This window comes from Sus scrofa, chromosome 2 (genome assembly GCF_054392235.1).
Source record: "Sus scrofa isolate SSC_HxYL_T2T_F1_AM1 chromosome 2, Sscrofa_HxYL_maternal_Yorkshire_Landrace_v2.0, whole genome shotgun sequence".
Lineage (NCBI taxonomy): Eukaryota > Metazoa > Chordata > Mammalia > Artiodactyla > Suidae > Sus > Sus scrofa.
Window position 1 is genome coordinate 148,110,258 of NC_139384.1, and position 105,099 is coordinate 148,215,356.

General features: G+C 51.9%; 1 protein-coding gene and 1 long non-coding RNA gene across 2 annotated transcripts; one reads left to right on the forward strand and one right to left on the reverse strand.

Moving 5' to 3' along the window:
* Positions 1–12,557: 12,557 nt before the first annotated feature.
* On the reverse strand, positions 12,558–23,387 carry TIFAB (TIFA inhibitor). Its single transcript, XM_021084779.2, has 5 exons — positions 23,140–23,387; positions 22,190–22,313; positions 19,121–19,252; positions 18,360–18,520; positions 12,558–16,109 (listed from the first exon to the last, which is right to left on the reverse strand). The coding sequence occupies exon 5, from the start codon at positions 16,097–16,099 to the stop codon at positions 15,506–15,508; it is 594 nt and encodes a 197-aa protein (XP_020940438.2). The 5' UTR covers positions 16,100–16,109; positions 18,360–18,520; positions 19,121–19,252; positions 22,190–22,313; positions 23,140–23,387; the 3' UTR covers positions 12,558–15,505.
* Positions 23,006–70,409, forward strand: LOC146405759 (uncharacterized). Its single transcript, XR_014838813.1, has 3 exons — positions 23,006–23,485; positions 64,958–65,099; positions 65,185–70,409. It is a non-coding gene; the product is annotated as an uncharacterized LOC146405759 (long non-coding RNA).
* The last annotated feature ends 34,690 nt before the right edge of the window (positions 70,410–105,099 follow it).

The following is a 105,099-nucleotide window of genomic DNA, read 5'->3' on the forward strand; positions in this document are numbered from 1 at the left end:
TCTGGAAAAACGGAGGCATTTTTATGACTCTCTCCTCACCTAAACCTGCTGGGCCAGGACAGAGCACAGACCCTTGGGCTCTGACCGTTATCCAACACTTTGGACCCGGGCCGCCCCCCAGCTTTGATGTTGTCTTGGTAAATGTCCCCAAGTCACCAGCGGACTCTGATCTCTCCGGCACCTAATAATTCAAACAGCCTGGGGCAATGAGCAGCTAATCAGCTGGGCGGCCCTGGCAGCTGCACAATGAGATTGAGGGGAAAGGGGGTGATTTCATTCTTAGGGTCTCATTCCTTGACCTGATGGCCAGGGCAGACGCCCCCCATCCGCTGGCCCAGGGGTGAGGTTAATTCCTGCAAGGACCCGGGCAGGGGTCTGCCTGGCTATAGTGCTGGCTACAGGGTTTGAATCATGGCTGTCCCAGCCAGGCCATCGGGTGAGAATTAAAATTTAATTTAGAGAGTCCTGTCTCTGCGGCCCTGGTGGCCGTCGTCTGGGTGATTGACTGGCTGGTTTCTTTCACCTTTGCACGCCTTGGGTTTTTACTGGCGGAGGAAATGAAGGCTGAACTGGGGCAGGAAATTCCATGTACGCAGGTGTTTCTGGTTAGCCCCGTGCACCTCGCCCGGGGGCACAAATGGGGTCCAGAGATGCCTGTGCGAATCCGGGGCCCCTCTGGCTGGGCAGCCGTGGCAGCTTTGCATCTCGAGAAGGCTGGGTGGGGCGCTCATGCTGATGCAGGGCAGACAGAGCTACCAACGAATGGTCCCCTGCCTGGTCCCAGGAGCCCGGTGGGCGCACGCCACTGACTTGAAATCACACAGGCAACTGGACAGGAGCCACCCCGGCCTCTGTGCCTGCCGTGGGCGGCTGGTGGCACCAGGCCCTGACCTGGGAGATTAGCAGCGCCCTGAGGTGGTGTTTACACGTTGTAGCCAGCACTTCATGTGGCTGACCTGCCCCCATTTTCACATCTCCTGAAGGGCTTAGAGATCCAAAACCACGCCCTCCCTTGCTTAAAGGGTCCCTGGAGGGGATGAGAAGGGCAGTCTTGGGTTTGCTTGGAGACAGCCACCTGCAGGCTTATTTCAGAGGCTGAAGAAGAGACATTCTTCATCCCATAATAATTCTAAGCCTCATCCAGGCATTTCCACCATCACTCACTCACCTGCCTGGTAAAGGCGCTCAGGGCTCCTGTTAAACCCAGAGCGCACCTGCAGCGAGGACACCTGGCGAGAGGTGGCACAGGGAGACACCCCCACCCATCCACGCAGTTTTCTCATCTGTACCGTGGCATCGGGAGCTAAATCTATTGTGTTGGCACAGAGATGAGTTACAGGTCAGGCAGAGCACCAGGCCCCCAGTGGGGAAATAGAACACGCAGAATCTTCGCACAGCTCTCAATTGCACACCCGGCTCCTGGGAACACCTCCAAGAGAATTGCTCCAAAGGGAAATTATTTTATAAATAGTGGAGGGTGTTACTTGAAACATAGTAAAAAAAAAAAATTATAAGCAATGAAAATGCCCATTGAATGGTTTTACACCAAGGTGATGCTATAGTGAATAGGCAATAAGATCAAAATGACAAGTATGGGAGTTCCCTGGTGGGCTAGTGGTTTAAGGACTCAGCAGTGTCACTGCCGTGGCTCGGATTTGATCCCTGGCCTGGGACTTCCACATGCTCTGTGTGGGGCCCCAAATATAAATAAATTATATATATATATATAAAATCTATCTATTGATATGACAAGTATGAATCCATGTCACATGCCCAGGAAGTAACTGGAGAAATCCAGTCTGTGGCCTCTGATTACAACTGTAGGAAAATGCGCACCCCAAAGAAGTCTGGGGGGAGATGTAAATAATTGTGTATTTGACTATATTAAGTCACTCAATATTGAAATGCATAATAAAAATGAAAATTCAATGAGAACAGAGATAGGTGTAAGTGGGTCTAAGTTAGCACGTTCCTGCGAGCATGAGCCCCCATGTCATCCGTCCAGGACAAGATGTATGCAGTCAAAAGCGTGGAGAAATCCTGCAGCTGGGGCCCTGCTCATGCAGAGGACACAGAGGCAGGGTCATCAGAGTGAGGGAGGTTCCAGCGTTGGGCAGGGGGAGGGTGTCCCTGGGGGAAATGAGGCTGAGCCTCCACCACAGTCAGCCTCCTTTCATAGCCCAGGACCCCACATTCTCCCTCTGCCCCGGGAGCCTGGGGAGGGACCTGGGCCCGCTGAGGAGGGCTGGGAGTGTCGTCAGGGCTGTGCTCAGCACTTGGCTGCTCCCAGCTGTAGGATGAGAGTAGTGCCTTTTCATTTCTGTGAGCAGTTCCAAGTCTGGGCACCTGAGCAGCACTCCGGAAAGGACCTCTTGTTCTGGGTGCAATGCAACTGACTGGCTGTTGCCTGGTGTGTGATGTTGCTAGTTGGTGTGTGATGGAGTCAGCTGGGAGGGGGAGGGAGCCTAAACCGAGACCCCTGAGCTCAGGCAGGCTGCCTTGTCCTTGGACTCTGGCTGGGTGAGCAGCAAGGCATAGAAGGTGGCGTCTCTCTCCGGCAACAGACTTCCCATTGTTCAAGGCACAGCTTCATCCTTCTCCTCCCAGAAACCTCTTCTGACCAGCCCAGCCCCTGCCATCTGAGCTCAGAGCCCTTTTAGAATCTGGCTGCATGGGGTCCGGGTGCCTCACCCTTTCCCTCCTCCCAGGCTTTCAGAACAGATCCCACTTCATTCTTTACTGAACAGCCATGGATGCAAAATAACAGTTGGAATGGCAGCAATGATTTGTGAATTTCAGTTCCTCCTGGGAAACCACTTGCAGATATTTCTGCCGCTTTCCTCCCCTCCCCCTCCTTCCTCTCCACTCCCCCCCCCCAACAGGAATTACAGACAGTAATTCACATCCCCTCCCTTTGCCTCTCCTGCTCCTCATGTGGTTATCAGGACTGTTAGTGCAGGGAGTAAGCCTAGCTCTGACCTCCCTCCCAGCCCCCTGGCTCCACAAACCCCATCAGATGCAGGGCCGCTCATCTTGGAAGGAAGGGCAAAGAGAGATACCTTCCAAACATTGAGCCCTTGCTGTAGGTCAAGCATCGTGTCCTCCCAGACACCCTAGGAGACAGGCATTCCTGCTGTACGGATGGAAGAAACTGAGGCTGGAAGAGACAGTAAGGGGTAGAGCTGGGATCCAGAGTTTGGCTGTCTGACTCCAACGTCTAGGTTTTTCTTTGCTCTAAATCCCTTCGCTGAACCTTCTCTTTTGTCTGCGGAATTCTAGGAAGTGTCAGTTCTGTTTCTCATCAGCGAGGCCTCCTGCTCCCCATAGAGCGGGGTCTCTGGGCATTTGCACATCATCCCTAGAGGGGAACCTTGGGTGTACAGAGCCTCGTCTCAGCGTCCACGATGTCCAGAACCAGCTGGAAGCAGAGGCCTCTGGCCCCTTTCCCCGCCACATGGAAATGTCATTTGTAGTCAGCCTGCCGTAGTTGGAGAGCAGCCTTTTAGGTGCAGTGAGTCAAAGGACCACATGGAAACGCTTTAGCTGGAGCCAGCATCGGAGAAGCCCTGGCGCATAGCCATGAATGGCGGCAGGTCCAATAATACTGAGCTCCAGGCATACATGTTGCCAAGCAGCCAGAGCGGTTTGGAGAAGGACCAGCTCCTCCAGCTCAGGCCAAGGCCCTGCAGGGTGCTGGGCGTGTGGGTGCTCAGCAACGTAGCTTTCTGTTCTCTGTGCGAGGAGGGTCTGGGTTCTGGGGGCTGAGTTTCTTGGTGACGAAATGCTGTGTGCCACGGCCATCGTAGGGGAAGGGGGCCTCTGAGATTGTATGGAGGTTTATGCATGTTTCTGTGCCCAAAGAGGAGCCACCGCTTTCTCTGCATGTTCAGAGGCATCTCAGACCCACGAGAGGCCACAGACCACACTATCCAAGAGACTACAGCAGGGCACCAGGGGATTACGGCATTCGGCAGGTGTCAGCACGCAAGCCCCCTCCCAGAACTGCCAGTGCGGGGAGATGCGCCAAGCTGGTGCAAGCGTGTGAGGACGGGGAGTGAGGACCCAGATCCGATGGATTCTCTGAGTAGAGAGAGGCTTCTCCTGACTCCCTTCCCACCCTGACCACACAGGCTGCAGGGAGCATGCCCGCCCCCAGGCCCTGGGGGTAGATGACCTCCTACCCCCATCCCATCATCTGTGAACTTCATCCCCAAGCTTAGAGCTTCCTCCCCAGGTGGGGTTGCCCCCTCTCTGGGCTCCAATTTCCCCATCAGCCCAGGGCCGTATATCTTCTCCTCCTTTCTCCTGGCTGCTTTATAGCTTTGCTGGAAACACCTTCCCTTAGCACTTCAAAATGTATCACTTGAAAGCATCTTAACGTTAACCAATGTGATTCTTTTTTAATTTGAAGGGGCTTATTTCTCCGAATGGCTTTCCTGATCATATAGGAGGGCATGCTCCCTAATATTAAACTTTTTCTTTATAAAGAGCAAAAAATGACTCACATCTGTTTGATATTTAATTCAAATTGAATGGCAGGACAGGAACAAAATTACACGGCAAAAGGCCATAAAGCGTGATGTTTAAAAGAGCCAAGCATACCAAATCTACATGTCAGAAAATTTGAAATGACACAGGATTGAGAGGACACGGCCTGGGCAATGGGGTGTCTCCTACCCAAAGGCCAGAGGGGTAGCGGGCAAGCTGGGAGAAGCTGAGAGGTGGGAGAGGGGCTCCCTGTGCCCTGGAGGATTTGGTAGGGCTGGGGGTTTCTAGCCACGTGGGAGTTTGAGGTCTGGGATCTAAGCCTCAAGCAGGGGTCCTGATATCATCTGGAATCCAATGCCAGTTGCTCTGGGTTGGGGGGGTGGCCTGTGTGAGGCCTCCCAAGGGGCTTCTGGGTAATGCTCACACGCTGCCTAGATGGCCAAGCAGGCACTGTCGAGCTGGGAGTGCCCAGCAGGGCTTGGGGTCTGGCTAGGACTTACACACGGAGCTGAAACCCTTCAGCTCCCTGCTGATCAGGAGACCAGAGACTCCAACATCCCGTGTCCAAGAGGGCAGAGAGATGGGGCGGGGCCCCAAGAGCTGTGCTTTCCTTCCTGGAAATCCTAGGCACTCGGTCACTGCCCCTGGGCTTGAGTTCCCAGGAAAGAGAGTTCCCAGGAGGGAAGCGAGTGTGGACTCTTACTTGATCCCCCCGTGGCATATTTGAAGCCAGGTGTATGTCCTGATTCCAGGGCCTCGGCCCAAAGGCTCTGTTTCTGGTGACATCAGGTAGATGGGCATTGACAGTGGGGCTCTGCAACCCCAGCTGGACCAGAGCAGATGGGCTGCCCCCCACCAAGTGTGCATGGAGGGAGGGGTGAGGAGAAGAGTGAGGATCTAGAATAAAGCAGGTGCTGGCTCCCCCATTGACCAGCCGAGTGGGTGTAGGCATGCATCGTCCCTTCTCTGAGCCTTAGTTTCTTCATCTGTTGCGTGGGATGGTTTAACAGCTTCACAAGGTTATTTTGAATACCGAATGTTATACATCTAAACACACATGCATTTTATTTTTTTTATTTTTTTGCTTTTTAGGGCCACACCCAAGGCATTTGGGGGTTCGCAGGATAGGGGTCAAATGGGAGCTATAGCCGCAGGCCTACATCACAGCAACCAGGATCTGAGCCGCGTCTGTGACCTACACCACAGCTCACGGCAAAGCCAGATCCTTAACCCACCGAGCGAGGCCAGGGATCGAACCCGCAACCTCATGGTTCCTAGCAGGATTTGTTTCCACTGTGCCACAATGGGAACTCCTATATCCACATTTAAATAGCAAAAGATTGTAGACGTTTCTTAGGATAGTGACTCTAACCCCCCTCTCCCCATAGCAAGGGCTTCTGCGTAGTAGCATCTTTATTTCCAAGGCATTTTCACTGTGGCTCTTTTGTTTCTCTGGTCCACCTTGAGCACAAGGGGCTAGCACTTTTTCCACAGAGGGGTGTGCTGAAGCTGTCTCATTCTGCCTTGTAAGAGCTGATTGTTAAACAAGCCATTACTGAAAATTAAATTGCATGAACTCCCAGTTCAATAAACTGTACTAAGTACAAAGTTAATAATCAAAACCACTGCTTTCTCATTATTTTACTGTATTTTACTACATCCGGTGTAGTAATTGTATTTGTACGGTGGAAGTCCTAGGCATTAGTGTGTTTACTTGGCATCTCTTTCCACATCTGAGTTCAGTGATGTCATCTTGCTACCTTGAACTTGACCACAGTTGGAGAATTTACACCATGAGAGAGGTTGGTCAACACTTACAGCCCGATTTCAAGCGCCACCTGGAGCCGATTGTTAAACCTGGACCGGCACATCCCTGATTGTTGAGATCAGTCAAATGAGTTTTCGTGACTTTCTCTGTCTCTCGGCCAGGAGAAATGTCTGCCTTTCAACCCGCTGCGTTCTCCATCAGGCTTAGCTGTTCGGCATTGCCAGGAACTCGTATCCAGTGTATCCGGCATTTCAGCATTTCGTTATCCAGAACATTCTGGCGTCTTCCCAGGGCTCGCTACCATTCCGCTAATGAGGTCTCCTCGGCTTCTGGTTTTCCCCTGAGCTGAGCCCAGACATCTGCTCTGGTTTGTGAAGCACGCTGAGCATCTCAGGTGGAGGTATATTCTCTTTCACTGAGGAGCAAAACTCACAGCTCATCGTTGCCCCGAGGTTTTCCAACCAACACTTTACCTGAGGTGCTTGACAAAGCCCAGAGGCAGGTGTGTGCGTGTGAGCATGGGTGCGCGTGCGTGCGTGTGAGCATGTGTGCATGGTGGGAAAGGAGAAGTCAGACGGCACAAGGCTTTCCTGATGTTGCAGCTTGAAATCTGCACAGCAACCGCAGGCCCCGGGGGAAGAGGAATGCAAAACCGAAACACGGAGCCCCCTGGGGACTGGCTTCCCTCTCTGGCCTCCAGCGAGGGGGGACCATGTGTTCCTCGGTAATGAGGCCCAGCGCTGGCTCTGGAAGCCTCCATCGTCAAGCGTCCAGCCTGCCTGCTCCTAGAGCTCCGGAACAGATCCTGGGAGCCCTGCCTATCGCGTGCAGGTTTCTGCGAGGTGAAGGGCTGGATGGTCCTGCGGCAGCGCAGAGATGGGACTCATCTAGAAACAGGGAAACCTGTGGGTGGAGACCAGAGGCGACGGGGCGGGAGCCCCGCACCGCCCTGCTGGAGTGTCTTGAGTTCTGGGCTCTGGGTCTAACAGACCCATGAGTCCATTCACTGAGCAAACCACTTAGGCCGGCCTCTCCCCATCCTGATGGATTCGTTGCTTAAAGTGCTTTTTAACGTTCTCACCGGCATCTTGTGATGTGATGTGCTTCTCACAGCCTCATTCCCTCACAGTCTGCTTCCACCCCATCCAAACGCTTTCTTGCAGTCAGTAGCCCCTTATTGAGGACCTACTGTGTGCGAGGTGGTTGCTCCATCTACAGATGGTTTCTGCCACCCGCAGGGCTCCGCTGGGAGAGGGAGGCACTGGCACGGCCAGAACACAGAGCTGTGTATGCCCAGCTGAGGAGCCATCTTTTGTCCCATGGGTCATGCCTGAAAATCCCCTCTGAGTGTCCCAACTCTGGCTTGGAGCTAGGAGGGAACCAGCTCTTTTGTGGGGAAAAAGTCAAGGAAGCTTTCTGGAAGGACAAACCTTTGGGGATGCCTGGCGGGTTGGGGATGCGTGGCGGTTTCTTACGTTAAATACAAGACAGCTGGCGTTTATTGAGCATTTCCGAGGCGCTGCTGAGTTCCCGCGTAGGTTGTGTGTTGGCAGAGGTGAGGGAGGTACTAACAGTACCCCCCGCTTCATACATGAACAAAAGTGGCTTGGGAGATGAAGGTGGTTTCAGGGCCACCGGGGGGGGGCATTCCGGATTTGGACCCTGCCCCACCGCTCGAGTGGGAGGGGAGGGGTTCTAAGCAGACCCCCCACCCCGACCCCGCAGGGCTGTGTGGGCCAGGCCAAGCAGCGCCTGGCTCTTCTCTGTGCCTTGCTGCCCTGCACTTGTCCTTTTGTGTTCTTCTCCCTCCTTTCTCACACACGCCGAAGGTCACACAGGTTGCGGGGACAGCGGAGGAGGCGGAGCTTTGCTTGCCTGTTGCCTTCAGGAGGCGTCTGAGCAGGGGAGACCTCTGTGCTGTGTCCCCATCTCCTCTCCGTTCGGGGGGCCATCCCAGGGCTTCGGGCAGGGCTGAGGGCATGGAGGTGGGCACCCTCCCTGTGCTGCCTTTGCCCGCTGGTCCTCAGGGCCCTCGCCCCACCCCCTTCCTGCCTCTGCTCTGTCCTGCAGGGGAGTCACCCACCAGGCTGCATTTCCTAGGCCGCCCCTCGGCTGCCTTTGCCCAGCTTTGGCCAGTGGGAGCCACGGGGGGCTAGGAGAGGGGAGAAGCCAGTATTTCATCCTCTGGCTCAGTGCTTTTGGGAGAGTCTCTGGTGGCAGCTTCATCTGCTCTGCGGCTCCAGCTCCCCCTGGACTTGGAAGCTGCCTTCAATGTCCCAGCTTCCACAGCAGTTCTAGGTCAGTGCTGCACAGGGCCCGCTCGGGTAAGCCATTCTCTTGCAGGTGCCCTGCGGGCCCGCCCCGGGGCAGGGGGAGCCAGCCGTGATAGCACTTCCTGTTGGCACTGATCTCTCTGAACTGCACTGCCTCTGTGGCTTTCGGCAGTCCCATCGCTTGTATACACAGTTCCTTCAATCAAATCGTTTCCATCCTCAGAGTGGTTCTCTTCTGCTGATCGGATCCTGACGGCCACACTCCCTGCCACTCCCTCCCCACCTCCCCAGCAAGCAACTAACTAAATAGGGTCCATCTTCCTAGCCCGCGGGCAACAAGCAGGTGAATGGAAGAGTGATGCCACGGCACCCTCATCCCTCAGAGAAGCAATTATGGAAGTGCCATGGCTGGCTGCCTGGCTGAGCTATCCTGCCAAAGGTCCTTTTTTCTGCTTTACTCTGAAGATGCCCCGCCCCCTGCCCCAGCCACCACATCTTTAAAGGAAAGCCAGGCGGACACCCCAGCTGGATCTCCTTCTGGCAGTTAAGAGCGCCTGGCTCAGCGCCTGGGGCGTCCTGATGGCTTTGCCTGGTACCTGCTCTCCGAAAGCTCTGGGTTAGGTAAACACAGGGAGGATCAGAGAGAGAACCGAGGCGGAAGGAAACCGCCAGAACCGCAGAACCCACGGTTTCTCCCTCCTTTCTGGGCTGTGATTGATTTTGTTTCGTATCTACCCTTTCTCAAGACTCCTTCTTTCTTGTCCCCAAATGTCGGAGCTGGGTGCCTTGGCTCTAGAGCCCCTTAGAGAAGTGGGCCTCCTGGAGTTCCCTGGCGGCCTAGTGGTTAAGGACTTGGCATTATCACTGGTGCTGGTCTAGGAACTTCCACATGATGTGAGTGTGGCCACAAAGAAAGAAAGAAAGAAAAGAAAGAAAAAGAGGTGGGCATCCGGGGGAAATGGAGGCAGAGAGTAAGGACTCAAGAGGGCTGACAGTGTGGGAGCACACATTTTTGTGGTGTCAGCCCCTTGCCAAATAGCACTGTAAGGCCCTTTCAACTCACGTGCCTAAAGACGAAAATAATTAAACTCTTCTGTCGGGGATCACCTGGCTCCCCACATCCACTCACTTAGGATGTTTGGTTCCCACTGGAGCGTATGATTAGAAAACAAAGGTAAATGAGAGCAATTTCTTCCCGGCTCATTTTTTCCCCCCGCAGGATTAAAGCTGCCTCAGCCAGAAAGAGTTTACAAACTCTAAAGAAAGATAATAACTTCCCTTCTCACGGCCCGGTCATAGGGAGGTAATGCATGTTTCCAATCAGCTGAAAATGTAATTCAAATGGTAGGTTTTATTTCACTTTAATCCGCCTGCGAGTTCACTTTCAAGGTAAGAGGGACCACAGCCTGCAAAGCGAATAGCGTTTATTACCTCCGGCATCTCCTCCTAAAGGTGGAGGCGCTGGCTTGGCTTACTCCTCATCCCAAAGCCTTGCAGGGCTCTGGGACCTGGTGTGGTAGTGAGCGACTGGAGCGTGGGGTGCAGAGAGACCTGCCCCCGTGAGGGGACGCTGCCCCATGATTCAGGGACCAGCTGACCTGATGGCAGCCTCAGCACCACCCGATGCCACGGAGCAGAAGCCAAGGAGGCAGAGCACATGGGGTCAAGCTGGAGAACCGAACTCACACCGCAGACGTGGCGGAAGACAGGTCTCTGAGCCTGCAGCCCAGTTTGGCGGTCAGTGGGCCGTTGTGGAAAGAATCCGTTTTCAGTTCCTGTCTCAGCTCTCTTTGGTCACAGGGCAGCCTTGAGCTGGTTCCTTGACAGGGTCTTGCTTTACATGTTGATGAAGTGACTGTCCCCGCTTCCTGGCCTCCTGTGACATCTCCCATGCCAGTCTCTCCCCTGGGTAATTATCGTCCCCTCCAATCCTTTGAAAATGCGGATGCCTCCGACAGGGCGAGATTCTCGCTTCCTAAGCCACAGGGCGTCTCTGTAAGGGACACTCTGGTCTGTGGGAGGGACTCTTGTTTCAGGGGAGGGAAGCTGTGCGTGCAGAGCGTGTGTTTTGGGGAAGGTGCTCCGGGTGGACCACAGGCCCAGACTCAAGCCAGCCCTCCAACCCCTGACTTCTATGACTGGGGGCCCCCCCTCCCACCCCGGGGGTCTTCTGGGGACACCTATGTGCCTCTGTTAGGGGCAGGAAGTAATAAATAGCTGAGAGCTCTCTTTTGGGGATGCGAGGCCCTATCCAAATGTCAGCCTTCCTCTGCAGTCATTGCACGGAGTTCCAAAAGCCCAGATTTGGGGTGAGTTTGGGCTGCAGAGGTTCAAGAACAAGGCAGCAGATCCAGCCTTGTCCTGCCCCAGCCAGAGGGTCTGGGCTGCCCGCACAGCAGCTGAGCGGTGTCTGCCCTCAGCTTTGTGGCCTTCTTGCCCCCATGGGCTGGCCTGCATCTTGGCTCCCCTGCTGCAGGCTTTGAGAACTGGGCTCAAGCCTTAGCACTGCCTCCCTGACCACGTGTGACAGTCTGTCTGTCCCTCCTCTGCCCAGCTTGGAAACACAACCTCAGGCAACCCAGGGTCCTCATCCGTGTGGAGCTTGGGGCTCACGGGGAGACGTGGACCCTGTGGATGGTGCAGCGTTCTGATGCCCAGAGAGATGGGCCGTCCTGGGCCATGGCCAGGACCTCGCTGTCTGATGCATCTGCTGCCACGACTCACGTCGCTTCTTTGAGCCTCAGAGTCCCGCACCGTGGCTGTTTATGGAGCATTCGGTGTCTCCTTCAACACAGGGCTCAGGGGACACAGTGACGCCCTTGCAGCCGGGTTGGGAAGATTCCCATTCTTAGAAAAGCAGGGGCGGGGGCGGGGGGGGAGCTGAAATGCCCGAAAGGGCACAGGGGATGCTTTCTAAACTTCCAGATGTCCCCTCAGAGAGTGGTGGTGCTCCGGGGTATGCCTGCATGTAATTGATGTCGCTTTTTGTAGCAGATGTGTGTGTGTTTTAGCTGAGTCCATGTGTCTACATGCATTCAATCCATTCCACTAAATCAGACAATGAAAGAGCCCTACTAAGCCCTTCTTGTGGGCCAGACATGGCACTAGGTGCTTTTTTGTCTTTTTCGGGGGGAGGGGGCTGCACCTTTGGCATATGGAGGTTCCCAGGCTAGGGGTTGAATCAGAGCTGCAGCTGCCGGCCTACACCATAGCTCATAGCAACACCAGACCCTTAACCCACTGAGCGAGGCCAGGGCTTGAACCTGCAGCCTCATGGATCCTACTCAGATTTGTTTCCGCTGAGCCACAAAGGGAACTCCCGCACTAGGTGCTTTTTATGCAGAGCCTCATTTCAGCTTCTTGGTGCTGTTATTGTTCCCATTTCCCAGAACAGGAAACTGAGGTACAGGGAGATTCAGTCACTGGTTCAAGATCACAGAACTAGTAAGTGTGGAGCAAGAATTCTAACTCAGGCAGCAGCCTGATTGCAGAGGCCCAGCCTGCACACACAGCATATATGTGTGTGTGTGCACGGGCATGTGCATGGGTACACATGTGTGCTCACGCACATGTCTCAGCCACATGGGCTGCCCCGTGTGCGGAAGCTAAGAGAACACAGAGGACATTGAGAGGGACTCACTGCCCTTCCCAGGCCATCTGAGCAGCAAAAGAAATTTAGGTTATCAAGTTTATGGCCCAGGGCCCGAAGCCAGCCTCATAATTCCAACTGCTGGGTGGCAATGAGGACGGGTGTCAGCCATCTGGTGATTTCAATAGTTTTCTCTTTTTTTTTTTGTCTTTTCTAGGACTGCACCCGCAGCATATGGAGGTTCCCAGGCTAGGGGGTCTAATCAGAACTGTAGCCGCCGGTCTACACCACAGCTCACGACAACGCTGGGTCCTCAACCCACTGAGCGAGGCCAGGGATCAAACCCGCAACCTCATGGTTCCTAGTCGGATACGTTTCCACCGTGCCATGACAGGAACTCCTCAGTAGTTTTCTACTCAAGAAAAGCAGGGCCCAGGCCTGGAGCGGAGCTTTGCTGTTTTGGAAACGCGCCACGAGGCAGGCAGGGAGGTTCCCAAGGAGCCTTCGTGAACAGGTTGAGTCTGAAACAACAAACCGGATGTTCCTTGGCTCCTCCCACCCTCTGGCCCAGCTGCCTTCCTCCCCCCTGCCGTGCAGTCTGTCCCAGAGAGCCCAGAGGCCCTCACTGACTTCAGCCCAGGTCCGAGACTCCTCCTCCTCCAAGGACGCAGGCTGCCCCCATCCCAGACCCCAGCTGGGATGGGTGTGCTCCTTCCTGGGGTGGCTCCCAGGTGGAGCAGAGCAGCTGCGCCCTGGGGACTCCAGGGTGCCTCCCGTCAGCTTCCTCTCTTGAGCCTTTGATGTTCAGGTAGTGGCTTCTCAGTTCCGCCTGAGAAGAGCAGCTGCTGCTTTTTTTGTTTTTATAATGATTTTTATTTTTTCCATTATAGCTGATTTACCATGTTCTGTCAATTTTCTGCTGCACAGCAAGGTGACCCAGTCACACATACAGGTATGCATTCTTTTTTCTCACATTTCCAGGCTCCATCACAAGTGACCAGACATAGTTCCCAGTGCTACACAGCAGGATCCCACTGCTTATCCATTCCAAGGCAATAGTTTGCATCTATTAGAGCTGCTGCATCCTGATGCATCGTTTAGGGACCCTTTGGTCTGTGGAGGGATCATTGTGTGGAAAGCAAAGCCAGATCCACAACTGTGGGCTCCAGTGGGCGCTGGCCACTCGCCATTTCTGGCTGTGTCTCCCAGTCTACAAATCCGGAATGTTGGGGCTTCTGGTGCCCACATTTACCATATGAAATCCCCTCCTGATTGCCTACCAGGTCAATGGTTGAGGCAAGATCCGGAAACACAGAGTGTGGCTGAGCCCTTGGGCTCTGGACCAGTCGCCAGGCTCCCAACCTTCTCCCGCTCCTATTCAAGTCCAGGGTGAGTCCGTGGGTCGGAACTTATATGTTTGCCTCTGCTGCATGCCAGGTACTGTGCCAACTGCTTTCCGTGCTCCGCCTCCCCAAACCCTCACAACGCTCCAGTGAGAAGGGGCTGTCACCCTACCTGCTTTCCAGAGAGAAGTGGGGAAGCCACTTGCCTGAGGTCCCAGAGCTCGTGAGCGGTGTGATGCTGGGCAAGGCACTTCACCTTTCTGAGCTTCGGTTTCCTCATCCGTACAATGCAGTGCAGGGCGCTATCTCTCTGGGCGTGGTGACGCTTGCACGGGGCAATGCACACAGCACCTAGCAGAGCGCTGAGCACATGCTAAACACTCACTGGACACAGCCACTTAACAGTAGAGCTGAGGTTAACCTCCACGTGAAGAGAGAGAAAACACAGTGTCTCTAGCACATCCCTCCGTGATCCGATCCTGCATGTAAGTGTTTTCTGTGTCCCGTGTAAGCTCCCTGAGGGCAGGGGCTTGGTCAGCCTGTTGACTGCTGCTTCCTGGGGCTTTGTGCGGCACCTGGCACAAGGTGGGTGCTCGGGGAAAGTTTGATGAATGACTGAGTGAAGGACTGCTTGGGGGGCCCCATGGGCCATTTACCGCATTGGACAGCCCCTTCCCTCACATCCTTTGCCTGGCGGCTGTGGCCTGAGCGGATCTGTCTCATGCCCCATTGGATGGACTCTTCCCAGGTCAGGGGAGCCTGGGCCCCGCCCGCCCACTGCTATCTTCCCCAAGGAGAAGATGCTTAGAGCTGGCAGTGCAGTTGAACTTCCTTGCAGCCTGCCGTGGATGCAACAGGATCTCCCTTCTTGGGCGGGAAGTGGAGCGTGTTGAAAGTCTTGTGGGAGGTGGTTACAGACCTTGGGAGGCGGGCCAGCCAGTGGGCAGCTTCAGCGCCTTGGTATCTTAGAGCTGGGTCTAGGCTGATGGCAACCATCCAGGTTTGAGGTCCCTCCACTCATTACACAGGTGAACATGTTTTGAAACCATCCGCCCTCCTCCCTGGGATGGCACGGGGAGTGGCTGCTTATGCTCTGCTCCCCGGAGGGCCCCCCCCCCGCTCCCCCTGGAACGTGCACTGAGAAAATGATCCCACTCTTGGTCCCCTACGAGTCCCTTATTTGGAAAAGCCACCCCCACCCCCTGAGTGAAATAACTGTTGGACTGAATTCTGACACCGCCACCTACCCTGCCCTCCGGGAGCATTAGTCCTGGAAGAGCCCACGGCTCTGGGAAACCTCGTTTCCCTGAAGACCTCTGCCCTCTGCTCAGCCAAGTCTTCTATGCCAAAGTGAGAGTGGGGGAGCCCAAGGATGAGGAGAATGACCATGACGATAAATTTCCAGGCAGAGCCCAGCCCCCAGCTCCCCCCCCACCAGGAAGCCCTGAGCCCTCCCTTCGTCCTTTTCAAAATAGGAGCCCCCACCTTTCCAATTTCCTCTTGCGCCTCTTCTCTATTTCCCGGCCCCCGCCTCTGCGTGACCACGTGGCGTGCAGGCAGCCCATCTGGGGCTCAGGGGATCCTATTGGGTATGCCAGCTTAATGAAATACTTGCAGTTTATTAAACACAGCCTTCCCTAAGCCCCGAGCGCCTGTGGGTATTTGCAAGCCCAAGGTAGCCCCGAGCTACCACACACGTAATTGTTACATGTGTCCTTCCATTCTTGGTGCAACCTCAAAACACCGGCTCTTAAGCAGCACACAAAATGAGCAACATAAAGTAATTCCTGGTCAGACAAGAGGGGGAAAGGTGGGGAAACACTGAGAGAGGCTCCCAGAACCCCTTAGGGCCTCTAAAATATATGAAGTTCCTGTTCCGTTGCATAGCTGTGGCTGCGGAGGGCGCTCCCCCGACCCCAGGCCATTCGTTGTTCTCAGATTTGGCTCATCAGTGCTCCGCAAACCTGCTTGTCAGCTTTGAATGATGTAGCTTGGTATATGAGGTCCTGTGCCAGCCGAGGCTGGCTCTGGCTGGCCAGAGGGCCTAGCAAAGCTCCCTGTCCCGGGGCTCCCTCTGGAGCTGTATTTCTGTTGCTCCTCCAGGGCTTGGCTGGGAAGGACCGTGGAGAAAGCCCAGGGGACCCGGGGCCTGTGGCCCTGGGCCCGGGGGAGGCTGCTCCTGGGGGACGCCTTCCCATTCGTCTGTCTCCTCGGCCTGGAGCCTGTAAATCAGGGGCGAGGGGCTGAGATGGAAGAAGCAGACAAAGGTCTCCAGGGAGGTGCCTCCCTCGATGTGGACCACCATCTGGACGCCGGAGAAGGCCACCCTGTTGACGACACTCAGGGGCACCTGCTCCAGGAACCTCAGCGTCAGCCCGTTGACCCACACGCAGCCCTTGCGGCTCAGGGCCTTCAGGCTGAAGGTCAGCAGGGAGCCACCCTTCTCCAAGTAGGGCTCCAGAGACAGGTGCCGGCGGGAGAGGTGTGGGAGCTGCAGCCGGAGGTGGGCCTCTGGGCCCCGGCCCACCAGCAGCGGGCTGATGTCGTGCTGTAGCCGTGGGGGAACGAGGGTGAAGGTGGTTGGGTCCGGCACGGGGTGATGCAGGCTCACCCGCAGGACCGTGTGGGGCCTCTCCATGGACAGGAGCCTGGGAAGGATGGAGCACAGACACACAGGTGTGGCTGGAGTCAGACACATCTCTGTGACTCCCCCCCACCCGGAAACGCTGGCCCGCTTCATGGACCCCCTGCCATATCCAGCTAAGCAAGAGCCAGGGCCCTGAGCATGGATGCGGTCATTTTGCTCCAGCCAGGCTGCAGTCACGACTGGAGCTGGTGCAGAAGCTCAGGCCCGCTGGTTCTAGCCTCAGCTTCATTCCTAAGACACTCTGAGTGGGACGTGCCACTCACTCTTTTTTTGGCTTTTTGCCTTTTCTTGGGCCGCTCTTGCGGCATATGGAGGTTCCCAGGCCAGGGGTCAATCGGAGCTGTAGCTGCCGGCCTACACCACAGCCACAGCAATGCAGGATCCGAGCCACATCTGCAACCTACACCATAGCTCACGGCAATGCTGGATCCTTAACCCACTGAGCGAGGCCAGGGATTGAACCCGCAACCTCATGGTTCCTAGTTGGATTCGTTAACCACTGTGCCACGACGGGAACTCCCCATACACTCTTTAAATGTTAGTTCTCTTTTCTGTAACATAGGTAAGTTCATCCTTGTGTGTGCAAGGTCCGAAGCACTCCGGCTTGTGTGGTGCAGTGTGGGCGGCCTACTGGCATTTGGGGACAATTCTCCCCACTTCACGGGAAGGGAAGGGCAGAAGATAGGCTCCACCTTCCTTGTATCCAACAGTCGCACAGCAAACGCTCACCGAGCCCTCGGAGCCAGGCATTGGCGAGTTGCTGGGGACATGCACAGGTCACCAGGCGCACCCGGATGAGGGGAGAAGGGGCTTCTGGGCACTGGAGAGGGACACAGAAAAGGGAAGCCCGGCCCACTCCCAGGGGATCAGAAAGGCTGCCTGGAGACCTGATGGAAGAACAAAAAACAGCTAAGGCGTTCCAAGTGCTCCTGCAGGTGCCCTGAGGAGCCCTCCTCCTGTCTGGGCAGAAGGTGGAGCCTAATGATGAACTTGGAAAGAGCTGAGATCTCTTCGGAACAGACAGGGGCTCCACAGAGGTTGACGGGCCACATCTGCCAGTGTGTGATGCTCTCCTCATGGTCCTGGCAACTCCATTGCCAGGAATTTGTCTTTTAGAACCTCCCTGGCACCGGCAGGAGTGCGCCTTAGAGCCACTGGCTCCGTTATTGCATAGATCTGAGGAACCCAAACGCCCTGGCACCTCCACCAGGACCTGCCACCACCTTCGACAGGAACCAGGGAACCAAGGACCGAGTGGCTCTGAATAACCCACTGTATGCTTGGCACCAGGCTTCTGCTCACACTCTCTCCCTACCGAGAATGGCCCTTCCATCCCTAACTGATCGTCTCTAAAGGCCTGGTTCAAAGGTGACCTCTCTCGTGAAGCCCTGGTCCTCTCTCTGCCCTCTGCCCCTCACCACAAGGAGAACCCCCACGCCCCAGCCTAGGGCTCCCTAGTCACCAGTTTTCCATTACATGTCAGTGGTCTCATGTGGGTCTTTGATGGTCACTTTCGTGTTCCTCTCCATCTGTGGTCCCCTGAGGCCTCCGGGGGGCAGAGCTGCCCTGATGCCCTGGGTCCCACTGCCCAGTACAGAGGAGGTCTGGCCACAGCAAGAATCTGGGGGCGTCTTTGCCAAATGGCTAAAGGAGAGGAGGCCGACACATGGGAACATCATGTGAAGTCAAGTCCAGAGAGATCTGAAATGAAAGTCTGGTCCTTAAAGGCTGTGGGACCGGCTCAAAGTCCCTCCTCCACGGGAGACTCCCCTTTTCCCTAAAGCACAGATTCCCCACCCCTATCCCCCTTCTGGCTCCATCCTGCAGAAAGCCTCTCCCTGGGTGTGTGATGTGAGCTGGGCTCAGGACAGCTGAGCTGGGCATCCAAGTCCTCAGGCCTGGACAGAAACTCAGAGTTCAGTTCTAGGTAGCAAGCCCACAGCCAGAGATCCTAAGAGAACCTGTCAGAACGAAGCCGTCACCGCTGCTTCACTTGGGTACCCCAGAGCTGATAGAAATTGCCCTGCCAGAGCAGAGCCTCTGAAGAAGCCTTCTCTTTTCTCTAGGAAAAGACCCCAGTTGCTCTGGTGAAGCAGACACCCAGCCCTACCCACGCCATCATCTGGGGATGAGCCGGGAGGGAGTCGCACTGGGGGACGTGGCTAGTGAGGCGCCAGCAGGGACCCTGCTCTCAGCCCCACCAGGACTCCTCCCCTCGCCGTGAGTTCTAGGCTCCGTGATCTCCACTTACCTTACTTCCAGGGGCACATCTGGCTCTGGCACTGCAGCTGTGAGCTCTCGGGGAGGAAGTGGGTCTGGGCAGGGGCAGGGCTGGTGATGGCAGTGACGGCTACCGTTTGGGGATGTGTTGTGTCAGAATGCTCACCAGCTCTGTTGCCCTCTTCCTTTTTCCTTTTAGGAAAGAAAATGCAAGTGTGATTTCCCTTTGCAGAAGTGCAACCCCACTGCTAAGAGGCTGAGAAGCCCGGTCTGGGAGCCCTGCGAGGAGAGGCATCTGACAGGTGGTTCCCTCCTGGGTTTCAGCTCTGCCAGTCTCTACGGCCCTGTCCCCAGAGGCCTCGAGAGCTGTGTTCGGTCCCAGCACAGTCCCTCCTCCCCGCGGCCCCTTGGGTGGGGGCAAAGGCAGGCCAGGCCTGCTAGAAAGAGGGGCTCTTTGGAACGGAGGGCCAGGGAGGCGAGCCTCCACTGCGTGTGGGAGACTGCGAGGGACCAGGGGTGGCCAAGGGAGCCGTGGGCCCCATGACAGCCCACCGTGCGGCTTGGGACAGGGCGTCTCCAGCAACAGGACAGCAGGAAGCAAATCCCATCAGGTGCACACATGGGATGTCTGCGCTCTCAGTGGGAACACACAGAGATTTGGGCTTACACTGTTGTTGCACTGGAAGGGCAGAGATGGGGGAGGCTCTGGGGGTATTCTAGGAGGGCTTCGTGGAGGAAGAAGGCCCTAGAGCCATCTCTGAACCTCAAGGCTAGACTGGAGAGGCTGCTTACCCGTCGGTCACACTTGGATGCAAGTTCTTTCCTTTAGTGATGGCCCAACCCTGGGCAAATCCTTTCACCGTTTCTGACTCAGGTTTTCCACCCGGAAAATGGGGACAGCAAGAGCACCTAGCCCAATGGAGTCTGGTGAGGATTCATTTTTTTAAAAAAGCTGAGGTAGGGTGGCTAGCACACAGAGCAGACTCAAAGAATGAAAGTCAACATAAGTTATTACCCATGCAATTTCTGCTCCAGCTGTGAAAGAGGTTGCAACAGATTAACTTGCCCACCAAGAACAATTATAAACGGTAGGCTTTTAAAAAATACGTTTGAAGGCATTGAAGAACAACAAGGCCACCAGGACTTGAAGGGCCAGGACCCCAGTGGGGAAGAAAACCCATAAATTAATTAATTAATCAATTTTTCTTTTTAGGGCTGCACCCACGGTATATGGAGGTTCCCAGGCTAGGGGTCGAATCGGAGCTGTAGCCACCGGCCTACACCAGAGCCACAGCAACGCGGGATCCGAGCCGCGTCTGCGACCTACACCACAGCTCAATGGCAGTGCTGGATCCTTAACCCACAGAGCAAGGCCAGGGATCAAACCTGCAACCTCAGGGTTCCTAGTCGGATTCATTTCCCCTGCACCACAACAGGAACACCCAAAATCCATTCATTTAAACCTGCTATGCTACCCTTCTTCCTCGTGAAACATTTGCCAGTCTGAAAGCGACGTGGGCCTGAGGCTGAGCAGATGGTGGCAGCTGACACGCTTAAGAGTCTCCTAGGACAGAGGAGGCACAGATCGAAGCTCAGCACTGGAGAAGCCCAGCGTCTGGATGAAAGAGTATGCAGAGAAATGAGCTCATATTCTGTTCCACCCTCAAGATGCCTGCTGGTTTCAAAGCAGGAGTGAAAAGCTGAGGAACCAAATAAAAGCAAGAGCTCAATGGCTAAGAAGCTCAGCACAATGTGTGGCTGTCCCACGTTCCCAGGTGACCAAAATTGGAGGTTAGCACTGGCCAGGGAAGAGGGGCTCCACTAAACAATCCAGGATTTCAAAACAATCTGTACAGTCCCAGGAACTAAGGGCAAAGCAAGTTAGAGCAGGCCTTAAAAAGGTGGAGACCTGGCCCTCAATGATTTCAGACTCTCTTCTCCAACTGCATTCTCCTCTTCCTAGACAGAGTTAATATCATACAGAGCCTCTACAATTTCTCAGTAGCAATGTTCTGTGATTAATAAAAAAGTGCCAGGCATGCTATGCTAAGCTACAGGACCAACTGTCCAAAAACAAACAAACAAACAAAAAAAAAAACCAAGAGAAAAAAAATCCCCACCAAAAGACCTATACAAGAATATTCATAACAGTTTTATCTTCTCACCCCCCAACTGGGAATAATGCAAATGTCCATTAAAAGAAAACTGGGTAAACACACTGTATAACATGTATGCAATGAAACACTACACAGCGATGAAAAAGAGAATGGGCCAAGAATACACAGCACAATATAGATGAATCGCAAGACCATGATGGCCAGCAAAAGAAGCCAGACACCAATGATAGAGGCTGTCTGAGTCCACAGAACAGATAAAACTAGCCTAGAACCGAGGTTGGAATAGTGGAGGATCTCTACAGAAAGGTATAGGCAGGTGTCGTGGGGCACTGGGGGTACCGCAAAGGCCGTGGCTTCAACAGCAGACATGTACTGTCTCAGAGTCCCAGGGGCTAGAAGGCCAAGATTGTTTCAGCAGGATTCGTTCCTTCTGAGGGCTGTGAGAGACTCCGTTCCAGGCCTCTCACCTCATGGCTGGGGGTCTACTGGCGATCTTTGGCATTACTTGGCTTATAGAAGCATCACCCTCATCTCATGGCAACCTCCCTGGCGTGCAGTGGTTCCCAGGGCAGTGTTTCAGCCTCGCTGATTGGCTTCAGGGAGGGGCGCCAGGGGCAGGCCATCGGGCTAGAGCTCAGGCCTCTTGCTGGCACCTTACCCCTCTCAGTACAGACAGCTTCACCTCCCTGATGGGCAGATGCATAACCAGCCATCCAGTGGCCACAATGAGGAGTTTTAAGACACACGTGGGGCTGAGCCTGCTGAGTGGAAGCTGGTTGGCCATATTCCGAGCCTCTCCTCTCGGGCCATGGGTCTGTCTAGTTCAGACCACTGGGCCAGTTCTGTCTCCAAATCACAGACAATAGGCCTCCTGCAGGGCCCTGCACATACACTGCCTTCCCGTCTTGGTGCTGCTCAGCTATGTCATCCCACCAGCAAGGAGGGCACAGGGCATCAGGCAGAAGCCTGGCAGGGGCTTTGCTGCCCCTCGCTGTATGACCTTGGTTGAGTCCTACCCCTCTCGACATCTTAGTTTGCCTCCCTGGGGGATGGGACCCCCCCCTCCTCACTGGCTCCAGGAACCAGGCTTCCGTGAGAAGAGGGCTGTGCTCCCGATCCCAGCCCTGGCGCAGGAGAGTGGGTGGGCAGAGGAGACGCCCTCGTGGCCGCTGCGTTCTCTCCGAAACTCCACTCAGAGCAGTTCCCAGCAAGAGAGAGAACTGAAACAGCCAGGCAGTCATCTGGCAGGAGGAAGACGCGGCCAGGCTCTGCGTCCCAAGGGTCAGCAGGAAGTCATGCCGGCTGGCTGGCTGGCTGGCCATCCCCTGGGGGTGGGGGTGAGAGCAGGAGGAGTGAAGATGCTGTTTTTTCTCTGCTCGCCCTGCCCCCTTGGCTAGGACGGACTCCTCTGCTTGGCATCAGGACCCGGGGGAGTGTCCCTCGGTGAGCAAATGTCCGATGTCGTGCTCAGGAAAAAGGAGGGAAACAGCAGGGGCTCCTGCACTGATGGGAAGGCGAGGACTCTGGGGTCAGCCTCAGGTTTGAGGCTTGGCTTTTTGTTTTTCACTTTTCCTGTCTTTTTAGGGCCGAACACCTGTGGCATATGGAAGTTCGCAGGCTAGGGGTCGAAATCGGCCTATACCACAGCCACAGTAACGTGGGATCTCAGCCACGTCTACGACCTACACTACAGCTCATGGCAACGCTGGATCCTTAACCCACTGAGCAAGACCAGGGATCGAACCTGCGTCCTCATGGATACTAGTCGGGTTCCTCGCTGAGCCACGACGGGAACTCCTTGGCTCCTTCTTGTAGCAACCGTGTGACCTCAAACAAGTGACTCAGCCTCTCTGAACCTGATCTTTGCTCTGTAAAATGAGAATAATTTGTTGCTGTGTGAGGGCTAAATGAGGTACGTGCAAAGTGCCATGCCCGAAGAAAGAGGTTGGGAAGTGGGATCTGCTCTCTGTAGAAGCCTTAACAGCAGAGAGAAGGTATGATATGGGGGGAGGGGCTGGCAGAGCCGAACAGCCCGCACAAACCCTCACTTCTCAGAGGGCTTCAGATTTTGCTTAAAACATACATTGTTTTGGAGTTGAAGACATCATTTGCACGAGTTCAACAGAAATTCCATTTTAAACGATAATGAGGTGAGACGGATGACCTAGGAAGCACCTCCAGGTTATCACTGGGGCAGGTGGCCCTAATCCAGGAGGAGACAGCTACCCAGTATACAGATAAGGAAGCCCAGGCTCACAGCAATTAGGCAGTAGTTAAGACCACATGTCTGGGAAAGGTCAGAACCAGGATTTGGACCCAGTCTGTTGGACTCTGGGCCTTAATATGAAGCCATCATGTCTCGTGGGTGGTGTTCTCTGGGGTCCGGCTGCCGCACCTTCTCCAAACTTGGGCCAGCGCCCTGGCTGGCAGGACACTCCGCAGAGAGAGAGGGGTCGGCTTCCCACCCGCCAGGGCGGCGTCTCAGCCCCACCTCATGTGCGGACGGCCTGTGGCCGCCAGGTGGCAGCATCCCTAAACCCAGGGCCTTGCTCTTCAAGGCGGAAGGGGCGGGCTTTGAACCGCTGAGGGAGCCATTCATGGACCCGCCCCAAGTGCTTAGGGAAGGGGTGGGAGGGGGTCCTGGCTTTTCTGACTCAAAATGCCCTGAAATGGCCCAAGGTGAAGTGTCCTCACCAGAGGACACCGATGCCAAGATAGAGCAGAACCCAGAGCGTGAGGCCACGTGGAGCCGCGGTCGGTGTCGGGCACAGGGGCTGGAACAGAGAAGCTCAGAAAGGTGAAGGGACCCGCCTGGGGATACAGACTGAGTGTGCAGCCCAGCGAGGGTGAGAGGCCGCGTTTGCTCCCTTATCTGTACAGTGGGGTGGCAAAGATCCTCTCCAGGCGAGGGCCACCAAGCGGAGAAACGCAGGCCCCGCACTGAGCCCGAGCCAGCGCTTCACGCTTAATAAGCGCTCAGGATACAGATGGAGCCACGATCCTCCGGACAGAATGTTCCGTGCCCCCACTGAGCTGTCAGGTAAGAAAAAGATCACCTGGCATTTGTAGAGATGGTGCTGTGAAGGGGGACGCCCAGAACATGAGCCCCAGGGGAGGGGGTGTCTAAACTGTCAGGGGTGGGGAGCGCCAAGGAAGTCAGTCCTCCTGCAGGAGGAGAGGCATGCGCCGACTTTTGCAGAAGGACCAGGAGCTGGCAGGTGGAGCTGATGTAGATGAGAAGGTGCTGGTGGAGGCAGGTGCAGGCAGAGACTCCGCGGCTGGCAGGGGCTCTGCCGCCCTGTGCTCTCCGAGCTTGACTGATAAGAATGGTGACAACAGGGATGGCGCATTTGACTTTTAGAACAGTGATGGAGGTAGCCCTGCGTGAGTCCTTACTCTACCGTGTGTCCTGTGCTACGCCCTGAAAGGATATGAACTGTCTTGTTTAATCCTCACCTTGACTCTGAGAGAGGTTCCAGCATTGATCCCATTTCATAAATGAGAAAAAAGAAGCACAATTAAGTAACTTACTCAAGATCACCCACGCAGTAGGTTGCAGGGCTGCCTCTCAAACCCAGGTCTGATTTTTATTTATTTATTTATTTATTTATTTGTCTTTTTGCCTTTTCTAGGGCCGCTCCTGCGGCATATGGAGGTTCCTAGGCTAGGGCTCGAATCGGAGCTGTAGCCACTGGCCTATACCAGAGCCACAGCAACGCGGGATCTGAGCCAAGTCTGCGACCTACACCATAGCTCACTGCAACGCCGGATCCTTAACCACTGAGCAAGGCCAGGGATTGGACCCACAGCCTCATGGTTCTTAGTGGGTTCATTAACCACTGAGCCACGACGGGAACTCCCACAGGTCTGATTTTTAGATCCTTGCCCTTAACTCACCTGCTCCCAAGGGGCAAGGCCTTTCCTCTCCCTGGGCCTTGGGTCCCCACTGTCTGATGGCTGGGCGGGGTGATCTCTGAGGATTTGACCAGCTCGACTAGCCTCCTCCTGGTGGGAAGCTAACAGCTCTCAGGGCAGCCCTGGTTGCTCATTCCAGCTATGTGCCTCCCTGAGTGCTGGAGGGGCCTCCTTGCAGAGGTGAGGCTGGCCTGCGTGGCCTGGGTGGTCTCCACCTGCTCAGGAGCCAGAGATGGCGAGCGTTCCGCCCATGCTCCCTCCCCTATTTCCAGGGTCACTGCTAAGCCCAATTCCATTATTGTTCTGAATTTCCTCACGTATATCAATTCTACCTGATGCTAAACCCAATAATGGAGCCCTGACCAATGCTGAGGGCAGGCCCGGGGGAGGGGTGCCTGGAAGTTCTGGGGCCTTCTGGGCTCCTCCCCTCCGAATGGGATAGTCAGGCCTCTTAGAGCCAGTACCAGTGAGCTCGGCAGTTCTCTAGTGCTTTACTGCATTTTTGTCCCAATGAGTTAAAGGGCTGTCCTTTAGGCGGCCCAGGAGGAGAGGCTTGGGGAAGGAGGAGGCCAGGTGCATCCACGTGCTGTCCCCTCCCCCTTTGCCCATGACCTCCAGAGCCCCTGGGGGCCAGAGGGCCAGGAGGGCGCCCTCCTGGGAAGCCCAGCCTTGGCTCTGCCGGGGACACACTTTGTGGAAAGTTGCTTTTCCTCTCTGGGCCTCGGTGTCCTCAGTGGTAGCAAGGGGATCATCATGCGTGCCCAACCCCCGTCACCTGCCCAATGACAGCTGGTATCTTCATTTAACGCTTCAAGAGGGATCCGCTTTCACCCGGTCCCGTGGATTTGCAGAGGGCTTCTTTTTCCGTCAAGAACCCATACCGAAGAAGCACAGCTTGGTCTTATTTAAAGAATGCAGCTGGCGGGGATAGATGGTCTCAAATCCAGCACAGCACACATCAAACAGGGGCTTTTTGTTTTTAATTAAGCGACCTAAAAGCCTAGCATAAATACTTTTAACTAAAGTTTAGGAATAAAGCTATTCTGAAATTAGCATGTCTTCAAAGGCAGATTTGTAACATACCATGAAAAGAAACCTCTGTGTGGTGATTTAGGTGGTTCCTGGTGCCTAGACGTACTCCAGGAAGACCTGATAGCAGAGCGGGGGGGGGGGGGGGGGGGGAGGAAAAAAACAACCCTCCCTCGGCAAAGAGTTGCTTTCTTTCAATTGTGGTCAAGCGTACAGAACAAAATTTCCCATATCATTCTTTCTAAGTGTGCAGTTCAGCAGTGTGAAGTAGATGCGCGTGGCTGTACAGTCTCTAGAACCTTTTCCTCTTGCACAATTGGAGCTTTAAGCCCATTAAACAACAACCCTCCATTTCCCCCTCCCTCCCAGCCCCTGGCAACGACCATTCTATTTGTTTCTGTGAGCTCGACTCTTCTAGACCCTCATAGAAGTGGAATCCTGCAGTATTTGTTCTTTTGTGATCGGCTTGTCCCTGAACATTCCGTCTTTAAGTTTCACTCGGGTCGTATGGGTCAGAATTGCATTCGTTTTTAGGATTGGATAATAGGACTATTAAATATTGGATGAATATACCACATTTTGTTTATCTGATCATCTGTCGGGGGACACTTGCCTTGCTTCTTCCTTCAGGCTGTTGTGAATAATGCTGCTGGAAATGTGTTCAAATACCTATTTGATTCCTTGCCTTGGGTTCTTTTGGATACGTACACAGATGTGGAATTTCTGCATCATGTGACCACTCTATGTGTCATCTTTTGAGGAAGTGCCTTACTCTTAGCCATAGCGGCTGCACCATTTTCCTTTCCCAACAACAGGGCAGAAGGTCCCAATTTCTCCCCATCCTCGCCGACTCTGGTCCTTTGCTGCTGTTGTTGTTGTTTGTGTTCAGAGTATTCATCCCGATGGGTGTGAGAGGCGTCCCGATGGGTGCCTCTCATTGTGGTTTTGATTTGTGTTTCCCCAATGATTATGGGGACGTTGAATATCTTTTCATTTGCTGTTGGCCACTTGTATACCGTCTTTGGAGACATGTCTGCTTAACCCCTTTGCCCATTTTTTCACTGGGTTCTTTGTTTTTCTGTTATGATTAAGTTATAGGAGTTCTAGCATAGGGTATATTCTGGATATTGACCATTTATCAGATATAGGATATACAGATACTTTGTTCCATTCCACGGGTTGCCTTTTCTCTCTGCTGTGTCCTTGGATGCATGGCAGTTTTAACTTTTTTTTTTTTTTTTTTTTTGTCTTTTTAGGGCTGCACCCGCGGCATATGGAGGTTCCCAGGATAGGGGTCCAATCGGAGCTACAACTGCTGGCCTACGCCACAGCCACGCCAGATCCGAGTCGTGTCTGTGACCTATATACCACAGCACATGGCAGCGCCGGATCCTTAAGGCACTGGACAAGCCCAGGGATCGAACTCGCAACCTCATGGTTGATAGTCAGATTTGTTAACCACTGAGCCACGACGGGAACTCCTGGTTTTAACTTTTGATGTAGTCCAGTGTACCTCTTTTTTTTTCCTCTTCTCGTCTGTGCTTTCAGCATCACATGCAAGGTGTTGTTGCCAAATCCAGTGTCATGAACCTTGTCTTCTAAGAGCGGTTTCGTTTGAGTTCTTCCATTTCGGTCTTTACTGCACTCGGAGATCATTTTACCTAGGCTGTAAGCTAGGAGGCCATGCTCATGTGGCTCTCCAATTTTCCTTCCAAGAGTTATCGTCACGATAGGATTTGTGACGGATGGTGACCTTTGACCCTCTTGGACCATTTTTGGTTGAATGCAATATTTTGCCTCCCTGGGCTGTACCACAAAACAAAAAGCCTTCAAATTCATACGTTGTAGGTTTTGTTCATTTCACATTCCCATCGTCACATGGTTTAACAGAAATACTCTTTGAAATAACACGCTGCCCTCCCCTCACAGTGGATCACTGTCTAATGATACGCATCTCAGGGAGGGGTTGGTGGAGGGTTGATGAATCACATTGGGTCACTTGCCAGGCGCCAGACCTGCCATTTCCTGCTGGTGGGTTGGAGCTTGTGCTCCTGCCATTGGCCTTTTGCTGGTGTTTCTGATGTCACACATTTTAAGGGTAAAGGTGGGTGTTGGTGTTAGGTTTTTGTGACCTAAGCTTCTAAGGGGAGCTGCGGCCAGACAGACACCATCAGGCGCCATTATTTGTGGGTTTGAGCCCCAGACTCAGAGCCCACGAGCACACATTCTGAACCCCCTAATGTAATAGATACACAAAACCCAGAGATTCAAAGCATTTCCAAACTTTTGATTGGCTCGTAATTTAAAACTCTTCCCAGGAGGCTGATTCTTTAAATGCTGGCTAATACGTGCAGGGCCGCGTGGTCTCCACTGTGTGGCGCACCACCGGCGGCAGCAGCAGCGGGCATTGGAGGGGCCTGTGCTGCCCACGCTGGGGGTCCGCTCACACCCTCCCCTCTCACACCTCAAGCCACCGCCCACATCTGCAATAGTCATCATGAGCTGGAGGAGGACCCGATTTCCTGGGAAGAATGCCCAAATCGCGGCAGCTTCCAGTGCCAAGAAAAATAGCGGGGCCCAGCTCTCAGGCTGTGAGCCTCGAGGCCACCTCAGGAAACCGCGGTCACTGCGGTCACCATGGGTAGTGCAGTCTGGCTCGATTTTGCCAAAACAAAGGAAAGGCGCTCCAGCACTTTCTGTGGCTTTGTTTTGCAAAATTAAATCGTCTGCTTTTAATTCTCCTTCACCAGCTTAATACAAATCGGAATTTCAAAAGCAGTGAAAGACAGAAACCTGATTTTGGAAGTGGGTGACGGATGCCACAGGACCTGCCTTTCAGTCTGGGACAGAGTCAGATCAGGAAAAGCTGCGGAGTGGGGGCTTTGGTGGCAGTAGGGTCCCGAGGGCTGGGAGCTCCTGGAGCGCCGCCACGCGTACACATGCTCTGAGCCCGTGGGGGATTAATCGCCGTGTCCACACACAGAACAGAAGGGAAGCTTGCCAGCCTCCCTCACTTCAGGACCCTACCCCAGGCCTGCCTGCAGAGCCAAGGCCCGGCTCACTCTGTCTATTTCCTAGTGGAGCCCCTGCCCTTTCTCCCAGGGAGCAGGCTGGGCCCCACGGAAACCGACCTCCTCTGCCTCCAGCCCCGGGTGGGCTCTGCAGTGGCCAAGCATGCCAGGCAGCCCCTGCCCTCAAGGAGGTCCAGACCCCCTCAGGAGGTAGGCAAGAGGACAAGCCCCACCCAGTGGGACCCCGGGGGAAGCATGAGGCCAAGGGCGTCCCAACAGAGGACCTGGACCAGCCTGGGGGGATGAGGAGGGTTCCTCAAGGGAAGATGCCAGACCTGATCTTAAGGGAGCAGCAGGAGTTGAGTTAATAAGGGGGCGCGCATCTCCAGGGGGAATGCGCATGCGCAAAGGCTCACTCAAGTGCCAGGGAGCTGGAAGGAGGAGGAGGAGGGCTGCGGCCCTCCTACCGCTTCCCCGCCAGGCTCTCCCTTGGCCCCGTGAAAGCCCCAAAGCTGACTGGGGTTGATGGGGCATGTTGGCCTTCTTTACTTAGCTGGATTTCCTGTCTCTGCTGTGGAAAACCCTACGCCGCAGCCCCACATAAAGAGTGTGTAGGAGTTCCCGTTGTGGCGCAGCCGAAAGGAATCTGACTAGGAACCAAGAGGTTGCGGGTTCGATCCCTGGCCTCGCGCAGTGGGTTAAAGGATCAGGCGTTGCCATGTGCTGTGGTGCAGGTCGCAGATACCGCTCGTATCCTTTGTTGCTGTGGCTGTGGCGTAGGCCAGCGGCTACAGTTCCTGTTAGACCCTTAGCCTGGGAACCTCCACATACCATGGATGCGTCCCCAAAAACATAAAATAAAATAAAGAATGTGCAGTCACCACCCCAGAACGTGGGAGGCCAGCAGAGAAAGCAGGTCCCGCCCGCAGTCTGGATGGATGGTGCTATACCCAGAGCACCTGCCACCTGGGTCTCTGGAAAGCCCTGTGGCTCTGGGGTCAGGTGGGCCCTTTAATCCCACCTCCCCCACTGAGGCATCAAAGGACTCGGCAAGTCACGTGAGCTCTCACAGCCTCAGGTTCCCGTTTCCAGAACGGCAGTGGAGCGAGGACTCAGTGGGGTGGAGGGTGTGCGTGTAAAGCCCGGAACCTGAGACGTCAGCTAGCGTGACAGCGGGGCCCGCCTGAGCCTAGAGGAAGAGAGGCAGAGGGCTGGCCTCCTCCCTCACCTTCCCCAGACCTCCCACCTGATGTGTTCCTCTACGGCTCTGTCCCTCTCTCTCTGGCACAATGAAGGCTTGGCTGCTCTCACATGGATCTAAAGCTGTGGCTTCAACAGGAGACCCATGTGTTTCTCTTTGCCCTTGTACTCGGGGTGTAAGCAAGCCATCCAGGGCTGGTAATGGTGGCTCCACATTGTCAGCAGCCTGAGCTCCTTCCTGCTGTCCCCCTGCCCACCCCACACCCCACGGGGCTCCAGATGGCCCTTCCCCACCATATCTGCCTCCCACCAGTGGGAGTGGGCCAGAGAGAAAGCCCTGGCACGTCCTCTCCCTTTAAAGACACGACCTGGGAGTCGCCCACATCACTTGTGCTCACCTCCTCTTGGCCTGGCCTTAGCCAGGGGCTCCACTTATCTACAAGGGAGGCTGGGTGGCCCTGTGCTCAGTGACCAAAAGAGGGCTCTCTTATCATAGCCAGCTATTGGGAGACAACTGAGTCGTCTTTTCTCAGCCTGCAGGCCTCCTCTTCAAGGCTGTGAACGCTCAGAGCCGGGCCCTGCTGCTCTAGATGTATTTGCACAAGGGAGGCTGCTTGCCAGCCTGGCACCTTGGAACTGCTACAGCGAAAAGCCGCATAGTCCGCCCTCCTTCTCCTTCTCGGAGTGAGAGCAAGGGACAGTCTTAAAACGGTGGCATGAGGACTGCGGTTTTGCTGGGGGAAGGCTTCCCGCAGAGTGGGGGCTGTTCACTGTAGAAGCCTCTGTGCGGTGGAGAGGGGCCACTCGCTGGGCACAGAGAGGGAGACGGCTTAGAGGGAGGAAGCCCGAGACTTTTCTAGTCGAAGGAGGCCGTGTTTCTCTGCATGTTCTCATCTGTCCTGAGACGCAGGCCCACAAACGTGAAGGGCTTTTCGTTTGATTTTTCTGTAATGCTTTGCAAAGGGAACACATTCCCGCAGTTCCTAATCTTCAAAAAGATGGAAAAAGAGTTGAAGTTCCCATTGTGGCTCAGTGGTAATGAACGCAACTAGAATCCACGAGGATGCCAGTTCGATCCCCGGCCTTGCTCAGTGGGTTAAGGACCCGGTGTTGCTGTGAGCTGTGGTGTAGGCTGGCAGCTGCAGGTCCAATTGGACCCCTAGCCTGGGTACTTCCACATGCCGCAGCTGTGGCCCTAAAAAAAAGAAAAGAAAGACAAAAGATAACCAAGGGTAGAGCCCACAGTCCCTCAGCCCTCGCCATCGCTCCAGCGAGTGCCCTGCGTACCATCCAGGTACTCTTTCTGCAAGGACAGCAAACGTGAACATGCGGCATAGCTGTGTCTGGTGCCCGGCTCTGTGGATGTGTCCTTAAGGCGGGCAGGTCGCCTTCTGCCCGGGCGCCTCTTACGCTTTGCCGGGCTCTCCCTGTCCTACAATATTTCACAAAACTAGCCCGAGCCGCGACAACAAATACTTCCTACGCTCCACGCAGGACGTTTTTCACATGTGCTTCACAAATGTGCGTCTTCACCCCAAATCCAGGGCCCCGGGAACTATGGCTTTTCCACATGGCTGCTAATATCATATAAAAAGCATTTCCCCCTTGCCGCAGCCCCAGGGGGGACCTATATCCTGAAAATGGAAAAGCGATGAGAAAATGAGAAATCCTGGCTCCAAGCTCTCCCTCCAAGTGGTTTTCCAGAGACTCCCTGGGTCGCTGTCGCCTCAGGAGGCATAAATCACCACCTGCGCCCGGAGAAGCAGTCACCCAGCGGCCTGGTGCATGGCTCTCTCGGTTTGGTGGCCACGGACCCAGGGCGTCCCTGCTGTGTGAGTGAGGTTCTCTGCCTGTCGCCCGTCCGCTGTCAGGCCTGGCACCGGGGTGAGCCCCCACTCCCCCGGGCCCGTCTGCAGCAGAGACACACCGAGACCCCCACCGCTGGGGTTCAACTGTTTGAGGGGGCAGACCCTACTGCTGGCCCTGCCACAGACCCCAGGGTGCCTCTGATGCCTTCTGATAAATCCCTGGGGCCTGCGCTCCAGCGTGGCAGCCTTTGTGAGCCTTTGGTACCAGCCCTGGCTTGGCTTAACTGGGAACCTGGCTCAAACGCCCGGGCCAGGCCTTGGTAAAGGCCAGTCTCTCCCTTGCTCATCCTCTCCTCCCCTTGAATCCCCAGCATGCTCAAGTTATCCTTAAGTGCTGCTTAGAGAAGCAACATTTCTCCATGCTTCAGAAAACAAAACCCCTCCAAGCCCTGCTCTCTGGAAGGAAGCGCACCGTTTGTGGCTGCTAGGGGGCGCTGTTGGGCAACGTTTGTGGGCGCCAAAGGTCTTGCCAACATTTGGTTAAACATTGGCTTTTTCTAAAAGAACAATTTGAGGGTCAGAACAAAGATGAGCAGCAAGTACAGAGGATTCCTATATGCCCCTTGTTCCCCCCACCGCCTCAACACACAGCCTCGTCTGCTGTCAACAGTCTTCACCAGAGGGTCTGTGTGTTAGACTGTGCAGGCCTACGCTGACACGTCGTTATCACCCAAGTCCCATCGCTCCCATTAGGGTTCACTCTTGGTGGTTTACCTTCCCTGGGTTTTTGACAAATGTAGAATGACAGGTGTCGCCATTATAGTATCGGACAGAGTAGTCTCGCTCCCCTAAAAATCCTCTGGGCTCTGCCTCTTCATCCCCCCCCCCCAGTTTCTGGTGACCCCCCCATCTTTGTACTGTCGCCCTAGTTTTGCCTTTTCCAGAACGTCGGATAGTTGGCATCCCACGGGACGTCACGTTTTCAGATTGGCTTCTTACACTTAGTTCAATGTGTTGGACGTTTCCTCCATGTCTTTTCATGGTTGGATAACTCATTGCCTTTTCTGTGCTGAATACTATTCCATTGTCTGGATTACCACAGTTTGTTTATCTGTTCATCTGTGGAAGGACATCTTGGCTGCCTCCGATTTGGGGCCATTATGACTGCTGTCAGCCTCTCTGGACATGTTTCTGGGTGGATGTGTTTTTAACTCATTCAAGTGACTGCTAAGGAGTACAATTTCTGGCTTCTTCCCTGCCCATGTAGAGAGGCAGGATGCTGGGGAGGTGGGGGTGGCGGGCTGTCTCATTGCTCGCTGCCAACCCTGCAGGGTCCCACCTCCTCCAGGGCCAGAACCCCCCACCCCATCCTGCACAGCCCCTGCTCCTGCTTGGGGGCAGAAATACCCTGAGAGGTGTGAGTGGTAGACCTGCTTCTTCCCTCCTCTCTCTCTTTCATTCTTTACTCTGCAAATGTAAGGGCCTGAGGTTTTTCAGGAAACACTGACTTTTTTTTTTTCTAAATCAAGGACGCAATTTTTCATTCATTACTGGTATTTTACTGTTATTGTTAGAGTAATATCCCACCTCTTACTTGTTCTAAGTGTTTGTTGCAAACACACAGCTGAATTGGCATTCAAATTGATGATGGGACAAACTGATGAAGACGTGGTGTGTGTGTGCGTGTGTGTGTGTGCGTGCACATATATACATATGATGGATTACTACTCAGCTGTAAAAAAGAATGAAATGTTGCCATTTGCAACAACAGGGATGCACCTGGAGAGTATTATGCTTAGTAAAATAAGTCAAAGACAAATACTGTCTATTATCACTTCCATGTGCAATCTAAAAAATAAAACAAACAAATGAATATAACAAAGAAACAGATTCACAGATACAAAGACCACACATGGTTACCTGTTGGAGAGGGAAAGTGGGAGGGGCAAGAAGGGGGGAGGGGATTAAGAGGTACAAACTACTACAAATAAAGTAAGTGAGCTCCAAACTCACTCAGTGGCTCAGATCTGGCGTGGCTGCAGCTGTGGGGTAGGCCGGCATCTGCAGCTCCAATTCGACCCCTAACCTGGGAACTTCCATATGCCTCAATGTGACCATAAAAAATAATAATAATAGTAATAATCTACAAAGATTTACTATACAGCACAGGAAGTATAGCCAATATTTTATAATAACTGTAAATGGAACATAATCCATAAAAATTTGAATCACTGTGTTGTGCACCTGACACTAATATAATATTGTAAATCAACCATACCTCAAAAAAAAAAAAAAAGTGTGGTGCTTCTCCCTGGAGAGTCGGATTCCCCCACCGGGCCCTTAGGGAAAGCTGTCCTGAAGTACAGGCAGCCCTGTCTAAGCTGGCAGCCACCAGGACTTCACTTTCCTCAAATGAGAAGCTGCTGGTGAGTCTGAGCCGCAGAGGATGGTATTTTAAACGTTTTGTCTAAGTCGTCACAATTGAAAAATCAGGAGTCTGTAAGTGCAAACTTTGTTGGCAGCTTCTCTTGAAAAGTCAGACCATGAGCCCCCATACCCCACCCCCGCGACTTCCGTTCCTATGGGGCACCAGGCTGTGCCCTCCTGAGGCGTGGGACTCCGACCCCCACGCACCCCAGGCACCGCCAGCCTGTCTCACCATCCATTTCACACCTGAGGCTCCTGGAGAGGTTCGAGTTTGCAGCTCTTCTGTGAGGTGTGTGGACACCTCCCGTTAACCAAGATGTGGTTTTTCTTATTTCCTGAGTCCCCACGGAACCAAATAAGAGAAGTCACCACGAAGGGGCAAAGGTCCGCCAGTGAGTGGGGAACAGGCATCCCCAGGGCCTCGACCGGGGGCCGTAGCATCTCTGGTCCTGAAACTGTGCCTTGGGCCCTGCTGTGGGCACTTGACCTGTATCCCGAATTTGATTCCTCCCATAGCCCTATAGAGCAGGGGCCGGTTTTTTTGTTGTTGTTTTGTTTTCTAAATTGAAGCGTGGGTGGTTTACAATCTGGGTTCATTTCTGCTGTATCGCAAAGTGGTTCAGTCATACATATGCATCTACATTCTTTGTCAGTATTCTTTTCTGCTTTGGCTTATCATAGGATATGGAATACAGTTCCCTGTGAGCTGCGGTAGGACCTTGCTGCTGATGAGTAGGGGCCCTTAAGAGCCTCATTTTGCTGATGGAGAGACTGAGGCGTGAAGGCGTTAAGTCACTCACCCAAGGTCCCGGATGACAGACAGACTCCGTCGTCACAGCTCCTGGGCCCTGATGGGGACCGCCCCCCCCCCAGGAAGGCTGGTCCTGGCCCTTGGGGATGGAGGGGAGCATCTGGGGTCTCCCCAGGAGCCCAGCAGAGACCTGGGGGTGCTCCTCGGGATCAGATCAGCTGTCTCTCAGGGGAGCCCTGGAAGGAAGCTGGATGCTGGCTGGAGGAAGAGCCCCAGACCCCCGCTGCCCCCTTGGCCGGCAGAGCCAGCCCGCTCCCCTCTCACCTGCCCGTGCGCTGTGTCGCCATCACAGGGTCTACACACGGGCTGCCATGTACTGCGTGTTGACTCAGTGTGAAATGCTCTGGGTGCGCTGTCTCGTTGAACCCCCTTCATGACTGCTTTCTGTCCGCCTCACTTCATTTTCTGGAAACGGAGGTGTCGAAAGCTTTCTTCATTTGTCTCAAGTCCCAGCCCTCGCCAGGCCCCCCACACAGTCGCAGACTGAGAGGCTCGGACCCCCGTCCTGTCTCTGCTCCCCTGAAGCTCACTGCTGGCGCCCTACACTTAGGGGCCCCTCCTGGGTGCTGATTCCTGGGCCCAGCTCCAACCCCCCAGCCCCGAGGGGCCCCTGCAGTCTCTTCCCTCAGCCTCTGAACGTGGCCTGTCGGCAGCCCGTCATCCCCGTCCATTCGTTTATTAGGTCTGGCTTCTAATTGTGGGGTTCAAGCCCACCGTCGGACTCGGTCCTGGCCAGCTTGACCTGTTCATTGTCGGGAGGAACAAGACAAGCTCCTACTGGGAGCACGTTCTCATCTCCTTTCCCTTTTAACCCCATCCAGTTTTGCTTTCTTGATTTCGAGGTCACGCTCTTAGGGGCACACACCTTCCCCATTGGTACCCCTGTGCCTTACTTTCTACTTAGGCTCACAAGACAGTGGTCCTGTATTGCTTTTGGTTAATACTTGCCTGGTTGATTTTTTTCCTATCCCACTTATTTTCTGATAATTTGCTTCAGGTTTAATTTCTTTCTTTCTTTCTCTTTCTTTTTTTTTTTTTTTTTTTTTTTTTTTTTTGTCTCTTTACAGCCATACCCACAGCATATGGAGGTTCCCAGGCTAGGGGTCCAAACAGAACGATAGCCACTGGCCTACACCAGAGCCACAGCAATGCCAGATCCGAGCCATATCTGCGACCTACACCACATCTCATGGCAACACTGGATCCTTAACCCACTGAGTGAGGCCAGGGATTGAACCCGCAACCTCATGGTTCCTAGTCAGATTCGTTTCCCCTGTGCCAGCTCCCTGTAATTTCTTTTATTCAGTAATCAAACAGAGACTTCGATGGTCAGGGATTGTCGGTGAGCACAGGGGGGGGCGTGGAGAAAGGCTGGAAAACCAGGAGGGGGCAGACCGTCCCCGAAAGGCCTTGCAGGCCAAGGCCAAGGGTTTGGAGTATATCCCAAGGCCACAGTGAGCTGCAGGAGGGCTTCCACTCTGGAGGGACTGAGCTGTTGAGATGCTGGGCTAACAGAAGCCCCTTCGTCAGGAACCCGCCCCCGGGGAAGGTAGGGGATGCCACAGGGCTGCCTCTCTGGGCCGCCCCACTGCCCAGCTACAGGCCTTTCAGGCCCTGATCTATTGTCTCTTAGGCTGGGCACCCCTCCCCCCGCTCCCCACGCCCATGCTCCTGTCGCCCCACTGAGCATTTGACACCCACATTTGTAACAGGGTGCTCCAGGTGATACTCTGGGATGTTTGAAGCCTCAGGTGGTTAGAAGTGGGCAGGGAAGGATTAGCTCTCACATCGGCTTGCTCTGACCCTGAAGCAGTGCTGCCCATCTGAAGCTTTAAGAAGCCAGACTGTCTGGGTTTGAATCCCGAATTCAGACGCTTACTAACTGTGGGACCCTGGGGGAGGCCGGTAACCTCCTTAGGCTTCTTTTCATCCTCTGTAAGATGGCGACCAGATGCCTTCGAGTGTCAGTGTGAAGATTCAGAGATAAAACAGGCCAAGGGCTTACAGCAGGGGCTTAGATTAGGAAACACAGGATAAATGTTCACGATTGTTATTCGATTTTCAGTTCCTATACAAGACGATGTTGAGAACAAGCTTTGTTTTCTGAAAAGGGGGGAGCATAGCTAATAGGCCCTTCGGATTTATATAGAAAAAGCCAAGATGCTCTTCTGGGACAGAGAGCTTCCTACCAGGCAAGAAAATAAAAACACTTGAGAGTTCAGTTTGGTATAGTGATGTGAAAGCTTAGCTTCAGGGCAGAGCTACGTTTCTTGCCAGTTTGCATGCAGAAATAAAAAGGCAGGGGTTTTCCTTTGAGGAGGCAGAAAGCGGAGGTTCCTGTAGGTGGGGGAGAGCGATGTGGCCAGGGCTTTCCCATGCAGAGGAGGTTGCTGAGCGGGGACCCCAGAGGCAGCGGGTCGGGAGGAGCCTGGGGCCACCGCTGGCTTTAGGACCTAGTGTGTGGTCATACCCAGGAGCTAGTTTGGGGTTCTCCATGATGGCCTGTGGTTCCTTCTGCTACTCTTGCCGGCAAGGCTGGTCCTGGTTGGGTTTAGGGTGAAGCAGTGAAGGAGCATCCTCAGCCACATTTGGGGTGAGGGGTAGGGGGCAGGAGGACACCCAAGAAAAAGAGAATGGGGAGCTGTAGTCAGGAGGGGGAAGGAGAGAACAGCAGCTGGGATCCGAGGGAGGGGCAGACAGCTGCAGACTCCCAGCAGTGCTGGGTGGGGAATCTGACAAGAGCGGCCATGCTAAGAACAAAGCTGAAGGCTGGGTGGCCCTTCAGGGAACAGAAGTCTGACTCTTGGGAACAGTGATAGATGCTGGTTATAGATGCTGTCTCATCTTTGTAGTTCCTCTCTAGGGTAGGTACTGTTACAGAGTGTCTTTTGCAGGTGAGGGAACTGATGCACAGAGAGGGTAAGTGTTGAGTCTTCAGTCACACAGCTAGTAAGGAGCAGAGCTGGAAGTCACATTGAGTCTGTCTGACCCCAAAGCTTGCTGGTTCCTCCAGGGAGCAGGCCCTGACCTGAGCTCAGCAGTAACTACAGTTCCTTGAGTCCTGTGTCTCATTGAGGAGAGTTTCTGGGAATTCCTACCCTGGAGGAACTGGCAGAAGAGAAGCCCCTTCCTGGGTATCCTCAAAACAGTTCAGGACTTCCTGCCCGTTTTTGGACTCGGTCCTAATTTCCTCGAGGAGGAGGCCACGTTTGCTGGTGGTCCGGAGGCCGTGTGTAGAGTGTTTGGAGCACGGACTCAGGAGCAGCATTGCAAATCGCAGCTGACTTCACAGTCACCAGGGCTGCGCTGCCCACCCGGGGGGCCGGGATCCCCAGCGGGCTTGGCCCTTTCCTGCCGGTCTGCAAGGCTGCCGGTAGATGGCGCGCTGACCCCGTTCCTGGCTCTGCAGTCCACGGTGCTGCGCTCCTTGCCTGGCACCTGTCCGCCTGTCCCACCCTCATTCCAGAATGACCGGGGGGCACTGGCATTTTCACAGCAAGAGCTGCTTCTTCACTGTCCTAACAGACACTGCTGTGATGCCTGCTGAGTACTAAGGCCTGTGATGTGTGCTGTGTGTTCAGTGCTCACGGTCCTTTGGGGAGGACAGAGGAGGCCCCTGCAGTTCAGTGGGACCACGACTAGGGTAGGAGGGTCCTGGGCAGGAACTTGAGGCTGGGGGAGCGCTGAATGCCTGCCCTGGGTAGAGGACTGGAGTCAGTGTTCTCATAGAGCTGCGCCCCAGGGGAATGTAGGACCAGCACCCCAGGCACACCCCCTTGGTGCCCAAGACATGAAGCAGAGCAGATGAGAACATTCATTGCAGAAAGCAGCCGTCAGTGGCCCTGGCCCCGCCATGGCAGCAGCACCAGCAGTGGCACTAGCAGCACTTATTTCATGCAAACTCTTGGCTCCTAAGGGGTTCACGATGGACTCTGGGCCCCCCCCTCTGAAGCTGCCATCTCTGTGGGTCTCAGGTGTCCACTGCAGCCAGGCCTCAGGACTGTACCCAGCCTTGAAGAGAGACGCAGCCACGCCGTGGGGCCCCACCTGGAAGCCGCCTGCAGGGGAAGCAGGGAATGAGTGGAGGGGACTGGGCTGATGGAGCGAGGAAATACATCCTGCATTCAAAGCCTCTGGCATGACAGCCCTGTTCTGGGCACCGTGTCCTATGTAATCGTCACCACAACCTTTGCAAGAGGCATAATCTCCCGTGAGGCAGGGGGCATCATGGAAGTTCAGGGGAGGAAAGTCTCAGGTCCAGGTGTGCCCAGGGCAAGGGGCAGATGAACAGTTGGGCTATTGACACATGGAGTCAGGTGCTTGGGGGAGATGAGAGTCAGCTCCTGCCCCTCCCGGCCCCACACCTTGGCTGGTGTTGGGAGAGGGGGACTATTAGTGGACATCTGAGCGCAGAGCCAGCTCCCAGCTCATGTCCCCAGACTGGCTCTGGTTTATCACGTGGGTCCCTAACCACTGAGTCAAACTGCCTCTGGGGCCTAGGCGACAGAGGACAGAGGGCAGGACCTGCAGCCGTTCCTGTCCTCATAAAAGGACCTGAGCCACCTTCAGGGGCTCCCGTGTTTTCGCTCGCTTGGCCCCGGTTGCTGGCTGAAGTTCTGTGTCCAGCCTGATTCTGAGCCCAAGTCAACCAATAACGATCCCAGCCCATGCTGTCTGTAGCCCCCACTCCCAAAGCGACGTCTCCAAACCTGCCCCTCGAAGGCTCGCCCAGCCGGGCTTGATCCCCAGTCTTTTTTTCTCCCTTCACATAGTTCATTATTTTGCACGGAGATTTTGCTTTTCTTTGACTTTTTTTCCCCCTTCATATATAACCTGATAAAAGAGCTCCCGTTATTTCAGAATATATTCTGGGCCCTATTCTAGGCCCAATTACACACCATCTATAGTTGATTTTCATGAAATTTAAATAACAAAGAAGGACGCTTATGTCATTTCTTCCTTATAAAATTACACCCTTGAAATCCTCTCCACTGGAAAGCTGCAGCGTGTCCGCACTTGAACAGCTTGTGAGAGTGTGTGTGTTTGTGCTGCCTCATTAGAAGTGCACGCAGAGTGAGGTGTGTCCTGGTAACAAGAGCTAAATTTGCACCCACTGTCCCCATGTGGAAACAGACTGCCCGGAACACCAGGACTTGGCAGCATCTGCCAGTCTCGGCAGCAGAGTCAGGTCAGGGCGACCTGACATGGGGAGGTCAGAGGTCCCATCCTGGGGACAGTGGGTCCAGGGAGGGCAGGGGGTCAGGGGGACTGCAAGTGGACCAGGCAGGATGTCTCAGTGACAAGGCGTTAAATACCCAAACCGGGCGTACCCCTCGTGAGCCCCACTTGGCAGCCTGCATGCAACTTGGGGTAAGAAAGGGAGCTTTGAAAGTTTCACCAAAGTCCTGGAGCCGAACCTGGTGGCTAAGAAACCAGAGGCCTTGAGGGGGCCCTTGTGATGGGTCTACTCTGTTGAACTGTGGGGCGATTATCTTTGTCATGCAATTTTAAGTTTCCTTCTTCTGGGGAGTTCCCGTTGTGGCTCAGTGAAAACGGATCCATGAGTATCCATGAGGATGTGGGTTTGAACCCTGGCCCCGCTCAGTGGGTTAAGGATCCAGCGTTGCCTTCAGCTGTGGTGCAGGTCGCAGACATGGCTCAGATCTGGTGTTGCTGTGGCTGTGGTGTAGGTGGGTAGCCGTAGCTCTGATTCAACCCTTAGCCTGGGAACTTCTGTATGCTGCAGGTGCGGCCCTAAAAAGACACACACACACACACACACACACACACGTCCCTCTTCTGTATTGAATTCCTCACGTGGGGCTCGGCAGAGAGTAGCAAAGAGAGTTTTTGCCTGGATGAGCGGCTGTCAGGAGCTGGTGTCAGCAGAGGAATCTGGACTTGGGGAAGAGGGGGTTCTGCCCAGACCTCAGCCTTCACTCTTTGCATCCCAAAGCCCACTGAGCAGGTGTCACAAAACCTCCCTGCCTCTCAGTCTCCCTTCAAGGAAGCTGAGCAGGAGCCAGAGAGCATCCACGGCCACAGGAGCCATCGTGGGGGACACTCCGTGGCCTGGAGGTGACCTTTTTGGGCCCAGCCTGTCATCCTAACCAGCTCGGAGGAGTGGGACTTGGGCTGGGCCTTCACTGCCTTGCTGTCTGAGGGAACAGGTGAGGGGTCTAAGCGGAGGACCAGCGTGGAGAAAGGCCAGGACCAGGCCATAGAGCTCAAGTCTGGAACGAGGGAAGAGCTGCTCCTTTTGGAAAAGGGAGTTGGGACCTGTCCCAGAGAAGTATATCATGTGAAAATACATGTTGCGGTGGGAGTAGAAAAAACATAGAAGTGAAGCTCCCAAACCTCCATCACCTGGGCCCCCACCTGAAAAAGAATCGCAACAACAGTCCTTAAGGGTCCGGTCTGCCTTAAGTCAGCGATAACAGAGAAAACGCTAAAACAGAATCAGTATAGAAACAAATAAACCTAATCTGTATTTCCAATGAGAAACATAGCCACACTGAAGGAAGAAAAAGGAAACTAACCCAAGGAACTTTTGAGCACAGTGCTTTGACTATACACTCTTAGTCTAAGGCAAAAAGAACTTACATATGAAACTCTACTTAGAAGGTACGTTTTTCACAAGGGTATGGGTATAGTGATTTTCTGTGAATTGCAGGAATAAGCAAATGAATAAATACATAATGTTGAGAGTCAGATTCTCACTGTTGGAGAAGGGAGTTAAAATAGGAAACAGTAAGGCAAGGAAGAATTCTGCGAGTTGGATTTGAATTGTAGAATTGAGGTATGAACGCATACAATATTCTATGTCTAGGAGTTCCCATTGTGGCTCAGCAGGTTAAGGACCTGACATTGTCTCTGAGAAGATGCCAGTTTAATCCCTGGCCTTGCTCGTGGGCTTAAGGGTCTGGTATTGCCGTAAGCTGTGGTTTAGGTCACAGATGTGGCTCGGATCTGGTGTTGGCGTGGCTGCAGTGTAGGCCACAGCTGTAGGACCAATTTGACCCCTGGCCTGGGAACTTCCATATGCCACAGGTGCGGCCATATTTTAAAAAAATTATATGTCTATATATCTATAACATAACGAAAGGCCTAGAAGCAAAAACATCCCATTTACAACAAGCACATTTAATATGCAAATCTTGGTTTCTGAAAATCATGCCTTAGTTTATTTTTTTATTTTTATTTTATTTTTTTTTTGTCTTTTTGCTATTTCTTGGGCCGCTCCCGCGGCATATGGAGGTTCCCAGGCTAGGGGTCTAATCAGAGCTGTAGCCACCGGCCTACACCAGAGCCCCAGCAACACAGGATCCGAGCCACATCTGCAACCTACACCATAGCTCACGGCAACGCCGGATCGTCAACCCACTGAGCAAGGGCAGGGACTGAACCCGCAACCTCATGGTTCCTAGTCGGATTCGTCAACCACTGCGCCACGATGGGAACTCCTATTTTTTTAATTTTTTAAAATTTTTTTATGACTCAATGAATTTATTACATTTATAGTTGTACAATGATCATCACAATCCAATTTTATAGGATTTCCTTCCCACAACCCCAGCGCATCCCTCCACCCCCCAAACTATCTCCTTTCGGAGACCATAAATTTTTCAAAGTCTGTGAGTCAGTATCTGTTCTGCAAAGAAGTTCATTCTGTCCTTTTTTCAGATTCCACCTGTCATTGATAACTTTTGATGTTGGTGTCTCCGATGGCTGACTTCACTTATCATGACAGTTTCTAGGTCCATACATGTTGGTAAAAATGCCAGTATTTCGCTCCTTTTAATGGCTGGGTAATATTCCACTGTGTGTATGTACCACATCTTCCTGATCCACTCCTCTGTCGATGCCATTTAGGTTGTTTCCATGTCTTGGCTATTGAAAATAGTGCTGCAGTGAACATCAGAGCACGTGTGTCTTTGCGAGTCATGGTTTTCTCTGGATAGATGCCCAGAAGTGGGATTGCTGGATCAAATGGTAGCTCTATTTTTAGTTTTCTGAGGAATCTCCATCCTGTTTTCCACAGTGGTTGCACCAATTTACACTCCCACCAACAGTGCAATAGGGTTCCTATTTTCTCCACACCCTCTCTAGCGCTTATTGTTTGTAGACTTTTCGATGATGGCCATTCTGGCTGGTGTAAGGTGGTACCTCATCGTGGTTTTGATTTGCATTTCTCTAATCATGAGTGATGTTGAACATCTTTTCATGTGTTTCTCGGCCATCCATATGTCTTCTTTGGAGAACTGTCTGTTTAGATCTTCTGCCCATTTTTGGATGGGGTTGTTCATTTTTTTGGTATTGAGCTGCAGAAGGTGTTTATAAATTTTGGAGATGAATCCTTTGTCCGTCAATTCATTTGCAAAGATTTTCTCCCATTCTGTGGGTTGTCTTTTTGTTTTGTTTAGGGTTTCCTTTGCTGTGCAGAAACTTTTCAGTTTAATTAGGTCCCATTTGTTTATTTTTGTTTTTAATGTCATTACTCTAAGAGGTGGATCTGAGAAGATGTTGCTGTTATTTATGTCAGAGAGGGTTTGACCTATGTTTTCCTCTAAGAGGTTTATAGTGTCTGGTCTTATATCTAGGTCTTTAATCCATTTGGAGTTTCTTTTTGTGTATGGTGTTAGGGAGTGTTCTAGTTTCATTCTTTTCTATGTGGCTGTCCAGTTTTCCCAGCACCACTTATTGAACAGGCTGTCTTTTCTCCATTGTATATTCTTGCCTCCTTTGTCATAGATGAGTTGATGTAGGTGGGTGGGTTGAATTCTGGGCTTTCTATCCTGTTCCACGATCATGCCTTACTTGAAAACAACAATAAACCAGGGCTCCTTGGGGGACGGCTGATTCTGGGGCTGGGGCCGGAAACGTGCAAGATGAGCCTGGAACATGTCTTTATGCCAGAAAGTAAGGAAGTCCTCAAAGAGTGTTGGAGACATATCAGAATGACAAAGAAGCCAGCTCGAGGAGGCTCCCACAAGTCATATATAAAATAATCTGAACATCAAAACAAAAAATGATAGAGAATGCATTGAGTGAGTCCATGAGTGTAAACTGATATGAATAAGTGGACAAACAACCAAATGGATGAAGAATAGACGAGGTATATGGGAAAAGTGTTCGTTACAGAAATGCCAACCAATGAATGTAGAAAGAATGATGGAATTAGAAAATCTCATTTTGCTGACATTATATAATAATTTTTTTGTGTCTTTCCAGAGCTGCACCCACGGCATATGGAGGTTCCCAGGTTAGGGATCTAATCTGAGCTGTAGCCGCTGGCCTACGCCATAGCCACAGCCACACCGGATCCGAGCTGAGTCTGCGATCTACACCACAGCTCAGAGCAATGCCGGATCCTTAACCCACTGAGCGAGGCCAGGGATCGAACCCTCCACCTCATGGTTCCTCGTCAGATTCGTTTATTCGTTTCCGCTGCCCCATGACAGGAATCCTATAATAATTGATTTAGGCCAAAAATCATCATGGATGCTAAAATTAATGGGCGAACGTTGGATGCGGATCAGGCTACTTATAGTCTCTAAGAATCGCCCCCCCAACTTATTTATCATACAGAGAAAATAGTCACTTCGCAGTGGAGAGGCCTGGCAGATACCACCTTAACCAGGAGCTCAAAGCCGTCATCACCCATGTTGTTCCTGGTGGGACAGGTCAGCACCCAGTACTTCCTCATACAAGGCAGTGAGACGAACACACCGCCCCCACGGTGTTCCTGCCAAAATGTCAACCCACAGTCTGATTCTGGGGAAACATCAGAAAAGTCTATACGGAGGGCTATTATGCAGAACGACTGGCCTGTAGTCCCCCTCCCATGTCAAGGTCATGAAATATAACGGCTGAAGAACCATCTCAGACTACAGGAGATCAAAGAGGCATGATAGCCAACAGCAGTGCTTGATTCCAGGCTGGATCTGGGCTTTTTGGGGTGAAGAAGACATAATTGGGACAGTTAGAGAAATTTGAACAGGTACTGGACATGAGACATTAGCATATCTCAATATGAAATTTCCTGATTTCGATGACTGTACTGAGATGATGTTTTTAAATGTTCTTCTTAAAGGAAACACTCACTGAAGTATTTAGGGGTGTAAGGTTATGCTGTCTGCAGCTTGCTCTCAAATGATTTGGCTAAAAAAATGAGCTTCTTAATCTGAATCAAGCAATCAGTGTGTTTATGTATATCTGGAGGCCGATGGAATGATCATACAAATAGGGGGACTGCTCAGAGTTGGTGAATCTGGGTGTTGAAGTGTTCTTACCAAAGTTTTGTGTTTGAAATTATATTAAACTAAGACATTACCCAAAAAAGGAAAAAAATATAATTCATGCGCATGAGAAAGCAGGCTCTTAAACTTTTTTTTTTTTTTTTTGTCTTTTTGCCATTTCTTGAGCCACTCCCGAGGCATATGGAGGTTCCCAGGCCAAGGGTCGAATCAGAGTGGTAGCCACCGGCCTACGCCAGAGCCACAGCAACGCGGGATCCGAGCCACTTCTGCAACCTACACCACAGCTCACGGCAACGCCTGATCCTTTAACCTGCTGAGCGAGGCCAGGGATCAAACCCGCAACCTCATGGTTCCTAGTCGGATTTGTGAACCACTGCGCCACAATGGGAACTCCTCTTAAACTCTTAAATGGAGACAATATCTGACTCTGAAGTAGGTTGGGAGGAAACTTAATACATGAATAATAAGTAAGGTTGTGAGAAAATAAATAAAAACATCTGCTTTTACTTTATGTTGTTTACAAGGAGAGCTCATCCCTTTTCCCTCCACGATATCGAATGATTTGTGTGATATTCCTGGCCTGGTATCTGGGTGCCCATAGAAACGTCCCAGTTCCTCACCCCTGCTGGTCCTAAAGTCATTCAAACTGAGTCTTTGGTGTTTTGGACCCTCCGGGGCACATGCCAGGAACCTGGAATCAGGCTGAAATTCTTCCTAATCCATCCTTAGCCGATGCCATGAGATGTGTCCAAGGTCATTAACTTCTGACTGAGACTTCAACACCTGATGAGCAGCTTTACAAACGAGTGGTGTGAAAATCCTTAAACGTGAAGATTGTCTTCAATACCAGTTTTTAGCACGTAATATGAGGGACAGGTAGACAGAGCCAGGAGGCTGGTGTCAGAAGCCCTGATGGCCCAAGTTCTGTTCCACCCCTTGTTAGCTGTAGAAACTCAGGCCCTTCATTGGCCCTCTTACCTTCTTGTGTGTTAGGCCCTCCAAGGAACCAGGCTGACAGCGTTGACCTGCAAGCCCATCCTCTCTTACTCCACCTGTTTTCACCTACCCTTGCCTCTGGGCTGAACAGTCCCGCTCCACCTGCGAGTACTCTCAGCATGCGCTAGCTCACTGGTTCTCAAAGAGTGTTCCAAGGACCCCTGGGGGTCCCTGACACGCTCCCTTGGGATCTGCAAAGTCTTTGCTTTTCCAGCTTTGTTTTTGAGACTTCACTTCAGACCAGTTTCAGGGCAGAAGTAGATATGTGAACCTAGTTGTCTTCTGTTAAGCCAAATATTAAAGAGATTTGCAAAAATGTAAAGCACTGTTAACCTTATCTTTGAAAAATAGTTATTTGTTCTTGAAAATGTCATATGTTAACATGAAATGGGCTTGTTATCGTTATTTGATTTATTTATTTCAACTTCATTGAGGTATAATTGACAAAGAAAATTATAATATATTGGAGTTCCTGCTGTGGCACAGTGGGTTGGGATCCAGCATTGTCTCTGCAGTGGCATGACACTGCACCCAGTGCAGTAGCTTAAGGATCCAGTGTTGCTACAGCTGTGGCATAGGTCACAGCTGTGGATCATATTTGATCCCTGGCCCAGGACCGTCCATATTCTATAGAGGCAGCCGAAAAAGAAAAAAAAATGTAATATATTTTAAAATGTACAACTTTTATACGTAAAAGTTTTAAATTTTTTTGTGGATTTTTTTTTTGTAAGAAAACTTAAGTTCTATTCTTTTAGCAAATTTCAATCCTATGATACAGTATTATCAACCAAAGTTACCAGGGTCAGCATTAGCTCCTCAGACCTTAATCGTCTTCCAACCAAAAGTTTATACCCTTTTTTTACCACACTTTCCCTACTTCTTCCACTGCACGCTCCAGCACCTGACAACTACCATTCTATTACCCTACTCTCTGTTTCTGTAAGTTCAGGAGGTTTTTTTTTAGATTTCACATGTAAGTGATGCTATGCAGTATTTAGCTTTCTCTCTCTGGCTTATTTCATGAAGCATAATGCCCTCCAGGTATATCCAGGTTGTCAAAATATCAAGAATCCCCTTCTTTTTCAAGGCTGAATAATATTCCGTTATATATGTGTGTGTGTGTGTGTGTGTGTGTGTATTCATTTTATATATCACATATATATGGCTACATATGTACATACCACATTCTCTTTTTTTGTCTGTTGAACACAGGCTGTTTCCGTATCTTGGCTGTTGTGAATGATGTTGCAATGAACATCAGTGTAGGGATTCTCTTCAAGGCCGTAATTTCACTTTCTTTGGAGATAGACCCAGAAATGGGATCGCCAGATCACACGGGAATTCTATTTTTAACTTTTTTTTTTTTTTTTTTTTGCATTTTAGGACCACACTTATGGCATGTGGAAGCTCCCAGGCTAGGGGTCAGATCGGAGCTACAGCTGCTGGCCTACACCACAGCAACTCAGGATCCGAGCCATTTCTGCAACCTACACTACAGCTCATGGCAACGCTGAATACTTAACCCACTGAACAAGGCCCGTGATGGAACCTGCATCCTCATAGGTGTTAGTTGGGTTTGTAACCCCCTAAACCACAAGGGAACTCCTATTTTTAACTTCTTAAGGAACCCCCATGTCTCCTTCTTCCTATAAACAGTGTATGAGATTTCCCTTTTTTCTCCATATTCTAACCAGGATTTGTTATCTTCTGTCTTTTTGACAGCAGACATCCTAACAGGTGTGAAGTAATATCACATTGTAGTTTTGATTTGCGTTTTTCTGATGATTAGTGATGTTGAGCATCTTTTCATGTATCTGTTGGCTATTTGTATGTCTTCTTTGGGAAAAGAGTCTGTTTGAGTCCTTTGCCCAAACCATATTGGGTTATTTGTTTTTTTGCTATTGTGTTGCATGAGTTCCTTGTATATTTTAAATATCAACCCCATATCAGATACATGGTTTGCAAATGTTTTCTCTCATCCCATAGATTACCTTTCCATTGTGTTTTTGATTTCCATGCTGTGCAGAAGCTATTAGTTTGACATAGTCCAACTTATTTGTTTTTTGTTTTGCTGCCTTTACTTTTGTTGTCCAGTACCAAAAAAAACTATTGATGAGACCAATGTCAAGGAGCTTATCCCCTGCCGTGGTTTCTTCTAGGATTTTTGTGGTTTCATTTCCTATGTTCAAGTTTCTAATTCATTTTGAGTTGATTTCTGTTTATGGTGTAAGATAGTAGTCCAGTTTCATTTTTTTGCAAGTGGATATCCAGTTTTCCCAATACCATTTATTGAAGGTATTATCCTTTCCCCATTGTGTATCCTTGGTTGAAAGTTCATTGACCATATATGCATGGCTACATTTCTGGGCTTTCTATCCTGTTTCATTGATCTACAGGTCTCTTTTTATGGTAATGCTATACTGTTTTAATTGCTATAGCTTTATAACACTGATGCCCCCAGCTTTGTTCTTCTTTCTCAAGATGGCTTCGGTGGAGTTCGCTGGTGGCTCCGCAGGTTAAGGATCTGGTGTTTTCACTGCAGCAGTTTGGGTTGCTACTGTGTCATGGGTATAATCCCTGAATGCCATGGATGTGGCAAAAAAAAAAAAAGATTGGTTTGGCTATTTGAGGTTTTTGTGATTGTCCAAGCAGTCTACTTTTTTCTCAGTGGCTCCTGGTAGCTGAGGTTGTGTTAAGACCCATCAGCATCCCAGAGGGGAGAAGGATCACAGAGGCTGATTTGAAGCTAGACCTTCAGGCAGCAGCTCGCAAAGTATGTAGTCAGAGCCCTTTCAGGCAAAGACTCGCGGATGGATGATTTTGCCTGTTCCTTCTTCACTGAACCCAGCAGAGGGTTGGTGAGGGGAAGGATGATTCTGAGAAGTGCTCATGACCCACTAAGTTTTGCTTCTTTGCTATATTCCTCTGACACTCCTGTGATACAAGCCCCGTTGGCTTTCAGAGCTCAGTGTGTTGGGGGCCCATCCATCAGGTGGAAGTCTTAAACTTTGGGACACTCGATGTGAGGTTCCAATCTTTCACTCCTAAGGAAGGAGCTGGGAGTTGGGAGGCCCCCTGGTTGTGGGGCACTGTGTTGGGAGTGCGGTTTCTGGTGAGGGTGTGTCTCAGTCTCTCCTACCCTTTCCTTTGTGGGTATCTTCTCACTCAGCCTATGTGCAGGAGTCACTCAGTTAGTTTCCGGATGGCTCGTAGAGGAAACTGCTCCATGTGTAGCTCTGTTTGGTGTGTCCATGACAGGAAGGAAATCCGGGAGCTTCCAACGTCTCCATCTTAGTCCTTCCCCTATTATGATTACTTTACAATGAATTAAGTAAATAATTCTCTTTGGATTTCTAAAAAGGTAAGCATCCATATTAAAACAAAAGGCTCTCTGGGGTTCTCAGTAGTTTTTGAGAGACCCAAACATTTGAGAATCTCTGTTCTAGCCCTTGTCTGTGTTTTAATAAGAATGGACTGGCTCGATGGTGATAACATTATCTCACAGGGCGTAGGCTGAATGAAGCGCCCACTCTCTGAAGCACTGGGGGTCACTCTGTAGAGGTAAAGGGGGCTAGAGGATCTTGAACTAGCAAATAAATGCTGCAGCACAGAAGTAGCATGCATCACTTCCACTCGTAACTCTGGGGCCAGTACTAGTTTCATGGCTCTGCCCAACTGCAAGGGGAGGGGCATGTGGGCCTTTCCTGTGCCCAGTGCCCTGAAGGAGAGACCTGGTTGTGGTTGAGACCATTAGTCTCCACCCCTTGCTTCATTTCTCTGCACAGCACCTGTCACTATCTGACAGTCCTATCCAATATTTATTTGCTCATTGACTCTCTTGCTCTCTGATAGGTAAGCTCTTTGAGGGGAGGTCCTTCATTTTGCTCTGTTCGCTGCTCAATCCTCAGTGCCTCGACTTGAGTCTGGCAATGGTATGGGCTCCGTAAATGGAAGTAATGGGCTTTCTAGGTGGTTGGACTTTCAAATGGGGGCCGCTTTCTGAGAGCTAAAGTTCTGGAGATGTGTTAACTAAGCCTGCAAATAGGGTTCCTTGTATCGAAATACAAAGGATGTACTTCTAGATGCTGGTGCTGAGCAAAGCCAGGTGCCCCTGTGCCGCTTGTGCCTGGAAGGGGGACACTGTTTTAAGTGGGTGAAAGGTGACCATAATGAGGACCTGGGGTACAGCCCACATATGGCGAAAGCGAGGCTGCATCTGGCAGGTCAGGGCCCCCTTTTCTCCTGGCTAGGCTGACCTGTGGGCAAGGCCAGAGATGCAGCTTCTGTGAAGGAAATTCCAGAACCAGCCTTGGGGATCCATTCCTGCAGAAACGGCCTCACGTGATGTCTGTTAGGTATGCAGCTCTGCCCTTTCCCTCCAGAATGCTCGTCCCATCAGCCAGTCCCACTTGATCCTTACACCTGACTTGGGCTGGGTCAGGCTCTGGTTTCTAGCAGGGAGCTTAGCCTTGCTGGGGAGTCAGGAAAGGCCCAGGTGGTTTGAGGGGCAGTTGGCACTTGGAAGGGAGCTCAGTGCCTTGTCCGGAGCAGAGGCAGTGGTGTGGCATAATTGACGTGTTCCAAGAGGCCCTGAGGCCGAACTTGTTTGGGGGTTTTCATGCCCTCATTGGAGGGGCTGGCTTGGAACTGAGGGAAGAGTCCTGAGAGGATCCCTTTCCTCACAGCACCCCCACTTCCTTTTCTAAACTCTGGGGCACATGGACTGACATAAGATGTGTGTCCTTTCTCTAGGATGGGAGAGTGTTTGAATGATGAAACTCTGGGCTTTCTGGGCTGTGCAGAAGGTTTGTCAGAGTGACAGCATACAGGACTTGAAGTCGAGGTCATTCTAGGAAATCAGGGATGGGTGGTCGCCCTTTTTCAAACTCATTCTTTGCCACCACAGGGATTCGGGCTGGGAAAGACGAAGACGCCCATGGGAAAGCACTGGGGGTTCTAAGGCAGCAAAAACATGAGCACAGATAATGTGTTTCAGCCTGGCTGCCTTGCTTTGTCAATTAGCACCAGGTGCTGACCAGTCAGGAAATCCCTGAATCTTGGAGTGCTTGGCTAGCGAAGCTTCAAAAAATTAAGTCCATGGAGTTCCTATCATGGCTCAGCAGAAACAAATCGGACCAGTATCCATGAGGATGTGGGTTCGATCCCTGGCTTCACTCTGTGGGTTAAGGATCAGGTGTTGCTGTGGCTGTGGTATAGGCGGGCAGCTGCAGCTCTGATTAGACCCCTAGCCTGGGAACCTCCATATGCCACGGGTGTGGCCCTAAAATGCAAAAAAAAAAAAAAAAAAAAAAATTCCAGCATCTAGTACTTTGTCTAAAAACTCATGACATGATAAAAACAACAAAACCCTGCACATAGATGGATTGCTAACAAACCTTTAGCCTGAAGTGGGAAGGGAAAGGATCTGGAGTGAGCAGGACTTGATGGAGCCCCAAGCCAACGGGGACGTGGCCCCAAACCAGCGTCAGTAAGTGGTCCGGTCTGCAGAGAGTCCTAGGGCTTGTATCACACACGATTCTAAACCATACAAACTCAAACAACACGAGGCCAAGCATCGGTTTTCCAAGGCTATACACATTGTCTTTAAACCACATCTTCCTGGGACTGAACTGATGTTTCATTTCTCTGGAGCCTTCTTTTTGGAGTAAAAAGGAAAAACAAACAAAGGAAACCAAACAACATTAAACATAGAATTACAATGGGATCCAGCAGTTCCACTCCTGGGTATGTACCCGAAAGACTTGAAAGCAGATACTTGTACACCCATGTTCACAGCAGCGTTTTTCACAAAAGCCAAAAGGTGGAAACAACCAAATGTCCATCAGTGGATGAAAATATAAAATGTGGTATGGACACACGCAGTAGAATACCAGTCGGCCTTAAGAAGGATGGAAGTTCTGACATAGGCTGCACCTGACCTTAACCTTGAGGACATGATGTTAAGTGAAACAAGCCAGTCAGAAGGGATAGCTGCTGGATGCTTTCATTTGAGTGAGGCACCAAGCGGTGTCAGATTCATAGAAACAGAAAGGTGGACGGTGGTGGCCAGAGGCCAGGGTGGGGAGGGAGAAATGGGGGATTATTACTTAGTCTTTCTGTTTGGGAGGATGAAAAATTTCTAGAAATGGATGGTAGTGATGGTTGCACAATAGTGTGAATGTCCCATTGGGCTGGAATTGAACTGTCCGCTTTAAGTGGTAAATCTTGGAGTTCCCATTATGGCTCAGCAGGTTACAAACCTGACTAGTATCCATGAGGTTGTGGGTTTGATCCCTGGCCTCACTCAGTGGCTTAAGGATCCAGCGTGGCCTTTTTTTTTTTTTTTTTTTTTGTCTTTTTGCCTTTTCTACGGCCGCTTCCCATAGCATATGGAGGTTCCCAGGATAGGGGTCGAATTGGATAGCTGCCGTCCTGCTCCAGAGCCACAGCAACTCGGGATCTGGGCCGCATTAGCGACCTACACCACAGCTCACGGCAATGCCGGATCCTTAACCCACTGAGAAAGGTGAGGGATCGAACCTGCAACCTCATGGTTCCTAGTCGGATTTGTTAACCACTGAGGCACGACGGGAACTCCCAGCGTGGCCACTGATGCCAGAAAGTTGTTACCAGAATCGGGGTTCTTGTTCACAGAGCCGAAGAATGAACTTCACAAACACACAGGCAGCAAGCAAGCAATGTCTTTATTACAGGAGAGAAAACAGCTCCCAGGACAGACTGGGAGGGGGAAAAAAAGTCCCCGTCTCTATTGTCCTATAGGAGTTTTTATCCCTTAAAGATAGGGGGTTACCAGCGTGGGGTCCAGAAAAATGTGGTTTTCTCCCATTGGCCTTGCCCAATTACCTCTCGCAGTCCTTGTCCAGTAGGGGACTTAGAGGCGGAAATACCTGTAAATTTCATGGTGTCTTTGCTCGTCTCTTCCTTAGACTGAGAGTCACCATTCCTCTGGTTCCATTTCTATTAGTCGAGGAGTAGGTTAGTGATTAATGCCCATCTGGGCGTAGGGACACTCCCTATAGTAAATAAGGCCTCTGGGGATGTTACTCCCTGGAGCCCTTAAGCCACGGATGTTAATCAATGGCCATAGCAAAGGATGCATCGAAGCCCACGCTCCTCCACTAACTACCTGAGTTATTATCCTGCCTTGCCGTGAGCTGTGGTGTACGTCCCAGACCTGGCTCGGATCCCATATTGCTGTGGCTGTGGTGTAGGCTAACAGCTGCAGCCCCGATTCGACTTCTAGCCTGGGAACCTCCATATGCCATGGCTGGGGCCCTGAAAAAGCAAAAAAAAAAAAAAAGTAAATCTTAGGTATATTTTTACTACAATTGAACAAAACACAAAACAGGAGGGTGTCCACTGGGATCCTGTCTGGAGAGGTTCTTCTTGGTAAAGGCAGTGCTGAGCTGCTGGGTGCGGGTCCTGGAGGGGCGCCTGTGAGCAGCCCCCCCCCCCACGCCCGCACCAATGGCTGTGACTGGGCAGAGGCAGCAGAAACCCAAGAAGGGGGTCTCCGGGTGGTGGACTTTGCTTCACCTCCTTGGGTGGAGCTGCCCGTCCCAGGTCAGCCAGCACAGAGCCAGGGGAACAAAGCCAGGAGGGTAATTTAAAGGTACTCTGAGCCCCTGGGGCGCCATCGTACTGGGCTTCCCCCCTTTCCTGCCCGGCATCACCAACTGAACAAATGCGGGGACAAAGGAAGCCCCCATCCTGTCCCAGCCCTCCACTTGAGCTCCCGGGAGTGGGACAGAGGCAGATCCTTGGAGGAGCCAGGCCGAACTCACGTGTCCAGCTTCGCAGGGCAAGCCCCGGCACTCCCAGAAGCCGTCATAATTATCAGGTGCAGCCAGGGTCTCATCACCTAACAGCTTTCTCACCCCTCGGGGGGAGGGGGTGGGATGTGGGGCCCCCTCTCGGCCACGGGGACTTATGTCTTCCTTCAGGGTTTGCCAGACAAGTCAGTTGAAAATGGAGGTGTCTGAGCACCTTGCAGATAACCAACCACTCATGGTGTGAGTCCGCCAGCCTCCCCAGGCCGAAAATCAGACACTGCCCCCCGTCCTTGCCTGTCATAAGAACCCCCAGTAGATAAACCGAGAAGCCAGAGAGAGCAAAGCAGAAATGCAAGCAACCTTTCCTTTGCAGCAGAGAGACTCTCCTCGCAGCCCCACCGCCCAGCACCTCCTGGATTAATCTTTCTTTCTTTCTTTCTTTTCTTTTTTCCTCTTTCTGCTCAATGGATTGTGGTCAAGGCCATTGTAACGTGAGCAGTGCCTCGGAGGGGATTGGCCGAGGGGGCTGCGAGGGGCCCCTTTCACAGAGGGCTAATTGCGTTTCAGACCACCAGTACTCGGGAGCTACAGATGTCTTCGTTCATGTGCCTGGCGGCACAATTGGACCCATCTGTTGCATTTATTCCGCAGGCTCCCCCGCCCGCCCCTGCCCGCCCCCCACCCCCCATCCCCACCCCCTCCCTTCCCTTGTCTGCGGGCCTAAATTGAAAACTCATCAAAATGTAATCCAAGAGCAGTTTGGCTGCTGAGCTGCTGAGAAGGGGCTCGGTGGGAATCAAGGCCCCCCCCCTGCCCCCCGCCACTTTACACACGGGCCAGAGCCTGGGGAGCCGGGTCACAGGCAGCCTTAGGGGGGAAAGTGAGAAGTTAGCCGGCAGATGGGCTGCTCCACGCGGCCCTATAACCTGATGCCTCGGAAGCGGGGCCCTAGCAACGGGCCGGCCCAGGCCGGAGGATGCCGCTGCCCTGGAGGTGGTGACCCCACCTCGTGGGCCTCGCCCCTGGCCCAGGATGCTTCGATTTCAAACGAGGCTGGGGCCAGGGCTCATCACTCTCTGACCCCCATCTGCCCTCTCGAGCTCAAAGGGATTTCCAAGGCAGAGAGGCCAGGGCTGGGCGGCCTTGCAAGGCCTGGAGAATGTGGCACTGCAGCCTGGCTGCCCACCCCACCCTCTCGCGCGGCCCGGTGGGTCTTTCCTCCATCCATTGCTCCCTTGGCGCTGCACCTTGCGACGTGCTCAGGCCCTTTTCTGATCGGACTTCTCTCCCCGCCAACCCCACCGCACGCGGGCAGTGGCCCTGGAAGGTCTGGATGTGGCCGCTGACCTCTTGGTGCTGCCGCAGGCTTGGAGGCTGGCTGGGAAGCAGACGAGGGGATCTGTGCTTGTTTTCAATACAAGCCCCAGCTCCTCTCTTTCTGGGTTCCCTTTCCAACACCTGCCCCAGTCTGGGCCCAGAATGGGGCCATCACCCCCGCGGGAGCAGTTCCCTTGCACCTGTGTGCAGATGACTTCTAGGGGAGGGGGCGGGTGCCGTGGGCATGATGTTTCAGATCCGTCGGCTCGGAGGAACAGGCATGGTTGGGTCTCACTGCCGGCATGTGTCTGCATCGGGTGCTGGCACCTCTTTGTTGCTGAAGAGTTGTGGGTATGAGGTTTTCAAACTCTCTCTTTCATTAAACTGAAACCCACAGTAAACCGTATATACTGTTGACCCTTAAACAACGTGGCACTTAGGGGTGCCAACCCTGAGCCGTCGAAAATCCGTGTATAACTTTACAGTGAGCCTTTTGTAGCTGAGGTTCTGCCTGTGAAGATTCAACCAAGCTTGGATTGTGTAGTACTGTAGTAGGTAGCAATTGGAAAAATCCACTTTGGAGTGGACCCAGCATGGGTCAAACCTGTGTTGTAGGAGTTCCCGTGGTGGCTTAGCAATAATGAGCCCAACTAGTATCCATGAGGACATGGGTTCGATCCCTGGCTTTGCTCAGTGGGTTCAGGATCCGGCGTGGCCGTGAGCTCTGGTGTAGATCACAGACATGGCTTGGATCTGACGTGGCTCTGGCTGTGGCTGTGGCATCGGCTGGCAGCTGTAGCTCTGATTCAACCCCTAGTCTGGGAACTTCCATATGCTGAGAGTGTGGCCCTAAAAAGACAAAAACCAAAAACCTGTGTTGTAAGGGTCAACTGTATCCATATATATTTTTTCTTTTTTCAGAGCAACCCATAATACGCACAAATATGTAACTAAGGCAGAATTTTCACAAGAGTATTCGCTCCCACACTATGCAATGGCCTCCAGTATATTTTATTCTGATGTTTATGTTCCATTTCATTCCATTGCTAACATCGTCTTGATCCAGTGTGTTGCTCTTACAACCTACCCAAGCTGTAGTTCTCAAACGCTCGTGGGCATCACCTCTCCTTGGAATGTGTAAAAATGCAGACTCTTGGGTCCCTCTCCAAGAGCCGGGTTCAGGAGCCCTGGAGTGGGGCTCAGGAGTGGGCATTTTTTTCTTGTCTGGCTGCCCTGCGGCATATGGAGTTCTCAGGCCAGGGGTCCTACACCGCAGCTGTGGCCACATGGAGCCCACTGTGCCGGCCCAGGGGTTGAACCTACGTCCTGGTGCTGCAGAGACACTGCCAATCCTGTCGCACCACAGCAGGAATGAGAGTGGCATTTTTGACAAACCACCCTCGCCTTTGAAGGGGATTCTGTGGCACCTTGAGAAACTCTGCTACTTCCAGGGTGCCCGGTGGTCTCAAGCCCTTGGTCTGAGCTGGTAACAATAGGTTGACCTATTGGTTGATCAGCTCAAGGTGGGGCCTCCCAAGGTCACCTCCTCCCCTGCCACCTCCCCACCATGTCTTAATTAAATCCTTACCCAGCGAGAGTATGGATGTCAAGGCTGGCTTGGCTGGCTTTTAATTGAAGTGTTAATTTGTAGCTGCAGAGTGCGGGCCCTGCAGTTCTGGAGCCTTCAATTGCTGCCATCCTAAGCTGATTAGCCTTAGGGGGCAGAGGGAGCACAAGCCATCAGCCGGGGAGTAGCTGGGCCAGAATCAGGCCTTAGAGCTGTCTTTGCCGAGATGGGGGTAGGCTGGGGCCAAAGCCTCTGACACCTGCCTCGTCCTGCCCTCCAGCCGCCAGGCGAGCACCTGCCCCAATGGGCCTCCAAGGCATTGACCTGGTTTCTGATCCCACCCCCCCCCCCGCTGCCCCCGTCCATCTCAGTGATAAGGAGGCAGCTTTATCCAGTGAGTCCTCTCTTGTGCTCAAGCACCTTTGTCTATGGGATGAACAGTCAGCTCCTTGACTTCATGTTCAAGGTCCCTGGGAACTGACAGCGAGAGCATCTCCCAGCACCTCCTCTCCTGCTGTCCCTTCATCCAGCTGAGCCAGGCTGCTCCCTCTTCTCATGCCTGCTGTGTAGCTCCCATACCTGCCTCCAGCCCTTTGGTCTGATAGGCCTCCCCCTGGAATGCCCTGGCTGGTTCTTGCCTAGCCTTTGAGGCTCAGCATCACCCACACCTCCCGGAAGCCTTCTATTGTGTCAGGTCTCAGGAGCAGGACTTCCTGCAGAATGACCCAGGATGGGGAGAGAAGGACTTGAAAGGCGATGCTAGCCAGGGAAGCTGATTCCTGAGGCCTGGGGAAGGATCGCATGGGCAGCTCTGGGGTGGGCCTGGCCTCCTGTCCCCACCCCTTTCCCTCTTAGCCTCCTCGGTTCTCCCTGGACATTTGTCCCTACGTGCTGGCGTGACCCTAGGGGCTCAGTGGCTGTAGGCTCTGGGAGCAAGAAGTCTGGGTTCATAGCCTGGCCTGGTCACCCACCGGCTAAGTGGTTCTGAGTAAGTGACTTCCCTTTCCTGGCCTCAGATTCCTTGTTTGCAAAATGGCAACAGCCCACTGTCCCTGGCTGGGAATTGAGGCCCCTGTGAGCCCCGTCTCTGCAGGGGGCTGGTCCTCTCCAGAGAGGCCCAGGCTCCATCGCCCTCTGCCCTCCCAGCCCCTCCCGCCTGCCCTTCCTGTGGGTCATGGCTTCCGGCCCAAGTCCCCAGCTCTTGGACCTGCCTCTTTGGGAAAGCCTCCAGTTCTTTTCCTGGAGAAGGCCCGGCAGCGTTATCTGCCCCATGGGGAGCATTGGGTCCCCCTCAGTAAAATGGGGACCTGGAGACCCGGTGAGCAGGAGCCACTTCTCAGCCTTGCTACCCACTCACCCCAAGGTCCCAGGCAGCCTGGGTCCCCAGTGCTGGCAGCTCTTGTGGGCTGGGCTGTTACCATGGGCCCCGCGCTATGCTAAGTGCCTCGCATAGGAGCGCATGCAATCCTCTCGACGCCCTCAAAGGCAGGAATAGGACCCCTGCTCTTTAACAGAGCAGGAACCTGAGGTTCAGAAGTGTGCGACTTGGGAGTTCCCGTCATGGCGCAGTGGTTAACGAATCCGACTAGGAACCATGAGGTTGTGGGTTCGGTCCCTGCCCTTGCTCAGTGGGTTGACAATCCGGCGTTGCTGTGAGCTGTGGTGTAGGTTGCAGACGCGGCTCGGATCCCGCGTTGCTGTGGCTCTGGCATAGGCTGGTGGCTACAGCTCCAATTGGACCCCTAGCCTGGGAACCTCCATATGCCGCGAGAGTGGCCCAAGAAATAGCAAAAAGACAAAAAAAAAAAAAAAAAAAAGAAGTGTGCGACTTGTTCAGACTGCATACCTACGTTGTCTGTGGCCAGAATGGCCTTTTTTTTGTTTGTTTTTGTTTTTTTAGGGCTGCACCTTTGGCATATGGAAATTCCCAGGTAATGGGTCAAATCAGAGCTGTACCTGCCAACCTATGCCACAGCCACAGCAACGCTAGATCCGAGCCCTGTCTGTGACCTACACCACAGCTCACAGCAATGCCAGATCCTTAATCCACTGAGCGAGGCCAGGGATCAAACTCACGTTCTCATGGATACCAGTCAGGTTCATTACCGCCGAGCCACAGTGGAACTCCCGGAATGGTCTTTTATAAACACAAGCTGACCTTGGCAGCGCCTGCCTCGTCTTCCCCCTCCTGCAGTAGCTGCCCATGGCTCCAGATCCTGCTCCCAGTCCTGCCCCATCTCTCCTCACTCTCCCTCATGTTTTCTGCATTAGAAACACGTCAGCCTTCTTTTCAGCCCCTCTGTCTGGAGCACTCTCCTCCTCACCACAGGGCCTTTGCACATACCCCTCCTGCTGAGTACATCTTTTGCTCCCTTCTTCCTAAAGGAGCTCCCTCTCATCCTTCCTCCAAGTATCCGGTCCCTTTGGCCAGGTCAGCATTCTGCCCCCCCACATTAGTCTTAGCACTTGTACCTTGTGGACCCCATGCTGGTAAGACACTCACCCAAAATCCACACAGTTGTTAAAAATCTCTCTCCCCACCAGACTCTCAGCTCTGTGAGGGTAGGCCCTGTGTTGTTTGTGTCTCGCTGCTTTGCTGCCAGGTCTCAGCACACTGCCTGGCACAGCGTAGGCACTTGATTAATGCTTAATGAATGAATGCAGGCAGAAACTGATGGACCTAGGATTTGAACCCGCAGGTCTCAGAGGCCAGACAGACCTGACCTTTCAGCCTGGCCACACTGGGCTTCCTGGGAAGGCGTGCCTGGGGAGCAGAAGGCTGGGGCTTCTAAGCATTCAGAGGTCATCACCAAGCTGGGGCTTAGGGTGGGCTGGGGTGGAGGCTGCAGACATTGTCCCCGCGTGCGTCGGATGAAAGCTTCTGTGGCACAGGGGCCAGGTCAGGCTAGTCCTGCCCTGAAAGGGTTAATGGAGGTGGGTGGTGGGCTTCCCATCAGCCCCCAGCACCCCCCAGTGTCCTCCCAGGGCTGACCGCCCACCTGGCACACAAGAGGGCTCTGGGCTCAGGGATAATCCCAAGACAGGCCCAGCTCACAATGCCCAGCAGGCAGCCCGCGATCCAAATGCAGCGCTGGGAGAGGGGGCTGCTCCCCGCGCCGCCAGGCCTTCCTCCTCCAGCCGTCAGGTCACTGCAGCCACGTCCTGGCCGCCAGGGAGCCTCTCATCCTCCAACAAAGGGCAGAGTGCTGGGAACAAGGCCTGGGGGTGAGGCCCCTTTTGGGGGAGCCCAGTGCGGCGGATACACTGCTGGACATCTGAGGCCAGGTCCCTCCCAGTGAGGACCGTGCACTCTGCTCCCAGCTGAGCCAACCCTGCTCTGGGGGCTTCAGGTGCCCTCTGACTCCTTGGCCCCGGGGACTGGAGGCTGACCTCCCTGAGGCTGGGTGACAATCGGCCAGCCCTGCCTGCTGGGACAAAGGAGAGGGTGGGCCACCCATCCGCTCAGGGCCAGCACAGGGAGACGCCAGGTCCAAGGAGACTTGGGGCCTCGACTCTGACCCTCAGCTTCCCGTCCAAGCCGAGGAGAGCTTCCCTGACCTGTTGCCTCTGCTAAGCCAGCTTGTTCAGGCCTCGGCACCGCACAGAGAAACATGCGGAAGCCCTCTCCGAGCTCTTCTTTGACTCTTTTGCCCTGTGTGTGTGTGATGTTTCTGTTGCACAAGCAGTACAGAAGGGGAAATCGAGGCACCCTTCCTGATACATAGGCCCACTGCCTAGAGGCGACCAGTGCACTGGGCCGGCCAAGGGCCACTTCCTATCTGGGTAACTTTGGTCTGTGGTTAGAGTTCTCTGTGCCTCAGTTTCCCCTGTGATAAGATGGGACTAATCATGGTACCCATCCGACTGGAACAGTGTGAGCATAAAATGAGATAATACCCATGGAGCTCTCAGAATCGCGTATTGATCAGGCACCTTCCAAATCTACATACACAAAAGCCCAGGTTGAATAACAAACTCTTGTGCATGTGACTTGCAGAAAATGTGCAACATCCCAGCATATGTGTGTACAAGCGGGCCCATGTGCATGTGCATCCATCCTTTGAGAATCACACACTTAACCGGGGAATATCGTTCTACTTCCATCCATCCTGCTCCTCGCCCTTTTCACTTCCTAATTCGGCGTGGGTGTCTTGCCACCTGGGCAAAGACGTGGTCCTTTGTGGTCGGAGGTTCCATTGTGCACATATACTTCGGTTTGTTTTGTTTAAGTCGGAGATCATGAAGGGCGTTTTGCCCTTTCAACCACGCTGCCGAAAACATCCTTGTATGTTGGATTGATGGGTGCATTTTCATTTGCAAATGATAAGAGACCTAAAGCAAATTGACTTCATTCAAAAAGGGAATTGATTAGCTCGTGTAGCTGAAAGGTCTAAGTCTGCCTTCAGCTTCAGCAGCAGAACCCTGATGTTCCTTTGATGATTTCAGCCATCTCTCTCCCTCTGTCTGTCTGTCTCTCTCTGTCTCCCTCTCTCTCTCTACATTTCTTGGCTTCGCACCTCTCTGTATGGCTTTGTTCGCAGATAGGCTGTCCCCAGCTGAAGGCAAGAAGTCACTGTCTCTTCTAGGCTCACCTCTTAGGAGCCAAACCACCCCAATGGAAAAAGGTCATCAATTTCTTGTTAATTTCACCAAAGGTCCTGGAATGGAGTCTCATTGGCCTGGCTTGAGTCTCTTCCGCATTCATCTTTGCCCATGTCTCGGGATAGAGCTGTAGCATATTTTCTTACAAGCGCAATGGTGGGCCAAAGGGAATGCTCATTTGAGGCATAGCCAGTCTTTTCTGCCCACCCTTGTGCACCATGGAAGTCCTTGGCTTCATGGCAAGACAGGAGGTAAGGGAAGCTTCTGGCCAGCTTATAGTAGGGACAGTGCAGGCATCTACCTGGTGATGGCTGCCACAGTCCTCATGGTACCCAGGTGGCTTCAAAAAGAAGCAGACTCCCCCGGCTTGGCAACTAATGGCTGAGGGAGCCTCACTCAGGACCAGCTGACTTCACCAGCCTCACATCGTGTCACTCCCCTGCTTTGTGACCACACCCCATCCTCCACTGTCCTGAAGCATGAGTGCCGTGAGTGTTCTTCGAAAATAGAGCACAAAGCTCAAGTGCTTCTGCTGTATATGGAATGGATGGTCAACAATAGCACGGGGAACTCTACTCAATATTGTAGTAACCTACATGTGAAAGATTCTGAAAAAAAAAAAAAAAATGGAACAACCACCCCTCAAGGGCTGACATTTCCTGAGTTGAGTCTGAGGAAAGCAGGAGTGGGGGAAGGGCAGTGAGCAAGGAGAGGAGGACAGATGTGAGGAAGGGTGTTATGAGCTGGCCATGGCTGCTCCCAGCACAGCTGGCTGCTTGGTCTTGCCAGACATCTTCAGAGCGGCTGTCTGAGGCTACTGGGTCCCCAAAGAGTCCTGAGGAGGAAGGCAAAAGAATATGTCCACTGGCTCCTGTCTCTTGTTGGTCAGAGTTCACTCCCACAGAGCATCAATTCCTCTGTCCTTCTGGGCTATGCTCCCTGGCCCTCCCGCAGTCACCAGGGATTCCCCATCCTAAGGCAGCAGCAGTGACATCGTGACTCTCCAGCACGCTGGCTGAGCTGGTGAGCAGGCCTGGGGGAATGCACTGGTTAGTGTGCCCATGTGGGAAGTCCCCAGGTAAGGGGTGAGGTCTGGTCATGCTGTGGGTGACAGGAGGGACCAGAAACAGCCAATGGAACAAGGCAAGCCAGAAAGCAAGGCAGTTGGGCAGATCTGAGCTGGTGTGTAAACTGAGGCTAGAAGCAGTTCCTCTGCACTAGTGCACGGACAAAACTTGCATTCTAAATCTGCCTGTCTAATCGTCAAGTATCCATTAGTTCATGCATTCATTATTGCCGGCCTCCCATGCTCTGAAGTGTGGGGACACGGTTTTGCTTTAGACACCACCCCTGGCCTCAGGCAGTTCGGCGTCTAGTGGTGGGCTGGGCAGGCAGGGGTAGGGGAGAGATGAAAAGTGTTTGTATCACTGTGTGGTGGGTACAGTGATAGAAATATGCCTGCAGTATAAAGTGAGCACCATAGAAAGACACTGTGTGGAATGACACAATATGCAAAGCAAGAGTTGCTTAAACAAGATAAAAGTTTATTCTTCTCTCCAGATTTTCTATCCATGGCTAATGTGGTAGCTCTGCTCCATGAAACGCTCTGGAACCAGGTTCCTTCCATTCCTAGCCTGTAGATTTTGTCTCTTTATCTAAGTAGCACTGTTCCAGGTGGCAGAATGGAAGAAGAGATCAAGAGGCAAAGGGCTCACTCCAATGCTCTCTTTTTTTAAGGTTCCTGGAGGCTGCCCACTGCCACTTTTGCTTACATTCCATTGGCCAGAACTTAGTCACATGATACAGCTGGCTGCAATGGAGGCTGGGAAATGTAGTTTTTCTTAGGAGTATTTGCTGAGCTAAAAATCCTATTACTGTGGGAGACGAGAAGACAATCAGCAGTCTCTACCACAGACACATGACACAAGGACGGGGTGGTGGGAAACAGGTTTCCTGGAGAAGATGGCACCTGGTGTGCCTTAGAAGATGAACTGGGGCTGGCCATTCGCAGAGGGGGAAGGACCTCCCAGACAGAGGGGACTCTGTGAGCAGAGCACAGGATTGAAACACAGCAGTATGCCTACATGTGTGTGCATAGGTGTGTGTGCATGTGCTTGTGTTCCCGGGGGGGGGGGCACGGTCAAGGGCTGGTGCTGGAAAGACAGAAAGTTTCAAGTCATGAGCATGTGCACCTCAAAAAAGGAATTTGGGGTTCAAGTGCACTGTGGAGTCTGAACTGCACTGCACTGTGGTTCTGTTTCTAAACTGAAATGTTGAACAAGTGGAATCTGCAGGGGAAGGTGGGGCAGGGAGGAAGGGAAGTTGAGAGCAGGAGGCTTCTGAGGTTCCTGGGAGGGTGCGTGGTGGGCGGAAGAGGATGAGGCTGGAGCGGGGAGGGGAGAATGGGTTCGGTTGGCCAGGAGGGTATGGAGAGCAGTTGGGGTGGAAGAGTGTCCAGAGGAGGGAAGGCATAAGAGCTGGCCAGAGAGAGGGCTGGAAACCGAGTTTGGGTTGCGTGTGTGTGTGTGGTAGGACATGAGTGACTGGGAGTGTGATGTCCGCATGAGGTTTCAGAGGTGGAGCAGTCGCCAGTGGGGACCACACCTAGAGCGTGGCTAGGAGGGGGACAGCTCATGGGGCAAGAGGTGAAGCCTGGAGCTGTGAGCAGCAATTTGGGATGAGGCTGGGGGTCCTGCCGGGCACTGCGGTCTTCAGAGGTCAGGCCAAGTAGAAAGGTCAGGCTTAGCATCATGCTGACGAGGACCTAGCTGCTCTGTCGACACGGTGACTTACCATCTTTGTCCTCACTGTCAGTCTGCCAGGGTGCAGGATGGGTGTGGCATCTGGTGGCTTAGAGAGATAGTGCCTGGCGTGTTTGCTCCTGGATATAGAAATGCGGGCAGCTCAGGGAGCCGCAGGGCCCACGCCAGGCCACAGTCAAGAGCTGTGGGTCAAGGTGCCAGGCCAGCAATCCAGTGGGGTGTGTGTGTCGCTAGGAGACCAGGCAGGCCTCTGCCTGGCGGAAAGCTCCCTGCATGGTGGACTGGGCGCTGGGGCCCGCTCTGCTGGTGCCCCGGGGATAATAAGGACTTCAGAGAGGACAGCCCTGACTCAGGGCTGAAAGAGGCTTTAGTTTCTTGTTTGGCGGCTTAAAAAAGGCAAATAGAAGCTTTTCTCCTTTGGGGCTCAACGTGAATCCCAGAAAATCCCATTATTTTCCTTTGAGATCAGTGGCCTGCTCTCGAGGGCTTTCTCTTCCCCAAGGCAACAGCCCTCTCCTCGCTTTGTGCGAGCATCCTGCCCCTGTGTGGCCCCCACAAGGGGCCGAGGTAAGGATGGGGAGGGGAGGGGACCCCAGGTGAGCCCCGTCTTACAGCCGCTTCCTCCTGCTGGCCACCCATCCCTTGTTCCTGTCTGGCCCTCTCCACCCCTAAGAGCAAGGGAGGGGGTGGGCCAACAGCGCCACTAGAAAAATATTTTTCCGGAGTTCCCATCATGACACAGTGGTTAATGAATCCAATTAGGAACCATGAGTTTGCGGGTTCGATCCCTGGCCTTGCTCAGTGGGTTAAGGATCAGTGTTGCTGTGAGCTGTGGTATAGGTCGCAGACGTGGCTCGGATCCTGCGTTGCTGTGGCTCTGGTATAGGCCGGCGGCTACAGCTCTGATCAGACCCCTAGCCTGGGAACCTCCATATGCCGTGGGAGTGGCCCTAGAAAAGGCAAAAAAAAGACCCCCCCCAAAAAAAAATTTTTTTTCCATGTTCCTCTTTTCCAGGAAGCCATTTATGACCCCAGATGCCTGAGAGGTCCTGCTTCATTTGGGGTGTCACCAGGGTTGTCCCCTCCCACTGAACGTCTCGTGGCTGTGATGCCTGTCATCATGGAAGGACGATCATGACGGTGGCGACAGATGACAGGTATGAGCCTTCTCCATGGGGCCTCACAGCCTTACTGTATCTAACAGCGGGATGCAGAAGGTGTTATTACTCGCCCCCTTTCCAGATGAAGAGACTGAGGTCTGGAGAGGCCCCGTGTATCGGTCCGTGCAGGCTGCCCTCACAAAGCATCATCCACCGGGATGAGTACACAACAGAAGGCAGAGCCTCATAATTCTGGAGTCCGGAGGTCAGGGATGAGGGTTGTTGACATGGTCGGGTCCTGGTGAGCCCCCTCTTCCCGGCTTGCAGGTACGTGGCTTCTGGGGTGTTATCACAAGATATAAAGAGAAAGGGGAAGGGAGGAGAAAGAAGGAGAATTCTTTCTCCCTCTTCTTCTAAGGCCACGGATCCTTTCTCCTTGTGGGTTAGAACCCCACCCTCATGACCTCAGTGAACCTAAATTACTTCCTAAAAGCTCCATCTCCAAGTACAATCACGTTAGAGGTTCGAGCTTTAATTTATGAGTCAGGGGTGTGGGGCAGACACACTTCAGTCTTTCCCCTCAAGTCTCTGGTGCCTGGGCAGGCCACGTAAGTGCTAGAGTCCCGCCTGGTTCTGCATCTACTCTGCACTCAAGCTTTCTGAGAAGTTGCCACCCTGGGGCCTTCTGTTCAGATGCAAAACCCCAGTTCAGCTCTTCCAAAAAGGAGATCCACGGAGCATGCCCAGACACTTAGCGGATTGGTCACCAAGAGCCAGCTGCGCAGCCAGTCCATACCCAGGGGCCTCCGTTCCAAGGCCTTCATCCAAACCTGCCCATCCTGGGTTGGGGTCTCTGGCTGTGTGCTGAGCCAGGGAGCAGGGCAGAACCCGTTATCGTGGAGACCACTCCAGCGGGCTCGCTCGCTGTGTGCAGACCTCAGGTCCAAGGCTTTTGAAAGGAGCCGGTCTCTGCAAGAATCCTTAGCATTTAGACAGACGAGGAAGCAGAGTCTCAGAACGGATTGAGGCATCCTGCCTTGTGAGTGCAGGGCCAAGACCCGAACCAGGGGTCTGACTCCTGGGCTCACCCAGTGGTCCATCACGGTCCCATAGTTTGGGGATATACTTTGTGCAGCCTGGAATTTTTTTTTTCCCTGCTGGCTGCTTCTCAGTGGTGCTCCCAGAAAGGGCAGATTTCCTTGACGTGACTTCTAAATAGCTAAGTTGTTGGCCGCGGTCCTCCTTTCCTGTTCCAATTTAGCGAATGCTGCCTAGGGAATGGGAATGCCGCCCTGCTTTCTGGAAGCCTCCATGTGTCTCTTAGACACTCACACAGGAAAGCACGTGGACACACAGTAGCCACCAGGAGGTCTTTGGGAGAAGTGTTCTAATGAATAGAGAGCAAGGCTCATTCATTAGCATGACAAGAGTCTGCAAGGAAATAGGTGCTCCAGTGAGCACTCCAAAGTGGCCTGTTCTTTCAAGTAGGCTGAAAGGCCCCAGCTCTGCGGAGGCCTCTTCACGTCCCCTGGAGGAACCCGCTCTAGGCTGGCCTGTGGGATTTTTCAAACCCAGCTGCTTTCCCCCTGCGTCCTGGGTGCCTTTTGCACATCCCAGCAGTGGGCTTTGGTCTGGGAGACGTGGCCAGAGAGGCCCTCATGAGAGAATGGGCCTGACCCTGGTCTTCCGTCCTGCAGCAATTATCCTACTGGGCTCCGCTGCCTTGCCCCCTCGGGGGCTCCCTTTGCTGGGGCAGGCTGATCAGCTTAAAGGGGCGCTGTCCCTGCGGGGCCTCTTGGCCTCTCTGTCCCCCCAGGTGGCCTCCGTGCAGACTGATGCCGGATTTGTACTCACTTAGCCTGGGAGAAGGAGTTGAGGCTAAGAGGGGACTGATGGCCAGAGATCAAAGGTTAAGAGGGGTTAAGCCTTCACCCCAGAAGGTCACCCATCAGCCCTGAGACAAGTATCTCACAGGTATTTTCCTGAAACCTAGAGCAGAGGTAGGCCTGCAAGGAATGTCCATTCATTTACTAAGGCAACACTATATTCCTGGCGCCAATGCGCCATACCTCAGTTTCTCATTATTAACTGTCTGACTTTGATTTTGGACAAGGCACTGCCTCTCTGGGCCTCTCTTTCCCCATCTCTTCCATGAGAGGCTTGGACTTAACTGACTGACAGTCAATGGCAGATGGTTCATTGTCTTGAGCCATTTGATTCCTTCAATGTTCTTTTGGCTCTTGGGCAGTGAGAGGAAGTTAGACTAGCCAAGGTGGATAGCAGGCATGATGGTTGGCTCTGGCCAGCGTTCTTGCAGAGGTTATAACGTGTTTTCCCAAGGAGCGTGATGATCAGGGGAGACCCCGCTGGTCTGGGATGGAGAGATGAGCAGCGGGATGGGCCTCACGCTGAGCCTCCGCCTCTCCCACCTGCCTGTCTGGATGGCTCTGATTCAGAAGGGCTGCAGTCCGTCGGGTCCCTCTCATGCGATGACCTCAAAGTGGTGCGGGGGCTGGTTGGTCCTGAGAACATGGAGAAGCCCCTCCGGTCGAGGTGGGAGCTTATTCTTCCACCTGCTTGCCTCTGACCAGTTAGGCGCAGTGCCAGGGCATCTGTCAGAAGCGGGGATCCTTGCCAGCTGTGCGAGCTCAGCGGTTGTGTGGGTGGCTGGGGCCTTGCATCACGGGAACAAGCAAGGCAGAGAAGGAAAGGGAGAGGTGACAAAGGACATGGCCGGTCCTTCCCCTCCAAGGAGGGCTTTCTGTTCCCCCTCCAAGGAGGGCTCACATCTCCTCTCCAGGGTGCTTGGCTCCGGGCCACAGGCTCAGTGGGTCAGAGGGACGCGGCTGGCCCGAGATGGACACCAGATGTGGACACAGGGATGAGCAGGGGCCTGGTGGCGCTTCATAGCATGGCTCCGGAGGATGGAGGACTGAGGATCAATCCTGAGCTCCATCGCTGGCTGTGCAGCTTGGGCAGGTCACTCAGCCTTTCTGTGCTGCTGTGTGGGCTCTCCACCTCCACTGGGGTGACAGGGGCGTGTCAGCGAGGTGAGCCTGTAGAAGCACTTGAGCGGTGTCTGCAACACGGTCAGCCCTCCGTACGAGCGGAGCGCCATAAAAATATCAGGCTGGGAGCTCCCCTGTAGTCTACTGCTCAGGACTTGGCACTTTCACCACTGCGGCCCATGGTTCAATCCCTGATCTGGGAACTGAGATCCCACATCAAGCCAACTGCCCAGTGCAGCCAAAAAGAGGGGGTGAGGTGGGGAGAGAGCGAGAGAGAGAAATACCAAGGAGAAGAGAGGATGGCACAGAGAGGGTGATGTTCAAAATTCTTGGCAGAGTCCTTTTCCAGCCCAGGGCGGAGGGAGAGGATGCGTGTCCCCGTGGTGAATGTTAATTGCTGGCATTGTGGGGTGGCTATTCCAATGCAGGTGGACAACAGCTAATATTTTTTACAGCATTCGCCCCTATCAACAGGCCCACAGAGGCGGCTACTACTATCTCCATTTCATAAATGAGCCACTGATGTCCGGTGAGGCTAGATTTGAGTCAGATGTTGGATTCAGAGCCTAGGCTTGTATCTGTCTGTCCATCTGTCTCCCCACCTATCTATATCTGTCTGTCTATCCATCCATCCATTCATCTGTCTAATTTATTTTGGCCACAACCCAAGGCTTGGAAGTTCCTGGACCAGGGATCGAATCCAAGCCACAGCTGCGACCTACACTCCCGCTGGAGCAATGCCAGATCCTTGACCCACTGGGCTGGGCCAGGGATGGAGCCTGTACCATCGTAGAGACAATGGTGGATCCATAACCCATTGCACCGCAGCCCGAACTCCCAGAGCCTGAGCTTTTAAACGAAAGGTCCTGTAAGATGGGCCTCCCCTGCCGTCTCAATCACGGTCATTTCAGAAAGTGACCTGGGATGGGGGAGACAAGGGGGAAGCTAGGATCCTCGTGTCTCCCTGGTCCTGTGTGGAGGGGTAGAGAAAGGGGAGCCCACCCCACCTTTCCCCAGAGGAGGGGGCTTGAGGACTCCCAGATCCCCTGGGCTCCGGCAGGAGGCTGGCAAGGGGTGTGACTGCTCCGTGCTCCGGGCTCCCCTGGCCTTGGGCCCTGGGCGTGATGCTCCACAGGAGTCGGAAGACTAGACCCCATCCTCATCATGTTCTTCTCCGAAGAAGGAGTGGGCGAGGAAAGCCTGCATCCCAGGAGAGGAAAGACGAGATGTGAAAATGGGTTTTCCAAGCAGAAGGAGATGTTAGTCTGACGGCTTGGCTCCCAGCTGTGTTCTGGCCACAACACAAATCATTCTGGCCAGAAGACAGCCAGGAAGCAAGCACCTAACAAGGCCCAGCTTTCAAACAGAGAGAGCAGAGCCAGTGGCTGGACCAAGCAGCATCCCTGACGGAGGCTTTTGAGACAGCGTGGGTGGGGGTGGGTCCTGTTCCCTCTCCCAGTGGTGCTGTTCCCGCTCCCAGTGGAGCTCATTAACCACCTCCCCAGCAGTGATGGATGTGGCAATCAGGGACAGATGGCAGTCCCCAGAGAGGCAAATGGGAAGAGGGGAGAAACGTCTGCCTGGTGGAAGGGACGGAGGTCATGCTGGGAGCAAAGCTCATCAAGAAGGATGCTTCCCTCCATGGCATTTCTATCACTGGAGGCCTTGCCAGAAAGGACAAATGGTTGAGTGCAAGGGCCGGGATGGCAGAACGGTCCTTCCCTGGGTGACCTCACACTATCCCAACTGTGACATGAAGCTCATGTCACTGTCCGCCCCCAGCATCCTCAGGGACGCCTCCAGGGGTATCTCGCAGGCCAGTCCAGGGCTTTCATGTCTACTTGTCCCCCCACTCACTGTCCACAGAACTTTTCAGAAATCTGCTACTAGTGTTATGGGGATACTGAGGCCCAGAAAGGTGAAGAGATTTTTCTTACTACTATTCTTGACCATGGGATGGGAATATGTGACCCTCAATCAGGAAGAAGTGGAGTTCCTGTTGTGGCTCAGCAGTTCCAAACCCCACTAGTATCCATGAGGATGCAGGTTCGATCCCTGGCCTGGCTCAGTGGGTTAAGGATCTGGTGTTGCCATGAGCTGTGGTGTAGGCCGGCAGCTGCAGCTCCAGTCTGATCACCCAGCCTGGGGAACTTCCCTGTGCAGCAAGTGCGGCCCTAAAAAAATAAATAAATAAATTAGGAGGAAGTAAATCAGGTGAGGCGATATGTTTAGGGAGGAGCGGTTCTCTTTTCGCCTTGGGATATTTGATAACGCAGCAAGGAGACTGGATGACACTTGACTTAGGTGATGATGATTCCTACGGTGGTCTTGGATCTACAAGCCAAAAAAAAAAAAAAAATCTCCCACTAGCTCTAGTGAGTTACTGCAGGCTGTCCCTTTAGGCAGTGCTTCAAGGCCAGCACCAGTCTCCATCACCCCTCTAAGAGCCCAGGGGCTTCCTCTTCAGGCTGGAGAGACAGTGTTTGGGAAATCTTCCTCTTCCTGGAGCCCTGGACCCTGAGGCTTCTCCAGACCCCTCCTTCTCCAAACTGCCCCCTAACTCTCCTAGGGCAGACACTCAGAACTGGGCAGGTAGGAGGAAGGACCACCAGCCAGAGGCCAGAGGCTCATCACTGCCTGGCCTTTGACAGGCAAAGTGAAGGGACACTGCTTCCCATCTCAGGGTGTCCAGCTCCACTATAGGGGTTTGTCTGCTTGAGAGAGTAGGGGTGGGGGTGCGGTGAAGTGCAGGGCAGGGCCAGGGACCCCAGTGGCCCAGTCACAGAATAAACAGGGACACTATCAGCTTTGGATTCCATGCCCTTGCTTCCCATGCGTGTGGGGGAGGGGGCTCCACCCCCACATCATATCAAAATAAAAGAATGCCTCCACATCCTATATTAATTTTAATTTTTATAGAACTATATAAGTTGATTTATATTTGACGAAATAACAATGTTATATTACCAACATTTAAGTTAATGTTTGTTAATATCAATTTGCTGGGGTTTTGCTGTTGTATTTTAGAATTTGTAAGCCCCCCCCCCCGGCACCCCCAAGCCTCGAATATTTCCTTAGAGCCCGTGAAAAAGCCCAGGGCTTTGTGCTTCTGTTTTGTGGGGTTGTGGCTGCCCGTTGTGGGGGGAAGATGGCCCGTCCCCCTCCGTCAGCCTCCGCAGGCCCTTCGGGAGGCGCCAGATTGTGTGGGCGGCGTCGCCTGGGGAAGGTGGGCTGCGGCTCCCACCCCGCTGGGGGCGCGAGCGCCTTCCTGGCTCACCGGGGAAGCTCAGTGGCCCCCTCCTCTCCTCCAGGCCGGGGAGGAGGCGGTGGAGAACTCTCCAATTGGAGAGCCTTTCATCTCTTTGTTTTTACAGTGATTAACCCGTCCCCCGCGCTGCTGCGAGCGTGGCTCCAGGCAGCGCGGGGGGAGGGGAGCGGAGGACCGGGCGGAGAAGGGAGGGAGGGACTCTGGGCTTTGTCGCTTTCAGGGAACTCTGCTGCCATAGCAATGGGGCTTTCTAAGGCCTGACTTTGATTCGATTCCATTAAAGAGCCTGTCTGCTCAGTCTCGCGAGTGGAGAGGGCGTTCCGGTTTCTCCAGCCTTGCCCTGCCCCCCTTTAAGGGGCGGCTGGGGTCGGGGGGCAACCTGGGGCTAGATCGCCGGACCTGCAGCTGGGGTGGGGGCGGATAGGGGGAGAAGGAGGGATGCTGGGGAGCCGAGAGCCTGATTTCGGGCACACACCACCCTTCCCCAGCTCGCCAAAGGTGGGCAACTAGCCTCGTGCCCTTGCGCTCCCGGGAGCCCCTTCTTTTCTAGGGGCGTTGGGGTTGGACCGAGGCGAGCTGTCCAGCCCTTGTCGGGCCAGAAGAAGGCTGGGGCACCTGCCGGTCGCTCCACCTCTGCATGTATTTCACACTTTCTATCCTGTTAGGCGTCCGCACTCCAACGCCGATGCGGACTTTTCCCCCTCTGGTCTTATGTCATGTGGATTTAATCTAGTTAGTCGATTTTCTGCTTAAAATTGCATTGTTAACAGCAATTGTTTAAAAGTGGGCCAAGAGCGAGGGCGCCCAATCTTTGAACCGGGCGGGTTTTGCGCGCCTCTGCTCCGCGCACGACGTCGGCCGGCGCCAGGCCGAGCCGGGAGGGGGAGGCGGACACAAAGCCGTCCTCGGGCTTTCTCGCTCCGGAGCCTTCGGGGCCTTTTCCCCAAGAGCAAACAGATGCAAATGTCTCTGCAAATTTCGCACAAAGCTATTCAGAAAGAGGCTGCCTCTCCAGGGCTCAATAGCCCTTTAAACCCAGTCCAATTGCTCCCAAGTAGAGGTAAAGGGTCCGCACGCATTTTTTCACTTTGGCTTGAAGGGGGGCGGAGGACGCGAGAGCCCTGGGGAGCGGGGGGCTGAGGGCTGCTCTGGTTCAGCGGTTTGTACCATCGCCTCCAGCTGCCGCGCACGGAAGAGGGGCTGGAGGGTGCCGTGGCTCTGGGCCCGGCGAGGAAGGCGATGCCGCCGAAGCCGGTACTGCGGGGATGCAGGTTCCGAGAGGCGGCAGATCCTTTCAGGCCCACAAAGGCCTCGCTAAATCGGGGCGCCCACAATAGCATGAAAGGGTCCGCTCGGGTCGTTCGGAAACCAAGTAGGATCCCACTGCTCCGAAGGGACTAATCAGCTTTTAACCAACATGCAGGCGGCATCGCCGCGCCCTTCGTGCCCTCTGAGCGCCATGAGAACTACGTGCACGCTGCAGGCCCCTTGGGGTATGGAGATCCTGGCCTTCAGATTCGGCGACAGCCGCCGTGCCCGGGGCCAGGCACTGCCTTCTCACTTCGGCCGCAGACGCACATGGGCATAATGATGCGGGGGCGCGCCCCCTGCGTCCTGCGAGCCCACTTGGGCCTCGAGACCTTAAAGGCTCCAGCATTTCCCCACCCATTAGGAGAGCTTGTCAGGACCGCCAAGGCCTAGGTGCCTCCTGTTCCTAGCGCATGGCCGAGCAGCCCCTGCCTCCAGTCTGGGGCTCACCGACTGTCCCATGGGAAGCCCTGTGTTTTGGGTGCTCTGGGCACCTAAGTTGGGAGATGTAAGGTCTACAGCCCTATCTGATCCTGCGGAGCCCTCAGCTTTACCACAAGGTCAAGGACCAGTTTTCACTCCTCCAGGGATATGACCCTTGAGAGCGCTTTCCCCAGGGGTCTGTAGAGTAAACGAAGGAGTTCCACGGGGCCTCTGGGCAGGGAACTCTCCCAAGCACCCAGGGATGAGAGACTTTCCAGCCTTGGGTGCTAGAGAAGGAGAAGCCCTCCCTGGATGGCAGTCCCACTCCAGCCCTCTCTGCTCCTGGACTCTCTTCTCCCACTTCGATGGCAGTTTCCCTTGTGGTCATTTGCTATGTCATCCCTGAACTGTCATCTTCAGGGCTGTGTCTCAAGCCAGTCTTGGCATGAAGGAAAGTAACAGATCCCCGCTCAAGATGTGAAACAAACACTGGTCTCTTAGAGCAGGAGGTTTGTGCGTGGCTACAGTCAGTCCTGTCCACCACCGCAAAGGCCTTGGGCCGCCTTCCTTGCCCCAAAGAGGGGCCGCAGTGGCTGCTTACCAGGATCATGGCTGGCTCAAGTTGGCTGCCATTATTTACTGAGGCTTACTTTGTGGGACCTCCTTTGATGTCAAAGGTGCCAACCCATTATTATCTCCATCTTCCAGAGGAGAGCATCCAGGCTCAGAGTTGCTGTCACTTGTTAAAAGTGGCAAAGTCAGGATGCCGAGCCTGGCAGCTGGTTCCAAAGCCCAGGCTCTGTTATGAGTTACAAACCCAATTTCTTTCTTCTCTCACTGCCCCCCTCCCACGCCCCCGCCCCCGCGGTGGTCCTGGAGATTTTTTCTTCAGGCTGGGGGGACGCAGCCTTGCCTCCCAAGAGGCACGTCCGGGTCGCCTCGGGCAGGTGCAGGACCCAGCGGTCGCGTGGGGCGGATCAGGGGGCGTTATCTCCTGACTGACGGCCGCCCGCACATCTGTTTATCTCTGAAGCCGCGCTGGATTGGATTTCTCGATGTTTATCTCTCTCTGAGGAGCAGAGCGCTGGGGCGGCAGTGAACGCAGCTGCGGACCCCGTGTGATTGACAGATCCAGAGCTCCGCATCCCGCCCCTCTTCTGTCTGTCTGGGAGCCCGCTCTGTGCCCACTGCTCGCTCTGATCCAAGAGCCCCGCAGGTGAGCGTGCTTGTGGCCAGGTGCTTCAGGGTTCTTTGCCAGCACACAGCCCGGGTCTCCCCCTCATTAGGGACCACTTAAGTGGGTCAGAGAGAGGACAGTGTTGATTTAGCGACACAGATGGGAGCAGAGGGTGGGGAGAGGGGGCAGTGAAAAGATGGATGAAATCCTAATGAGTCCATTTCCTAACCTTTCAGGGTGTTAAGATCAGGGAACCAACAGAAGGCCCTCGGAAGTACTCTCCACCCCCAAGGATGCCTGAGGCCAGGGGTGGGGGGAACTTTGGCTAGAGGGGACTGTGGGGCCACTGGGAGTTCCAAGTGGGGCCCCTACAGGAGGCTGAAAAAATGGGTGCCCTGTGTGCTCTTGGTGTTGGGGACAGAAAGCACATCTGTCACAGCCAGTCCCCACCCCTGTGGCAGTGATCTGGGGTCTGGAGCAGACAGGAGACCAGACACTCGGGGACAGTCTGGACAGTGCATGCTCTGTCCATGCTGCTTGCTTAGGACTGAGAATCTACAGCAAGAGCATTGGCTGGTCTTGTGCACCTGTTGGCCTGGCAGTGTGGCTGGCCTGGTATCTTCAGGATATATCTGGCTTTATCATTTCACTGAGCCTATAACAAGGTGGCTAGGGGTTAGTGGCAATAACCCTATACTAAAGTGTTGTTTTGATGGCCTGATGGGTACAGGGTGGCCCAACGTGAGACAGATGTCCATCCACTTCCTTTGGCAGAATGGGCACCGACTGTTTAAGCTGGAGGGCCAGTGGGTTGTTGAAGAGTGCCAAGCAGCTGTTGTGAGCAGCTTCAGGTGTCCTTCCAGCCTTGCGCTGGAATGACTAATGGCAGGTGGGGTGAGAGTGGGCCACACTTGCTATGCTGGTGGTTTCCTCACTTTTTATGCTGCTCCAGAGAAGCAGAATATGGATTCTCTCGTCCTTTATCACATCGGAAACCACGGCTTCCGTGGGGAGCCACCAGAAACAGAGAACGAGGGATTCAACGGTGAGGTGGGGGACAGCCCGAGACTGGCGGGTGTGTTTCTACTGAGTCTTACCTCTCCCTGTCGTGGGCCACCTGAGACTCCAAGCTGGTTCTCCCTAGCCAGGGGCTCCGCTGGGAGAGCTGGGGGGCAAGGAAGTCTCCATCAGCCCCCTTTTTCTTGCCAGTAAGTCAGGGTCAGGCTGTTATAAAACAATGCCCGTTTTAAGGCATGATGAGTTTTGCCTGATTCAAGCTTCAAGGTAGGGATTCTCTCTCTCGTGTGTGAGTTGGAGGAGTGACTTCTAGCAGTCGCCATTTAGAGTTGGCATCCATCAAGACAGAGGCCGGGGCTGACACAGGAAGGGCCTGGTCTTCCCAATTACCTGGGACAGGTGGAGCTTAATCTGTTATTTCTGAAACAAATCTCCACGTCCCTGAAGAGACCCTAACGGCCTCTAACCACGAGGGTGCTTCAGAGATTTCCCCTGCAAGCGCCGGGTCATGAACATTCTGAGGTGAGGAGTCAGGAATGGCAAGAATTAACCACCCATAGTCGCTGGCCAGCTGCCAGGGGAGGGCCCTGGCGCCTTGTTCGGGAAACAGACTGCATGGGTGGCTTAACGGTGGAGAGAAGGGCAGCTTTGTGGCTGGAAGAGGGCATCGGGGCATGGTGGAGGCGTGGGCGCAGACCCTCTCTGGCTCTCTGGAGCCTTGGGAATATTCGCGTTTCAAGAAAGATGCATGGCAATTGTCCTGGGCAGCATATCCTGTGGGATAGCTGAAGGCAGGGCACGTGACAGGCTCTCCCGGGGGATGTCCTGGAGAGTCCTGGTCGGGAATCCTGGCTTGCGTTGTTGGGCCAGCTCTCGCCACGCCACTTACTCGGTCGCCTTCATCATTTAGGCTGCAGGGTTGGTCTGGCTGCTGCTGCTCGCTGCTCTCTTCCCACTGTGACAGACCCCTCATCCGCCCAGGTCCCTTCAGTCAGAGCAGGAAGACAAAGGCTGGCCCTCCAAGGAAAGGGCTTCTCTCTAAATATTTACCCTGCTGCTCCCATTCATGAAGACTCCCTTTGTGGGGAGCCACGCAGGCGCAGGTCACTCACCCTCAGCCTGCTGCGCTTGATGTGCCCAGGGGGTCAGGCCAGCCTCTCCTCACCCCCCAAGGTAGCAGGGCTGGCGTAGCCTCTCTGTCCCGCACGGACAGAGCGTTGGCGCAGTCGCCATTGGAGTTGGCCTCCATCAAGACACGGACGGATGGAGGAGGCCTGCTTCAGACTTGAGGATAGGGGTCTGGGGGAGCAGCAGCCGTTTTTCTTGGCTGAGCTGAGGTGCAAGGGAGGTCTCCCCACAGAGGGCCTGGGCAGGCCACTGTTTGGGACAGTCCAGGAGGGGTCCTGATCAGGGCAGAGGGGGCGGTTCTTTCTTTCTTTTTCACTTGGTCAAGGGACCGTCGAAAATTAAGCTGAAGGTTCTCTGCGTCTCTAGAACCCACTCCAGGCCAGCTTACATTCCTTCAACAGACATATACTATATACTAGAGGTGCTGGGCCTGGTCTTTCAGCGTCCTCAGGACTCAGCCCAAGCCTGACACACACAGCAGGGGCTGAGACACAGAGAGCAGAGTCACGGAGCAGCCGCAGGAGCACGTAATCAAAGAGAGAAGAGAGCCCATCCCAGAATTTTACTACCTGGGCGCTGGCATCATGTCTTAGGAAGGTTGTGGCTTGGTGGGTCTGTGTCAGACGGTTTCTGGAAAACTTTGTGTGCATCACGTTGTTGTAAATTAGAACCTTGGAGTTGTCCTAGATTCTTGGCCACTGGGTAAGGGCCGAGGGTCCTTATCTGAGTGGCCTTTGGGAGGTGATTAGGACCTGAGGGTGGTGCCCTTGGGAATGAGGTAAGTGCCCTGTACCAGGGAGCCCTGCGAGCTCCCTGGAGCCTTGCACTGTGCAGGGATGCGGTGAGATGCTGCCTCCGTGGAAGAGGGCTCTCCCTAGAACAGACTGTGCTGGTCCCCAATCTGGAACTTCCAGTCTTTAGAGCCGTGAGAAACAAATATCTCTGGTTGTCGATAGTCTGTGGTTGTTGAAAGAGTCATTGAGAGGACCTGACTGCTGTTAGACTTGCAGGCTGGTCTGGGCAGTCAGGAGGCTCTTTAGCTACCTCCCTGTCCTTGGGATGTGTAGAGGGCCCATTGTTTTGTTTGTTTGTTGTTGTTGTTGTTATGCTTTTTATGGCTACGCTTGCAACATCTGGAGGTTTCCAGGCTAGGGGTCCAATTGAAGCTACAGCTGGCAGCCTATATACCACAGCCACAGCAATGCCAGATCCTTAACCCACTGATCTGACTCACATCTGCGACCTACACCACAGCTCACAGCAGTGCCAGATCCTTAACCCACTGAATGAGGCCCGGGATCGAACCCGCATCCTCATGGATGCTAGTTGGATTCGTCTCCACTGAGCCATGGTGGGAACTCTGACCCACTGTTCTTCTTTTTTTTTTCTGGCTTTTTGCTATTTCTTGGGCCGCTCCCGCAGCATATGGAGGTTCCCAGGCTAGGGGTCGAATCGGAGCTGTAGCCACCGGCCTATGCCAGAGCCACAGCAACTCGGGATCTGAGCCGCGTCTGCAACCTACACCACAGCTCACGGCAACGCCGGATCCTTAACCCACTGAGCAAGGCCAGGGACCGAACCCGCAACCTCATGGTTCCTAATCGGATTCATTAACCACTGCGCCACAACGGGAACTCCCTGACCCACTGTTCTTATCCTAGGAGCCACTTGAAGGACACAGCCTTGAAAGAGCAATTCTTTGTTGAGACCATCTGGATGGTGGGAGGGACTGAGCCCGGTTAAGGCCTCTGTATAAACTTTAAGATCCTGGCAGGCAGGTGTGGAGACCTAATTATCTTGCAGCCACCCAAGATGAGCCTTGTGTGTGAATTCCCCTCCTTATTAGAACAGCGCCTACCAGGCTGGAGCGGTCTGCCTCTTTCTTCGGTTTCTCTTTGCCCCACATGTACGGGGGCCAGTTTGGAGCTTTACCTGGGGAACCCTTAAAACCTTTACCTGGGAAACTTTTGGAACCAGCAGTGGTATTTCGTGAAAGCCTCCCAACCCAAGACAAGTTTGCACTCAAGGTGCCCACAGGCTGCCGTCATTGGAAGGGATGCCCAGAGTTCGAGGCTCTGCTTTCAAGACGGACCACTCACCGCCAGGTGAGGGCGGGCTGTTGGCAAGAAGCTCAGTGCCTCACCTCTGAACCTCTTCATTGGGCCACTCGAGTGTCCTCTAGACATGACTGGCTTCCCCCAAAGTGAGAGTTCCAAGAGAGAGCAAGGAAGAGCTGCCCTGTCGTTCCTCACCTACTTTAGAAGTCATGCAGCATCCTTTTTGCCATATCCTGTTGGGCAGCCCTCTGCAGTGTGGGGAGCATTACATAAGGACACGAGTTACAGGAGTTGGGGTGATGGGGCGCCGTCTTGGAGGCCGGCTCCCGACCTTCTTATATAGTTACACTTTCTTATTTGTTATGTGCATTGTTCATTGTCTTTCTTTGTCCACTGGCTACATCTGAGAGCAGATCTCTTTGTCCTTTTTTATTTCCCAAGTGCCCAGAATAGTACCTGCCACATAGAGGGTTCTCAATATGTACTTGTTACCTTGTATTTATTTTAATGGAATTATTTGCCCAGGGACTATAGGGATGAGGGAGACAGAGGCGGCAGTACCTCTGAGTTATGCTTATGAAACAAAAACCCCACTGCTTCTCCCGGTCACTTACTAGATAAGCTGCGCATTGGCTCTGATGGCTTTCATTAAAAAAAACATTAAAGACCACCTGTATTGCAGTAGCTAGTGAGAAGGAGTTACAGGAGCATGCTGCTATTCTTCCATTCCACAGGAAACAAAACTAAAAGGAAGCTCCTTAATCCCTCTGTGCCTCAGTTTTCTCATCTGAAAAGTGGGAATGTTGCTGGCCATTTTTAAGGATTAAGGGACATAACAGATATAAAGTATTTTGAGATATAAACTCTCAAAATATGTGTTAATATCATTTGAATTTAGGAGGTGTTTGATTCCTGAAACAGTGTGTGAGAGAGATGGAGGAGCCCTCTCTGGGCCTTTGGGACTGCTGAGAGGAGGCATGAGGGTGGGTTCATGCTGGAAGTATGCTGTGATCCCACACCCTAGACTCACTGCCTAAATGGACATCTGCGAACAAGGTGGGCCACCCAGGAGTCTTCTGGGCACGTTGAGGAAGTGGTGGGGTCCATTTGTGCCTCCAGAGCATTTTCCATCAGATCCTCCTAGGTGCAGCTCCTGGGCTTGTACCTACGGAGAAGGTCAAGTCCAGTCCCTGACCTTGGGGGACTCAGAGTCTGGAGGGAGAGGCTGTCGGGAAGGCCACTGGTTCTGGGAGAGTGTGGCCAGTGCAGAGACAAGTCCTAGAGCCTGGGGGCCGGTGGAAGGAGCTCAGAGATGGCCTTTGAGAGGAGGTGATACCACCTGAGCTTTGGGGTTGAGTAGGAGTCGGGAGTGTGAAGGGTATGAGGCTGGCAAAGAAAATGTCCCAGCAGAGGAAACAGCCTGGGCAAGAGCCAGAAGCTACAGAAAGTGGGATGTGGGGACCTGGGGAGGCAGAAGAGATGAGCAGTCTGGAATCTTATCCTGTTGGATGTTTATGTCATAGCCCTAGAAACACCTAAAGAATGAGTTTGACAGGCCTTTGATAAAAAAAAAAAATCCATGGGTAGGGAGTCTCTGTTATGGCTTAGCAGGTTGAGGACCCGATGTGGCCTCTCTGAAGACTCGGCTTTGATCCCTGGCCTCACTCAGTGGATTGGGGATCCGGCTTTGCCGTGCGCTGTAGCATAGGTCACAGACACTGCTGGGAGCTGATGTTGCTGTGGCTGTGGAGTAGGCCTGCAGCTGCAGCTCCAATTCAACCCCTAGGTGTGGCCTTAAAAAAAAAAAAAGCAAAAAACAAACCTCCAGTGGCCTTCTGGAGGACAGGCTGGAATGGGTGAGGCAGGGAGAGGAGAGAGGCAGTGGTTGGGGACCCTGAAGCCGAGGGTCAGAAGCATGGACTGCAGGAGTCCACGGGGTGAGACCCAGGGAGCCGCCTGCCTGCGCTGATCGGAAGGAGAGCCTGCCCTGTGGTCGGCTCGTTACTGCCAGTGGAGGAGGCCTTGGGGGGGGGCCACACGAGTACCTGGGAGCAGAGAAGCACCTGCTTCACTTCTGTACCTGCTTTCTTCTCCTGCGAGGAACGAGACTCATTTCAAAAGAGCTCAACCCCCGCCTGTTCCCCCTTTTCCCATTTGAAATGAAAGGACTTCTATGCGCTCCCTGCACTCACTCTATGCCTGACTCCGTGAACACCTGGGATGAGAACGGTGGTCGCAAGATTTATGCCTCCTGGACACCAGGGCCTACCCGTCTTTGCTTCCTCAGCAACCTGTAGTACAAGGCCCCCTGAGCCGATGATCTTGGCAAAGGGATTCAAGCCCTGTTTAAAACCCTTTCTAAGAGTTCCCATTATGGCGCAGCAGGTTAAGGACCCAGCATAGTCTCTGTGAGGAGGTGGGTTTGATCCCTAGCCTCATTCAGGGGGTTAAGGAATCGGCGTTGCCGTGAGCTGCGGTGTAGGTCGCTGCTGTGGCGTGGGTCTGGTGTTGCTGTGGCTGTGGTGTAGGCTGGCGGCTGCAGCTCCAGTTCCACCCTTAGCCTGGGAATGTCCATCTACTGCAGGTGCAGTCAGAAAAAGAAAAAAAATTAAATAAAACCCTTTCTGCAGAGTCCTTATTTGCGTGGGCTCACACGCATGCAGGCATACACATGTGTACTCACACGTGCGTGGGCCTGCCACCCCAGCCATCTCCCAGAGTGGGATTTATCACCTCCACCTCCACCCCTTTCCCTCCCCAAGTTCACAGCCAGGGAAGCAGAAGGTGAGCTGAGTACTTTTTCTCTTGAGCCAGATCTCAGCCACAGGAAGGCACACCTGTCATGCCCAGCTTGGGGACTTTGGGGCAGGTCTCTGGGGACAGCCTGCAAGGATCTTGAGCCAGCTTTCTCCCTTTGGGGGTGGTAGGAAACCCTCCAAGCAGCCCTGCAGGCTGGGTCCTTGGGGTCTTGCATCTCTTCCCCCCAACTGCATGGCCCTTGTCTGGGGCGGGGCTCCCGCGTGGGGCTCCTCCTCTCCTACCTCGTGCAAGAGGTGAGAGGCAAGAGTCGCTGGGGGAGGGGGAGGAGTGTCAGGTTTTCGTGGTGGAGAAAATCTGCAGCCCTGAATTTCCTCCTGAATCGACCATCTGCTGGGTGTTTTCCAGGATTATGAAACATTTTTTGAGGGGGTGGCGGAGGAGGGAGGGTTTAAAAAAAAAATGGTGTTTCCTTCTTGACTTCTTCCCTGCTGTCCTTGGAGCCCTTCAGAGAGGCGAGTGGCATTAGGAGGCAGGGGTCGGGGTCGGGGGGGTGGGAGGGAGGCTGGGCGTCAGACCCAGGGTCAGCTCTGGCTCTGCCACTTCCTTGATGCATGCCCTTTAGTCTGCTTCCCTCTGTTAAATGGAGACGGACAGAGGTGTGCTGTTTACCTGGGGACCCACCGAGCCATTGAACCCAAGAAGGTTCGTAAACTGCAAAGTGGCATGAACCTGCATTTGGTCATGAGGAGAAAGTGAGGACTGGAGGAGCCAGCCTTGGACCAGGGCACCCTGCTGCTTGGGGACTTTGGTTCAAGGTGTCATCCCAGCCTTTCCTCCCCAGCACGGATGGCAGGGAAGCTGGGATGCTTTCTAATGAAAAGTCCCAGAGCGCTCAAGGAGGTGGGGGAGGGAGGGATGAAGGCAACACCTGCTGCGGCAGAGCGAGCATGCGCCCCGGCGCACCAGCCCCTAGCCTCCCGGCTTGGCCTCGGGGTCTGGCAAATGGCTTTGCTCCTAGGAAAATGGGGAGAGAGGCCGTGGCCTCAGGCGGGGCCCCAGAGGATGTATACGTGCGAAACCGCTAACTCAGGTTCTCTTTCCCACCTTTTGTCAATATTTCAGATTCTGGAAGGAGAGGCTTCCTCCAGGAAGGGTGGGAAAACCATCCTGGCTTGTCCAACATCGAGGGGCTTCCCCTCAGCATATGGGACTTTCAGGGCTAACACGGGAACGGTCTCTGGTGAACCAGGAGAAATGTCTCCTGAGAGTTTACTCCTTTTTGTTTTTTGTCTTTTTTTGAGAGCCGCACCCGCAGCATATGGAGGGTCCTAGGCCAGGGGTCTAATTGGAGCTACAGCTGCCAGCCTACACCACAGCCACAGCAACGCCAGATCTGAGCTGTGTCTGCGACCTACACCACAGCTCATGGCAACGCTGGATCCCCAACCCACTGAGCAAGGCCAGGGATCGAACCCGAAACCTCATGGTTCCTGGTTGGGTTCATTTCTGCCATGACGGGAACTCCTTTTTTATTGTGGTTTTTTGAGAGTTTACTCCTCTTGAACGGATTGCTCAGCTGGTCCTTCACTGTGCCAAGAGAAGCAAAATTACCCGTACTTCTGCCCGCAGGGGAAAGAGAGGATGCCACCTTGGTTGACCTTGATGTCTATAGGGCCAACACTGAGATTGGTCCAGCGGGGCAAGGAATGGGTGCTGGGTGAATCGCATTCTTGGGCTTAAGGTGCTCTGTGTAGGTTGTGTGAGAGGTGCTGGAAGATAAAAGACCCAGTAAAGGCGTGATTCATGTGGAGATGGTGCGATCGACAGATGCTCTGTGCGGAGTAATCTCCACTAGGAGATGGAGCAGCTAGACGTTTATCTTTTTTAGCCTGGAGTTGTAACTGGTAACATCTGGTATTTGGGGGCTAACAGGCTTGAGGAAAAAGGTGACCTGAGGCATTACGGAGGCAAAGACATGGACGTTGCAAGTTGAGCCTCATTTGAGTCTTTGTTTTGCACTTATTAGGCAAGCATTTCATGCCCCGCCCCCAGCCTCAGTCTTCTCTTCTGCAAAATGGGTTATTTTTTTTATCACAAGGTCCCTCTTTTTTTGTCTTTTTTGCCTTTTCTAGGGCCGCTTCCCATGGCATAAGGAGGTTCCCAGGCTAGGGGTCGAATTGGAGCTGTAGTTGCCGGCCTACGCCACAGCCACAGCCATGCCAGTTATCCGAGCTGCGTCTGTGACCTACACCACAGGTCATGGCAACGCCGGATCCTTAACCCGCCGAGCAAGGCCAGGGATTGAACCCGCAACCTCGTGGTTCCTAGTCGGATTTGTTAACCATTGCACCACGACGGGAACTCCCTACCACAAGGTTACTTTGACAATCAAATGTCACACCATCTATAAAATGCTTAGCATGATTTTTGACACAGAGTAGGAGCTCCATACCTGTGAAATTCCTCCTCAGATTTCTCATGAAACTTAAACAGGTATAAGAGCATATGCTTTGCTTCTGCTTGCTTCCCTACCGTTTTGTTCCCGTGAGCATATTTTGCAATGTTTGCTTCATACAACAGAACCCATGAAATGTACATGCTATGATGTGACATTTTTACATGTGCACCCAGAAGTATATCCTGTAGCCTAAGATCTATAGCATCACTGTATTAATTTCCTGGGGCTTCCATAACACATGACTGTAAGCTGAGTTGCTTAAAACAACAGAAATGTATATACTCACAGTTCTGGAGGGACAAGTCCAAAATTTAGGTGTCAGCAGTGCCATGCTGTCTCTGAAGGCTCCAAGGGAGAATCCTCCCCCTCTTTCGGCTTCTGGTAGTTGCTGGCATTCCTTGGCTTAGGGTAGCATCAGTCTGTTCTCTGCCTCTGTCCTCACATGGCCTTCTTCCCTGGATCAGTGCCTCAAATCTCCCTCTCTTTTTTCTTACTGAAACAAACACCAGTCATTGGGGAGTTCCTGTCTTGGCACAGAGAAACGAATCCCACTAGGAACCATGAGGTTGCGGGTTTGATTCCTGGCCTTGTTCACTGGGTTGGGGCTCTGGCATCGCTGTGAGCTGTTGTGTAGGTTGCAGACATGGCTTGGATCTGATGATGCTGTGGCTGTGGTGTAGGCCAGCAGCTGTAGCTCCGATTGGACCCCTAGCCTGGGAACCTCCATATGCTACAGGTGTGTCCTGGGGAAAAAAAAAAAAAAGGCACCAGTCATTGGATTTAGGACCCACCTTAAATCCAGAATGACCTCAGACCTAGATCCTTAATTACGTCTGCACCGATGTTATTTCCAAATAAGGTCATATTCACAGGTAGCAGGCTGAGGACTTGGGCAGATGGGGGGCCGTGGGGGTGGGCAAGGGGGGTCCCTGTTCAGCTCACTGTAGTCACCATCCCTGGTACAGCTATCTAGCGTCTGTCCTTCTTGTGTCTTATCCCTCCGCCCTGCTGCTACCCATCATCCTGAAGTTAGTAGTTAGCATTCTCTTGTCTCTTATTTTATGGAAAGGTGTTATTACATGGTTTATATCGCCTTTGTGATCTGCCTTTTTTTTTCCGTTCCGTGCTACAATTCTAAGATCCGCTCACGTTGATGTATGTGGTTTTCGTTCATTCCTCTCTGTTGTGTGCTGGTACCCCAGGGTATCTAGGCATCCTTCTGAAAAGGAAGAGTCCACTCGTTTCCGCTTTGGTACCGTAGCAAACAGTGCTGCTTTTACTTATCTCTTGGTACTCAAGGGCAAAATTTCCTCTGGAGTATATGCCTCCAAGTTGAATTGCTGCGCCCAAGGTAACTAGTGTTTTACCAGATACTATCAAATTGTTTGCCAGAGCAAGTGTACCAATCCGTATTCCCATAAGCTCCGTACAAGGTGTTTGCCTTTCTCAAAGTGATTTTTTTATTCGGGGAAATGGAAAAACCTCAGCTTGGTTTTCTCTGGGGCGATGAGGATTGGATGATAAACATTTCCTCTTCCCCTATGATTTTCCTCTGTAGCCGATTATGTCTGGTGGGCCTCTGCCCTCAGAGAGAAAGCCCTAGAGCCTGCCGTCTCACCTGCTGCTGGCTGCATAGGCTCTGCCTACTCTACAAATCCATCTTAATGGGTCATTAGAGGTGCCTAGAACCTGTAATTATGGTATAGTGTTTCATGGGCTCACAATTGAAGGCTGTGTTTTCTAGACGCCCAAGTGCAGTCTATTGTGACATGATGCATCTCAGAAAGTTTGCATATGATAGTCTGGATCATAAGTAAAAAAAAAGATGCACACCTTTAACTCAGGGGACCCCTTACTCTGAGGTGAGTGAATAGGCATCCCTAATAATTGATTGAAATGCTGTATATTAAACTGGGAGGCTGGAAGGCCTGCTGACGCCCTGCAAGAGCCGGTGTGTACTGGTGTGTTCTGGGGAGCTTTTTCTGCAGAGGAAGGGGAGCAAAGCAGAATCTGTCCAAGTTCAATCACAGAATATGAACACAGCTAAGGATCTTAAATCCCCTGACTGACGGGGAAACCGAGGCCCGGAAAGGACATATGATACTTCCTGCTTTCAGTGTCAGCCTTAGGGCTAGCTGCATCCTTTTTTCTGAAAGCCTAGTTAATTTCTTTCGTTACCATTCCCTAAAAGCAGGGAATCAGGCCTCCTTGAGCAAGTGACTTAGATAAAACTGGTACAAGGGTGAGGAAAATAGGAGAGGACGGGGGAGAAGTTAGGCCAAGATGTGGGTTTGGCTAAAGTCCAACCTTAACCTGATCCCACCGGAAGCTCTGGGGTGGGCGTGGTCCCTCAAGGTTGTCCCACCCTGTGACTTCATTGATTGGTCATCGGCTGCAGCCTGCCGGGGGAGGGTATCGTCACCTGGGCCTTCCCTTGCTCCCATCAGCTGAGGGCAGTTCTCTGAAGGAGGCAGCAGCCGATGAGACCGTTACTGGGTTTGGGAATGCTCTCTGCACCATGGGTGGGGATTTGCTCTGTGAAAAGGGTTCTGATCTCCATCAAACTGCAACTCATGCCCCGGTGTCAGCCCCATTGGGGTAGGGACCTCAAGACCCCTGGGCTTCTCCATTGAAAATGGGTAGGAGACCTTTTTAAGGAAAGAGTATAATTTGTCCAAAGAGGCCTATGTCAAAATAGATCAGTGCTCCTACATGTAAAGGCTGAAACTGTAACAGTTCAGAAGAAACCTGGGGATTTTACAACTTGGGACAGCCCAATAGAGCCTGGATAGGTAACAAGAATCATGAACAATAAAAGAAACAAAAGATAAATTGGACCTAAAAAGGAAAGCCTTCTGCTTTTGAAAGAGCACTCTCAAAAACATGAAAAGACAAGCCACAGAATAGAAAAAACAAACCCCTGGAATGTGTATATCCAACAAAGGAGCTGCATCCAGAATACAAAAGAAACTTTTGTATCTCAATAAAAAGAAGACAAACCACCCAATTCAAAAAGTGCCAAAGGAGAAACATTGCTAGTAATAATTAACTTTGATTTAAAAAGGTGAAGTGCGACATGACTTTTGTTTTAGAAATAATTGTCACTATTACTTTGACTTTATTCTTTTCTGCCGTCCCCCTCACGGTCGTGTTTGGGAATATCTAATATCTGTACACGACGTATGAACGTGATTGGACATGAAATATTATGTTTGAAATAAAAATAAGAGTATAAAAATAGGCAAAGGGCTTGAACAGACACTTTACACAAGAACATATATAGTCTATGGGAAATCAGTAAGAACATGGAAAGATAATGTCATTCGTCGCCAGGGAAATACGAGTTCAAACCATCAGATGATGTCACAGCACACCCATTAGAATGGCTAAAATTAAGAAAGGATAAGCATGCCACATGGGAGCAAGTTTTCGGAGCAGTTATAACTCTCATATACTCCTGGCAGGAGTTGGAAAGTGGTACAACTACTTTGGAAACAGTTTAACAGTTTCTTTCCTTGGTCCTTTTAGGGTCACACCTGCATCTGGAAGTTCCCAGGCTAGGGGTCATATTGGAGCTGTAGCCTCTGGCCTACACCACAGCCACAGCAACGTGGGATCTGAGCTGCATCTGTGACTTACCTACCCCAGAGTCCATGGCAACGCCAGATGCTGAACCCCCTGAGCGAGGCCAAGGATCGAACCCGCATCCTCATGGATACGAGTAGGGTTCGTTACCACTAAGCCACAATGGGAACGCGCAGTTTCACAGTTTCTTATAAAGATACCCTTATTAGGTGGCTCGGGAATTCTGCTTTTAGGTGTTTTTCCCAAGAGAATTGAAAATATCTGTCTGCTCAAAGACTTGTGCGTGAACGTTTATAGCAGCCTTACTCATTGTAGTCCCAGACCAGAAACAACCCAAATGTCCATCAGGTGAATATATAACTAAATTGTGATACACGTATAGTGAAATATCATTTAGCAGAAAATTTGACTCACTGATATATATATAACAACATGATTGGATCTTAGAAACATTACCCTGAGTGAAAGAAGCACGAAAGAATACATATTGTATGATTCCATTTATATGGAATTTTAGAACGGGTAAAACTAATCTAAAGTGGCCGAAAGCAAATCATTGATTATCTGGGGCCACAGAAGGAAGATAATTGAATGGAAGGGGACACCAGGGGATTTTATGGGGCAATAGAAATGCTCTCTATATTTTCCAAATTTTATTGGACAATAGTTGACTTACACAGTAGTGCTAATTTCAAGTGTACAGCAAAGTAACCAGTTATACATAAATCCATTTTTTTTTTCAGATTCCTTTCCCATATAGGTTACCACACAGTACTAGGTAAATTTCCCTGTTCTAGACAATAGGTCCCTGTTACCCATCCATTCTATATACAGCACTGTGTATGTATCAATGCCAACCCCATAACTGATCCCTCCCCTCCCACGTCTCCCCTTTGGTAAACCTAAACTTGGTTTTGAAATATTTGAGTCTGTTTTTGTTTTGTAAGTTTCATTGTGTCATTTCTATTAGATCCCACATATTAGTGATCTCAAATGATATTTGTCTTTGTGTGACTCACTTCACTTAGTATGATAATGTCTAGGTCCATCCATGTTGTTGCAAATAGCATTATTTCATGCTTTTTTATGGTTGAGTAATATTCCATTGTATATGTGGACCACGTCTTCTTTATCCTTGCATCTGTAGATAGACATTTAGGTTGCTTCCATGTCTTGGCTACTGTGAACAGTGCTGCAGTGAACATTAGGGTATGTGTATCTAAGTATCAACAAAACAAAAAGACAGCCCACAGAGTGGGGACAAATCTTTGCAAACGAAGCTACTGACAAGGGATTAATCTCCAAAATATACAAACATCTCCTATAGCTTTCTATCACATCCTCTCTGTTTTGATTGAGATGGTGGTCAGGCAAGGCGTATTCGTTTGCTAATAGTCAACCCACTGTACGTGTGTGCATTTTATTGCCTGTAGATTATACCACGATAAAGCTATTTTGATGAAAAAAGAACTGTAGTTGCCCTTGGGTAATTTTTCTGCTTTTTTTCTTCTCTGTTTCTAAATCTCTGCAGTAATCTCATCATTTTCCTTATCAAAAGTACATTGTCACTGTAAAAAGTTCTCTCCGTCTTTGAAGCCTCACTCCTCTCAGAGGCTCTCTTCTTTGGAAGCCTTACCCAATGCCTTAATTAGAAGGAATTGCCAATCTCTCTGTGGCCGGCGTTGGTGCCACTGCTAAGTCATTTGCGCTCTGCCTCGAGCTGGTGTTACTAGTTGTGCTGCTGCCTTCTTGTCCAGTGGGCATCCAGTGGTAGGCGGGCTGTGCTCGCACAGACCCCCAAACATGGTGGGCATCTGATTCGTGTTGGCCAAATTAAATTGGGATTTGTCAGGCTGGGGGGAAGTTTCTTGTACAGGTCGAGGGCTGCCGTCATCTCTGTGTGCATCCACAGTGAAGTAGGGAAAACGGAAGCAGAACCCAGAGCGGCACGTCCCTGCTCTGCCAGGTACCAGCCGGTAACCTCCCTGGGAAAACTCCTTGGATTCTCAGAGCGTCTGTGTCTTTTCTGCAAAGAGGGTAACGCCATCTCTGTTGTGAGGCTGAGTAGCACCATGTTTGGCTCACAAGAAACGTGCACGTAGCTCTGGCTGCTATTGTAATGATCGTCATGATAACAAATAATAATAATAATAATAATATCAAGTAAGGGGACACCCCAGGTGGGAAAGTACTTACTAAGAAATACACCGGAAAATGGGGTGAAGATTTTCTTCTTGGGAAATGACTACGGCCCCGATGAGTGGGCACGTCGCAGTTTTTAAAAGCCAATCAGAAATTAATTTTCCTCCACATTAATGGTTTTTGAGAAAGTCAAAACCGTTTCCCACCGAAGCAGACGTCCTGAAAGGAGTTTGGATTTTGCTGGCTCTGCTCTTCATTCAGATATCAGGTGGCAGCCGGGGCTCAGCCTGGAGGAGGCTGGCTTTCTCTGGAGTGTTTGCTGGAGCCAGGCTGACACAGATCTGATAGAGGTTGTCAGATCTCCGAAGAACAATCGACTTTCTAAGCAAAGCCCCTTCTCCGAGGAGCCATGCGGTGCTGCGTTACATTTGTAAATGCCAGCGCGCTGCTAAGCACGTCCCGGTGAATAGAAGTGTTTTGATGTTTTGTTTTTGGTCGGAGATTGAAGTCCAGTGTCTTGGGACCCAGTGACTTCGGCTGACCTTCCTGCTACATGGACAGGGCTAAATTTCAACCCCTGGAGGCTTCTGCACACAAAACCTCAAGCCTCGCAAGGGCAGGTGCAAGGAAACCCAGCAGAAATCTGAAATCTTCGCTGCTTCAGAGACCTGAGCTCGCTTCTGTCAGAGGAATTAGGTTTCACAAGCCCTTTTTTATGTAGAAAGCATATCATTAGGGCAATCTGGACAGGGAGACTTATTAAAACTGCTGCCTGTAGCGGAGAGAAAGCCATAAATGCCTAAGGAATTGAAGGGCTGACAGTGCACAATTATTTCCAATGACTCTTGGCGGTAGCTTGGCCAGAGTCACGGGCTTCCAGGAGGAGTCACTTCTGTTATATTAGGTTTGACTGGTTCTGTAAAATATGTTTCCACACGAAACTTGTATATCGGTTTTGAAATCAGGAAAAGACCCTTCATTTGTAATTTTTGAGTGAGCGACTCTATAGAGTCGGTAACCTCTCACCGCTTCTGAACTACTGTCGATGTCTCTCTAACGCCTCCCGTCTAGCGAGAGTTTTTGCATCATTTTGATCTACGTGGAGAGTTTGGAGTCTGTTTCCGCCTAATGGGTTATTCAAGCTTTACATGCTTAGGTTCACCGTGATGCGCTTCAGCTCTGCCTGACTGCCTTGTTCCCCTGGATTTGAGTATGTAGAGGCTTTTGTGCTAGTGGCTGTTTTGAATAGATAATTTTCATCTTCGCTCCCTGAGTTTTCCCTTTGTTTTTATAAACACTTCCTTTAGCTCCATTAGAAAAGGTGGTCTGAGAGGGGCTCTGATATTTGCAAGGGCCCCCGGGTCTTCTACCCTGCCCCTCCCCCTTTCTTGAAAAACCCCAGGCTGGACACACACCTGCAGGGTCTTCCTCGGCCCCTCCTCTGGGGCCTGGCAGCGCCCCTCACCTGTCAGTGGCCGTGTGTAGCCTGTCATCGGGGGAGACTCCTCCTTTGGTTCTTCAGGCTGAGGATCTCTGTAGGAGCCCATGGCAACAGAACTCAACTGGTATCACAGAAGCTCTGCTCTTTTAAAAAGAAAAAAAATCCCATATGTTGACTTTGGTAAATACCCACTCTCTGGAGATTTATGAGACCTGAGTTGTTTGTTTGTTTGTTTTAGCGGGTGACAGAGGACAAGTTGCCAAGGTAAAGTGCTTCATTGGCGCAGGATCCAACACCTTCTATGATGCAATGGTTCTTATTCTTGGGGCGAATGGGTTTTGATTAAAAGCACTCACTGTACCCACTGTCCTTTTGACAACAAACATCCTTGGAGCTTCCTAAAGCCCCACACAATCTAGCTCCCATCTCGTTCAGTGGTCACCTCCTGCTCTGCTCTGCTCCATCCATACTGGCCTCGTGTTTCTCCTTCAAAGGCACCGATCGCATTCCCTCTGCTTGGAGGGCTTATCCTCCTGATCCGCACAAGGCTGATTCTCACCAGTTAGTGTCAGCTTGGAGGCCCCCTCTTCCGAGAGGGCTTCCCTGATCGCTGCTCCTAAAGTGGTTTCACCAGCTCCTTAGCACCTTTTCCTCCTAAAGTTGGCGGAGATCTTTTTATCCCTGTCTGGTTATTTTGTGTTGACTGTCTCTCCTACCGGTTAATAAACCCCATGAGAGCAGGGATCCTGTCTGTCAAATTGTCCCAAACCCTAGCACAGAGCCAGGCACATAGTTGGTGCTCAATTAATGTTTGCTAATAGCTGAGTCAATCCTTTGCTCAACAAGCAGTTTCTCGTAAAAGCTGGTGCTCATGTGGCAATTTTGCAGATCAGGGGTCACCAGGGAGGCCCGACTCACTATCTTGGCTATTTCCTTGCATTATCTCTCTGGGAATGACAGCTATGGCTCCCGGAAGGACACTATTAAAATGTTTAAGACAGTGCCCCGTATACAAAAGGTGCTCCATACATGCATTCCATCGTTTGGCAGCACCTGCAAAGTACCTTCAAGACCTCTGTTCTGAGACTGTGTGTCCTGCTTGCACGCTGAATTAGCACAACGCAGATCCATGCTGGTAGAAAAGACTCTTGGTTAGAGACCAAGGAGAGATTAGTACAGCAATAGCAATAACCAGGGTATTAGCATCTTTAGGGTGGTTCCCAAGCCCAGATTTTTCTAGGGTCACAGGGAAAGGGCCACGTACCACCTACACACTCAGTGAGTTACAGGAGAGGAACCCTATACTTAGGGAACCTAAATCTTTTATACGCGACTGTCTGCCTGCCCTTTGCTTGGGATGGAGACACCGTCCCTAACTTTCAGTGTACAAATATCTTTGAAAAGAGAGTCTGTAACAGACTAAAGAGCAGTCAGTGCCTCTGCTCACAGGATGTGTAGAAATGCTTGAGACTCATGGAGAATTGCCTCACAAGAAGAAGCTGATAGGCCCTCCAATTTTTGGAATGAGTGGATGAATGAATGAACACCAGGCGTTGTAGGGAGCACCATGCCGCTGAATAGGACATGGGTTCTGTCCATAGGCGCTCTTGGCTTCCTGCTGGAGAAACAGCGGTGGGGCAGTGCAGTGATGAAGTGTTTGTGCTCCGGGCTTAGATGATGGATTCCAATGCTGCCCCCATCGCTTATCTGGTTTCACAGCCCTGGCCTCAGATTCTTCATCTGTAAATGGGAGGTAATAGCATTTTTGTGATTAGATCAGCCAGTGGGGCTGTGAGGTGTTGGGCTTCACGCCTCACCTGTAGTAAGTACCTAACTAAGTAAGTGTTCGTTACTAGGTTGAAGCACATGAAAATGCCCTTTCTCTTGTTTAAAGATCTTCAGTTTCAGTGGTTCAACGTAATCATATATTCATCATGATTAGTCTTTTGCTGGATTACACGTCCTGATGTCAAAATGCCTCTGGCTGTGGAGGTGTGTTCTGGGTCAGGTGAGGCAAGCCGGGAGAGGCACAGAAGTTTCTGGGAAAAGGAAATGGGCCTGGAACCAGATGTGGCTCTGAGCCCCACGTTCTCCTCTCATTAACCCCATGACCTTGGGTGAACCACTTAACCTCTGAGCCCCTTGCCTCATCTGCGCTGCAGATGCAATAATCCCTTCTACTTCACTGGACCTTGTGAGGCTAATATCAGATGATGGATGTGAAATTGCTTTGTAAACTAGAAAGCACTGTAGTTATGTTCTCAGGCTTAATATGACGAGTTCTTAAAGGCAGTGAGATTTGCCTGGGCTTCAACCATTCTGTCACCGGGTATAATTTAATATCCTTCCTAAGTCTTCTGATCACAATTTTTACATTGGCAGGATAGCATTGGTCTCCAAAATCATTTGGCCATATTAGAATCCAGTTACGCTAGTTAGGTTTGAGTCTAAGGTCTACAGACTTCAAGCGTTGTAGGGACCATCTGGCAACCAAAGAAAGATCATCTCATTACCAAGGGTAATTAGCATGCAGCCAAATCCCTCAAGAGCTAACATTTATCAAGCTCTTTGAATGTCAGGCATGTGTTTTAGCTCTTTCCATGAACTATGGCTTATTGAAACCTTGGCAAATCTCATGACATAGATAGGTACTATCATTATCACCCACTTTACAGATAAAGAGGCAGAGGCAAAAAGAGGTTACCAGTAAGGCGTGGACAGTTACCTGGCCTGAGCACTCTCACTCATCAGCAGTGCTCATTCCAAGTTGGGCCCTAAGAGGGAGACCCTTGAACCATCTTTCTGGGGCAACTCTAGTTCAAACTGCTGCTGCTGTACTTGCTGATGGAAGTCCTGCTGCTCCCGCAACCAGCCAGGGAAGGTTCAGTTCTGCAGGGCACGTGCTGGCCACTGGAATGGCTCCACGCTCCATCTTTGCTGTCAGCCTGCTTGTCCTCTGCTGAAGAAGTCGGGATGTTAGCTGTCACCATTCTCTTTTGCGCAGACTCTCCGTGGTGTGAAAAGTCACGTTCACTTTGTTGGCTTTCCCAGGAACCTGGGCTATCTCTGGAAGGAGGTTGCTCCTAGTTCTCCGTGGGACTAAAGCAGTGGCTCAGAGCCAGTAGCCAGCATGCCCTTTGTGGCGATCCCAGTTAGGGTGAGGTTTGGCTCCTAGAACAGGGACACAAAGATCCCACGACTTAAAGAATGAAGTTCAGTTCCCGTTCCTATAACAGTCCACCAAGAGCATCCCAGGTGGCTCTGCTTCACACAGTCATTCGGGGATGCAGGGCCCTCCAAGTTGCCCCACCGTTCTCTGGGGTGGTGCTTCTCAAGCTACCCTTGACCAGTGTAGGGGTAAGGGGTGCCCAGCCTCCATGCAGTGGAGAACCTGTGCAAAACTTGAGAGTCAGCCTTCCATATCTGCAGCCCCAGGCCGTGGAGGCAACCCCCTGCCGATTGTGTAGTATTGCCATACATATTTAGTGCAAAAGAAATCCATGGAGAAGTGGACCTGCCTAGTTCCAACTCTCGATGTTCAGAGGTCAGCTGTATTCCCACTCATCCCTCCCATTCTTTGGGCTATTTCTCTTGCACATTTTACTTATTATGTTCTAAGCCCCACAGTACAGTATTACTCATTTTGTTGTACACCTTTACCTTTTTACTTTTTTTGTAATTTTTCTTTTTTTGTATTTTTGTTTTCTTTTTGGCCACACAGGCAGTATGTGGAAATTCCTGGGCCAGGGATTGAACCTACGCCGCACAGCAGCCACCAGAGCCACAGCGGTGAGAACACAGGAGCCTCAACCCGCCAGGCTGTCAGAGAACTCCCTACCTTTTTACTTTTTAAAGATAAGTTTAAAAAGAGGTTTTTTTTTTAAACCTTTATTTTGATCATGTCCTTCTTCTTTTTCATTTCTTTATGTAGATTCCGGTTTTCACTTGCTATCTGTTCTTGAATGTTCCATTATGTAGTGGTTTTTACTGCTCTATTTCTTTTTGTGTTTCAGTTTGGGTATAGTCTGTGGACCTGTTGACCTATCTTCAAGTTCATTGAGTCTTTTTTTTTAATTGCTTAATGAATTTTATTACAGTTGTAGGTGTACAACAATCATCACAACCAAATTTCATAGCATGTCCATCCCATATCCTCTGTACATCCCCCCACCCCTCCACCTGTCTCCTTTGGAAACCATAAGTTTTTCAAAGTCTGTGAGTCAGTATCTGTTCTGCAAAGAAGCTCATTGTCATTGAGTCTTTCTTTAGTGTGTCTGGGCTACTGATGAGCCTATGAAAGGAATTCTCTCCAATATCACGTTTAATTGTCTGTCATTTCATTTTGACTCCTTCTTGTAGTTGTCATTTCTCTGCTGATTTTCCCAATTTGTTTAAGCATCATGATGGTTAATTTTGTGTGTCAACTTGACTGAGCTAAGGGGTGCCCAGCAAGCTGGTAAAACATTATTTCTGGGTGTATCTGTGAGGATATCTCTGGAAGCGAGGAGCATTGGAGTCAGTAGACTAAGTCAAGCAGACCGCCCTCACCCAGTGTGGGTGGGCATTGTCCGGGCCACTGAGGGCCCGACTAGAAAGGGGTGAGGAAGGGTGAGGTCACTTTCTCTGCTTAAGCTGCGACAGCCACCTTCTCCTCCTCTAGGTCATCGTGCTCCTGGATCTGGGGCCTTTAGACTCACACTGGGACTTAGATCATTGGCTGCCAATAGATCATTGGCTGCCTATTCTGAGGTCTTCACATCTGGTCTAGATCACACCACTAGCTTTCCTGCTTCTTCAGCTCGCAGACAGCACATCGTGGAACTTCACAGCCTTCATGACCACATGAGCCGATGTCTATAACAAATCTCATCCAGTATACATGTCTATACACCCTACTGGTTTTTTTCTGTGGAGAGAACCCTAACCTAAGCATTTTGTCACAATCGCCGCTAAATTCTTTACCATCTGAACCATAGCTATTTAAAAGTTCCTATCTGAAAATTCTAACATCTGGGTTTTATCTGAGTCTGGGCCCCTTGACTGTTTGGCCTCCTGGAAGTGGGTTTGTTTTTCTTAGTTTTCTGTGTGTCTTGTAATGTTTTGTTAATACGGGGCATCATGTGTATAGGAACAGTGGAGACTGTTAGGAAAATAATTTTATGTCTGGATGTGCTGCTGCTTTTGTCATGCAGTTGATCTGGGAAGGAGAGGGGGCTGCATTAGGAGCTGGGGATTAATAGGTTTTATTTTGGGGTAAAAAAGAAAAATAGAGAGGGAGTGGTCCGTCAGTGTAGTCAGGAGTTGAGCTGGGTTGTTTTGTTTTGCTTTGCTTTTTTAGAGCTGCACCTGTGGCATATGGCGGTTCCCAGGCTAGGGGTTGAATCAGAGCTGTAGCCGCTAGCCTACGCCAGAGCCACAGCAACACCAGATCCGAGCCACGTCTGCTACCTACACCACAGCTCACGGCAACACCGGATCCTTAACCCCCTGAGTGAGGCCAGGGATCGAACCCGAAACCTCATGGTTCCTAGTCGGATTCGTTTCCACTGTGCCACGATGGGAACTCCCTCTTCCTTCCTTCCTTCTCTCTTTCTATTGTCTTTTTTTAGGGCTGCATGCGTGGCATACAGAAGTTCCCAGGCTAGTGGTCACATCAGAGCTGCAGCTGCCGGCCCATGCCAGCAGCAACACAGGATCTGAGCCACATCTGTGACCTACATCACAGCTCACAGCAATGCCTGATTCTCAACCCTGATGCTTAACGCACTGAGCAAGGCCAGGGATCTAATTCACATCTTTGTGGATACTAATAGGGTTCATTACCCCTGAGCTGTAATGGGAACTCCAACAGTCTTCCTATTTCTTCAGCAGTGGACTGTTGTTACCATGTACTTCTCCTGAGGGAAGGGCCAGTGTTCTTTTTCCACCTCATCTTTCAGCCATTCTTGCCTGACTGTGCCACAGGGGGCATCTCTCTCCATGCCTTTGTCCCTTACCGGTGCTAGATTGCTGTGGCCTATTACACAATGCTAAGTGCATAAAGGAGGAGCCAGCCTTAGTTTTTGACAAGTCCTGTGCGTCTTGACTTCCTGCATGAGGATTTCCAGCCCTTCATCCTCCAGGCAGCCCCACATTGCCTTGTAACTGCAGTTGTTCTTAGGAAGGAATTTCTTCTTTCTTCCCTCCTAGTAGCCGACCCTTGCTTAGTAGGGGTGTAGAATCTGGGCCCTTTCTTCTGGAAAGGGGATACTTTCTTTTCCTCCTTGACCAGCAGTTGATCTTTGCTTTATTCCTGAAGTTGAGGTACTTTCCTGCCCTTCTACCAGAAACAGGTGGGTTTTGTTTCTATTTCTGCCCACATTCAATAGATCTTTCGGTATGGCAGGGAAGATAATACCCCCTTCTTCAGTGGCTCACTGCTTTCTGTGCGGGAGAGTGAGTGGGGCCAGTACCCATTCCCAAGCAGCAATCCCCTCCTGAATACCTTCACCACCAAGCTCCCTCTGATCTTCTGCCCTGGCCTCATCTTTCTTGTGAGCACATAGGAAGGCCTATGGATAAGGGCTTACAGGTGGATATAAACTCTCCTCTTCCAAACTGACACCATTTTAAGATTTTAGGAAAATTTTAGCCCGTTTTTTTTTTTCTTACCAGCTTATATAGCAGCCCCCTCTCTCCTCCATGCTTTGCCCATGGTAAAAAGGCTTGCATGTTCTGTCTCTCCTTGGAGGGGCTTTCGCCTCTTGTAATTCCCTTATTTGATTGCCTCAAGACCCCTCATCTCTGATTAGCTGGAGAAAATTATGATTTTTGGAGATTATATGACTTTTTCTCATTTTTAGACCAGGAGTGATGTTCTTTGCAAATTTCTACCTTGTACACAAAAGTGCAAATTCCCACCATGGTCATGAAGATGTAGTCCCAGAAATGGCTTTTGCAAGATTTCCACTTACAGTCCAGTGAAAAGAATCCAGTCACGCAGTCACACTTCACTGCAAAGAACTCTGGGAAATGCAGTATAGTCATGTGCCCAGAAAGAAGAGGAGAAGAGATTTCAGTGCATAACCAGCAGTTCTGTCAACCCTGTTCCACACGAGTGAACTCTGAATTCTGGATTTCAAGCATTTGGGTATCACCATTAGACACTGATAGAACTGGCCCATCTTGGTGTCAGTCTTGTCAAGACAGTAAGAAATCTGAAGGAACATCCTGTTGAGTGTGTCCCATGAACACAGGATGGTAATGTGCGGAGAGGTGCCCTCTCTCCATGCATATCTGGGCTCCAACTCCATTGGGCCCACCTGGGAAGTAGACTGATCTGGTGGGAGAATAATGCCTTGGAAGCCCATAGGTTCCTAATCTTGCCATGTGTATTAACCACCTGGGCAGCTTTTTCAAGAACGCACATGCCAGGAGTCTTTCCTCTCAAGGAAAATCTTGGGAGGAAAGACTCAAGCATCTACATATTTTGAAGAAAGCCTTCCTGGATGATTCTTTCGTCCAGGCTCTGGTTACCTCTGGGCTAGTTTGTGGTGGAAACCAAAGCAAGATCGTGGATGGCCCGTGTCCTGAGCAAATGCTTAAACTTCTCCTCTGCATGCGTGCGCGCACATATACCCCTGCCCAGTGCAATCTGACTGCAGGATTTTCACCTTCTTCCTTTGGGAAAAATAGCTGGGACATAATAAAAGACTGGACTAAACCAGCTTATTCTTCTATCTTCAAACCTTCCCAGAAAGACTAAGAGCCACTTGGGTGATTTTCCACTGGAGCTGTGAACTGCCCCCAAAAGAACCTCGCAGATGAAGGATGAGATGCAGGCTCTGTGGGGTACATAGAGGACTCAGGCATGTTTCTTGGGTTTAAGCAGTCCAAGGTCCCTCAGAAACTGACATGACCAGAGTGTGTGCAATGATGTGGTAGGAGCTCAGAGGAGGCTGAGGTGACTAAGTTGTCCTAGGATGTCCTTCACAGAGGAGGTCAGGTTGGAGCTTTGGTTTAAAGGATGAGTGAGAGGCTGAGTAGTCAGATAGGAGACAAGTGGGTAGAAAGCCACACAGCCATAAAAGCTATATTTGGGGAATGAAAAGTTTCTATGGTCCGAGCCTAGGTGACATGGAAGGGTTTGGTGAGTATATAAGCCAAGCCATCTGGATTTAGTTCTAGGGAGAGATGCATGTAGTTATTTTAGTCCAGAGTGTGTTTATCAGTATTCTTGTAGTAGAAGGTTGTGATCCAAGATCTAGTCTAGCTTATGTTTTGGTTCTTCTAGGAGCAGACCTTGAGACAAAGATTTGAGCACACAAAGTTCTTATTTGGAGACAGAAGCTGAAGCAGTGGCCACTTTCTCAGTCATGCTGTCTTTATGCAAAAAGCAGAAACAACCTATACAAGCCCAGTGAAAATTTCTGCTTGTGCCTGTGCTTGTGAGCCTGTCTACTTATGTCCCATTGGCCAAAGCTTGTTGCATGACCAAGCCCAAAGGCAAGTAGGATGGGAAGCTCCATTACTTGTAGGAGAGCATCATGTAAGGAGAGTGAACCAATAATTGCGAACAAAGAGTATAATCTACTGAGCTCACTTGCTGGGTACACAGTATGTATCCAGATTGTGTTGGGGTGAGTTTAACCTCATAGAAACAAGCAGTGTATTATTAAGGGCCAAGTACCTTTCTTTAGACAGAGCAGACATCACATTTGAGTTGACACAGCAGTGGTGTCCTCTGGCCCCCACCTTTTCTTGTACCTCAGTGGCTCGGGACCACCTTGGCTTAAGCTGGACATACGTTTTCCCTCCCTCTCAAGAGCACAGTGGGCTTCACTCGAATAAGAGAGTGACGTCAGTAGGCAACCAGTACTGGCATCTAATCATCGTTTGAAAAGATGGTATAAGCGCAGTCATTTGAAATCCCAGCATCCAGTTTTGGCGTCCTGCCTCCAGGGTTGCCCTGGTCCCAGCCACCAGCCTAGTGGGCAAGCAGGTAAGCTCAGTACCAGAGCCAGGTGTTTGTCTGAGGCCATCTCAGGAAGTGGCAGCTCCTGCCTTCATTGTACTTGGGCTCATTGTTGGTGAATGGGTGATACAGGCTATTGGTGAATGTCGGCCACCAGCTTCGAGGCTCCAGTCTTCACCATTAGGCTCTTTGGTGTGGAACTTGGGAACCTTGGTTCCCTGCTTGGCCTAGGTTGAAGCAACACCCGAAATAATTTTCTAAGGGAGTCTAGGGCTTGGTAAGATGTGTAGGTAACATTTTGGCCAGATGTGAATGGTGAAGAGACTGATTTTTCACAGAACGATGGCATCGGCTCTTAGCCCTGCTGGCCTTGCACGTTGAAGCAATGACACCTTAGGTCCTTTCAACAAGACGGACTCCAAACCCTCTATAGGACTCCTCTCTCTCCGTCAGCAAAAGACACATCTGAGTGACTTATTCCTGCCTCTAGGCATGGCTACGGGATCAGATCATATGACTTGTGCCCGGTGCACAGCCCCCACGGGAGGTGGGAAGATGGAGAGAAGAAACCCCTCGCCCCGCTGTGCGTGCTGGCACAGGGCTGGTACACCAGAGGAGCAGGGGAGCGAGTGCTTCTCCTTATTCAGCCAAAGGCCCCATATGGCAGCTGCAGCTTTGCCTGTAGCTAAGATTAAGCTTACGCCTGGATCAGGCTGGGGCGGCAGAAAGCTAAGCTTGTGGCCCGTGATGCTTTTTGCTTAGCCGTGTTTCATTTTTCATTCCGAGAGAGACAATATAAGCAGCAGCAGACGTGCTGGAGCCAGCCCTTCCAGGTTCGAATCCCACCTTCACGGCTTACTAGCTGTGTGGTCTTAGGAAAGTCATTTGACCTCTCTGCGTTTCAGTTTCCTCATCTGTAAAATGGAGATAAGGATATCATCAGCCTTCTGGGTTGTGGACATTAAATGAATTAATATGTGTAGTGTGTTTAGGGAGAGCGGAGAACACAGGCACGTGCTAGGTAAGAGTTAGCCGGTATGATGGCGTTGATAATGGTGACATCATGTGTCCTTTGTCCCTACCCCCGCTAGAAGTTTTCTCTTGAGACATTTCTCTTAGGCCCTGAGGCCAGAAAAAGCTATAGTCATCTTGAGTGGCAACCTGTCTTTATCTTATGGACACTGCACTCGTTTCCATCTTTGCTTTGGGTGCTAAAATGAACAGTTTCAGGCAAAACTGACCACTTGTAGAAGACTTGTAGGGAAGGGTTCTGTGTGCTCAGTGTTCCTGACCCAAATCCTTGAAGTTTTCCTTAATTTCCCTCTTTTGCCCCTGAAAATAAATTCTATTGTTTCCTTTTTCTTTTTTTTTTTCTTTTTCTTTTTTTGTCTTTTGTCCTTTTAGGGCCATGCCAGAGGCATATGGAGGTTCCCATGCTCAGGGTCTAATTGGAGCTGTAGCCTCTGGCCAACACCACAGCCATAGCAATGCCAGATCCAGGCCACGTCTTTGACTTATACCACAGCTCACGGCAATGCTGGATCCTTAACCCACTGAGCGAGGCCAGGGATCGAACCCGCAACCTCATGGTTTCTAATCAGATTCGTTTCTGCTGCGCCACGACAGGAACTCCTATTGTTTCCCTTTTCAAAAGTTGTCCTTCTCCTGACCACTCTTAACCCCTGCTAGCACAGTAAGCCTGTCTTTCAGGACTATTCACAGGACAGTGTGCAGATACTTAGTTCCTAGGGGTCTCTGCTCCCGCACTGGCCCCTAAGCCCTGCTATCCTTGTAACAACCGGTGTGGCCTCTACGAATATAAGTCAATTCACAACACTCTTCTTTCAACCCTTCAACTGCTTTGAGGGAAAAAAATCCCGATTTGCACTGCCCGCATCTGTCTCCAGCCTTGCCCCCTCATGCCCTCTGCTCCAGTATGTCAGCCTCCTTATTCTTCTCCCACAAGGTGCATGGCAGGGCTTTCCCCTCGAGGTCCTTCTCCTTGGGCTGCTTCCCTCCAGATACTGCCAAGGCTCGCTCCTTCCCTCCGCATCTCAGCCTCTGCCCCAATGTTGCTGCATCAGAAGCCCTTCCCTGGTCGTCTTTTCTAAAAGAGCAGCCTCCCATCCATGCTGGCATTCCATCTCTTTCTCTCTAGTTTTTTTTTTTTTTTTTTTTTTGCTTTTTAGAGCCGCACCCGCGGCATGTGGAGGTTCGCAGGCTAGGGGTCGAATCAGAGCTGCAGCTGCCAGCCTACACCACAGCCACAGCAATGCCAGATCCTTAGCCCACTGAGTGAGGCCAGGGATTGAACCTGCGTCCTCATGGATGCTAGTTGAGTTTGTTAACTGCTGAGCCATGAAGGAAACTCCTGGCATTCCGTCTTCGTCTACACTTACCGCCATCTGTCATACGTTGATTTGGGGCGAGGGCTTTGTCTTGGTCAGTTCAGTGCCTAGAATGGTGCTCAGCACACAGCAGGGCGTGTGAGTCAGTAAAGAAACAAGAGGCTGAGTGACATGCTTCCTTTAGCTCTGTCATCCCCATCTCCCCTGACCTGGTTTCTCCAAGACTTGGAAACAGAGTGTAAAAATACACATGTGTTACCATGTCACAGAAGCAAATAGACAGAGTCAGGTAGGGGAGAAATAAGTTTTTCTAAATGTTCTATGCTCTGTAATTGATTAGAATACTCTAGTAACCCCAGCCTGCCTTCACGGAGCCAGTGAGCTGGGGATGAGCAATTAGTTTCTTTTTCTTTTTTTGTCTTTTTGTCTTTTTTAGGGGCACACCTGCAGCATACCGAGGTTCCCAGGCTAGGGGTCAAATCAGAACTATAGCTGCTGGCGTACACTAGAGCCACAGCAATGCCAGATCGGAGCCACATTTTCAACTTAGAGCATAGCTTGTGGCAACACCGAATCCTCAAACTGAGAAAGCCCAAGGATCAAACCTGTATCGTCATGGATACTAGTTGGGTTCGTGAACCACTGAGCCTTGAAGGAAACACCAGGTTTTTTTTTTTTTTTTTTTTTTTGGCCGCGCCATGGCATATGAAGTTCCCAGGGATCAAATCTGAGTCACAGTTGCTTTGTGACCTATGCCACACTGCCAGATCCTTTAACCCACTGTGCTGGGCTGGGAATCGAACCTATGTCATGGCTCTGCAGAGACACCCCTGGTCCCATTGTGCCACAGAGGGAACCCCGGGATAAGCATTTTCAATCAGCTTCCTTCTTTCTCTTATTCCCGGGGCTACAAAGGCTGCCTAGAGATTTGCTTCCATGGAAGAATGGACAGTGTTAACTGGCGGGGTGGAGACTCACCCCAGAAATTGACATTAAAGATGTTTCTTTAGGTGGAAGGTGCTCTGGGCTCTGTACCTGGAGTTGTGAGCCTGTTTTGGTAACAGAGTTGGGAGTGTGGTTTGCTGCAGTCCTGCGGGTAGTGGCATTTTCTATTTGCAGTGCTGGCTTGAGGCAGCTGTAGGAGACAAAGCTCCTGCTGCCGCCCTTGGCTCCAGGACGCATGCGGTGTGCTGGATGTTTGTTTGCTAGTAGTCTCCCCACAAGCTTTGGGACATGGATGTGCATTAGCTGTTCTCTTTCTCTGGCCCAGACACGTGCACCTACACCATGAGCTGTGTCCATAGGGGACCTGCTTTCTCACAGACCCCACCCGAGCCCCTCAGAAGGCTGGTGGGAGGCACTTCAGAGCATCCTATGCATGGGAGAGCAGAGAAGCTGATGCAGATCGCTTGTGTCTTTTGCTCTCGGAAAATGCAAAGCTGGGAGAGCGAATTAATTCTGAGACAGACAATGGAGCAGGGCCCCGTAGGGTCATTCAGGAGACAAGTTGTTTCCTTGGAGTTTTTAGCAGAAGCAACTCTGTTCTGAGCCCTCACAACTTCCGAAGACGTTCCTGGAAGTCTCTTTGTCTCTGTTCTGAAGATAGTTAGAGAAAGCTTCCAACTTCTGGAAGGGAGTCTTTTTATCTGAAAGGGAGCTCCTTGACCATGGCTGGACTTGGCAGTGACTCCTGGGGGGCACCCAGCATCTGGCGCAGAGGATTCGGCTTATCTCAGGGCATGCGTATGAGGAGGAAAAAGGCTTCCGCAGGAGAAGATGCTACCAGGGGCCCTACTGCTGGGCCTCTGCTTCTATTCACCTCCTAAACAGATAGGATTTCTCTAACACTGTACAATACCATTTTCCTAACCCCCTTTCTGCCTCCTTCCACTAAATGACCATATTCATGAAAAGAGGAAACCCAATGGGAAAAAAAAAATGGGTCTTAATGTGGGGTCACTTATGAGCTGGGGGAACAGGTAGCAACTGCATTATAGGAACTATCTCTTATAATTATCCACTTTTCGAGATTTCACACAAACGCCGCTGCTGGCCAGTGCTGTTAGCCGATTGTCGGACAGCAGACAAACACTCTGCCGCCAGAAAATTCCCCACTGAGTTTGGGCGGCCGATTTCTCTGGCAGCAAATGAAAGCTTTGGCTCTTGCCCCTGGTTCGCTGAGCAAACCAGGACTGAGTCCCCACCCCATGTCCCCCTCTGTGGATCTCGTGGGCACGGTGTGTTGTGGGGTGGGGGGCGGGGGGAGTGTGGGAGAAGTGCAGACACCCTGACTCCCAATTTTGGCAGCCTCACAGCCATCCAGGGACACCACACCGGCACCTCCCCATCAGGGCGATCCCAGTTTCATGGAACAGTTCGGAGGCATTGTTTACAAATCAATTTCCCCCTCTAAATAGGCTGTTCTAGGCGCGGACCCTTCTGCTTGCTCAGCCTGGGCCCACCTGTCACTGGGACTTGTAGCCAGTGGTCACACTATTGATCTTTTTAATCCCCTCTCTTTGAAACACAGAGCCAGCTGATGTGGAGTTTCTCAAAAGAAAGACTCTCCCACCGCCCCACCTCTACAGGTAGCTGCATATCCGGGGCTAATTCCCCACTAAAAAGTCCTAATTGGCTTATGGGGAGCCTGAAAGGTCTCCCTTGCATTGACAAGGCCCAAGGAAATGATAGATCTCAAATGCCCTGGTCTGTTTTGATCCAGTTCTGGGTGGAAGTCAGGGGCATTTTATTTTCTGATTATTTTTGAAACAGGACTGGAGGTTTGAAGGTGGTTGCGGATAGTGTTTCACTTTAGGGGGTGAGCAGCCAGGGGAAAGGAAGAAAAGCCCCAGAGACACCAACCGTAAGCAAGAAACTTGGTGACTTCTTATCTTTTTTATTCGGATTTATTTACATGAAACATCTGCAGTACAAAAATGTAAACTTTGATAGCTCATAATAATAGAATAAACTCTTTATGTACA

Bases quoted from the DNA above. Each gene is read 5' to 3' on its own strand.
- TIFAB (XM_021084779.2), bottom strand. From the start codon at position 16,099: ATGGAGAGGCCCCACACGGTCCTGCGGGTGAGCCTGCATCACCCCGTG.